The sequence below is a fragment of the Carassius auratus genome, chromosome 30, assembly GCF_003368295.1.
Source record: "Carassius auratus strain Wakin chromosome 30, ASM336829v1, whole genome shotgun sequence".
Lineage (NCBI taxonomy): Eukaryota > Metazoa > Chordata > Actinopteri > Cypriniformes > Cyprinidae > Carassius > Carassius auratus.
Window position 1 is genome coordinate 28,217,350 of NC_039272.1, and position 144,179 is coordinate 28,361,528.

At 39.0% G+C, this 144,179-nt stretch overlaps 2 protein-coding genes and 1 long non-coding RNA gene across 8 annotated transcripts; 2 read left to right on the top strand and 1 right to left on the bottom strand.

Moving 5' to 3' along the window:
- Positions 1-973: 973 nt before the first annotated feature.
- LOC113049861 (TNF receptor-associated factor 2-like) lies at positions 974-63,001 on the bottom strand. 5 transcript variants are annotated; one of them, XM_026212550.1, is made up of 11 exons: positions 62,918-63,001; positions 40,227-40,447; positions 34,417-34,495; positions 33,683-33,781; positions 26,507-26,668; positions 22,196-22,270; positions 21,925-21,999; positions 19,024-19,377; positions 11,891-12,068; positions 10,520-10,668; positions 974-2,607 (listed from the first exon to the last, which is right to left on the bottom strand). In XM_026212550.1, the coding sequence occupies exons 2-11, from the start codon at positions 40,445-40,447 to the stop codon at positions 2,389-2,391; spliced, it is 1,611 nt and encodes a 536-aa protein (XP_026068335.1). In that variant the 5' UTR covers positions 62,918-63,001; the 3' UTR covers positions 974-2,388. The 5 variants fall into 5 exon arrangements, with proteins under 5 accessions (XP_026068335.1, XP_026068333.1, XP_026068336.1 ...); XM_026212548.1 differs by lacking the exon at positions 62,918-63,001 and adding an exon at positions 48,858-49,288; XM_026212551.1 differs by lacking the exon at positions 62,918-63,001 and adding an exon at positions 40,802-41,427.
- Positions 63,002-65,491: 2,490 nt separating this feature from the next.
- Positions 65,492-100,341, top strand: coq4 (coenzyme Q4 homolog (S. cerevisiae)). 2 transcript variants are annotated; one of them, XM_026212554.1, is made up of 8 exons: positions 65,492-65,622; positions 66,358-66,504; positions 66,944-67,040; positions 67,145-67,247; positions 67,328-67,457; positions 67,885-67,978; positions 99,650-99,719; positions 99,854-100,341. In XM_026212554.1, exons 1-8 carry the CDS (start codon positions 65,559-65,561, stop codon positions 100,019-100,021), a joined length of 873 nt encoding a protein of 290 aa, XP_026068339.1. In that variant the 5' UTR covers positions 65,492-65,558; the 3' UTR covers positions 100,022-100,341. The 2 variants fall into 2 exon arrangements, with proteins under 2 accessions (XP_026068339.1, XP_026068340.1); XM_026212555.1 differs by lacking the exons at positions 99,650-99,719; positions 99,854-100,341 and adding an exon at positions 68,710-69,017.
- Positions 100,342-130,576: 30,235 nt separating this feature from the next.
- LOC113050072 (uncharacterized) lies at positions 130,577-133,423 on the top strand. Its single transcript, XR_003276718.1, has 6 exons — positions 130,577-130,990; positions 131,096-131,349; positions 131,441-131,569; positions 131,992-132,118; positions 132,275-132,392; positions 132,727-133,423. It is a non-coding gene; the product is annotated as an uncharacterized LOC113050072 (long non-coding RNA).
- The last annotated feature ends 10,756 nt before the right edge of the window (positions 133,424-144,179 follow it).

The following is a 144,179-nucleotide window of genomic DNA, read 5'->3' on the forward strand; positions in this document are numbered from 1 at the left end:
GTTATATGAAGCACCATTACTTCAAACGAGTTATACTTGAATCCTGCCCTCTGAGAAATCCTGAAAACGTTGTTATAAATTGAAGCAACTCCTCCCCCTTTGCCTTTTAGACACGGCTCATTTTTATAACAGTAATCTTGGGGGGTGGACTCATTTAAAATAATGTAATCATCAGGTTTTAGCCAAGTTTCTGTCAAACAGAGCACATCTATATTATGATCAGTTATCATATTTACAAAAAGTGTTTTCGTAGAAATGGATCTGATATTCAATAAGCCAATCTTTATCATTTGTTTATCCATATTGCATTTGTTTTTTATTTGTTGAACCTCAATTAAATTGTTAACCTTAACTTGGATTGGACGTTTTTTGTATTTTCTAGTTCGGGGAACAGACACAGTCTCTATAGTGTGATATCTAGGTGAAAGAGTCTCTATGTGCTGAGAATTAACTGACCTCTGTGACGGGAGGCAGCTAGCAGACGGTCGGTTTAGCCAGTCTGTCTGCTTCCTGACCTGGGCCCCAGTTAGTCAAGTATAAACACTAAGACTATGTGCCATATTTCTAGACAGAAGAGTGGCGCCACCCCAGGAGGGATGAAGACCATCTCTTTTAAACAGGTCAGGTAATGTAATGAAAAAGTAACTCTAAAATGCTCCCCCATGCCTCACATAAATGGTCTACATGGGTGAAGCTCAGCTCTATTGTTACTCATGTATATTAATTTTTGTTTATTTCATTTTGGTTCCTTAAGATTTTATTCATGCACATCAAGTTATTTCAATTCGATCTCCTTGTAATAATGTAGTTGGAGCATTTGTCTCTGTAGTTGAGAGAAAATCAGTTGTTTTATTTTTAATGGACCTGATACCCAAAAAGTTTTTCTTTTACCAGATTCAGTGTGAATTACGTAGCATTGCCATGTCCTAAATTTTTTACTCAAGACTAGGACTGGATAAAATATTCATAACTCTTTAGAGAACATATCATAAGCAGTTTATTGATGTTACAAATTGATATATAGCATTTCAAACAAATCATAGACACCACTGAATATATAAGAGTCATTAGATACTGAACACGACACTGTTCATATGACAGGAAAAGAAACAAGCAATTTTGCCACACATTGTATTACAGCTCGCTAGTACGGTGTAAATTCATGCTAATAAAACATTGATATCTAAACAAATACTAAAAATACTCACTTTAAGGATTTGCTATATAATTGATAGATAAAAAACAAATCAATACATGACAGCTGAATAGTAAATAATTTGATTTTAAAAAGTGTAACATATTTATCAGATTTTTTTTCTCACATTTTTCTTTTTCCTCTTTTCCACCAAAACAACTATGTTTCCAATATTAAAAGTAACAATTATTTGGAGTGTTATCTACCAGCAGCAGGATTTATACTGCATCTAATTCACCCTTTGAATCATAAGACATGCTAACCTAGTGTATAATGATGTTACAGAAAAATTCTGGTACCTTTTATAAGGGTTTGAAGCGAATTAAACATCTATATCTCTTAAACCATGAAGCCATTTAATGCTCAAGCCCAAACAAAAAGCCGGACCCAAGATCAGATGATGTTTACAAATGGGCCAGTTATTAAGTGAATCGAAGCACTGGTTAATCGAGATTTATTTTCAGTCCTGCTAAGGTTTCGGTCTTGTAAATATTGCAGCCTTGTGCACATGCTGTATCCAAGAGCTTGTTTAAAAGAACAATCAACACAATAATTCATTCCTATAAGCTGATTGATTTACACAGCGTTTCTAATAGGTTTCACAGGTTCTGGTGACTTAGATAGCTATTTATATACTTACACTATACTTCTAGCAAAAGTGTTCAAGCCTCTAAATGTGCTCAAAGATGTATTTAGCATCCTGATGAAATCCCATATTTAACAGCATGATAAATACTGCTACAAGTACAGTAAATGCATAAAACTGCCAAACCTTAAGGTCACGTAACATAAGTTATATTTTTGTATTGTATACAATACTAAATGTAGGTATTGTTAAATTATTCAAATATAATGTGTACTAATGTGTATTATATAAATATGTATTATAATAAATATATATTGTGTTTTAAACATTGAGTTATACCAAAATAGTGCAATTACAGGAGTGGAAGTCTGAGCACATCCACTCCATACATGCACATATTAATATTGCTATAATTGAGTTTATATTTCTCCAAATAAATCAATATATAAATATAATGTTATAATTTATCTAATACTTAAAATTGTTTGGCTTCCGCAGCTGAGATATAATAATAATAATAATAATAATAATAATAATAATAATAATATTATTAATAATAATAATAATAATATCATAAATTATTATTATTATGAGTAATTCCAGAGCTTTATAAGCCAGTGAGGTCAACTATGGCTTTAATAAATATGGTGTCATCTCTCAGATATGAGCTTTTGCCTGCCAGCTTGGCTAGAGGGCAGAAGAGAGGACAACCACTGGCTATGTTCATCTCACTGATGGGTCTCTGGAAGGATGTGGAGCTCACGTCAGGCCTAAAGGCATCAATGATGTGCTCTCTGTTGTTCTGGTCCAACAACATCAATGTCACCTGGAAGGAAAGAACAGGAGAGTGACAGGAACTACAAGCCATATAATGTCAAAGACGATCACAGCACTCCCACTTCTGCTTTGCTCCTGCTATGCCGGCTGTACATGTGGCAGAAAAAAATATGCTTATGTATGTGGTGTGACACTTCACATACTTAAAAAATAATGGTAAATTAAGCACAATTATAAATGTAGTTAACCAAAAACCAAACCCTACCCATAGCATTAACCCTATAGCAAGAGCATGTAGTTATATTAAATACATGTAGTAAATGTGGTAACCCAGAATACTAAGCCTTACTTAAAGTAGGTGGCCAGCGGTGGTAACTGTAATTCAGTCGCGTGTTAAAATCATTTGCGAAACTACCGCCAGGTGGCGCAAAGGGAAAGATTGCGAAAAATGAATGTAATTGAAAAATGAGATAAAAGAAGGAAGTAAAACAACAATAACATTATGATATAACATTGTAACATTTAAAATATATATATATATATATTTTTTTTACAATTTGTTAATTTTTAAAATGTAGGATAGTCTTAGACTACAGTCTACTAAACAAGAATTAAAAGAAGACCTTAACACAAAGGATCATATGCATGCTATTTTTATTAAACAGTAAATAAATATAAGGCATATATATATATATATATATATATATATATATATATATATATATATATATATATACATATATACATATATACATATATACATATACATATACATATATATATATATATATATATACATATATATATATATATATATATATATATATATATATATATATAATATAAGCTAAATGTTTTCATTTCATTTTCATTTCGATTCATTCTTGGTTTAAAAAAATCTTCAGGTTCCAAATGCAGAGCGAAATGGGAACGGTCCAGCATTTAGCAATAATTGGTATTAACTCTGTTATTATTCTTGATTTTTCAAACTACCAGCATTTTTGAATTATGCCTTATGTGTGACCAAAAATTAAGTATTATTTGTTTCAGCTGTTTGATTGTGCTGGTGCCTCGCGCACATATTCACTGGTAACAGCAGTCGTTCACCAGACATTCGGCGTGAGCACTTTGACATATTGTTAATTATGATTTTTTTTTTCATCAATACTGAAACGCACACAGCCTATTTACCTCACATATAATAGTTAAGCTTCAAATGGGCAACATCACAAATATGGAAACGTTTGATTTCTCCCGATTGAGAAAGCCCAAGCTTACCTTATGCTTAGCTTTAAATTATGATTATTATTATTATTATTATTATTATTTATTACTAAGCCTATATTATTATATACTGCAATATATTTATCCACTAGAATAATATATTTTTAATTATTGTTTTGTTCTGATAAATTTGTTAAATTTAAAGGATTTGTTGTAAAATATTTTCTAATAGCCTATTTTTTTCCTCTCACAAACTCAGATTTATTTTTTAGCGTTTAAAAAAAAAACATGCAGCAAACGAAAATAGGTGATTGATCCGTTAAAATGAAACCTATACAAGACTCATATATTTTTTTCCTCTGACAAACTTAATTTATTTTTTAGCTTGTTTAAAAAAAAATAAAATAAAGAAAACATTCAGCAAATGAAAATAGGCGATTAATCCGTTACTCTTGGTTAACAGTAATTATAATTATTTTACTTCAGAAAAGAGCCTGGGACTAATCTAGGTTATCCATGTTTTTTTTTTTTTTCATTGCATCTGAAAATGACTCATTAATGTTCATTACATTCACTTCACGCGATCTGGCGCAGATCAGCCTCCAGCAAAGCTCAGCTGTGGACGATTTAAAAATGTTTGATATAAAGCAGTGGTTCTCAACCCGCGGCCAGTCATGAATTCAAATGCGGCCTGCACCACATGCTGAATAAAAAAATTAAAAAAAACTTGTAATTTGTAATTTGTTTACATCAATTAAAAATAAATTATGCTACAAATGAAATATAAGCTATATCCTAATGTTTTTATGTGATTTTTTTTTCTTCATATATTATTTTCAGACGAGCACTGGCATTAGCATTTAACGAATACATACAAGCGCGCACTTGGGCAGAATTCAATTCAAATAGTCATCAACAGCCATTAGGTAAATTGCCTTTAAGGTAAAATTGCGCATCAGAATGGACAAATTAGTTTTTTAAGGGAGAAAAAAAAAAAGAAATTCAAAAAATGCCAGCGAATGAACATGTACAAACTGTGACTAGTCGCAGTATCCGTAGCCTATTGAAGGAGAAGTGCTGGATTTTTTTTTTTTTTTTTGCCCCGCAACTCACTTGAAGTTCAGATAAATGGAAACACCATACACTATGTAACAATCCTTAGGCTAATTGAAGAAATGTGTCAAAATATCTCAAGAGAGAACCTCATATTATTAAATTCAATTTTTTGCTTTCCATATTTGGATCAAAATAGGCTACATTTGTGACCGCACATTTTCTGAAATGTTGCGCGTCAGGTCATGCAAGCATGCATCTTAAAGCCTCTGTCAAACTTTCTGCGTCCGCGAGTCCGCTATGGACCGCTATGTAGGCGTGACGTAAAAATCGTCATTGGAGAGTGTGTGCCGTGGCTCTGAGCAGACGACCGCGCGGACAGGTGCGCGTGGTCAGTAGGCTTCAAAAGCAAAATTGCACATGTGCAGGCAGAGTGAAGAAGCTCATTGCTACTCAAACCTGTGCAATCCGTCAATAAAAGAATATAAAGACAGTCAGATGTGCAATAATTCTGGGCAATTGCAGAGCGGATCATCAACCATATAAATTGAAGAAGTCTGTGTCCGCTCTGGCCGTGTACGCATCCGGATTGCTCATGCGGAAAGTATAACACAGGCCTTACAATCGCAACTTCTTTGTGTTACTCCTTTCAAGCTGAATCTCACAAAATTGGTCAGCTGCCAACAGCATCAGGTGTTTTATTTATGGGGAGCAGAATTGTTTATTTCAATGAATGTAATAGATTATATATCATAATAGTTAGGCTATAATATTATATAATATTATTTGTATTGCTGACGTAATATGTAAATTATATGCGTAGACTTGCGCTTAGACCATAGTGCTGTCCGCTGGAAAAAAAGGTTGAGAACCACTGATATAAAGGTTGCTGTCCCATTTTATACAGGAATTGTTCATTTAAAAAAATCTAATTATATTGTTAGTTCTAATTATATTGTTAACACAAGTTCATTTAGAACTTTTTTTTTTACTTATAAACTCCTTGAGAAAAAGTTAAAGTTAGTTTAATAGTTTTTAAATTCAAGTTTTAAAAAAAGGTTTTAATTGCTTAATTTTTTAAATTAATAATATGTTATCATGTTTATTCTTGTAAAAAATACGTGTTTATTCTTTAGGAAAACAAGGGAAAAAATAAGGGACAATCCGAATATTTGTTTTGCTTTACCTATTTATGTAAGCTACAATTATTCAAATAATAATAATAATAATAATAAAATAATGTAGTCTGAGTAATTTTGACCATTATAGAATTGTGACTTTAAAGATTAGTCATTTAGGTGGTAAAAATACTGTGAAATTAATAATGGCATGGATTTTAGAGCATAACAACTGAAGGTTTATGAAACATTAGCCAATTAAGCATTTTTTTAAACAACAGAAGTTAAAATTGTGAACTAAAATATTATTTCAATCATAGAGCATGTGAATAAATAAAATGCATAATTTTCATAACATTTCACTATTCATAAAATGCATAACGTTTCTGGTGTTTGGATTTGTACTTCAATATAATTAGCTCCAAGTTTAAGAATAGTCCTAGACTAGTTTCTCTCTCTCTCTCTCTCTCTCTCTCTCTCTTTAACAGCATTAGCTCAATGATATACGTCTTCCTTCCGTTAGAATTTTCCTGCCTTGCTAAATGTTGGGCTCATGATCAATAAGTTCGCCTCAATCTGATTCAGTAAAGTCAAACCGCAGACAGTGAAGCCTCTGAGACCTGCGCGCTTTAAGGCGGGAACAGAGGATTCTGCTTGGTCTTAAAGCCTTCGGCAAACATCCACGATCACAAATAACAATGATTTTCATAAAATAATGATTAATTATTAATTGATGATTTGTTATTATCATTATGGTCTTGTGAAAATAATAATAATATGGGCTGCGAGAAAATTATGAATACAAAGAGTGTTTCATGGCATGTTTCAGCCCAGTAACACACTGTTCCTCAGAGCCAAAACACAGACCGAATTCTGTTCAGCTGGAGGGGGTTGGGTTTTGGATAGTTTTTCATGGCTTGTGGGGGTCGAGATAAAGGTGTGAATTGCTCTTTCATATGGACAGTGTCTTATGAGGCTTTCATTTGCTGAACAGGTTTATATAGGACTGTTGTTTTGCTTATATTCACAGTGCTGGCTCTCTCCGATGAGAGAAATGCAACATTCACACATTACACTATTCCTTTTCGTTTAAAAACATTTCAAGCTTTCTGTAGATATATTATTAATGTACCTATGTGAGACACCACGATGTTATGTTAATTAAAAAATTATACATTCATTATCATGAAAAATTTAAGTGATGAGATGGCGCCTCCCTTGCATTAATGCACATTAATAATTTTTTCACAAACACTTGAATATGAGCTTCTTATCACGAGTAAAATTCATGCCAACAGCCAACATATTTAGCTTGATGGTTGACTGCAAGAGTTGAGCGGAATGTAAGAGTTTGTCTGTTTCTTTTACTGATTATTTTCGGGTTAAAGCATGATTTAAACAGATTCACACTCAATCGCTTTCGCAATAATGTGTTCAAACAAATGTAATCTTACAGTGCTACTACATTATCAGCATGCTATCTGATTTTGAAATCTTGAAGAAGTTAATCGACCTGTTTAGATAAAATAACTGACAAAGATGTTATTTTCATCACAAACAAAATTTTTCGGCAATTAAAGATGTAATTCTTACAATGTTATTAGTTTGGCATGTGATATAGGGAAAAACGTTTACACATAGCTTAAGCCACTTAACATAACATTTCAAACATACTGAAATACTTTATTCACAGAGTGAAGGCGGGGCGTGTTTCTGGTATCAGTGCGCATGGAGGGGAAGTTGTTGCTGCTCATAGACTCTGCTGCGAGTGAGAGAGATGTTTCACCTGACGAAATTAAAACGACCGCGGCTGCACAAGCACAGCACATCCGCCAAAATTCAACCTGCAGCAATGTTCGTTCATCAACTCGCCAAGGTTTACTTTGTAGGTCGCAAGGCAGTAAATAATTCGATAATATGACCACGCAGTCAATACAGATATTTAATAAAAACATTAAAACAAGCAGGGCTGTAAAATAAAACAATAAAAAAACGCATGCCAGGTTTACACCGGACACGAGTGGAACGATCCAACAAAAGACAGCAGAACCCAGTGATGGATACACTGGACACAATCCCCATCAGTGAACTGATGTTCATTCTGTTTATGATGAAATGTTCTGACACTGCCTTCAGATGATTTGACACTATAGTGTGATGTCATCAAGTTTAGACACACTTTTTGCTGTGGGGCACAGATGACAACTCTCGCGTCAGGTGTAGACACAGACAGTGACTGCTCTATTTACAAATAAGTTCTATAAGAAAAAAAAAAATCTAAACCAGAGGCATAACGAGATGGAAATATAAACTAGAAAAAATATTAACAGGCGACTCTGGCTATGTTGCTTGCTTTGCAGCACTTCGACATGTATGTTGGATATAGCTCTACTCCCGTCATAGTCTACACGGATCACAAGCCGCTGTTTTTTTTTAAAATAAAATGTACAACCATAACCAGCGTTTGATGCGTTGGGCGTTAATGGCTCAATGTTATTTTCTTGAGATTCATCACAAGAAAGGAAGCTTCACTCAGAACCTCGTCCTTTTAAGTGTGGGAGTGTTACGGCTTGTGCCTTGTGAGTTTCTTATCTACAATGTCCTGATTTTTCTTTCTTTTTCTGCATCTGAGTTTGATTGCTAGGTCTGCCCCGTGCACCTGCCCGTCGTTGTACACCTGCGACTCATTGTACTCGTTGGTGAACTACGCTATTAAGGACGCTGAAGCGGAGCATGATGGTGTGAGGGAGGAGATTGGAGACTCACCTGCCAACAGCTTGCTTTTCTTTTCTTGTTTTTCTTAATTGGAATTTATGGTTGTTTTTTGTTGTTTTCATATTTTGAAGTGTCTTGTTGTTCGTTTCTGTTTATCATAGATTGGTAACTTTTGTAGAAGTATTTTGGTGTTTATTCCGTTATGATACGTGTTTTCTTAGTTTTGTTTATTTAAATAAATGTTCTAGCCCTTCATTTAGGTCTCACGTATCCTTCTTTATGTTATGCAACCCTTTTCTCTAGGAGTTCTAAAGAGGGGTTCATAGCAAAAATCCATCCGCGTACTTTTAAAAGGACCTCGTCTGACACTGACTCACTGCTGAGCTGCCAGTTTTAATCTGAACAGCTCTTAAAGCTGAGTGGATGGTTAAATGCATGATGGGCTAGTATTAAAAAAAATAGCATCTTTCCAGCATTAAGGTAATAACAGTACTGGTATTTTTTTTTTTAATCATTTTGTTGCAGTAATAAATTTGACTGCTAAATGAATGATAAAGAACTATATTAAAACTTGTTTTGTAAAATTTCTTTGTCATTTGAATATTGATTAATCAGATTTTTTTTTTCTAAAATAAAACTGGGATTATTTTTAGGCCAAATGATATTACCCTACTTTAAAAGAAATTAAAGAAGGTTCCCTTTAAAATTCCTTTAGTTGTCAATTACTAAAGCTTTTTTTTTTTTTTTTTACATCGTGTGAATGTTGTTGATTATAATGAGAGAACTTGAGTTTAATCATGAGGACGTTTTATTCATTCTTTAGAGTTTCAAAGATTTAATCCTGCCGGTTTAATTTGATTTGTTTCTTGTTTTAGGCAAATTAGGCCTAAATAATGGGAACGAAATTATACTGTGCTTCACATTTAAACATGCAACAATTTCTTAATCAGTTTACAGACAAATGTCTTTTTCACAATAGGTTATGTCAAAATAACAGGTAACGAATAACAAAAATGCATGTTGTTTTATTAAAGGAAAAAATATATTTATATTTAAAATATAAATTAAAATGTAGGCATAATATATTAAAATATTGACATTTTGCATATTAATCCATGTAGCCTACCCCCCTAAAATAGGCTACCACTTTTAATGCTCGGATGCAAACTAAACCACAATTTCTTTTGAATAATATAACGCATAATTAATATAATATAAATAATACTGCACACCTTTTAAATGTGTCCAATCTAAAATATGGTTTAATACCATGTAGCTTAGAAAATATAAGCACAGACTCTTTCTCGTTCTATGAAATGCACATAACTTCACAAATACAAAACTTTCATCTGTGAATATTAAATATATTAAATCACAGTGTTTTTCTTTCATTTTCTGTGACTGAAGCAGTCAAATGTAAGACATCAGCAAGGCAAAACTGAGTCTATTTGCGAAAATATGCTTTGATGCGCTTGTTTGATAACTTGTGGTTAAAGCGCCACTCAGCAGTCAAAAGCTGCAAATGCACTTTATACCACCGCCGCTGCGGTACCCGCGGCGGTAAAAGAGGCGTTTTCGATGTCTACTTAGTGTAAAACAACCTCCACCACCTTAATTCTCCATAGTCTGTTGTACATGTAATATTCAATAAAATATATTTATATAAAGTGTAGAGTACAATAGAATAGCTACAACATTCAGTCCCTGCTATAAAAGTCTATAACTCTGCATCCAAACTACACAAGTGGTACTGTAATGCTTTAGTCTGTATCACATCACTAAATAAAAGAAGAAAAGGAAAGAGTCAGTAAAAGCCCAAAAGAGAAAGTAAAATAATAGCTGATCATTTACCTTCTGGCTAAAGGGCCACTTCAGCAAGGCATCATATTTGCCCCTCATGACCACAAAAAATAGAGACAGATGAGTGCCCCGGCCTGTGCCGTCACCATTCAGGTAAAGTCTCAGACACATCTTATACCCATATTTACTGGAGTAGAACGCTAGAAAAAAAAAGGAAAATGGTAAAAGCATGGACAAAATATTACTAAGGTTGACTAAAATGCTAATATGCTACTAAAATCAGCTTTGAACACTGAATGTGAAGAAATCATTCCCTGCAACTCAAAGACTCCCAAATATTTAAAACTGTTTCTCAGATTATTACTTAGTTTTAATGCACTGAACTTTACTTTGACAAAAAAGACAAAAAACATTGAGTTTTTACATGGTTAAATATATAAAAAATAATGATATAGCACAAAAATAATATAAAATACACCAAGATTAATTAAATGGTTTTATAAAATTGAAATTATTTAAGTGGTATAATTATATCACTTATATCAATTTATCAAGTTTATATACACACACACACATTGAAAAGCTGAGTTGGGTAATATTCTCGAAAATCTACTTGAAACAATAATAATGTAAAACATTACTAAAACTTAAAATAGTGGTTTATATTTTGAAATATTAAAATGTAATTTATTTTTGATGGCAAAGCTGAATTTTCAGCAGCCATTTCTCCAGTCTTCAGTGTCACAAGACCCTTCAGAAATTATAATTGTATGCTGATTTGAGGCTCAATTAACAAATTATATTCTTATCTATGTTGAAATAGTGATGTGCTGCTTAGTATTATTCTGGAAACTCTCATGTAATGTCATAATATAAAAAAAACCCAACTTGTGTCGTTTATGTTTTTCAGTAAATGTCAGATTATTTAGAGACCACAGGGCTCTTGAATGACACTACAAAAGTGAAAGTTAGATATTCTGGAAATAAGAGAAAATCCAAATATCATAAAAGGACCATGACTAGTCAAGTACATAACCTTCACTTAAGATTGAAAAAATTTCCAACTCAAGGCACTGTACCACAAAGGGTCAAGGTCCTCAGAATGAAACGTTGTACTTCCAGTTTATAAAATGTAAAGTATTTTGTATTGACTTAATTCAAATTAAATTAAATATAAATTCAATCATCAGCATGTGATAACAGTGTTGAATTTTTTTTTACAATTATATTATTATATCGATTATTTTCATATAATCCTCCTTTGGTCATAAAAATAAATAATTAAATACATATTTACAATAACACATAGAAATTTTAAAATACCAATAATAAACAGAATCGACTAAAGGCAGGAAATGTTGTCAATCAAGCTTAACCCTGTATTGAACCTGCAACAGTCCTTTAATTTGATTTTAGCCTTACCAGGTGAGAACATGGCAGGTGCCCGGCCCCCCACTGCGTCTTGTCTGCGACGAGAGAAGTCTGCAATTTTCCAAATGAAAACTCCATCGTATGTACAAAACTGCAGCTCCCGCAAGGACTGTTCAGATTCTGCTAACTGCAGATCTCGCATGGTTAAAGTCCGTTCTAGCTGTCGCACCTTTAAGAGTCACCAAACACAAATGAGAAACATGGTTAAGAAACTGCCAAACAGAAATGTTGTTGTAATAATGTAGTTAGATACTTGCATTTAAAGGAAATATATACACAATCCTTTATGCTGTGTGTTTTAGATTTAAAGGGGTCATATAATGCAATTAAAATTTTTCCTTTCTCTTTGGAGTGTTACAAGCTCTTGGTGCATGTAGAAGATCTGTAAAGTTGCAAAGACTAAAGTCTCAGATCCAAGACACGCCCCCACATGTCTACGTCACGATATGGAAATATTTGCTTAATGCTGCCCAATTGTTCACACAAAGAAAGAAGGCGTGGTTTCAGTAACTGCAGTAAGTGTTAAAGCAGCCATGTCAGGGAGATGCTGTGTGTTATCTAGGCGATAGTAAAAGCACTTGATTTGGCCTTCCGAAAGTACTGTAGATGCAGTAAGGAATCTTTAAGGGTGCTTTCACACTAGCACTTTTGGTGCGCACCCGGGTTTGATTGACGTCAGAGTTAAGTTAGTTTGGATAATGTGAACACTGTCTTCCATACTCGGATGGTCTGTGGGAACGCTTCATGTGAACTCTGGTACGGTTCGCTGCTTATGTGAATGCAATCGTACCAAATCACGGAAGTGAACCGCGTTTAATGACAAATTATTTGATGAAAATGTGTTTGTGTGTGTGTTTCACTCACTTTCCTGATGAGTGTGACTGATGCGCTGCAAGCAGAGAGCTGTACATCTCATTTGTGTTCATCTTCAACGTTCTTTAGAGCATTTTCAGTACATTCGTAAGACAGACGCAAGCGCCGTTATGTACCGAAGCTTTATAAACGAAACGAACAGTTCAAAAACGTAATACATAAAAGTGCAGAGAGTAATGTTCGGACTTAAATATTATAATATGAACAAAGTCCAGCGGGGGCAGGGGGAGGGGGAGCAACCGAACTCGGGTTCGGACCAGGCAAGTGAACCAAGTCTGAAAGCACCCTAAGATTACTTACAACAGAACACCAACGCATTTTATGGACAATCGTTTTGTGAAAAAAAGGAGAGGAGGTAATTCTGACTTTGCTAAGGCAATCTGGCATTTCTTAATCACCTACTCTAAGTATGTTTTGTTATTAGTTTAAGTATCTGTTATTGAATGTTTATATGGAGTTTTGCACGTTGCGTTTATGTGCACGCGTGTGTGTGTGAGAGAGAGAAAGGGTCACGCAGTGGAGTCAGCTGTCTTAACCTCGTGTGGCTTGTGTACTGCAAACACATACAAGCTTCATCACTGTGTCTGTCACGCGACTCGGTTCCCCTTTCAAGCTTGAACTGATAGTAAAACTAAGGACATTATTAACTGTCATTATATTTATTCTGAAAGGAGAAGCTTGCGATTATGGAAAGGGGAGTTACATTTCCGACGAGTGCTTGAGGTGTTCGACCAGTCACAATGCACTGCACAATGCACAATGCAATGAGTCAGTTGGCCAATCAGAGCAGATTGCGCTTGTCGTAAGGAGAGGCTTTGTAGAAAACTACATGTTTGAGAGAAGCTGGGCATAGAGAAAAAATATGTTTTTTGAACATTAAAGTGTCAACATATTCTGTTACACCAAATACACAAAATAATGATCTTTAAAAAAGCATCATATGACTCCTTTAAGAAAGTTTGTGAAACTGGTATCGACAAATTATCTTTTGCTCAGTGCCGTCTGATTCTACAATTATTACCATTGTAATAATCACCAAATTAAATTGATCACCAAGATGTTTTCAACTTTAAACCATTACTTTGGCTAAAATACGAGTATATTCTAGACACGTTATTATTTTTATTGTGAACAAGTCATCTCTTCTATATCGGGAAATTTACAATCAAAAAAAAGTTCTAAATAAGTATGTCTGTGGATTTTGATGTGAGAGGACAACAGGGAATTTGTTTCTTACAGTTACAGATTTGTTTCTTATAAACAAGCAGCCCTTCACATTACATTTTGTGGTATGGGTAGGACAATAACTGATTGACTGGATGACTTGTGGTCATTTGGACTCTTATTCACCCATTCACTGCAAAGGATCCACCCATTCGTGAACAAGTAATGTAAAGCTAAATTTCGCAAAATCTGTTCCGATGAAGAAACAAAAACTTCTATAACTTGGATGGCCTAATCGGGAGTCAATTTTCAGAAATTTGAATTGTTTAATGAACTATTCCTTTAATGGATGATTTCTGTCACCATTTAATTGTCAGAATTTTCATTTTAATCAACTCTTTTAACTCAATTAACTGATGAGTTATTAGAAAGTCTTGAATGGTCTCGACTTAAAATCCCATGTGAATGAAGACTCATGGCAGAGACAGCGGAGGCTCTTCTGCTGGAGGAGGAAAAACGTGCTTCTGTTTCACAAATCAAAGCAAGTCTTGCTAACAACTCTTTATAGCAGCTTTTTTATTTATTTATTTAATACAAACTGACTTTCAAAGCTATTAAATCAGAAGGATGTTTTACACTGTTTACACACCTCCTTGCTGTTTCAAACCTGTATGACTTCGTTCTTTCCATGGAAAATGCAGAACTGTGTCCCACCCAAATGTAACACACCGACGCTTAAGGGAAAAATACCACTAGGAATATAGTATAAAGCATAAAGAAACAATTTTTTTTTCAGCTTTTTACCTGTAAAAGTTTCATAGTAGTACCTTAAGGATACATATTAATAATCTAAGGCACCAATATGCACTTTTTAGGTGCATCTGTTGCACATTTATCTAAAAGGGATGTTTGAATATTCATATAATGAATAATATTGAATATAATAAGATTTATAAAAATAAAAAAAACTAAAAAAACAAGGCATTTAAAATGACTTAAATTGAAATTATTCACTGAAAATCTATTAAGTGATATAATCCATCAGTTTATGATACAAGCGTGAAAATTGGCATGAGCAGTCTCCATGGGTCAATTGACAAGAAAATTGTCAGAGCCACTTGAAATTTCAAGATGGCGGCCCTTTTTCAAGATGGCCACCACCTTAGTGGAGCAATTAGGCTTAAGAAATCATTTAGTTGGTGATACAAGCATGAAAATTGTCATGAGCTGTCTCAAAGGGTCATTTGACAAGAAACCGCCCACAGCAACATAAAATTTCAAGATGGCGGCAATTTTTCTGGATTACTACCGCCCGCCATAGGGATCTTTAAATTATACATTTTCTCATAGAAATCTATTGGGTTCCTCAAAAGACTCTGTCAAGAGAGGTAGTTTGACTGTGTTTTGTCTGACTTCTCACCCATGATCTGTCCAGTTTGGTAAAGCCTGTCAGAAGTTGCCTCCCACCGGCATAGTTCTCAGGGTTCACTGAGGTACACAAGCGCCCTTACCACAACAAGGTAACAGTCACAAGGGATTTTTTTTTTAAACTAACAGTTATTAAATTCAAGTCAGTTAGTCAAATTAATACTGAGAGGTGGGGAAACAAAAATAAGATTAATAAACAGTTGTGGTGCTGAATGGACAGTGCACCAAACAAAAAAGTGAGCAATGACTAATACTGAATGTCAATAAGAAAAGATCCAGAGGCAACAGCAACTCTGGCTGACACAGCCATGGAACCATGGCAAACAGAAAGTATCTCAAACAATACTAATGAACTAAACTGAAAATGTCACAGTTATAGTCTGATGACAAAATAAAACATGATGCGCCGATGTGGCGAGGGGAAGCCGAGCCATAGGCCTACACCAGAAAACATAGAGGACTTACACTGGGAAAAGAAACATGCAAATACAGTAGGTTCTAGCAGGGGCAACTACATAGGCATGTGCAACTGAGTCCATATCTGAAGCACTTGAACCTTCCAGTACATGCCTTGTTGTACCCACATTTGGTCAATTCCCAACAGCAGGTGGAAGTGGAGTCCAGAAGCCTTTCCACTCTTCGTCCTTTTTAACCCATCCCCAGTCGGAAAGGCTCGGCATTTGTGGATGTCACTTCAATGCACACGTATCCACCCATCTAAGAAGCATGTTTGGCATACTCTTTGAGTGCTGCTTGAGTTGGTGGGACAAAGTCATATTGTCTTTGCTTTCTGGCAAAGAGATCAAGCCTGGCCTCATTCACAGTGGTGACATCGCTGGACCTGTCATACATTATCACAGGGGTAGGCAAGTTCGGTCCTAGAGAGCCACAGTCCTGCACAGTTCAGCTCCAACCCTGAAAAAAAACTCACCTGCCTGTACCTTAGTAATCCTGAATGGATTGATGAGCTTGTTCAGGTGTGTTTGATTAGGGTTGAAGCTGAACTCTGTAGGTCTGCGGCTCTCTAGGACCATATTGCCTACCCCTGCATTAGCACAACAAATCTCTTCAAAGAGAATGATATTCTGCTCCGTTTCTTGTCAATGTGTTTTCTATGTCATCACCTTCATCTAGTCGGGTTGGACTAAGTAAGATTGGCAGAGCATTGATCTTATGAAATAATGGAAAATTTCTTGCAGTGGTATCATAATCAGTATCAATCAATCAATCACCTTTATTTATATAGTGCTTTAAACAAAATACATTGCGCCAAAGCACTGAACAACATTCATTTGGAAAACAGTGTCTCAATAATGCAAAATGATAGTTAAAGGCAGTTCATCATTGAATTCAGTTATGTCATCTCTGTTCAGTTGAAATAGTGTCTGTTTTTATTTTCAATCAAGTCAATGATATCGCTGTAGATGAAGTGTAAGTGAGTGTATACGAGTATGATCGTGCTCTCTGTTGAATAAACTTGGATGAATGAGTTTTTCCTTGGTGTCCTGCTGACAAATGAAACATCTGTCCCAGTTAGTTTTCTCAACTGTTATGATGGCTTCTGCCATGTCAGCAGCAAATGTATAGGCAGAGGCAGAGGGTTTATCCTTTTACCACCTTTTACGAAGCACTTTGTTGTATGGGATACAACTAAGTTCATGCCTTATAACCCTACTCTTAGTCCGATCGTTCATCCAATGCCATTTATATCCCGTGCGACCTGTCCACCATCTGGTTAACTAAAACCCCATTAACCTTGGCTCGGCTCTCCCGCGCTGACAAAACCTGTCAATTCAGGTGCAGCTATCTAACTGTTTTGGGGTAGATAAGACTGCATTTGGGATACTAACTTTACAATTAGCTGACATTGAACCCCACTCTGAGTTTAACAGCAGTGATATATCACCAGTGTGCCCTGGTAGTGCAGATATTCACTCTTGTATAATCTATCTATAATCAACAAATTAACACAACTGTATTTTGATGCATTAAAAGTTGTTCTTTAGTATAATATAAAATAAAATGACACCATATCATCCTTAAAGCTGCGGTAGGGAACTTTTGACACTCTAGCGGTTAATAAACAGAACTGCTTGTGTCTTGCGGAAGAACATCGTAGCCGGAACTACTTCTCTCTGTTTATGTCTATGAAGAATCACAAAGGTACTGGGTTACTCCGCCGCGGTACCCCAGAAGCAATCTAAAATAGTCCGAATATAAACACTTATTATAGGTGCACCCTAGTGATTCAGGACAAGCTAAAAACACAGTTTGGAAAATGGATTCATGGTGTACTCGCTTATTATATACATTTTTCTACATTTTGAACACAAACAAAGTTACGGAACGCAGCTCTGATTGGTTGATTTCTTACCGGGAGCGGTCAGTAACTGCAAATGGCAATGGGACCACTGGAAGGAGCCAGAGGAGCTTGATTTTTTTCACAGATTATCTGTCTCATATTCTACTGTTAGGACATAATGACAGGATTAACAAATATGTAAAAAAATATATTTACAAAAGTCACCTACTGCAGCTTTAATGAAAAAACAAAAAAACAATACATTTCTATTGGAAAATTTATCTTTTGAGGATCCAGGGGTCGGCCATCTTGAAAATAGAAATTTCAAGTGGTTAAGAGTGTTTTCTTGTCAAGCAACCCTTAGAGACTGCTCATACCAATTTGCATGCTTATGTCACTAACTAAACAATTATATTGCTTAACTGCTCCATTTAGGTGGTGGTAATCTTGAAAAATGGCCGCCATCTTGGAATTTCAAGTAGCTGTAGGTGGCTTATTGTCAAGTGACCCAAAGAGACTGCCCATGCCAATTTTCATGCTTGTATCAACAAATAAACCAGTACTATATCACTTAACTGCTCCACTAAGGTGTCAGCCATCTTGACAAATGGGCGCCATCTTGAAATTTCAAGTGGCTCGGACAATTTTCTTGTCAAGTGACCCATGGAGACTGCTCATGGCAATTTTCATGCTTGTATCATAAACTGAACGATTCTGCCAAACATAAGCACTTAGCCGCTCCACTATTACTCATATCATAGTTTCAGAAGTTGTAAAGAACACTTATCACTGTATGTTGCTCTGTTATTTTTGGAGATCTGCCCCCTTTCACTTTTATTATTACTGAAAGTTAAAGTGTACATGGTTTCATACTACATGGGGTAGAGTAAAAAATGACAGACAAATTTGTGTAAACTATCCCCTGAAGTGAAATGTTACACCACACTCTCAGAGAAAAAAAAAAGGTACAAAAGTTGTAACTGGGGAGGTACCTTTTCAAAAGGCACACCTTTGTACCTAAACAGTACATATTGGTACTTTAAAGATACAAGTACCTAAAGTGAACATATTAGTAGCTAAAAGGTACAAAAGTGTACCTTTTGTAAAGGTACAACCCCAGAGACGCTTTTGTACCTTTTTTTCTGAGAGTGCAGCTTATCATAAAACAAGATCAGTCAATACGTCATAATATGTTACCTGTTAGGTGAGAGCCTTGCATCATGCTCTGACACAAAGCAGAGCATCAAAACCATCTCTGCTGTCCGATAGAAAAAAAATCCTATAAATCCAACTTAGCAAACGTTTTATATAAACTATTTAAGTGCATTATTTTCTAGGTACAAAGTGTATGTAGTACCTTGTTTGACAAGCTTTCTATCTTTTCCTGGTCTAACCGATGTTGACGGGATAGTGCCTCCAGGGTGAGGGCCGATCGCTCCACCTCCCTGTTCAACACACACACTATGTTCTCCAATGCTGTGACTTTCTGCTGTACACCAGGACCGCCTCCTCTTCCTGCATTATGGCCAGCAGCATGAGCCCCCAATGGAGATGCATCTTCAGGTCCACGATACAATCCCAGTCCAGAATCTTCCTGCCACTCTCCTGTCCCCTCTGCCCGCTGGCGCACAGAGGACAGCACGGCTAGCATGAGACGCAAATGTTCCGTCATGCTGGTCTGCTCATGCTCCTGCTGCTTACCACTGTCAACCTATACAAAAAATACTTACATTAACACCATATTAAAAAGGGTTGCATACAATTATATAAAATCATTTCTTTGATGTTAAAAGTATTTATTAATTTATGTTGAAAAATGTCCTGTGGTTACCAAGTGAAAGAAAGGGTTAAACACATAATTGAAGACACTATTAACACACAATTATCATTATTAACTAGTTGCTTATTAGCATGCTTCTTGAAAATCAACTGATTTTAACAGTTGCTATATAATAATTAAAAGCTTTTGTTAATGTTGCTGCTACTGAGATGTGATTTGGGTAAGAATTGGAGGCAGGTTTGGTTGAATGGGTAGGTTTATGATTTGATTAGGGGGTCAACTGTGTACAGGGATCAATCTGATTACTATAAGGGAACATTCATTTATATGTAATATAAACACATTATAAATGAACAATGATTTTTTTGATAAATGAACAATAATTTTCTGGTTTGTGTTATTCTGTTAATGTACGATTCAAGGAATATTCTGTTTAATGTTTTACAGTAGGATTCTAATATAAGTGCTGAGACAATAAAAACCATAAGGCACTCAAATTACAATGTGATTTATGTCTTTAACAAACATTTAGGTAAACTTAAATAACCACCCTTTACACAAATGTTGTTACAGCAGCTAAAAGTCTAATGCCCATAAAGGCACTGAATGATTAATAAACATTTATAAACATTTAAAAATATATAAATAATTTACATTAAAATAAAAAATATTTATTAAAAAATGATTTGTAAAGATGTGTAAATAGTAGAAGTCTACACAACAAACGAAGAACCATTATAAGGCATTTACAGACTTTAAGAGTTTATAAGTATTATATTTAAACTAATAGTTTGGAAGTACTAAAAAATAACTAATTAAGCTATTTTTTTCACAACATTTGTAAATGTAAAAAAGAGCATTAGGTAATATGTGGACTGAAGTTGAATGAAATTTCTTAGCATTCAAAAGTACATTAAAACTTGTAATCATTTTATAAATTTCGATAAAATAATTTGTAGATTTTTGAAAGTGCTTGATCATAATAATTTAGCATTTTATGATATTTGTAAGCATTTACATAATAAAATGATATAAATAATTATATGTTAATCATTAGGTAATGTTTAATAAGTTCTTTGGTCAAATAACAAACACATTAGCCAGTAAATTACCATTAAGAGATCAAGGACTTTTTCAAAAACACCTGTAAATTCATTTTAATTTACCGGTATGAGAAGTTGTAACATTACCGACATCTACTCTGGACCATTTCAAAGCCATTGAAAAAAAAAAAAAAAGAAAAAAAAAAAAAACTTATGCAAATGACGTATTTACTCTGTGCTGTGTAGTTCAGTCTAATATGATGTCTCTGGGCCAAAAGCTCTGCATGAATATGAATGTTAGACAAATATTATCAACAAAAACACTGACCGCATATATTCCTCCACGTTTACAAACACAACACCAGGAGGTGAAGCCGTTTAGAGGTAATTTCTGGTTAATGATGTCACAGAATTTACCTGTAATTTGAAACTGATATATAAATGGTACTTTACCTAAAAAAGAGAGCATCATTGCCTGTGTGAACAGTGCATTTTTGTATTTACCAGTAAAGTCGTTCTGAAAATGTTATGGCAATTTACTGGTATTACTGTGTGAAAGGGGCTATTATCTAATATTTCTAGCTATTTACATTTACATTTATTCATTTAGCAGATGCTTTTATCCAAAGCGACTTGCAAATGAGGACAGTGGAAGCAATCAAAAACAACAAAAAGAGCAATGATATATAAGTGCTATAACAAGTCTCAGTTAGGTTAACACAGTACACGTAGCATGGGCTTTAAAAAAATTTAATAAATAAAAAGAAAACCGATAGAATAAAAAAAAAATATCATATTAAATTAAATTCTTAAGCTATTTGAATATATAATAATCACTGTTGGGTAGGCTTAGTTACTCAAAAAAGTAATCCGCTATAATGACTAGTTCTTTAAAATTTTAATTTGATTAAATAAGTTATCAAACCTAAAAAACACTACAAAGAGAAACTATAGTTCTTAACTGAATATTAACTGAAAAAAATACATAAGTAATCTATTATTTTTATTTTTGTGAAGTTACCTAACACCAGTTCCTTACCTTACTTAGTTTTTTCATCTATAAAGTATTTCCCCTAATGATTCACTTTGCAAATTACAAATTAAGGTAATGCACACATTTAATACCTAGCAATGTCATTGAGTTTAGGACTTTTCTAACCCACACTCCAGACTATTTAATTAGTTTGGTTCTATTCTAAAAAATAATGCGAAAGCAAAGCATGAACTGAAAGACACAAACAGATGCCATAGTTCTAAGTATTGTGACCAAATTATTTCAAGGCTTTTGAAACTTATGAAGCATTTCAGAACAGCTAACAGAGAGTAACAAAACACCACAAATGAAATAAAATACTTTCTGTAGACCTTTGAGCAATAATTTCTTGCCTTAGTTTTATTCTGAACTTAACTACATTCATAAGAAACAAATACACACCACCGCCCTGCAGCCAATTTCACTGAACTGGCATGCTGACTTAGACTTTGCACAAGACTTGATGTGCTCTTGAAACTGAAAAAAAGGAGGGGAAAATCAGAGGGAAAAAAGTCAACACATGATTATGACAACAAATAATTAAAAGCACTGTGTGAAAAAAAAAATATATATAATTTACAGGCTAATATATATTTAACAGAGTATTTACATTAATACTGACAAATACTGTAATTCAAGCATAAACAATATATGGCTGAAAATGCAGACCAACCTTCTCTCTGGGGATTTTCTTTTTACCACAGTCTTTGCATTGCATGGGGAATTTCTGACATATTTCATCATGTGCCTGTGACACAAAAAAGTAATGTAGAAAGGAGAATCAGCAAAGATAATGATATCAACAACTATTTTCCTCACTCTTTGTGCTTCAACCCCTATGGATTTCATTTCCATTTAATTTGCCTTTTCATTTCCTATGATTCTTATATTAATAATTATTATTTTAATAATCACAAAATATTTATTTTTATCTGTGTTAATAACAAACACCATAACAAATACAATATAAGAAATAAACAAATTAAATAGACATAGAGATGAAGAAACCAAATATTCAAACGTAAAATTACTGCATAGCATCAGTGTTTCAACTATAATTAAACTGATTATTATTAAAACTACGAAAGTTACTCAGTCAAGATCAGCAAGTGATTCCCTCTTTTTCTTTTATTGTTTGGTAAACATAAATGAAACAGATAGCAGCAGGTTTATTATATTAAGACCTAATGCACAGACCTAATATAATGTTACACATCAGATCCCCTCAACTGACTATGTTTACAAGAATACTCACTAACAGACAGATATTTTAAAAAAATTTCTTTATGTATCTGGCCATTCAAGTGCAATATGTCGCTAAAGAGAACTGAATTCGGGAACGCATGCTGAGAGGTGGCTTTTTGTGCATGTGCTTCAGCTGTTTGCCAGATAGCGCGAATAATCTTTTTCGTGGCTTATTGCACTTTTTTAAAGGGGGGTGAAATGCTACTTCATGCATACTGAGTTTTTTACACTGTTAAAGAGTTGGATTCCCATGCTAAACATGGACAAAGTTTCAAAAATTAAGTTGTACGTTTGAAGGAGTATTTCTGTTCCAAAAATACTCCTTCCGGTTTGTCACAAGTTTCGGAAAGTTTTTTTCGAGTATGGCTCTGTGTGACGTTAGATGGAGCGGAATTTCCTTATATGGGTCCTGATGGCATGTCTGCCGGAAGAGCGCGCGCTCCCGTATAGCAGAGCAATGAGAGGCTGAGCACAGACAATCACTGATCAGAGCGAGAGTGTTGCGAAATGTCACAAAAGGAGTGTGTTTTTGGTTGCCAGGGCAAGACAACCCTGCACAGATTACCAAAGAAAAAACAGCATTAAGGGACCAGTGGATGGAGTTTATTTTTACAGAGCATCAACGGAGTTGTGCAAGTGTTTGTGTTTGTTCCCTGCATTTCGAAAATGCTTGTTTTACAAACAAGGCCCAGTTTGACGACGGATTTGTGTATCGTTTATTTCTTAAGGATGATGCAATCACGATCGTGTGTTGGAACCGCATGCGGTGAGTAAAACTGCTTAAAATATCTCTGCCTCCTTGTTTTTGCGTCCGCCTCCCATTGGAGACCCGGGTTCGAGCCCCGCTTGGAGCGAGTCGTTGCTGCTGCTGCTCTCGTTCAGTTTCAGCCTCGGGATCTGATTCTGGATCATAAATAAACAGCTGAATCTGACTGTTAGCCATGGTTTGTTTTGGATGATGGTTTTTTCCTCAAGGTAATGTCACAGCTTCCAAATGCTCTCAACGCAAAAACCTACTGGCGCTCGTGATTCTTTAGCTCCGCCCACACGCCACGCCTTCAGTCGGTCGTGTTTTTCCGGGAAAAATCGGTACAGACTATCTTTCTCTTATGAATATAATAAAACTAAAGACTTTTTGGAGTTATGAAGGATGCAGTACTACTCTATAGGTACTTAAGATTAACAGGATATTGAGTGAAAACGGGCATTTCACCCCCCCTTTAAACCAAGCACATCCTGTGCTCTATTCTCTCATTCATGCATGTTCTTTTTGTGAAACTGAAAATGCAAGTGCTTTGTTATTTAATATTAGGGGTACTTTAATTACAATGAAACAGTACTATAATATGTATGATAGGTCTATTAAAGGTGCCATCTGTAATGTTTGGCAAAAAAAAATCAAGTCATACTCCACATTCCATAACAGATGGGGGCAGTATGCCTCAATAAAATGAATTGGTCTACTCTAGAGTAACAAACGAGAAACGGCATAGTCTCTATGCTCCGCCCCTACCTTCACAACAACACTACAGCCATAGCCGAAGCCTAACTGTGCGTTCACACCGCCTGCGTCGAGGGCGTCAAAAATCGCTCTTGCCGCTCTGCTCACGACGCTGCAGAAAGATTTGTGAGCGCTCAGACGCTCTAACATAGATCGAATGCTTATTTTGTATTTAAAGCGCCCACAAAGCAAACAAGCTTGTTGATCTCGTGCAGACTAACCACAAGGAGTTATAACCTCATTAAATATTGTTGTGGACGAAATATTATGATCCTTTACTTAAAATGAACAATCTCAGACACCTTGGTCCACGTATCACTTTTAATTAATTTTTTTTATGTCCCTGTAGGCAAACAGGGACACATCATAGATTAATACAAATGCTAAACTGCAATAATCAACCTGTCCTTTATTCTGCTTGAGAACTAATGTGCCAACTCTCAAGCATTCACCGTAAGACACACGCAATTGACTCTTTTCACACGCTTTCACGCCACACATCAATTTTTTCACGCACAGAAAAACCACGAAGCAAAGAGGACACGGAGACCAACAGACTAGACAGAGCAGGTTAGTTATGATACATAGGGCTGTGCAAAAAATCGAATGCGATTTTCATGCACCTCTCATCAGTAAAGACGCACCTGTAATTAGAAGTATATCTCCAGCATGTGCATTCAGATCAGGGTTGCCAGGTTTTCACAACAAATCCTGCCCAGTTGCTTCTTAAAACTAGTCCAAAACTAGCCCAATCGCGTTTCCGGGAGGTTCCCCGATAAAAATTGCTTCCCGGGGTTAAAATATAAATTTTTGGGAAGGGTTTCCCTGGTAAAATTAGCATTTTAGGGGCTAAATATCACGTTATTGGTATTGGGATTGCTTCAAACCGCGGACATGATAAACAACCGCAGACTTGGCAACACTGGTTCAGGTGGAGCGGCAGTAACTGCACAGAGCCTTAGTCTAACGACAACTAACACAAAATCGCTTTCAAAATCGACAAAGAATCCCCTGCGATTTTAACATCGATGTTGTGTAGATTGTCAGTGAATTACGGCTTCGTGTAGTAAATGCCAACCAGTGTTGCCAAGTCTGTGGTGGTTGTTTTTCATGTCCGCTGGTCACAGCGACCCCAATACAAATAACGTGATATTTAGCCCCTAAAATGCGAATTATACCAAGGCAACCCTGCTAAAAAAACTATATTTTAACCCCGCGAAACAATGTTTTATCGGGGAACCTTCTTGAAGCGAGATTGGGCTAGTTTTGAGAAGCAACTGGGCAGGATTTGTTGTGAAAACCTGGCAATTCTGATCTGAACACACGTACTGGAGATATACTCCTAATTACAGGAGCGTCTTTACTGATGAGATGTACATGAGTAAAGACATGCACAGCCCTATATAATAAAATGGGTAACGTTAAGTTATAGCTAGCTAATTATCAAACGCAGCTACGGTTAGCCATTGCTAACATTAGCACGTTTATCGAACAGCCTTCGATACATTTCTATGTTATAACTTCCCGAAAATAAATACACAAACATATAAAACAAACTTCTAGCGAAATACTAACAGCATCTAACTTGCAAGTTCGGAGTCGAACCTCATTTCTTTCAGGTCCATCAGTTGTCTCCAGCGATTAAAAGCAGTGCCGATGTTTACTCTGGTATTCTTATCGGATTTGATTTGTGATTCCGAGCGCGGTTGTTTCCCTGTAGCGGGTGTTGGTCTCTTGCCAAGGGCTTCAGCTATCCTTCCGCTCTCTTCTCTGAACTGAAAGTAGTGGGCTGTACTTTCCACACGATTGACAACAGGTCCAGGTACGCCCTGCGAGTTATTCGTTGCAGGTTGGCTGGTGGTTATGTTGCCCGCATACCACCTCTCACGGCCGAAACTGGTATTACAACACCTGCCGAGCCGGGGCTAGTAATGCTAATGCTAATTAAGGTTGATATCTCTGCAGCACTATAACTTGACATTTTTTTAATGACATCATCGCCTTTATTTCTTCTCATTCTTTTGATGCGTGTAGGTCATGTTATGGATATTTTTACCTCAATTTCTGCATATGACACCTTTAAGACATTTTTCAAGAATTATTTTATTTTCATATTAATATGTGGAGTAACCGCTATACTCCACAGCTCTAGTTAAAACTGCAAACATTAAATGTACACAAACTACAGACCAATCAGTGGTCAACTTAAAGATAAGCCACTTCTAGGATTTGGATTACCTTAATTTCTTTGAAGATGAATGTGACCTTGCAGTATTTGCAGTTCAGGGTTCTGGCCTCGCATTCCCGCTCATTGTGGCGGTCTTTCTCACTGACCAAGATGAGTGCTTGACATGCTTCACATTTGACACGTTCAAAGTCACAACGACCTTCATGTTGACCCTAGTGAAGAAAAGAAGAATATGTAAATATCTATCTTAAATGCTGTGTTGAAAGGAAAAGTACCACGTTGTTGTGTACAATTCAACTCTTAAATTGTGCCCCATTCAATATTATCTTGAGAATATGAATAGCTTTTTATAGCTAGCTTTTGTTCATGCCCTTTATTCCCATGAGATGCATTTCCTGTTTTTAAGTTACTAAATGATCACAAGACTGACTGAAAGTACATAATGACCTTGTGGACAAGACAATCACAAGACAGAACAAGTTCATCTGCACAAGAATTTATACTAATTTGCATTTTCAGAATTCTGAGATGTAGAGTGGATTGGGGTAAACCGCAACACAAGGGGAAATCCATCCAAAATTAACAATTCTTTCATTGTTTACCCATACCCAAACCAACATTACTGATAAATAGGAGAAAATTAAATGCACTAGTTAATCTTTTTCATATGTAAAAGTTAACGTATTATTTTATATTATTTTGTTTTATATGAATATTTAAGTAACAAGAAAAAGAAAAGCCACGGCACAGCTATTACAGAAAACCAATAAAAAGTTTTACAATGTATGTATAGTTATGTACAGTTATGTAGTTCACTACATCTTTATAATTTTAGCTGTCATTCTCAGTTGTTTAAATCAAGGGTCATACATCTTCCACTGGTGTGTCTTTGTGCAAATGTCCTGTTTAATTATGCAAATTATATACAATAACGCTAGAGCTAAGGCCAATTCACGCTACGCTGACAGATGACCAAGTACATACATCACTTCTCAGACATTTCAAAACCTGAAAAACACAGATTCAACATGTTCAGTGAAAATAAATGTTGACCAACAACAACATACAGGGCTAACACACTGATCAGACAAAACCTGACACATGTGTATGTTGCAATTTGTCTGCATATGCAGTGTGAATTGAAAGGGTGTGTGAAATACAGTATAATGGCCGTTATATCTGTAACTCAGATAAAAATAATAAAAAAGAAAAAGAAAAAGAGAGATAAGAAAGTCAGTCATAACTAGGGTTGGGAACCAAGAACCAGTTCTTATTCAGAACCGGTTCTGTGTTTTGAAAAGAACCTGAACTATGAGCAATTTCTACATTTCGGTTCCGAAAACGGTTCTGGTGCGACATGTAACCAAGCACTGTTAACAGACTTTAGGGGAATTTCTTACTTCATTTCTTTAGTTAAAGGGTAACCTAACCCTGTTCAGAGTCTGACTCCACCCACTGGCGATGGTGAAAAATGCTGAAAAGTGGGCAGAGCGCAGTGGAGATAGAGGGGACGTACCGAGGGCGGGGCTGAGCTGGTGGGGAGTAAACCAGAGACCCACAGTGATGGAATGATTGACAGCTGCTGTCATAGTTGCTAAAATGGAGAGTGACTGTAGTAAGTAGCTTTGAAACAGAGCGTTCATTTGAAGTAGAGGACCTTTCTCCCCCACCTTCAACTGAAGTGGAGGATGTCGAGGTGTCTGTGGACACAGGGCCAGGGCCTAAGCCATATCAATTTGAGCTGCTGGCTCAAACTGCAGTTTTAACTCCTGCATTGCGATCGGCATCCAACGATGCTAGCGAAGCAGCCACGCAAGAGAATGGGGCCAGTCTGACTAAGGCACTGCTTCGCTTTTCAGCGCGAGCTGTGTGGAGAAGCTCATCTCCACCTCCATTGCGTTGGAGAAGCAATCCCGCGTAAAATGCAGTTTGCACACTCAAGCTCTAGGCTGGAACTCGCGGTCTTCCAGGGCAAGTGCGTGCAACCACTGACGCCTAATTTTCAAGTCTGCTGGATAACGATGCAGTCCAGCACCAGTTCTGTTGCAACCAGCAACACTACACCTACGTACCATCCTGACCACTGTAAATAAATCTACGCTAACTTGAAGCTATCCTAACTGATGCAATACTATGCTTCTTACAATACTAATCTTACACTAATAACTATGCTAATTAACTACATAGGCTACACAAAATAATCTAAATAACTACAGTAAGTAGACATTCAAAAGGTCCTTTTTTACCACCGTGGATTTAGCCGCCGCAGCGTTTGTAAAGTGCATTTGCAGCTTTTGACCGCTGAGTGGCGCTTTAACCACAAGTTATCAAACAAGTGCATGAAAGCACATTTTCGCAAATAGACGTCAGTTTTGCCTCGCTGATGTGTTACATTTGACTGCTTCAGTCACAGAAAATGAAACAAAAACACTATAGTTTAAATATTTAATATATTTAATATTCACAGATGAAAGTTTGGTATTTATGAAGTTATGTGCATTTCTTAGAACGAATTCAAGCAGGATAAATGTCAAACCTGTGCCTGAGTCTGTGCTTATATTTTCTAAGCTACATGGTATTAAACCATATTTTAGATTTGACACATTTAAAAGGTGTGCAGTATTATTTATATTATATTAATTATGTGTTATATTATTCAAAAGAAATTGTGGTTTACTTTGTGGTTTACTTTGCATCGGAGCATTAAAAGTGGTTAATATATTATGCCTATATTTTAATTTATTTTTAAAATATAAATATATTTTTTCCGTTAATAAAACAACATGCATTTTTGTTATTCGTTACCTGTCCTTTATTTTGACATAACTTATTGGGAAAAGACATTTGTCTGTAAAATGATTAAGAAATTGTTGCATGTTTAAACATGAAGCACTGTATAATTTCGTTCCCATTATTTAGGCCTAATTTGCCTAAAACAAAAAACAAATCAAATTAAACCTGCACGATTAAATCTTTGAAACTCTAAAGAATTGACGGATTAATAAAACGTCCTCACGATTAAAGTCAACTTCTCTCATTATAATCAACAAAATTCACACAATCTAAAAAAGAGCTTTAGTAATTGACAACTTTTTAAAGGGAGCCTTCTTTACTTGCTTTTAAAGTTGGGCAATAGCATATGGCCTAAAAAAAAATCTGATTTATGATTTAAACTGATTTTTAAATCAATATTCAAATGACGAAAATTTTTACAAAACAATTTTAATATAGTTCTTTTTCATTCATTTAGCAGTCAAATTTATAACTGCAACAAGATGATTAAAAAAACAGTAATGTTATTACCTTAATGCTTGAAAGACCTTTATTTTTATTTATTTATTTATTTAATACCAGCCCATTATGCATCTAACCATCCACTCAGCGTTAAGAGCTGTTAAGATTAAAACTGGCAGCTCAGCAGTGAGTCAGTGTCATGGACGGAGGACCTGTTTATATATTTTCTAGTCTATATTTCCATCTCGTTATGCCGCTGGTTTATTTATTTATTTATTTCTTATAGAACTTATTTGCAAACTTGATGACATCACACTATAGTGTCAAATCATCTGAACCCAGTGTCAGAACATTTCATCATAAACAGAACGAGCATCAGTTCACTGATGGGGATCGTGTCCAGTGTATCCATCACTGTGTTCTGTTGTCTTTTGTTGGATCGCTCCACTTGTGTCCGGTGTAGACCTGGCGTGTGTTTTTTATTGTTTTATTTTACAGCACTGCTTGTTTTAATGTTTTTATTAAATATCTGTATTGACTGCATGGTCATATTATCATATTATTTACTGCCATGCGACCTGCAAAAGTAAAGCTTGGTTAGTGGATCAACGAGCATTGCTGCAGGTTGATTTTTGGCGGATGTGAGGTGCTTGTGCTGCTACGGTCGTCTTCATTTCGTCAGGTGAAACATCTCTCTCACTCGCAGCAGAGTCTGTGAGCAGCAACAACTTCCCCTCCACGCGCACTGATACAGGAACAAGCTCCCCCTTCACTCCATGGATAAAGTATTTCGGTATGTTTGAAATGTTATGTTCATAACGTAGCCTATAAAAAAATTAAACAATAAAAATAACAGGAGAGTTTCAAAGTGGCTTAAGCTATTTTGTGTAAACGATTTTCCCTATATCACATGCCAAACTAATAACATTGTAAGCATTAAGGCCCAATCCCAATTCTACACCTTAGCCCTTCCCCTCCGTTTCGCGTGTTCATGTGAAGGGGTAGGGGTGTCTCGATTCTCTTTTGGTTGGAGGGAAAGGTGTAAGGGGAAGGGCCAGATAGCCCTTCAAACGAAGATTTTTCGGGACCACACTTCAGACGAAGGGGTATGAATTATCTCGTAAACATGGCTGCTACAGCTAATGTCATATCATTACAGACTGTATGATAGTGCCACAGCATATGTCTGATCAGGGCGATAACTGCCGTAGACTAATCCCCCCAGTAATGAGAAATCGCTAAACCATTTTGTCAAATATTGCTTATTCGAGAAAGAGAGAGAGAGAGAGAGAGAGAGAAAGAAATGGAGGTTGCGTGTATTCGCGTCTGTGCGTTTATCTTTAAGCCCTTTCAAGCCACAAGCTTTTGAAATATTGATGACAAAATACAACATTTTTTCCAAAAAACTCTGGTGCCTTAAGGGTTAATTTTTGGTCACACATAAGGCATAATTCAAAAATGCAAAGTGTTGGTAGTTTGAAAAATCAAGAATAATAACAGAGTTAACACTAATTATTGCTAAATGCTGGACCGTTCTCATTTCGCTCTGCATATGAAACCTGATGATTTTTTTTAAACCAAGAATGAACCGAAATGAAAATGAAATGAAAACTTATATAATATAGCCCTTTAATTTATTTACTGTTTAATAAAAAATAGCATGCATATGATCCTTTGTGTAATGGTCTTCTTTTAATTTTTGCTGAGTAGACTGTAGCCTAAGACTATCCTACATTTTGAAATTAACAAATTGTACATTTGTTTTTTTTCTTTAAATGTTACAATGTTATATCATAATGTTATTGTTGTTTTACTTCCTTCTTTTATCTAATTTTACAATTACATTAATTTCGCATTCTGTCCCTTTGCGCCACCTGGCGATACTTTCGCAAATGATTTTAACACGCGACTAAATTACAGTTACGCGGTGGCGGTAATGCCCAATTAGGCTGGCCATCAACTGTATATAATACTATGCTAAATAGATGCTAAAATACTCTATCCTGATCATTTTCAATACTCGCAATTCCAACTCCTGACTCTCTACAGTGATTGTGACGTTAAATAGCTACTATAGCATTTTATTTTCTGAAAATTAAATAAAGAAGTTTTCACACTGAAAGAGAAGTGATCTTGCTCTCAGAGGCATGCCAGGCAGCTAAACTGAATTTATCTGCAGCTAAACTGAATTTATGACAGTACAGAAACTATAAAGTATATTTTCTACCTCATTCTGTGCAGAAAATTTAAATAACTGATAATTAAATGTAGCCTAGTATATAAATCAATCATAAAATTGCCATTTGGAAAAAATTATTGATAACAAATGATTGAATATTATTCCAGCAATGTATTTGATTTCTTACAGTTAATTAAAAGTAATAAAAAAAGAAGAGAATTCCTTGTAAAAAAATAAAAATACAATAAAATTAATAATAATAATAATTATGATAATACATAGGCTACATACATAAAACAATTGTATTTGACATTTCTGTCACTTCTGAAATGATGGCTACATCCCCGGTGTGACAAAATATTAGCTTATACATAATACTCTTAAAGCTCTTTTTTAAAATCTTGGCTTACATACATTATTGCGTATGCCATAGCAACATTAAACTAGCATATAACAATGGACAAAATGTGTTTTCTTTTTTCTTTTTTCTAATCTATGGTCCTCTAACCATAAAGGCTGGTGTAATTTGACCCCTGACTTAGCATTTACAAAATTTAGGGGAAGCATTTAAATAATCCTGTGAATGCACTTAAAGAGTGCAAAATCTAAACATTATAATCAAATCGAATCGAATTAATTGTGAATCAAATTAGAATTGAATCGTTCTAAATTTGCAGAAATCGTTCTTGAATCGAATCGAAAACCTATGAATCGTGAATCGAATCGCTGCCTTCCCAAAGATTCACAGCCCTAGAAAATAGGCAAGAGTTTGTTAGCACTCAAAATTTACAGGTTCACAAATTATAAATAACTTCAAGCATTACTCTCATCTTACACAATCACATACACTTATAACACTAAATATCCATCAGCTCTCTGAAGCTACAGTACTCATTAAATTAGTTTATTTTTTATTCTGAAAACAGTTTTCAATACAAAAAAGCCTTCCAAGCTTAACATTTTTAAATAAACTAAACCATTATCATTACACAGAAGGGTAAAAGGTTATTATGCTTTTAACAGTTTTAAAACACAAATACTACACTAGCAATTTTCAAAGCTTATCTTCTACTGTGTACATGGTAACACTGGTACTTTCCAGGCAGCCTTGGGACTTTCCACCCAACCCCCATCTTTAAGTGCTGACTTTCATACTCACAGGCATGGGCGGATGTTATTTTTCCAAACTGACAGTATAGAGACAGAATCCATTTAGGCCATGCCCACACTGGGGGGAAGCAATCCAAGGCTCTCCATTGACTTTCTATCGCGGGAAGCAAATTTATAAGTCATAAGTCGGAAATGACAAGGAGGCAGCTTCCCGCAACAGAAAGTCAATGGAGAACTCTGGATTGCACCCCCACCCGGTGGACGTGGTTTTCAGATTATGACGTATGTTGCTCTGTCTCTTTATTTTTTATTATTTGCCTAACTGTTGGGTTAGAAGACTTAAAAATGTTTAAAGAAAATGTCATCATAATAGTTGACATTTGGAAATGTAAAACATTTTAAGATTGGTATGACGTCACACTTTATTTTAGGGTCCGATTCTCACTATTAACAAACCATTAACTATGACTTTTGCCTCAATTAACTCCTTATTTGCTGCTTATTAATAGATTATAAGGTAGTTGTTAAGTTTAGGATATTGTTTAGGTTTATCGATGTCATGCATTATATGTACTTTATAAACACTAATAAACAGCCAATATGTTAATAATAGACATGCTAATAAGCAACTAGTTATTTGTATGAATTGGACCCTATACTAAAGTGTTACCGATATGACAAGCCAGGTGAACAATGCTCTCACCTCATACTCTTTCAGTGTTCCAGACCAACTACATCCATCATTTGGGCATTTGGCTGGCAAGCTATCAATTTCCCTTCGTGCAGCATTATCAGGAAATGCCTATGGGGGAATCAAAAACCATGGAATTTTCTTCATTAACAAATACCCTTTGAAACTGCACTGTAACTAGGGCTGGGAAAATAAATCGATGCATCATGTATCGATAAATGATTGAGCATTGATTCTGATATTTTCAGAATGCATCACTATTCTTTCTTGAATCGATTCTGAACTTAGTTTTGAACAGCAGATGACACTGCATGCTTTAGAAACAGCCGTACTCTGCTTGTTTCCAAATCCTTACACATACACTTAAAATTATTCACAAAATTCAAAAAGGTTGAAGCGAATTACAAAGGTGTTCACAGTGTTCTGTTTTTATATTAATCTCATGGCATAAAAGCATTTTAAGCTGAGGTAAAAATACATGACTCGGCCAAACACACAAGCTCTCTTTTTGCACGCATTTAAGTGTACAAATAAAAACTACTGCGTCATCCGCAGTTGAAATCCAAGCACAGTATCGATTCCAGAGAAATCGCGATGCATTCTGAAAATCTACGAATTGATTTTTGCATCGATTTTACGTCCCAGCTCTAATTGTAACTGTTAAACATTACACCAGTGGTTGTACATTTGCCAAGAATGTATACACTGAATAAGAGTTAAAAGGAAATAAGAATGATAGTACTTACCACTGCAATATTGAGCATAGATGTTGCCTCTTCAAATATACCCTCAGCACGACAGGCTTCGCATGGTATGGGCCCCAAGCTAATGAAGAGGAAAGATTTTAACAGTAAAGATTTTAACTTTAACTGTGCAGCCTGCAAAACAGAGCAAGGCAAGATCGAACTTAAAGCACACTATAAACACCACAGTTTTGGGAAAGCATTAATATACAGCCTTCTCTTATTTGAGGGCTATTTATAAAATCTACCCAAAGAAAGCTTTCAAGCTTAATTTGCAACAAGAAAGTAGTGCTTTGATAAGGCCATCCTTAAAAATATTTTGGCTTGCAGTAACAGTAAATATTTTTTTTTTTAAAGGGTCGGTAGGCAGGTCTATATATATATATATATATTTTTTCAAGTTTCAATGTAAAAAAAAAGTACAATTTTGGTGATATTGATTGTGTAGGTATGTATTTAAACAAATTAGCATATCGTGACGTCACAGACTGGGTCTTCAACCCGTGCCTTCTGGCAGATCATTGCAAACCTCATTTTGATGCAGGCTATATAGATCACAAACATGTTAATTGCATGGATTTCAGGTGAGAAGAAAAAAAATGAGGTACTGTTATACTGTTTTACTTGAATCCACAGCTTGCAACCTACAAATGAGAGACTGTTTACTTTCTTGGATTGTCACTTTTGTAAAAAACAAATCTTGTTTGAATTGAGTGACAAGACTTCATTGAATCGATTGTAAAAACGATTTAGCATGTCCAGATGCATTTTATACAGCAAATAACACCAAATATAGGTAAATCCATGGACAACAGGCAGGACGAATGTAAAGATTCAATATATTGGTAAAGACCAATATTTCTGATGATTTATTGGAGTTAAGTGCACAATGACAAACAGGAGTGCAACATTCTCGAAAAACAATAAGCAGAGTGGACTGCCATAACAATGCAAAACATTTACTGCAGGCTTCAACATGGCTGTGTTTACAATTAGAAATGTGAAGAAAAAAAATTGCATACGGCAATTCTAGCCCGAATCAGTATCTGTATGCATGAGAATACCGGCAGAATTCACATTTCTGTTGTAAAAAGAGAAACATTGTGCAGAAGTATTATTTGCTGTTACGCGTGTGTGTCCGAAGCTGCAGTTGCTGCGTGACGCGTGTTTCAAAAAAAAAAAAAAAAAACCTGGACGTGCTGCGAGAGAAGGTCGTTAAAATCTATTTCCTATTTTCGTTTTCGAAACTTGTGTTAGTTGGTCCAATCGATTTGTGCAATATATTTTCAAACATAAGTGACAGTCTACACGGTCACGGTTTTAGACTAGACGGGAGAAGGGATGGGAAAAGATCTGGGCACAGTTTTCCCAGAACTTCGTGCCAAGTTAAAGCGGTGTTGAGCTGTTTTAATTAATTTTGTAGATGTATTATGGTGCCTGAACCCATATGACTTTGAACAGTGACCATGAACATTTTGTTTACTGCAGCCGCAGCCATCATTACCAAGTGCAAACCATTGACTCTGACAGTGAACGAGAGTATGAGAAAAAGCGAACGCACAGGCCATAGTGTGACATCCGTGTAAACATAGATGACATCACAGTTTTTTTTTTAAAGAAAGAACGTAGCCTTCGTTTGTATGTAGGCCTAGGCAATGAGAGTGAGGAGTCACGTGCCAATTTGGATTGATTTGGGAGGGGTCTGAGCCGGTCGGCCTTGATGGCAGGATACACTATTGGTTGCCAGGAGCAATGCCTTCAGAACTTCACAGAGGCGCGACTAAACATTTCAGAGCGCTTTCATTTTTGCGCATTTATTTTGTCGGCGGAACAGATCAAGACGGATCCACGAATACGCGAAAGAAAAGGAAGAAAGTAAAGCAATGCAAAAACATAAGGCAAAAGAAAGGGGACCTTACAGGAACAAGCTCACACCAAGCGCAAAACAGCGGTGTTTGGAGAAGCTCTCAGGCATCTAAAATATCGACCCATACGAGTTCCCTGCAGCGGCACAGAGAGCTGAACAATTTACCTCTGTGCACACATATGGACATTGGGAATTATATTCTTTACGATGTAAGTCACTTTGCATTCACGCTGTTAATAGCATTAATCTAACCAGGACATTTACATCTCGCAATCACACATTTAACTACCCTAGCTAACCCAGAACTGGTTTGTCCAATTTGCAGCCCCCAACAAAAAAAACCTGGTACAGTATGTGTCATTGGGTTAAAATCAAATTATAACTAAACATACAAAGCTTTAGCCTAACGTTACATCAAAACATGTTGGAAACGTTTGTATAAATTGAACATCTCGTTACAATCTAGTGTTTACGAAACAGTCGCAGTTAATTACTTTGTCATTTTGGTCAAGAAGTGCATTCTAAATGCAATGTAATTACAATACGCTAAAACGCATGTGAATAAACTTACTTTGGCCAGTACAACACTGTTTTCTTCACCTGCTGTAGATGGACCCAGCCACAGCAGAAAGCCTCGTAACTTTCCAAAGACTTGTGGCTTTTAAACTCCTGCATTGTGTAGTAACTTAAACCAAAGACAATATGATTCCCAATGTCCATATGTGTGCATGGAGGTAAATGGTCCTGGTCTCTGTGCCGCTTGAGAGCTTCTCCAAATACCGCTGTTTTGCGCTTGGTGTAACCTAAAAAAAAACTGTATTCCATTGTTCCTATGTTTTCCATATGTATCGTGTGAGGTACTGCAGCAGTTTTTAACGCAGCAGTAACTTCCAGGCATGGTAAAACAGTGCAGAATTGCGAGAACCTCCTCTACTACCGAGTTAACAACACGTGTAAACAATCCTGTTTCGCCGCCGGTATCCTGCCAACATGGCGGAGACCGTGATATCGAGGGAGGGGCTTTGTGCTATGACGACAACTTCTCATTCTTAAGTAATTTTACAATACTTACTAAAATATAATTAATACTATTTTATTGCTTTTGTGTTAGTTGTTTGAAGCATAAAAAAAATTGGTTGGACTTAACGCAAATGTACAACCGGCAAGTCGGTCGGACTAAAAGCAAAAAAAAAAAAACATTGAGTTGATCCTAAATTGACAGGGTCGGTTGGGTTACGGCAAACAAGAATATTTTTAAGGATGGCCTAAGGAAAAGATTTAAGTGAAAGCAGCATGTGCGTAATAATAATTAAAAGCAAAACATGAGGAAGGATAAATGTATCACACCAAATTTGATGTTCCCATTTGCATCTTCTACTGGCTGACATAATATAAGGCTGTATGCAAACTGACAATTATCTGAGCCACAAGTAAATGATGGTTAAACTTTTTCCATGCTTGTACCTATAATCGCTACAGCCAAAAGCACTTTTACTTAAGGGGGTGGGGGGGGGTGAAATGCTATTTCATGCATACTGAGTTTTTTACACTGTTAAAGAGTTGGATTAAAGTTAGAGTTGGCTAAACATGGAAAAAGTTTCAAAAATTAAGTTGTACGTTTGAAGGAGTGTGTTTTTGGTCGCCAGGGCAAGACAACCCTGCACAGATTACCAAAAAAAAAAAAAAAAACAACAATAAGGGACCAGTGGATGGAGTTTATTTTTACAGAGCATCAACGGAGTTGTGCAAGTGTTTTTGTTTGTTCCCTGCATTTCGAAGATGCTTGTTTTACAAACAAGGCCCAGTTTGACGCCGGATTTGCGTATCGTTTATTTCTTAAGGATGATGCAATCTCAACGAAAAAGGGGCACGATCGTGTGTTGGAACCGCAGGCGGTGAGTAAAACTGCTTAAAATATCTCTGCCTCCTTGTTAGTGCGTCCGCCTCCCATGCCGGAGACCCGGGTTCGAGCCCCGCTCGGAGCGAGTCGTTACTGCTTCAGCTCTCGTTCAGTTTCAGCCTCGGGATCTGATTCTGGATCATAAATAAACGGCTGAATCTGACTGTTAGCCATGGTTTGTTTTGGATGATGTTTTTTTTTCCTCACGGTAATGTCACAGCTTCCAAACGCTCTCAACGCAAAAGCCTACTGGCGCTCGTGATTCTTTAGCTCGGCCCACACGTCACGCCTCCAGCCGGTCGTGTTTTTCCGGGAAAAATCGGTACAGACTATCTTTCTCTTATGAATATAATAAAACTAAAGACTTTTTGGAGTTATGAAGGATGCAGTACTACTCTATAGGTACTCAAGATTAACAGGATATTGAGTGAAAACGAGCATTTCACCCCCCAACTCGATTTTTATTAACATTAACAAAGATGAATAAATTGTGTAATAAATGTATTGTTCATTGTTCATTCATTCATGTTCGTTAATATATTAATGTTAACAAATGGCATCTTATTGTAAAGTGTTACCATTAATATTTATTCATCATACTGTTGAACTTGACAGTATTTTCTCTCTTGTTATTTCATAAGAGCTTCAAAGAAGACGGAGAAAGCCAGAGTCTTGTGCCCTGCGTTTATCAGTATCAATATTATGCTCGTTGGGTGAAAAAGAAAAACTCAATGAACAAAGTAAAAAATAATTTTGACTGACATCTTCCCTACCCCAAGGTTTCTATAGATATCACGATATATCGACATCGTGAATTCTTATGGCCACAATAACCGTGATATGAAAAATCTAATATCGTGACAGCCCTATTACAGAGACCAACAATTTTTTATCTATAGTTTAACTTGCAGGGATTAATTATTCACCTTAAGTCTATCAATCATTCAGAATCACTAAACAAACCAAAAAACAAATGAAAACATTCTGAATGTACAGAAACTAAGCAATCTGAAGGCGGTCATCATCATCAATAAACAGGCTCTGTCAGAACAAGCCACCATGTCTGTGTTAGTAGCATCTGAGGCCCTTATGTACCTAAACACCACTGATCCTCACAAACTTCTCCAAAACATTCTCTTTTGGTGAGTCCCTATAATGTCTTTTTTTTTTTTTTTTAACATGCCCAGTTTTTTCTCACAATGAAATTTGCAGGTGGGTAAAGTTTATGAATTCAAAGGATATGTTCTGAGTACAATAAATTAGGCAATGCATTTCATATGACTTTCAATTATATTAGATACAATAGCAGTCAGTGGAATTAACTTATAAGCCTTACGTTATTTTCTATATATATTAATCAATTATGATAACAGGCAGACAGAGCATTACATGTTTTTTACTTAAGACATTTTTAAGACAGGTCGTCGTTTAATGCTTATCAGCAGTTTAATAATTTATTTCTTTTTCATCTTTCTTTGTGATCATCCCTCTTCTATACAGATTCTCTTGAAATCAATTATTTCAAAGAAAGAATACTTATTTAAAATATGGAAAATAAATCCTCTTTCTTCATTTTAAAATGTGTAATACTCCACTCGTTTTCATACCAGATAACATTTTATAGCTTCTCAAACAGAAAATGTAATTCACATTCATGAGTTCTTCCTTTTTTTCTTTTTTTTTTTCAAGCACAGAAAAACTTGTTTTCAGACATAACATTAGTTGTATATTAAAAAATATATGCTGATAGATAAAATCACTATAAAGTTGACAAAAAGCTATAGCCAAATGACTGACACCAAGGTAAAGCTCACCAAAGATTGAAAATATCCTAGGACATATCCACAGAGGTAAGTGAAGATAGTATATCCAGACTGAAGGAGAACCCTTTGGTTCAAGAGGCAAAAGAGTGGATCAACATCAAGCGAAAAGGAGGGATATTTTTCCATCTAGCTACAGTGCAGTGGTAGATTAAAGGGATTGGGAATGTCCATGGAGAGGGTGGCAATAAATGCAGAGCAAGAGGCAGAGGGTTGCCCTGGGTACCTGGTGAGTTGTTTGAAACAGAACACACAGAAGCGATGTCCACACTGTGCTTGGAAAGGTTTCCTAAGAATTTCTTTGCACTGCTGACATTGATATTTTGGTTCCATGGACACAGACAGCACTTCTCGAGATATCCCAGGTAATGTGGAGTCCAATGAAGAAGGTAAAGATGGACGTGCCATTGCCTTCCATTTACCCACAGTGCCAGCAGTGCTGATCATCTGTATAAAAAAATGAATAAAAAAGCACAAATTAACAGAATAACGGCAGACGTGTTTTAATACCTTTGTTTAAAAATCAACATAAAATTGCATTTACAATTAATTTATCTTTCATTATATGACATACAGTATTAATGAGTGAAAGAGGATATTCAACCACATAAAAAAAGTGTAGGGTTGGACTTGGAAAGAGTCACACTAGAATGTGAAACTGATGTCATTTTTTTTTAATTCATTACAAAAATACTATAAATACTATTATAAGTCTGCATTATTTTGTGCACAGTGTAACTGCTGGACAAATCAGACACATCATTATATTGTATTTAACGAACTGCCCAGTAGACCCCTCACCAAACAACTGGAGTTGGTGCCGGGATGTCTGTGATACCCCAAGGCCACTGGTTACCATAGCAGCAAGGAAACATTAAGAGATAAGAATTACATCTCAAAGGCTGACAAGTGCTTGTGAGTGAGAGGGTATGAGACAGCTCAGTTTTGGTTTAAAAGAGTTCAAAAATATTTGTTATCGGTCATAACTTATGGAGAAAAAATATAGCAGACACTGTAAATAGTTTTGAGGCAGTTGTGGCCTAAGGGTTAGAGAGTCGGACTTGTAACCCATTGGTTGCAGATTCGAGTCTCAGGATCGACAGCGATTGTAGGTGGGGGGAGTGAATAACAAGCGCTCTCTCCACCTTCAATTCCATGACTGAGGTGAGACCCTGATCACTGCAGCAATATGGCTGCCCACTGGTCCTCGTTTGTATAAAGTGGTGTATAAAGTTCCTGAAAGTCATACTCAAGTAAAAGTACAGATATCTTACCAGAAAATGACTTTGTCAGAAGTTGAAGCCACCCTTTAGAATACGGAGTAAAAATCTTTGACATTTATTGTAATTAAAACATAATAATTATTTTTTAAATCTTAAACTTATTTGAGTATTGAAAGTAAAAGAACAAGTAAATACAAAATGGAAAGAAGCAAATATATATAAATATTCATGCCAACACACACACACACAAACTATATATATATATATATATATATATATATATATATATATATATATATATATATATATATATATATATATATATATAGGAATATCTACGTGCCGCCCCCCACACATAAAAAAAAAAAACACCATAGCCTAAGGGGCCGTTCACATATGGCACCTAAAAAGCGTGGAAAACGCTAGGCGCGCTGCTTTCTCCTTCTCCAAAGCGCTCAAGTAGTTGCATTCCTGAGGCGTCTGCCATTGCTAAGCAACCATGTCCTGCTCTCTCCATGAAGACACAGAAATTTCAGCAAATGGATTTGCAGCACTGAAAATCACTTGCAGTAGCTCTGCTACTAAATTTATTTCAAAATAGCAATCCATATATAGCTATGGTCAGCTGTTCGTTCATCTTGGCTGAGATTTTAACGATGTTATGGGAAAGGATGAAGCTGATTGGATAGTTCTTGTCACATGACCTGCGGTGCGCTTGCGGCTCTCTGAAAAGTTGAGATGTTTTTAACTCAATGCGGTGTGGACGCGCCTGGAAAAACGAGCGTGTCGCTACCGCGTCGCTTCCATTATGAGCTACATTGGAAATAACGAACATGAGCACGCAAAAGACGCAATATGTGAACAGCCCCTAATGGAGATACAATCACAAATGTTTAACAGTGAGTCATAAACAGGACTATCTGGATTATAAATTTTTTTAGGGATCGGCGTTTTCAGCAAATATCATATTCGAATATTTGAGCTCACAAAAAAACAATATTCGAATATTTGTTTATTTAAATTAAGTTTAATGAGACAGATATTATTTTTCAGCAACATTTATTGTTTACGTCATTTTGAACAAGCTTACAAACAATTTTGTAATTAAAGTTTCAGTTTGATTGTCCGCCGGTTCCGGCCTCCTTCTTCCCGATGATTATGAAGGTTTTATCGTTACAGTGGTGCAGAAGCCTGGGAGGAGGAGGGACGCACTGCTGAAGATCCCTCGCCGATGTGGTGAATCCGCGGTGCCATCGATCAGGCGAGGAAGTGTGTCTGGGGATGGGCGAGCTCGCTGCCGGCCGCCCGTGATGTGGAGGGGCGGCTGCCGTCCGTGAGGGGGTGGAGGAGTCGGCGCCGTTCGCCAGGGGGCCGGAGCCTGCTGCCATCCACATGAACTGGGAGGAGCAGGGAACGGGGGACTCCTACTGGCTGCCTAAAACCGGAGGAGCCGTCTCCGTCCACCGGGCGGCGGAGGAGTGTCATGCCGTCCGCCGAGGACAGTCCAGTGCCACCGCCAGGCACCGCGGAGGAGATCACCCAGCTGGTGGAGGGCCAAGCGGCAGTGCATCTGACCGGATTTTTTTTTTCTCCTCTCTCCCCTCTCTCGTCTCTGTAGCTCCTCCTTCCATCTCCTTTCCTCTCGCCTCGTCTGTCCTACCCCCAGGTTCCCGTGAGCGGTGGGGTAAAGCACAGTCTCGAGGGTACCCCCCGGCCTGCAAGGGGCGATGGGGGTATGTGACAAGTGGGGGGGGGGGGGGGGGGCGAGAGACGTGGGAACAGAGTGAGGCCGGTGGAGTGATTGGAGATGAGCGACACCTGCTCGACCCACCGGTATCGAGTCCCACGGAGGAGATGGAAGGATATAAAACTAGAGCGACGACAGTGACGGATGAGAGAGGACCAGGCCTTTATTTACAATGTTCCCAGTTGTGGAGAAGACAGCAAATAATAAAAAAAAAAAAAAAAAAACGGTCTAATCATAGACTGTAAAAAATGCGCTACATATGGCATTTTAAAAACCGGACATTTTATTTATAGTTCGATTACGGATATTTCACGTCATGTTCGAACGCATATTCAAATATCGAATAAAAAAGTGACAGCCCTAATATTATATATATATATATATATATACACACACACACACACACATATATATATATATATATATATATATATATATACACATACATACATATATATATATATATATATATATATATATATATATATATATATATATATATATATATATATATATATATATATATATATATATACATAGTGGCTAAATTAACGAAAAATAAAGCCTCAACAAGTGTTGACATTTCCCAACACCACAGCAGTAATGACTTTATGAACTACTTTACTTCTAAAATCGATACTATTAGAGATAAAATTGCAACCATTCAGCCGTCAGCTACAGTATCACATCAGTGCACTATAGACCCCCTGAGGAACAGTTCCACTCATTCTCTACTATAGGAGAGGAAGAATTGTATAAACTTGTTAAATCATCTAAACCAACAACATGTATGTTAGACCCTATACAATCTAAGCTCCTAAAATAGGTGCTTCCAGAAGTCATAGATCCTCTTCTGACTATTATTAATTCCTCATTGTCATTAGGGTATGTCCCCAAAACCTTCAAACTGGCTGTTATTAAGCCTCTCATCAAAAAAAACACAACTTGACCCCAAATAACTAGTTAATTATAGACCAATCTCGAATCTCCCTTTTCTGTCCAAGATACTAGAAAAGGTGGTATCCTCACAATTATATTCCTTCTAAGAGAAAAATGGTATATGTGAGGATTTCCAGTCAGGATTTCCAGTCAGGATTTAGACCGTATCATAGTACTGAGACTGCTCTCCTTGGAGTTACAAAAGATCTGCTCTTATCATCTGATCGTGGGTGTATCTCTCTATTAGTTTTATTGAATCTTAGTGCTGCGTTTGACACGATTGACCACAACATTCTTCTGCATAGACTTGAACACTTTGTTGGCATCAGTGGAAGTGCATTAGCATTGTTTAAATCGTATTTATGTGACCGCCATCAGTTTGTAGAAGTGAATGAAGATGTATCATATCGATCACAACAGCAGTATGGAGTACCTCAAGGCTCAGTACTAGGGCCGCTACTCTTCATGCTTTATATGTTACCCTTGGGAGATATCATCAGGAAACATGGTGTTAGCTTTCACTGTTATGCTGATGATACTCAGCTCTATATTTCTTTGTGGCCCGGTGAAACACACCAATTTGAAAAACTAATGGAATGCATAGTCGATGTAAAAACTGGATGACGAGTAATTTCTTACTGCTAAATTCTGAAAAAACAGAGGTGTTAATTATAGGACCTAAAAACTCTGCTTGTGATAACCTAGAAACTGTCTAAGATGTGATGGTTGCTCTGTCAATTCTTCATCATCTGTTAGGAACCTAGGTGTGCTATTTGATCGCAATCTTTCCTTAGAAAGCCACATTTCTAGCATTTGTAAAACTGCATTCTTCCATCTCAAAAATATATCTACATTACGGCCTATGCTCTCAATGTCAAATGCAGAAATGTTAATCCATGCATTTGTGACCTCAAGGTTAGTATATTGTAATGCTTTATTGGGTGGTTGTTCTGCACGCTTAGTAAACAAACTACAGCTAGTCCAAAATGCAGCAGCAAGAGTTCTTACTAGAACCAGGAAGTATGACCATATTAGCCCGGTCCTGTCAACACTGCACTGGCTCCCTATCAAACATCATATAGATTTTAAAATATTGCTTATTACTTTTAAAGCCCTGAATGGTTTAGCACCTCAGTATTTGAATGAGCTCCTTCTACATTATAATCCTCTACGTACGCTACGTTCTCAAAACTCTTTTCCTGTTTGGCGCCTAAACTCTGGAATAACCTACCTTACATTGTTCGGGAGGCAGACACACTCTTGCAGTTTAAATCTAGATTAAACACCCATCTCTTTAACCTGGCTTACACATAACATACTAATATGCTTTTAATATCCAAATCCGTTAAAGGATTTTTAGGCTGCATTAATAAGGTAAACCGGAACCAGAAACACTTCTCATAACACCCTATGTACTTGCTACATCATTAGAAGAATGGCATCTACGCTAATGTTTGTCTGTTTCTCTCTTATTCCGAGGTCACTGTAGCCACCAGATCCAGTCTGTATCCAGATCAGAGGGTCACTGCAGTCACCTGGATCCAGTACGTATCCAGACCAGATGGTGGATCAGCACCTAGAAAGGACCTCTACAGCCCTGAAAGACAGCACAGACCAGGACAACTAAAGCCCCAGATACAGATCCCCTGGAAAGATCTTGTCTCAGAGGACCACCAGGACAAGACCACAGGAAACAGATGATTCTTCTGCACAATCTGACTTTGCTGCAGCCTGGAATTGAACTACTGGTTTCGTCTGGTCAGAGGAGAACTGGCCCCCCAACTGAGCCTGGTTTCTCCCAAGGTTTTTTTTCTCCATTCTGTCACCGATGGAGTTTCGGTTCCTTGCCGCTGTCGCCTCTGGCTTGCTTAGTTGGGGTCACTTCATCTACAGCGATATCGTTGACTTGATTGCAAATAAATGCACGGACACTATTTAACGGAAAAGAGATGACATAACTGAATTCAATGATGAACTGCCTTTAACTATCATTTTGCATTATTAACACACTGTTTTCATAATGAATGTTGTTCAGTTGCTTTGACGCAATATATATTTTTTAAAGTGCTATATAAATAAAGGTTACTTGACTTGACTTTCTAGTTCTTTTGCACATTAATCTGTGTAAAACTTTTAACTTGATATATTTTTCTGTATTGCTTTATTGTACTTAAATGTTCAGTTATTTTTGTTATAAAAAGGTTTTTTAACCTGTTATACTGTATTATGACCCCTTTTTGAAACTAAATTTCAATACCATGATAATACCATATACCGTGATAAAAGCATGATCAATTAATCGCAACAGGAAAAATTGATACCGGCATATCCCTAGTCTGGAGCCCTATTTTTACTAGGGATGGGTCACGATTTTCAAATATCTGATTAGTTGATTTATTTAGAGAATATCGAATAGCGATTAATGTCTTAAAAGTTTCCCCCGTTTTCTCAAACACATTGTGAAAAAGAATTGCGTAGCATATAACGGTTACAGTAACTTGGGATGATGTCAAATAAGAGTTATGTGTGGACAACAAACACCCCCGACTGGGTTAGAGGTGTGGCTGAATCCATATTCAGAAAGGCGCGAAAACAAATAACCCGTTCTATGGAGTCACTTAAGGAACATAGTAGCCTGTTACATTACAGAACATAACATTTCACTTCCCACATGAACAGTAAGGAGAGATGACTGATAGGATTATGGCGAACAATTTTCAGATCCTGAACACCACTGGCAAACATCTAATCTTGTAAAATGTGTGCCAAGTACTGCTACTCTGTACTATAAACAGAGTAAGTGTGATTGCAAATCTCAAATGGCTCCCTGATGCCCGCAGTCTATATACAGTATAATTACCCAAGAATATAATTGCAACAGAAGAAACTGAAGAATATTTTTCCTCCCATCTCTTATTTTTTTCCTTTAGAGATTGAAGTTTTTAAAATAGAAATGTCCTAGCCTTATGAGCAGTTGATTTATGCTAATCATTGGACTATTACTGTTATGTGTGCCGTCACTTGTTTATGTTTATTATTTTAATATTTTTCAGCACATTACAATCAATATATGGCTTGAGTTAAGCCTATCTTCTGAATTAAACCATTTATCATACAGATTGAAAGTGTGAATCCGGTCTCTCTCCCTCTCTCTATGTTTATGAGTGTTTGTGCTTGCAGGGGACAGGTACAATTTTTGAAAAATAATACCCAGTGATTTTCAAATATTATTTCAACAATCTTTCGCAGATTGGAGAGCCTCTGCCCATCTTTACTTCTGAGAGACTCTGCCTCTCTAATGGTGCTTTTCCACTGTGTGGTATGACTCGGCTCGGCTCAGTTCAGCACGCCTTGGCTCTGCATGGTTTGCTATTCCAATTCAGTTAAGTATCACTTTATAGTTAATAGGATTATTCCTCTACTGCCTCGACTGAATAACTTTTTCATTCCACATTGCCCCATCAAGCTCTTGCTGGATCCAGTCCTCTGCTAACAATGAGAGAAACGTCTGTACTTTCTCAACAGACAGACAATTTTTGATTTCCAAATAAAGGTGAGCTTGTTCAAAACAGTTACATTCAATCCTTTACTGGCTGTGCTGATTTAAATCTAGTGGTTCTGTTGTGTTTATCACAAGTTCAGTGACGCAGTCAGAGTTTACATGTCATGTTTTGGTAATGGTACGCTTCACTTGGAACCTCAACCGAGCTGGTACTAAAAAAGTACCAGGTACTGTACCCAATGGAAAACCTCCCAAAAGTGAACTGTACTAAGCCGTACCAAGCCATATCGTGGAAAAGCGCCATAAGACATCACTTTTATAGATAATCCTGTTCACTTAATTAGTTGCGAGACGTTCTCCCAGCTGAATCTTTTCAAAATGTATTGCTTTTTCAGCCCTTTGTTGACCATGTGCCAACTTATTTTAGACCTGTAGCAGGCATTAAATTTGAAATGAGCTCATTTAGTGGATAAAGGTGTAAAATTTCACAGTTTAAACATTTGTTCTCTATTTTCTATTGTGAATGAAATTATCTAAAGAAGTCTTTTGTTTTCCTATACATTACAATAGCAAATACCAGATGAACTTGATGAACATCAGGCCGACAAATCCACAACATATGCAAATGACAAAGTGCTCATGAAAACTGTATAAAGATTTATGCCTTGTATAATGTATAATTTAGTGGTAATCACAGAACCAGATTTACTGACTAGATGCGTGTGATCATATCGTTAGATTATTTCCAATATTACAATGCACCCGCGCTACAAACCTGAATAGTGAAATGTGTCGTGGACACACTCTGAACTCGCTGAAACACGACAAATAAACCCAAATAATTCACAATTATTTTTTTATTAAGGAATTATTCTCTTTATAATATTATGTTTATGACATTGCCAATTATAGTTATTATAGCTGCGTGTGCTGGAGCTGAACACCGTTAAACTGAAGTGCTGCCAGCTTATTCAGCACAGGGAAATGCATCATATAAGTGCTGGGCGATATGGTCATTTTTCAGATCGTTGTGTCGTCAGCCCGTGAGATTGACGGTTCAAAATACTATCGTATATGGGTGGAGCAAGAGAGAGAGACTCTTTGTTCTTGTCATAGCATCACTATTTGGTGTTTTAAACCGTGCAGGTGCACGAGAGAGAGCCTATGGAATCACAAATAATAATAAAAAAAATATAAGCGTTACTTTATCAGTATATTTTTAAATATATATATATATATATATATATTTAAAAATATACTGATAAAGTAACGCTAAATATAAAAATACTGTATTTAAAACAGCTAGTTCATATATTGTCAGACTCAACTGTCATATCGCGTGTCCTGTGACAAATTTGCCCGAATCTGAGCACAGAAGTTATCTGTCACATCCCCGGGCTAATCGGTCTGTTTTTCCCTATAGTGTGTGTGGTTGTTTAAACTTACCATGTGCTTCTGTGTCACCGTTGTGCCCGTCTCCGCACTCTTGTTTTATTATCTTGTTATTGGTCATCACCTGCTCTGCATCATGTGCTCATGTGTGCTTGTCTGTCAGATCGTCATGTTGTTCTCGTTCATGTCTTAGCTCTGTCCACATCTCTCATTTAGCCTGCACAGAGATTGTGCCCGTTTTGTTTTTCATCCTTTAGTTTAGTTTTTTCCCTCTTCCTCCTGCTTTCAGGCAGTGCTAATCTTCAGCCCTCCTGTGCTTGCAATCACCGATTGCTGTCACTCTTCTTCTTCGCCGCACAGCGCCACCAGTTCCCCGCCTCCCTGTCAGTTTATCTGGGCATTGCATTAGTGGATTTCCAAGTGGAATATGTCCAGGAGGCTCTTTTGGATCTGCTCCAGACTGCCCTGTTCCTGGATAGCTTTTGTTTGTTTATTTGTATTTTTTCTGTCCTTTGAAATTAAAGCCTATCTAATAAACTGACCTTTTTGCAGATCCCAGTAGGGCATTCTCTTGGGCCAGCATGCCTCCCAGATAACATCCACGTCCCGGGAGGTTGAGTTCCTTAATGCCTAGTTGTCGGAGCTGACTTCCCAGCTCCAGGAACTTCGAAGACAGACATCTGCCAGATCGGAGGACCCCACTAGCCTTTCCTCTACCAGTCATGACCCTGAGCCTCATGCCAACAACCCACCTCCCCATGATGGGAACCCTAACTCCTGCAGAGCCTTCCTGTCTCAGAGACTAAGGTGGCTTATGTTTTAACCCTCCTCACATGCAGGACCTGTGACTGGGGAACTTCAGCGTGGGAGGCCCAGGCACCCTTTTGTGCTTCTTTTGAGGACTTTCAACGGGAGATGGTCAAGTTATTCGATCGTTCTGCTCGGGGTGATGAAGCAGCAGCCCAGCTGTCACAGCTACGGCAAGGAGGCCATTCAGTGACTGAGTTTGCCATTGAATTCAAGACCTTAGCAGTGGCCTGTGACTGGAATGAGGGGTCTTGCAGAGCTGTGTTCCGTGCTGGACTAGATGAGGAGATCCAAGACAAGATCGCCACCCAGGAGCTTCCACGGAGCTTTTTGATGATCTGGTCGACTTGGCTCTCCGTGTAGAGCCGCCTTCGCCTTCGTCACCAACAACTGACTGCTCGCATTTCTTGGAGGGTGGGAGAAATGACCAGCGACTCCACCCCGGTCCTGCCTCTGCCATCTCCTGCTGACCCTGAACCTGTGCAGGTGGGAGGTGGGACATCTGCGTCTCACTCCTCAGCAGAAGCAAGAGAGAATCACCCAGGGCTTATGTTTCTACTGTGGGAGGGCCGGACACTTCGTCGGAAAATGCCCGCTAAAAGCCAGGGCCCATCAGTTGCCAGGGGGATTCTGGTGGGCACATTTCCTCTTAATTTCCCCCACTCTTCCCGCACACTTCTTCCCGTGGGTGTCCAGTTTGGAGGTTCCAGTCACTCCTGTTCGGCCCTGGTGGATTCTGGGGCTGGTGGTAGTTTCATGGACACGGCACTGGCCAAGCAGTGGGGAATTCCTGCAGTTCCCCTCTCTACTCCTATCTCTGTTCGGTCTCTTGATGATTCCCCTATCACCACCATCACTCACCTCACCCTTCCTGTAAGTCTTATCGTCTCGGGCAATCACCATGAGATAACCAAGCTGTACCTTCTTGACTCGCCGAGTGCCTCAGTGGTTCTGGGACACCTGTGGTTGGTGCAGCACGGCCCTCATGTGGATTGGGCCAGAAATTCAGTTTTGTCTTGGAAGCAGTCTTGCCTTGGGTTCTGCCTCTTTTCCTGGTGCTGTGTTTCCTGTTGTGCAGGTGGATGATGCTGATCTCTCCGGGGTGCCGGCGGAGTACTGCGATCTGCAGCAGGTCTTCAGCAAGTCCCGGGCTGTGTCCCTGCCTCCTCACCGGCCTTATGATTGTGCCATCAACCTCCTCCCAGGCACTTCTCCGCCCAGGGGTCGGTTATATTTCCTGTCTGGTCCAGAAAGAGACAAATATATTTGCGAGTCCCTCCGTCCCTCCTCGTCTCCTGCTGGCGCAGGATTTTTCTTTAAGAAGGATGGTTCCTTGCACCCTTGTATTGATGACAGAGGTTTGAATGACATTACCATTAAGAATAGGTACCCCCTCCCCTTAATGTCATCTGCCTTTGAACTTTTGCAGGGATCCAAAGTCTTCAGTAAGTTGGACCTCCGTAATTCTTATTACCTGGTTCGGATTTGAGAGGGGGATGAGTGGAAGACAGCATTCATCACTCCTTCGGGACATTATGAGTACCGGGTGCTACCCTTTGGCCTGACAAATGCCCCAGCTATCTTCCAGGCCCTGGTTAATGACGTGTTGCGAGACATGGTTAATAAGTTTGTCTTTGTGTACCTTGATGACATTCTTATTTTTTTCTCCTTCACTTCAGGTACACACCCAACACGTGCGCCAGGTGCTACAACGGATGCTGGAGAACCAGCTATATGTTAAAGCAGAGAAGTGCATTTCCACTCCAAGTCAGTTCCCTTCCTGGGCTATATCATTTCGGTGGAGGGAATCAAAGCAGATCCCACTAAGGTAAGGGCCGTAGCCGAGTGTCCACCCCCAGACTCACGCAAGGCACTGCAGCAGTTTCTAGGATTTGCCAACTTCTACAGGCGCTTCATCAGAAACTTTCATCAGGTTGCTGCACCCTTGACAGCTCTTACCTCCACTAAGGTACCGTTTAGGTGGAATTTGAAGGCCCAAATGACCTAACTTAATGACCTAAAGTCCTGTTTCATTTCTGCTCCTGTTCTTTCGTTTCCAGACCCTGAACATCAGTTTATTGTGGAGGTGGATGCCTACTACTCTCACCGCCTAAGCCCAGCAGAACGGAATTATGACGTATGGAACCGGGAGCTGTTGGCGGTCAAACTGGGCTTGGGTGAGTGGCGTCACTGGTTGAAGGGGTCAGCACAGCCCTTCTTGGTTTGGATGGACCATAAGAATTTGGAATACGTCCGTTCGGCCAAGAGGGTGAGTTCACGCCAGGCCCGATGGGCACTCTTCTTTGGCCGGTTCATCTTCTCTATCTCGTATCACCCAGGCTCCAAAAATGTAAAACCTGATGCCCTCTCCCGTCTTTACAGGGATACTAAGAGAGCCGATGCATCAACTGAAACCATTATTCCTAGAGAAATTGTGGTGGGGTCCCTCTCCTGGGATGTGGAGAGAAGAGTGCTGGAGGCCATACGAGAGAGAGAGGTGCCAAGGGGGTGCCCAGAGGGTAGACTTTTCATGCCGGCTGTGCTGTGCCCTGAAGTCCTCCAGTGGGGACATTCATCAAGTTAGTCTGTCATCTTGGGGTTTGGAGATCTCTGGCTGCCATCCGCCAGCGATTTTGGTGGCCATCCATGGCCCAGGACATCAGGCAGTTTGTGTTTACCTGCCCAATTTGCGCCCAGAACAAGAGTTTTAATCAGCCTCCTGTTGGTCTGCTACACCCCTTACCCATCCCCTCCTGCCCCTGGTCAAACATAGCCCTTGACTTTGTCACTGGCCTTCCAGCATCGAGGGGTAACACTGTAGTATTGACCGTGGTTGATCGCTTCTCTAAGGCAGCCCATTTCATCCCCCTTCCCAAACTACCTTCACCTAAGGAGACAGCTCAAGTGGTGGTTGACCACATCTTCCGGATTCATGACCTACCGGTGGACGTGGTTTCTTATAGGGGGCCACAGTTTGTTTCCCGGTTCTGGAAGGAGTTCTGTCGGCAGATTGGGGCCTCTACGAGTCTGTCGTCAGGTTTTCACCCTCAGACCAATGGGCAGTCAGAGCGGGCAAACCAGGTTCTGGAACAAGCTCTCCACTGCCTGACGTCCCATAATCCGAGTTCTTGGAGCCAACAGTTATCCTGGATTGAATATGCCCATAACTCCTTGCCAGTGGTGGCCACCTGGAGGAGGGCTGAGGAAACCTTGGCTAGGGAGTGTTCAAACGAACCAAAGCAGCAGCTGACCGTCACCGTATTCCTGCTTCCCGCTACGTATGTGGTCAGAGAGTATGGCTGTCAACCAAGGACCTTCCTCTCCGGGTGGCTTCTCGCAAGTTAGCCCCCAGGTTCATGGGGCCATATCAGATCACCAAGGTATTGAGTCCGGTGGCGGTAAAGCTCAAGTTATCTCCCATACTTGGTCGGGTACACCAAGTCTTTCATGTTTCTCGGGTCAAACCTGTGTTTCATTCTCGCCTTAAAGGGTTAGTTCACCCAGATAGCAAATTTATGTAATTAATAACTTACCCTTCATGTTGTTTCAAACCTGTAAAACCTCCGTTTATCTTTGGAACACAGTTTAAGATATTTTAGATTTAGTCCGAGAGCTCTCAGTCCCTTCATTGAAGCTGTGTGTACGGTATACTGTCCATGTCCAGAAAGGTAAGAAAAACATCATCAAAGTAGTCCATGTGACATCAGAGGGTCAGTTAGAATTTTTTGAAGCATCGAAAATACATTTTGGTCCAAAAATAGCAAAAACGACGACTTTATTCAGCATTGTCTTCTCTTCCGTGTCTGATGTGAGAGAGAGAGTTCAAAACAAAACAGCTGGATATCTGGTTCGCGAACGAATAATTCAGTTGACCAAATTGAACTGAATCGTTTTAAACGGTTCGCATCTCTAATACGCATTAATCCACAAATGACTTAAAGCTGCGGTAGGGAACTTTTGACGCTCTAGCGGTTAATAAACAGAACTGCTTGCGTCTTGCAAAGGAACATCGTAGCCGGAACTACTTCTCTCTGTTTATGTCTATGAAGAATCACAAAGGTACTGGGTTACTCCACCGCGGTATCCCTGAAGCAATCTAAAATAGTCAGAATATAAACACTTATTATAGGTGCACCCTAGTGATTCAGGACAAGCCAAAAACGGTTTGGAAAATGGATTAATGGTGTACTCGCTTATTATATACATTTTTCTACATTTAGAACACAAACAAAGTTACGGACCGCAGCTCTGATTGGTTATTTTTTACCGGGAGCGATGGAGTTTCTGCAAATGGCAATAGGACCACTGGGAGGAGCCAGAGGAGCTTGACGAGTTAATCTCTTTCTTGAAGAGCGCATTGCCGTGTACCAGCCATTAAATGTGTGGGACACCAACTCCTCGTTTTCTCTTTCATTTCATGGATTTAATGAGTTATCCGAGTCAAAGTGGACAACTTCACTGAATACAGACTCTAATCCTCCTGCACTTGCACGTGCGTGTGGTGTGTGTGAGAAATGCGGTGCTGAAGTGAAATAGCTGGGCAGCTTGATAGCAGAACTATAATAAGCCTTCTAATAAAAATAAAAATAATAGTTAATATTATTATTATAATCTAATACAATAATAGGAAAATTAGCCTAATATCATCCTGATTATCGTCAGAGAAATCTGCTTATGTTGATATCTCTGACTTTCGTCGATACACGATACTATCGTTTATCGGCACAACCCTACATCACATATTCAGATTAGTCTTGTCACGGTACCAAAATTTCAGTATTCGGTACCGATACCAGTGAAAAGTTATTGGTACCAATTTCGGTACCAAAGCAAAACACAAAAATATGCTAATATAAAAAAATTACTTTTTATCACTAAAAACAAAACCAATGCCATTCTTTATACTTATTTACAATTGTGTTTAAAGTTTTACTACAAGTAATATAATTATGAAAAACAGTAAACAAGTTAAATTTTTCTTAAAAAAAACGTTATTTTTTTTTAAGAAATAAATCACAATATTTCTTCCATGTTTTAATTTTAATAGCAAATCCCCTTTATTTACCAAAAATAAAATGTGTTTAAATTTCATAAATTAAAAGACAAATTACATTTGGATGAAACTTGTTTACTGTTTTTCATAATTATATAACTTGAAGAAAAAACTTTAAACACAATTGTAAATAAGTATAAAGAATGACATTGGTTTTATTTTTTGTGCTAAAAAGTAAAAAAAAAAAAAAAATTAATTCGCATATTTTTGTGTTTTGCTTTGGTACCGAAATTGGTACCCAGAACCGTGGATTTTCACTGGTATCGGTACCGAATACTGAAATTTCGGTACGGTGACAACACTAGTGGTCGATATATCATGCATCCCTATACATCATGGTAACTGCATTTTTTTTGCAGTTATTAATATAAATGTTGGTTAAATTAATAATTAAAAAAATTAGGCTACCGTATTTTCCGGACTATAAGTCACACTTTTTTTCATAGTTTGGCTGGTCCTGCGACTTAAAGTCAGGTGCGACTTGTTTATCAAAATTAATTTGACATAACATGAACCAAGAGAAATAAACCAAGAGAAAACATTACCGTCTACAGCCACGAGAGGACGCTCAATGCTGCTCAGTGCTCCTGTAGCCTTCCACTGAGCAGCATGACGCACCATAAGTGAGCACAGGACTGCGCTGAAGCCATCTAGAGTGGATTCAATCATTTTCCTCCACAAAAACGTGTAGGCTTAGCCTAATCTCTGTGAGTTAAGGTTTTTCAAATGATAACTAAATATTCTTTGAGTCTTAAATGCATAATGTGGACAGAGTATTTACGCTAATGTTGGCATTATTCTTTTATTAAATGTCCTGCAGAGCCTTTATCTTAATTTCGTTATTGCCAAATACCCATCTTAATTTAAAATGTATCTTAATTTAATTTGTTAAAAAATACTAGTTTTTATTGGTGCAATGGTCATTCTATAGGCTAAATGAGCCTAGGCCTATTTAGAGTGCTGAGATGTTAAGATGTTACAGAGGACTTATTTTATTTCTTTATTCCAACTTCCAAGTGGTCTAGTCTACCGCATTTTCCACACTATAAGGCACACCTTCAATGAATGGCCTATTTTAGAACTGTTTTCATATATAGGGCACACTGGATTATAAGGCGCATAGAATAGAAGATACTGCAGTCAAATATTTGACTGGGTTTGCGTTATGCATCCACTCGATGGAGCTGTGCTAAAGGGAATGTCAACATTTTGACAGATCGCCTTGATCCATATATAAGGTGCTCCGGATTATAAGGCGCACTGTCGTTTTTTGAGAAAATTAAAGGCTTTTAAGTGTGCCTTATAGTGCGCAAAATATGGTACTTTAGTAATGAATAAATTATGTTAAAACATGTATAAATGACCCAAAAAGGCAAAAGAGCTGCATGTGTGCGCACGTGTGCGTTAGTTCTTTTAAAAAGCTGTCAATCAAAATGTACTTGTCGGGCTCGGGTCCTGTCGGGCCTAACTTTTATGGCCCGATTACAGCTCTAGTCCCCAGAGTGTGTACTGTATATGAAGTTTTATCTCAAAATACCCCACAGATAATTTTTTATAGATTGTTGAAATTGCCAGTTTTAGAGTATGGAAGATATTTGTGTTTGTCCCCTTTAAATGAAAATGAGCTGCTGCTCCAGCGGTAGCACTCACAACAGATACGGAAGAGAAGACAATGCTGAATAAAGTCATAATTTTTTTTTATTTTTGGAATGTATTTTCGATGCTTCAACAAATTCTAACTGACCCTATGATGTCACATGGACTACTTTGAAGATGTTTTTATTACATGGACATTGGAGTTTACCGTACATACATTTTCAATGGAGGGACACAAAGCTCTCGAACTAAATCTAAAATATCTTAAACTGTGTTCCGAAGATGAACGGAGGTCTTACGGATTTGGAACGACATGAGGGTGAGTCATTAATGACATGATTTTCACTTTTGGCTGAACTAAACTTTTAAAGTTCTGCATAATTAAGGGCTCAGCCACTTGAGTGACAGGTGGATTGCCGCTGCTGTCGCCGCCATTGAGCTAGGTGGGTGTAGTTTCAGCAACCAGCTCCCACCTTTTGCTCATTTTCAATTATCCGGAAGTGACGCTTGGTGACACACTGTCAAGATGGCGACGGCCATCTTCCGCCCACTTTTGGCTTCAAAAACTCTTTTAGGAAACCAATTGGTGACGTCACGGACACTAAGTCCATGTTTTTTATATAGTTTATGATCCCAGCACATGACACTTTTAATGGCTCTTTGATGTTGACATTGTACCTCCAGCAGTTGTCATAGTAGTGAGAAACCTGTAACTGCTAGTGTGAAGAGACAAGAGACAGTGAAAAAAGTGAAAGTGACATGACATATAGCCAAGTATGGTGACCCATACTCGGAATTCGTACTCTGCATTGTACCCATCCAAAGTGTACACACACAGCAGTGAACACACACACATCTTGTGAACTCACACCCAGAGCAGTGGGCTGCCATTTATGCTTCAGCACCCAGGGAGCAGTTGGGGGTTCGGTGCCCTGTTCAAGGAAACGTCCGTTGTGGTAATGAGGGTGGAGAGAGCGCTATACATTCACTCCCTGACCTACAATTCCTGTTTATGAATTATTGGGATTATAAAACAATGAGTAGAATAATTTTTACCATTATAAGCTGTTTTCACACACTGTACTGTGTACAAACATTTGTAAAAGGGATTTTTGCATTCTGTGGCACCTTTAAAGACATTAAGATGATGCGTGGCAAGCTCTAAATTTCAATACAATACAACAATATAGTAACAGGTTTGTATTGTAATATTCATTGTAAATCCCAATCATTTTCAGAAACTAATACCAGATATATATTCATGTTTAATAATTCCTGCGTAATTACATACTAGGGCTGTCACTTTTAAATTGAAAATCGATTGCACAATCGATCGGACCAACCAAAAGAAGTTTCGAAAATGAAAATAGGGAATCGATTTTAACCAAATATGTGCACTATTAATTTTAAAATAATTAAACAATAAAAAAATATACATGTAACAAAACTCACAAACAAGCAGAAAAAGAAAATAAAGAAATCCAAAAGTGCAGTATGCCTTGCGAAAGCTAGACAGAAAACACCAGCAATTTTACACACCTTTGAGACCCAGTGATGTCTAAAGCAACCTCTTATGCTGCGTTCACACCAAACACGAATAGAGCGCCTGGCGCGAATGATTTCAATGTTCAAGTCAATGTAAAGAAGCGTTTACGCGTGTCTGGGGGTCTCGCAGCACGGTAGATGCGAATTCGCCTCATTTGCACATCTAATTACAGGAGATTCTGAGTTATGAAAAGGACCATTGCAAGCTGACAGCGACCGGCTTTTGTGGTGGAAAATTGGCAGTAATACCCCCACCTTGCACAGCTGTACCTGAGCGTCCCTGGGACATTAGTGTGGTCGGAGCGCGTCTTCTCAACAGCTGGACATATAGTGAATAAACCCCAAAAATGAAAATGCTCTGGACCCCGAAAATGTTGATCGACTTGTTTTCCTGTCCAATAAATTTGTAACTTTTTGCGCATTTCAATATGCCTGCCTAGTGCCGTCTAGCCTAAGTGTCAGTTACGTTCAATAAAAAAACACACTTTTTTGAATAGTTGTTTGAAATGGATTGAATCATTATGTAAAATAATCTTGGAGATTTTTTAATTGCCTAAATCATAAATGCAGCCGGGTTGAAGCCTGCAGTGATGTTTTTCTTGTGTTATGGCAGCCGTCCTTTTTTTTTTGATATGGAAAATCGATTTTACAATCGATTCAACGAATACTTATGTCTTAAAAATCGAAAAAGATTTTTTCACAAAAGTGACAGCCCTATTACATACTACATAAATATATTACTACATAATATACTACATAAATGTGTTGGATCAGTCAGTCTATCGGACTGTGTCGGCAGTGCGCAGCTCAGCTGACAATCCCACCTTAGTCTCAGCCTTACACATCATGCCCATGGCTAAACATCTGATCCATATGGGTCACAAAACTGGAAATACTTCGGGAGTGCTGAAGTCGTCATCAGATTGGATGAATTCTACAGGATTTCTGGGAGACATGTGTGTCGCGTTCTTTAATGTTCTGTCCGGAAACAAAGATGCCTTGACACCAAACCTCCTCACGTAAGAAAAAAGCCTTAGTGTTTACAACTGTGACAACAATCAGGATCTACTAAATACAGATGTTTCACAAGTATGTGAAATATTTAAAGTTTGCGGCATAGAATCTTTCAAATATATGTCAGAGAGTTTTCCATACCAGTCTGTTAATGTGGTGACATTTCCACACCCCGACATGTGATGCTGAACAAAACAAACTATGATTGGTTGTTTGACATGTCGGTCAAATGGCCTCATGGGCAAGCCTTGGCCAATGAAAGCTGCCATGAATTCCAGACCTTCAGCCGTCACTCTAAAGGTCTGGCTACGCGAGATTACCGGGTGGCAGGGTTTCATATTTTATTGAATTGTGGTGTTTAAAGACTCCATTTGTCCATTCATTATTTCTAAAGAAACACGAAAATGTATAAATTGCCCCATTACCATGTATCTCAGGTTGTGGCCCGTAGAAGCAGTTCTTGTAAAAAAAAAATAGGCTAACGATTGTGTCATAACCTGGGACTCTCTGTCGCACAGTAGAGAAATTACCGTATGAACAGGAGGAAAAGCTTGCAGGCAATCTTTTATGGTCTATGAGGTAATCGGGGAGACGTGGAGGCATGAAGTCAAGAGAGAAGCCCATAGAGAGTCCATAAGAGCAACAGGACAAAATTATTCAACAACGTCTGCAAGATTCGGTGGGTGATTCAGATTTCTCTTGGCACAGTGATCAGAAGACTTACAGGTTGCTGACGTGACATTTACGTCATCAAGCTCAGTTTGAGTCTGCGCAGTACGCTAAACCCCCCGGAAGTGTGTGCTTGTAATTGACTTCACTTGTCTCCGCTGAATCCAATGGGGTCGCTGTGTCCATTTCTTTTACTGTCTATGGAGATTACACCCACCTAAACAATCAATATAGTGCATATCCTGTCTGAAAAGACCATAAACATTGCAGTTAACATCTTAAGTAAAAATAAATTTACATCCACTACAATCCTGTGTGACTGATACATTTCAAATCAGGTGATTTTAAATCAGTATTTTGGCTGTCAGTCAATGGTGCTCTTTGCCAGTAGGAAATATTAACATGCCCGCTAGAACACTTCCGGTGGCTTTACCAATGAATGGCAGTTTAGAACACGATGAGCGATCCAGTCATATATATAGGCCTAGATCAGTGGTCGTAATATAGTTATAGGCAGTGAAGAAGTAAAACATAAACTTGGGGGGTCCCTCTGATATTTTTATTTGAGTAAAAATTATAAATGACAAATGTGATTAAATTCATGCAATGGAAATGGTAATTATTCACAATAATTTATATTTAGTTTGTTTATGGGTTAGCTGTTACGTCACTTTAAATTTTAAACATCCCGCTCCAAGTCTAAAGACCACTAAGCCAAGACATCATTGACATGACTGCTTGATTGGCGCAGCACCGGTGAAGCTAACTTCAGCTAAAAATGGAGAATAATAAACCTCCACTCGCAGTCAGGAAGTTTCTTTCTTACTGACTTTTTTGAGGGGTCATTTTCACTCTCTGTATATTCTAAGATGCTATGAGTAACAGTTTTTTAGTAATTATAAAGGGAGTGCTTGTTGTTAGGTTTCTGTGCTATATATAATCTATTCAGAATTGTATAAAACTTGTTTTTTCATTCTGCTAAGATCAACGGCCACATACACGCTGCAAAGTTTCGGGAACTATATCGGCATATACATGCGGGAATCATTCTTGAAATAGCTATGATTGATATATTGATTGTCATAGCTAGTTCCTGAATAAAGACATTTGGACTGAAATGGTTGAATAGTCTGCTGACAGACTCACTCATAAGAGACCCTTGCCACCATCTACTGGACGTAAACTATGTAAACTGCACGGAAATCTTGAAAAAAAAAAAAAAAAAAAAACACAACACTAGCACACAGCCAGTGTGACAGCCAGTCTTGTTAAATTTTATATTTTTAATATCTAATAAACTGGTTTAGTCTATTATGTAATAAATTAGTTTCTTGCATTTAAACAAGCCTTTTGGAACAAACATTATCACAAAGTATCAGTCATCCAGCTATTTTTAGAGGAAATAATAAATACTATATTGGTTAATAATGCTAGAATTATTCTGTTGGATGCACACTTCTGTTCAAAAATCATTTCTGTTCACCAACCAAGATTTGCTCCAAAATACAGTAAAACAGTAATATCATGATATATTATTACAATTAAAAATAATAATAATACAATAGTAAACAATTTTTAGCATCATTCCTCCAGTCAGTGTCACATGATCTTTAGAAATCATTCTAATAGGCTGATTTGGTGCCCAAGAAACATTTATTAATATTATCAATGTTGAAAACAGTTGTGTATATATATATATATATATATATATATATATATATATATATATTTTTTTTTTTGTTTTTTTTTTTTTTCAGGATTCTGTGATTAATAGAACATTCAAAAGAACAACACTTATCTGAAATAGATATAATTTGTAACATTGTACACTACCGTTCAAAAATTTGTGATTTGTAAGAATTAAAATGATTTATTTTTGGGTGGAAAGAAATTAAATAAATTAATACTTTCATTCAGAAAGGATGCATTAAATTGATAAAAAGTGACAGTAAAGTTATTTGACAAAGTCGTGGCCTAATGGTTAGAGATTCGGATTCATAATCCAAAGGTTGTGAGTTTGAGTCTCCTCCCTCAATACCACAACTGAGGTTCCCTTGAGCAAGGCACTGAACCCACAACTGCTCCCTGGGTGCCGCAGCAATTTTTTTTGATGTTTTACGGATCTTCAAGTGCCTCATATGTAGTCCCCAGGTATATTTGATATAGTTGCCTTTTTGGGTCTGCTGATTTGTCACCGTCAAATCCAGTTATTCTTTATCAACACAGGAGCCTGTTTTTGACAAATATATAGTTATGCATATTATGCTTAAATATATTGTCAACTGTATATTGCAAGACTAACCCCCCATCCCCACCAAGAAAAAAAAAAAGTTTTATGGTGGGGACCCCCCCATAAGACTTCCTTCAATTCAATAGTTTAATTCAATGGTTATAGTTTATTATAATATAATATAATATAAATCTTATTTAACTATTCATTTTAATACGAAACACAAACTCATTCTTAATTCTTAATAGGGGGGAAGTCGTGGCCTAATGGCTAGAGGGTTGGACTCCCAATCGAAGGGTTGTGAGTTCTAGTCTCAGGCCGGACGGAATTGTGGGTGGGGGGTGCATGAACAGCTCTCTCTCCACCTTCAATACCACGACTTAGGTGCCCAAGGCATCGAACCCCCAACTGCTCCCCGGGCGCCGCAGCATAAATGGCTGCCCACTGCTCCGGGTGTGTGCTCACAGTGTGTGTGTTCACTGCTCGGATGGGTTAAATGCAGAGCACAAATTCTGAGTATGGGTCACCATACTTGGCTGAATGTCACTTCACTTTCATCTATTAGTCCATTTGTTGAGGTAAAGTAAAACCGTTTCCCATAATCATTTTATAAAGTGCATTATTTAGAAAGTGTTGTTTTCACCTATTACGATTTGCTTTTAGTCAATAAAGTATGATGTAGGAAGTATGATCAGCTCTGTTTTAAGCCGCAACATATCAACTGACAGACTTTTTCAACGTGTTCAAACTTAAATTACCCACAACTTCATTAAATTAAGTTGTTTAATTATCATCTTAATAAAAAACACAAAACTCCGTGTTTGTTTAAAGTCTATCTAGTCTAGGCCTTAAGGTTGCGTGTTCACCTTGGTGCTGACAAAATATGTTGCTGAGTTACAGCCACTAACACATTCAACTTTATTAATTATGAACCAAGAAATTACGATATAGGAAATAACTGTCTTTATAGCTACCACAACAGAAATCTAAACCGATTTTTTTTTTTTTTTTTAAATCAGTCTGCAGCTGAGAGCTAATGTATCTTTTTTCCTGACTCACAGTGAGAGTAAAAATGGCAACTCACTCGAGCACCCTCATACTATGCGTACATTGCCCAACTACAGGCAATATGTTGCAAATTCCAAACACTACGGTCAACGTTAATCTCAAGCAATTATAAAGAGTCTAAAAGTTACTCACCAAATAACTTCCAAAAATACTGTGGGATACTTCCAAAAAAATAATCGTCAGAGGTTGCGTCAGTACGTGTCATCGTACACGTCAGCATAGATAACGACAATATGGCAAGCCAACTTAACATTTTAACAATTTACATTTTCTATTATCAGTGATTTATGGGTGCTATTTATGCTCCCAGGCACCTCTCTGTGTTTAACAGAGTTCGTCAAATAATTTCTCCTCTATCATCCATATTGATATGAATGCATTCCGTGTAGAGTTCAAATAGGTTTACATTTTGTGGTCTGCACTGATGATCCACTCCATACTATTATGTTTCAGGACCGGAGAAGACTGTGTGTGCTATTGCAGTTTGAGTGACATTGTGAAACCACTTAATTTGCCACAATTGAAAGAATATTTACACTGTCTACATCGTTCCCTATCCCCTATGTAGTGCACTGTGTGCCATTCACTATACATAAAATACAAATTGCATAAATAAGTGACTGATTTCAGCAAAAGTTTCAGCAGCTATTTATAGTGTAGGGGGTGTGACACTTTGGATTCTAGACAACATTTGACCGGACAAAAAAAAACAGATGAGAAGCTGAAGTGCAGTGTACTTTCATCAAAATCATTGATTCATATTGGTGAAAGTGAGAGAATGTATGTTTTAAATGCTTATATCTTCTAAGTGCAAATGATTTGTAGTTGTTTCAAAATCAGAATCATCTTTAAAGGGCTAGTTCACCCAAAAATGAAAATTAGTCCATAAAATACTCCCATTGAAGTCATCCAGGTAACTCCAACTCCCGCGGAGTTGCATCAAACATCTTGAAAGACCATTTTTAAAATAACTCCAACTGAATTCACCTGAAAGAAGAAAGTCATATATACTTACGATGACTTCAGGGTGAGGAATTTATGGCATAATTTAATTTTTTGGACGAACTAACCTTTCAATGCAAAGTACTGTGGGTGTACATGCACAAGGAATTTTTGGGGAAGTGTGAAAGTGGGGCATTGTAGGCATTCATAGTTGAAGTTGTTATTAGTGTAAATTAGTGCAAGATGTGCTAAATGTGCCAGTTCAAATGCTCACAGTTTGAATTAAGTTAATGTCATGTTTACTGGCCATGGGGGCGAATAAGAAATCACAATGGACTATTGGAATTTTTGTTGAGGGCAAAAAAAAAAAAAAAACTATGTTTTTGTGGCTGGAGGTTCTGGAGCTGTATTTATCAAGCCCTTTGAGAATTACTCACAAGAACACTGCTAATAATTTACTTAAGCGTGAAAAATAGATATAAATAAGGCACATCAAAAAAAATGTATAAAGCACATAATCAGTATCTGAGATTATCTCTGTCATAGTTTGTATGTTGTTGCTCCAGCTGCGATGGCGTGGAAAAATACATTTCGTGTGTCGTCGTTGTGACTGGTTAGGACAACTTTTTAATTTAATTTAATTTAATTTATTAATTTTTTTGATTAATATAGAAAAGATACTCCTTACCACGTTTTGCGGTGTTGTGTTGCATGTAGTTCGGACACAGTGTAAGGAGAACATAGACAAGTACCTGTACTAATACTACTGAAATATCAACAAAACTGTTAGAAAGCCTCTTCTCCAGTTAGATTTGAGAATCAGAATTGTATATATCCCAATAAGCTTAAATATATAGCTAAATAAATAAATTAAAAGTAATCGTGACACTAAACAACTCAAAATCACTGGAAGGAAAATTGTTAAGTTCTTTCCATCGATCAACTTGTTACTTTCACATTTAAAATATTTGATGAGGTTAACTTATCCTAGGGATGGCTGACGTGAAACTGTCAAGATCCTGAAGCGTAGACGTTTTGAAACACTGCTCCGAAGTGTGATTTTAAACACCCATGTCACATGACTAAGGTTGATTCACAGCACCGGAGCGTTTCACAAGTGTTTCAAAACCTGGATCTGCTTTTGATCAACAAGGTTGGGCAAAAAAAAACACACACAATCACACATTTGTCTTAACCTAACTCCAGCAAAGTATAAAAGTGGAGTAAATGCAGCAGAACAATTAATATATTTAAATAAAAATCTTTATAATATGTAGCAAATGCCAGTTGTGGCTTGATGTCTTTTATTAATGTTTATTTTTTCATGACAAAAATAACAAATTCACAATGAGATAATTCAGTTGTCAGAGAGATGTTACAACAGATTATAAGAACATAACAACAAAAACAACTTTCAAATATTTATTATAATCATATACATGCGGTATTCAAACTTAATGGGACAGGTTCTGACATAATGCAAGGTGTGCACACTAACCACCCCTTACGAAAAATAACCATGGTTTTATTATAGTAAAACTGTAGTAACCCATGGTTTTTTGGTGTGTTGACCACCATTTGTATAACTACAGATTTACTACAAATACCATGGTTAAACTATGGTTAATATAGCAAAACCATGGTTATTTTGTGGTTACCATGGTTTAACTATAGTAACCATGTTTTTTTGGTTTTATTTGTAGTAAAACCATGGTTAATTTATCCTCCCCCTCGCCGGCGGCGATGTGAACGCACGGTTAGGCTAAACGTTAAACGGCTTGCCATACATGCTGTGTCATCTACCCCACGTGCAGTCCCCTGTAATTCCATTATGCGTGGTCTGTCTAGTTTTTTAAAAACCTCTCGCGGATATTATTGTCGACGTTCATATGGAGGTATTTTTACATGTTTTTTTTTTTTTAGAGTTTAAATAGTTCCATAGGTAATATGCTCAATTGCATAGTATACGCGGATTTGACAGCAAAAAATGTATGACCTTGCTAGTAGCTTATTAGCTAACCAGTAATGTAACTGTGAAAGCGTTTATGTTGATCTGTCATCTAGCACAACGTACTACAACTACAGAATATGCTAGGGGTTGCTTAATATTGCATGTCAAACGACAGCTTTAATGGACATTTCACCGATTATCAGCTGCTGACAGCACCAAATAATTCATTTTAATTACAGCATGTAACTCTTACGACCACATTCCAGCTCGTTAAATAACAGTTCATTATTTAGTACAGTAATTACATTCGGCGGATATGCTAACTGTGTCTTATAATTATAATAATTTCACTATGTAAAAAAGTAATTATAATGGTCTTAAAACGGACTTAATTTTCTTTATACAAAATATAAATGTTTTTTTTTTTTTGTCTGAAATATGATAGCCTATAATTTATATATTACAGTCTAACGTACTCTAAGGTACCTTCAACAGCAAGGTGGTTTCTTACTACATTTTGTAGTAAATTAAATTTAAGCCTCATGACACAATGAGTAAGGTTGCAGGAGTGATAGTTAATCACAGTACTATGAATTTAGAGAAGTTGAATCTTTTAACTGTGATTGCTGTGTCTCAGGATTTGAACCTCAAGATCTATCACTCTCTCTCATGCATTCAGTACTCACCGGACAGCAGCACACAAGCTCAGATTCAAAGCAGTATGATGGAAGGTTGTATCCAAGTCATATCCCAACAAGTTCTGTTCAGAAGGCTGTTTTGGCTTTAGGTTCTGGTGTCGTTGCTCTGAAGAACCCCTACAGACATGGTGAGACTGTTATTTAATAGTCATTCATTATGTTTGCCCTTAATAGTATGCATGAAATCACTCTATTTATGATTGCACTTCCTGAAGAAATGATCTTTAAATAACAGCTGTTAGTTTCTTTTTCAGTCTCAATGGAAAGTCCATAATTGTTTTGCTGAAAAATATTTAATGAATAAAAACTCTAATTAGGTTTCATTAAATAACACAGGCCAGAATGTGTTCCAACTTTCTACTATAACATAAATTTTCTTGGTTCCTGGACTCTTCATCCAAAATTTAACCAAACCTTCAGAATTATGTGGAATGGATTTAAACTTGATAAAATATGGAGACAGCTTTATTATGGGATAATATTTTCTAAATCGTATGAGCAGGAATTCTGTCAGTAATCCCAATGATTCAAAACTTTCATGTATGCTATCATGTTTTACCAAAACAGATATGGTTGCGGTGCTTGGGGAAACCACAGGGCACCAGGCCCTGATCAAGTTAAGGAATCGGATGAGAAATGACCCAGAGGGTTGCACTATTCTCAAGTATGTCTCAGTTGTTTACTCTGACTACTGTTAATACTGTTTATGGCTCCTTCATTCATTATCCAAACTTTGCTACTGCCTTTATGTTCAAATTATGTCTCTAGAGAGCGTCCAAGAATCCGTCTGTCTACTTTAGACCTCACTCGAATGTCTGCTTTGCCAGATGGGACTTTAGGAAGAGAGTATCTCCATTTCCTAGAAGAAAATGTAAGACAAATGAAAAACACTGAAATTATCATTTAACATTTAACAATAGGTCAAATTAACCATTGTAATCTTTTTTTCAGAGAGTCACCCCTGACTCAAGAGCTGATGTAAAATTTGTAGACGATGAGGAGCTAGCGTATGTCATGCAACGATATCGTGAGGTCCATGACCTCTTGCATACCTTGCTTAATATGCCCACCAATATGCTAGGTGAGCATTTGATACAATAACAAATTAGGTCTACTTTTCAGGTGTGTATAATTTCCACTTTTTGTGTGTATGCCTAGATAGCTCTCCCTCAAAAGCTTTTGGTTCAGTGTAAATGTGATGCATCAGGGCTATTTTGCCACTGAAGTACATTGAGCCCCCTAGATCAAACCTGTTCCTGAAGATCTGCCATCCTGCAAAGTTCAGCTGCAACCCTGATCAAACACAACTGAACAAACTAAGGATCTGAAGGATCACTTGATCATTACATACAGGTGTGTTAGATCAGGGTTGGAACAGAACTCTGCAGTAAGGTAGATCTCCAGGGTTACTTTTTTAGTGTTGTTGGGGGGTTTTTGTTGGGGGGGGGGGTACATAATATAAGAAATACATTATAGCATGCATTTCTCATCTCATCTCTTACCCACAGGTGAGGTTGTAGTGAAATTGTTTGAAGCTGCACAGACTGGTCTGCCCATGTGTTTTCTGGGTGCAATGCTTGGACCCCTCCGTCTGTCTGTCAGGTGAGTTAACAGGATAGACTATCTGTCTGTGTACAGCAACATGATGTCAGTTTACTTTTGAAATGGTCTATCATTTTTTAACAAACAAGCATAAAAATATATATAGTAATAATCTTACATTGGAAACTCTGACACCATGTTTTAAAAGATTACTTCAGAGCTTAATAACACAATTTAATATGGAAGGATGAATATAAATGCTTCAACAAAAATACAAGCTTTGCATATTTTAAATCTATAGAACGTATTTAAATCTATAGAATGTCTTGCCCCTTAGACTTTGACTGTAAGTTCATACTGTCCAAGCAATTAACATTTTCGTAAGGCAACATTATTGTCTGTGGTAACTGACAGAATGATAGTCAAGTTATGTAATTTCTAGTATATTTGATTAATTTGCCATAAAACAAACATATGTGACCCTGGACCACAAAACCAGTCTTAAGTCGCTGGGGAATATTTTTTGTAATATAGCCCCAAAAAACATTTTATGGATCAAAATTATAGATTTTTTATTTATGGCAAAAATCATATTTTGTAAATTTCCTGCTGTAAATATATCAAAACTTAATTTTTAATTAGTAATATGCATTGCTGAGAACTTCATTTGCACAACTTTAAAGGCGCACTCAGATTCCATTAAATTGTCAAAATCATGTGTTCATCATATTAATTTATTAAAGTATGGGTTAATAAATACAATTTGATGTGTCTCTCTTTGTTGATATCAGTCGTCTACAGTTGCTGGTTCAGTCTCTGGGACCATGGGCTCTGCAGAATGGTGGTCGTGCCCGATGTGTTCTGAGCATGTACTATGAACGGCGCTGGGAGCAGAACCTTGATAAATTGAGACATGAGCTGAACATTGAGCCACCACCTGTCAATCTGATCTCATCCATCAAGAATACATATTCAAACTCGTAGTACGCTCATCTGTCTAACTGATTAAAATTTTAGCTTGTGGAAAATCAACATTCTGTGGGCAACAAAGATCACCTTTTTCTTCTTCCTCCTATGACAGGAAATGATTCCTAAAAAACAAAACAAAAAAATGTCATGTAACAATGTAAAAATACTATGGCATGAATAGTGAAGTAATTAGGTTATTCAGAAAGAAGATGAAGAACATTTAATTTGAAACATTTTTTATTTTAAAAGTTTTAATAATAATAATAATAATAATAATAATAATAATAATAGACATTATATAGTCTGTAATATGTGGAAGTGATGACAAAAGTACCTATAGAAAAATTGGTACTATTTCCACAGATATTATATTTTGTAATTTTAATGTTTATAATAAAATATCTCAAAATAATGATCAGTCAGTTTGATTAGATATCTGTGATCAGATATTTCCTTTAAAACAAGTTAATATTGATACAGTTAACAGTCAAAGTGGAAACCATGCAGTAGTCTGAATTCAGATAACAATAAACATAAAGATGCATAATATAACAATAAATATTTTTTTTCATAATATAAAACATTTATTTGTATCCATTGCGAATTTGCTGCTGCTGAGCAAAGTCTGTTCTCTGATGAACCAGAAGACAGTGAATATTGTCCTTTGCTACCTTCTTGGGGACATAGGTGTTTGAATCGCAAAGTCCCTGCAAAAGAGGCAGTTCATTTATCTTATTTAAGTGTGTGTATATATATATTATATTATATTATATTATAATATATATTTTATGTTTAACTTATTTAAAGTCTGAATACCAAGTGTAATCATTATGTTGCATGTGCAAATTGTTGTTTCCCAGGAGGCCAAAAACCTGGTTGTGCATTTTTAAAGATTAAGAGAAGTTTTACAGGCGATGATGTTCCAGGAGTCTTTCAGGAATGGCCTTCTCCCTACATCCATGAGGGAGGTGGGAGAGGACCACAATGGATTTATTCAAGGAAGACATTATCAAATGTTCATTTCATTATCAGATGAGTGCTCAACATTTTACATAGCCAGAGAGGGACAAAACACAAGGCTTTACTTTCTCTTGATGCAGAGAAGGCATTTGACCGCGTCAAATGGCACTGTTTAAGGTGCTCACATGTTTTGGCTTTGGAGATACATTTTGTAAATGGGTTATAGATTACTTTGTACTGGGCACACCGCAGAAGTATTTACCAATAATGGTCTCTAAATCTTTTAGTATCTCCATGAGTTGCCCACAAGGGAGTCCTCTTTCACCTTTATTATTTATCCTTGCAATAGAACCATTTGCCATAGCAGTGAAGGCCCATAATGATATTTGTGGAATCCAAGAGAGGCATCTAGAGCAACTATGTCCCCGCACTCCTGGTTCTCATTGAAACTTTTAGAAAAAATATCTGGATATAAAGTTGATCACTCCAAATCATCTATAATGTGAATGAATCATAGAGAAAATAACCAAGATTATGCTTCTATCTTCGATTCAGCAGATAATTTTACATTTGTGGGTATAAAAATTGTTCATGAGGTGAAAAAGATTGCTAAGATAAATAATGACCCAATTTTGGAAACAACTGCCTCAGCTATAGGACGCTGGACATCTTTACCTATCTAAATGATTGGCAGGATAAATATCCTAAAAATTAATATACTCCCAAAATGTCTCTATTTTGTTCCAAAATACCCCCCCCCCCCCCCCTCATATTTGTTTATTATAATTAAATTGATTACCAACTTTACTTGGCAAAATAAACTAGAGCTGAAGATCTTTGCCCGAACCCGACGGGACCCGACGGATTCGGTCGGGTTCGGGCTTAATTTATATCATCTTATGCGGGCTCGGGCCGGGCTCGGGCTTGCGCTCCGGTTTGCGAGGTAAACGAGCGGTCATGTGATGTGTTTCGATTAGCGCGAGAAAGATGCGAAAATGAATGCTGAGCAGGTGTAATGGAGGCTTGCCTCTGGTGATTACGTTTTGGTTGCACAGGAACCAGCAACTAAAGCAAACTCTGAGCGAGGTGTGGAAAAGTTTTGACCATGTCTATAATGAGAATAATGAGTGAATAATGACGAACCATCAGTGAGCGCAGGAACGCGCTGAAGACATCTACAGTGGATTAAATCATTTTCCTCCACGAAAACATGTAGACCTAGCCTAATCTCTGTGAGTAAAGGTTTTTCAAATGATAACTAAATATTCATTGAGTCTTAAATTCATAATGTTGACAGAGTATTTACGCTAATGTTGGCATTATTCTTTTATAAAATAAAGCAAATCCAGCGGAGCCTTTATCTTAATTTCGTTATTGCCAAATACCCATCTTAATTTACAATTTATCTTATTTTTTTTTTAAATTACTCGTTTTTATTGGTGCGTTGGTCTATTTATAGGTTAAATGAGCCCATATGTCTAGAATGCTGAGATGTTACGATGTCACAGAGGACTTATTTTATTTCTTTATTCCAACTTCCAAGTTAGTTATGAGTAAATTATGTTAAAACATGACTAAATTACTCATTGTTGACAAAAGGCAAAAGAGCTGTGTGCGTGCGCACATTTGAATAATGTCGGGCTGTAAACGGTTCGGGCTTTAAAAAAGCTGTCAATCAAAATGTACTTGTGGGGCTCGGGCCGAAACCTGTCGGGCTCGGGTCCTGTCGGGCCTAACTTTTAAGGCCCGATTACAGCTCTAAAATAAACATCCCAGGCTCTGTCTACCTTTATTATATATATCATTGGATCAGAGAGGACTCAAATACCCAAAACACACACACACACACACACACACAGACAACCCTATTGTAGGCTACTGAACATGATTAATATTTGGTTTGATTCTTGTAAATATTTGAACATTAACCCCTCTTGTTCACATTTCAGTCCTATTTGGGGTAATGTGATCCAGGGTTTCAGATATGGGCCGAAAAGTATTTATGTCCTTTCAAATACCTTTTTTTTTTTTTTTTTTTTTAAATATCTACAACTTAGAAGCTTTATATCTTCATTTCAAAATCATTTAGTAGATATTCCAGTCATATCCCCATTAGAGGCCACAATTATAGGTCACTACTATGATAAAGGTTCAATTTCTTCTTTGAATGAATTGTTTGTATCAGGGTCTAATGAATCCTCAGAATGCAAACTAAGATTATTGAAAGAAGATATAAATGATGAAATATCTCTAGAGGATTGGAATAAGGCATGCAAGAAGGCTCAGATACAGACAATAGTAGTTTGAAACTCATACAATATAAATGGCTGATGTGAACATTAACAGTTATGCTGCACAAGTTTAATAATAATATTCCTGATACCTGTATAAAGCGTAATGAGGCAAGAGGTACACTGTACCACTGTATAATTCAAGGCATTGATGTTTGCCTACAAAACCACCACTTGCTCTGAACCCATTTACCTAAATGTATTACTTCAGTCTTATGTGCCCTCTAGCTTGCATTCTGCAAGAGAACGTTTCTTAACTGTGCCATCCCAAAGAAGCAAAAAGTCACTTTTCCGGACTTTAAAATTAAATGTTCTCTCCTGGTGGAATTACCTGCCCAACTCAATCCAAGCAGCTGAGTCCTTATCCATCTTCAAGAATTTACTTAAAACTAGTGGTGGGCCGTTGTCGGCGTTAACGTGCTGCGTTAACGCGAGACTCTTATCGGGCGATAAAAAAAATATCGCCGTTAATCTATTCTCAAAGTTGGGTTGGGAGCTGGGTCTAGCAAGCTATGATGACTTTCACCTTGATATTTTATATAACCGACTGGCTGAGGCCAGCCTAAAAAGATGCTCAGGACAGTTGACGGGCCACTGCTGCGCATCGTCACGAAAGCTGATCTTTTTCACGTGTTTTTAAGCCTTTCCGCTTGTCGATTTAAACATTTAAGCATCCAAACACAAGACGTGGAAAAGCTGAACAGAGTAGCCGGTTACTCACATGCTGTGAACCGAGCTCTCTTCTGCGAATCTCTTCTCGAAGTCCCTTCTGCACCTGAATGAACAAATACAAATCACAGTTTGAACAAACAAAAAGATGTGAAAGAGCCCAATTCAGTACTCGCGATGTTCTGGTGTTCAGGGCTCACGCAGAGAAAGGCGTCTCAAAACACTTGAACATCAAATTTGCTTATTTTTGCTCTTGTGCCGACAAATACATACAAAATATGTCAAAATATCCACCTTGGAAATTATGCTCGAAAAAACTGTCAGTTATTTCTTAAGTGAAAATTAACAGTTGAGGAAAAAAATGGGATGTGTATTATTATATATATATATCATCATCTCTTAAAGTGACCGCGCCTAATTTAGCTACTGGCTGCTGTAATGTTAATCCAAGAAAATGAAAATGAAAATCACTCACTGCTCTTGACTGCATTACTTTGTAGTTTTAACAGTAAAACCAAAAATTATTCAGACACCAGATATAATTTTTGATATATACAGGTCCTTCTCAAAAAATTAGCATATTGTGAAAAAGTTCATTATTTTCCATAATGTAATGATAAAAATTAAACTTTCATATATTTTAGATTCATTGCACACCAACTGAAATATTTCAGGTCTTTTATTGTTTTAATACTGATGATTTTGGCATACAGCTCATGAAAACCCAAAATCTCAAAAAATTTGCATATTTCATCCGACCAGTAAAAGAAAAGTGTTTTTCATACAAAAAAGTCAACATTCAAATAATTATGTTCAGTTATGCACTCAATACTTGGTCTGGAATCCTTTTGCAGAAATGACTGCTTCAATGCGGCGTGGAATGGAGGCAATCAGCCTGTGGCACTGCTGAGGTGTTATGGAGGCCCAGGATGGTTCGATAGCGGCCTTAAGCTCATCCAGAGTGTTGGGTCTTGCGTCTCTCAACTTTCTCTTCACAATATCCCACAGATTCTCTATGGGGTTCAGGTCAGGACAGTTGGCAGGCCAATTGAGAACAGTAATACCATGGTCAGTAAACCATTTACCAGTGGTTTTGGCACTGTGATCAGGTGCCAGGTTGTGCTGAAAAACGAAATCTTCATCTCCATAAAGCTTTTCGGCAGATGGAAGCATGAAGTACTCCAAAATCTCCTGATAGCTAGCTGCATTGACCCTGCCCTTGATAAAACACAGTGGACCAACACCAGCAGCTGACATGGCACCCCAGACCATCACTGACTGTGGGTACTTGACACTGGACTTCAGGCATTTTGGCATTTCCTTCTCCCCTGTCTTCCTCCAAACTCTGGCACCTTGATTTCCGAATGACATGCAAAATTTGCTTTCATCCGAAAAAAGTACTTTGGACCACCGAGCAACAGTCCAGTGCTGCTTCTCTGTAGCCCATTTCCTGCACACGCCTGTGCACGGTGGCTCTGGACGTTTCTACTCTAGACTCAGTCCACTGCTTCCGCAGGTCCCCCAAGGTCTGGAATCGGTCCTTCTCCACAATCTTCCTCAGGGTCCGGTCACCTCTTCTCGTTGTGTAGCATTTTTTGCCACACTTCTTCCTTCCCACAGACTTCCCACTGAGGTGCCTTGATAAAGCACTCTGGAAACAGCCTATTCGTTCAGAAATTTCTTTCTGTGTCTTACCCTCTCGCTTGAGGGTGTCAATGATGGCCTTCTGGACAGCAGTCAGGTCGGCAGTCTTACCCATGATTGCGGTTTTGAGTAATGAACCAGACTGGGAGTTTTTAAAAGCCTCAGGAATCTTTTGCAGGTGTTTAGAGTTAATTAGTTGATTCAGATGATTAGGTTAATAGCTCGTTTAGAGAACCTTTTCATGATATGCTAATTTTTTGAGAAATAAATTTTTAGTTTTCATGAGTTGTATGCCAAAATCATCAATATTAAAACAATAAAAGACCTGAAATATTTCAGTTGGTGTGCAATGAAACTAAAATATATGAAAGTTTAATTTTTATCATTACATTATGGAAAATATTGAACTTTTTCACAATATGCAATTTTTTTTAGAAAGACCTGTATAGCAAAACTGTAATAATGTGATAAATGTTGAAGGTGTCTGAATAAATGTAGGTTTGATTGTATATTTCATTTTTACATTGAAGACTATCCAGTGCTATTTTACATTTAATTATTTGGTTTCTGTACCTTGACACCTACAAACTTGAATAAAAAACTAAAAAATTGGTGTGAAACAGGCGTAAGGTTGTTTGCACCTTGTGCAATGTGTAATTAGTTTACAGCTTTTTCAAGCACTTTGTGATGCATTTTGGAAACAGGAGATGAGCCCCTTTTCTAATGCACCACCTAGCTTGATAAACCCCTTCTCAAAGACTTACTGTTTGTCAATTTTATTTGGGTAACAGACATATTCTGAATGCCTTCGGCAGAATTCGAATAAGCCATTTTAATCTAGATTAATCTAGATTAATTTCAAGATCACAGTGAGATTAATCTAGATTAAAAAAAAAATTATCTATGCCCACCACTACTTAAAACACATCTCTTCCATCGTTATTTGCCACTCTAACTTTAGCACTCATTATTCTAATTATATTCTTTAAAAAAAGATTCTAACTACCTTTCTAATCTTTTTGTATTCTGTTTTCCTTTCATTTATTATACAAATATATATATATATATATATATATATATATATATATATATATATATATATATATATATCGATAGATAGATAGATATATATATTATCTATTCTGTTTTCTTTATATGTATTATATTATTTAAAAGCCCTAGCTACATGTACTGTGTTTAAGCTAACTGAGACTTGTATATATCATTGCTCTTTGTTGTTTTGATTGCTTCCACTGTCCTCATTTGTACTAAATGTAAATGTAATGTAATGTATATGGGAATGCTAGAAAGTGAAGCCTTTTTTCTACAACGTATTATTGATATGATTGACCAAATTCTATTAAATAAATTACCACTGGATCCTAAGCTTCTTATTGTGGGTATATATCCTATCAGTCCTCTCTTACAAAGCAAAGAGGTCAGATTCAGGCCGGATGTGTATTTTTCAAGCTAAACGAATAATTGCTCTTAATTGGAAAAATATGATTGCGCCAAGAATTGGAAAGTGGATCAAAGAAATGGCATCAAATATGTCAATGGAAAAGATTATGTATATTGTCAAAAATAAAATGTTTTTGAAGTTGTCTTTTATTAAATTCTTAAGGAACCCATGCAAATCTTGGTATAGTGCTAAAACAAGCTCTGAGGGAGTAGGGTAATATCATGATCTTTTTTACAGACTTGGGAAATACTTTTTACTTGATTTAGGTATCTTGAAAAAAAATTTTTTTTTCTTTTTTCATCTGGTAGCTGCTCCGTGGAGGAGGGGGTAATGTCACGCTGTCTGGTCTCTGTTTCCCTGGGTGTCCACTAGTGGTCTCACTTCCCCATAGGCACCTCACCGTAGGCACCTCACCGTAGGCACTACAATTCCAACTAGCCTTGTCTCTTCATCACAGTAATTGCACTCATGTTAATTGCACTCAGATGTCTTCACGTGTTAGTCATTATCCTCCCTATATTAACCAGTCCTTTTCTGTTTGTCTGCATGGAATGATTTTGTATTACTCTATTAATTAATAGTTATTATGCTTGCAGCTTTTATGTCCTACATGCATTATTTTCTTTTATTTCCTTCCATTTTTCTCAGATCCTATTTGTATACCACTCCTGTTTTCTCACTTGATCTTCATTGAAACTTTTAATACCCTGCAATCTGTGTATCATAGCAACAGCCAATGTTAGTGCTCTCTAATCACAGGATTCACATGCACAATATGTGATAAATTACATGAGAAAATAAGCTTTTGTAAGGGAAACAGGTCAATTTAGCTCAAAGGGAATCATTTAAGATTTTAAAGGGAATTTGAACAGAATCACTGTTTCACGGCTGTTCACGGAGACGCCCTGCGATTCAGTGAACTAGCCGTTTAACATCAAATCTGCGCTGGATACTAATATCCAAACTATAGTGAAACACTATCAATTAGCACAGTAACAAGATCGGCAGTTTAAGACATTAACTTGTAAGCACAAAACACAAGATACTTCTCTTTTCAATATGAATAAGGCTTTATTAGATAAATCTAAGACATAAACTAATCTAACACATAAATGCCACACACACACATCCACACAAGTTGCAGGAAGGTCGAAAGTTAGGGAAAGATGAGTTTAAGAGAATGGAAATATGGAATCCCAAGTTAACAGCAATACGTTAAATTGCATAGACATGAACAACCATCAATCACGTAATTAGCGCTCGCATTGATTTCCTCAGTGGGGTTAAAATTATATTAGATACACCAGCACAACAAATATCTGGGAATACGTTGCCTTCGTTTGCTGTGAGAGGGACTCCCGTTGAAAGGGGTATCCCGGTGTCGCTGATTGGCTGGAAGTTCAGTTGGCTGAAGTGACGTCTTGGGGAGCCCGTGCTTGGGCGTTGGCTGAAGCTGGAGAGTCGTGTGCGCTGGTCGAAGTTGAATGGGCATCCGAGGTCAGGCGTCGGAGACTCGACGTTATAAAACTTAACTCAGAACACGAAACTCTCAAACGGAAAAGAAAAGAAATAAAGTTTGATGAGACTAGGTTGTGTTCCTTCTCATTGTGGCATAGTAGTAGCAGGCAGGCACGCTGGAACCGCGCTCAAAGAACAAAGATGACTAACCGCATGGCTAGATGCTACAAGCTAAAGCTAGGTAGCAAAGCTACAAGCTAAAAGCTAAGAGCAGGCATGACTAATAGCATGACTGATAGCACGAGCAAGGCTGGAACTAAAAGCAGACATGGCTAATAGCAGCAGCTAGGGACTAAAAGCAGACTAAAAGCCCGCATGACTGATAGCACAAGCAATGCTAGACTAAAAGCAGACTAAAAGCAAGGCATGACTGATGTCCAAGGTATTTAAATTTCCTTGTGGGCCACCCCTCAAATGTTGCCTTGACCAATCAGATATGGTCCTGGGGTCTGGGGTATCATAAATCATTGTTTATCTTACCAAGCATGTGGTTCTTGCCTCACAGGGTCTAATTTTGGACATGATTCCTATAACATGATTATGATATATTTTACAAATAAATGATTGTCAGGACAATATCAAGCAAGAAAATTCGATTATGTCAATACTAGACATGACTATGTATCCTATAGTTATCAAAAGACATACACAATAAGTGATTATACATGATAGTCAAATGTGTGGGTTACACATAAATGAATATGGAGTTAAGCAATGGAACGATTCATTTAGAAGTCTTTTTGAGTTCATTCTGGTCCATATATAATGTATAAAAAGCAGTTTCTTTGCCATTCTCTGGCAAAGGGACTTTTCTGTGAAGACAAAGGTTTAAAGCCCTTCCCCCTTAGGAATTTCAGTATGGTTCTGCTGGATGGGGGAGTCAATGGGACTTGTGCAGTACTCTCATGGGTTTCCATGTGATGTCCAGCGTTGCATTTCAATTATGAACAACAAATTTGACAATCTCTTCTTCGAATTGAAATTGTGAATAAATGCTCTAGTGGTGTTCATGTTGAAAGCTGTTGTGTGAACAAGTTGGTTGGTAATCTGCTTGGTTCTTGTGGCACTAGAACTGATTTATGACTTCCTGAGGAATTCAGCTCATGTTTCAATGCACACAGCTCTGATAGACTCTTTAATTTGTCTCTTCGACTCATTTCTGCTACATATATCCCCCTTTCGATCGGCGAGGTGTTTAGGTGAAGACATCATCGATCGCTGGAGAAACAAAGGCAGAAGAAGCAGACAAACACAGCAAACAGCAAGACAACACCTCCATGACAGTTACTATACTGGTGCAGGCATCAGGTTATTTAGGTACACGTGGTTAAGTTCAATTAGTCAATGTAGTTTACCACATTGAGGATAGTTTAGATCGTCTTGGAAATTGTTTTTATTTTGATTCATCAATCAAATTTGTGGTTAACTTTGTTTGGTTCTTCTAGGTTGTCTTACTTTACCATTAGTTTTCTAGTAATTTCATTTTCAATTCAATGGATTGACCTATCATGCATGGAGCTCTCTGGCTTCCATTCAGTTTAGAGTGGCTGGCGGATATTAGGTGTTGCGAGTCAATCCTAATATCAGACCTTCGACCCTTGCAGGGTGTCTAGGCGTTTCACCTACTCAGGAAAGAGGGGAAGGAGAAGGATAGGTAAAAGAAGAACAAAACAAAACAAGGCTGCTGTGGGTTTTCCTAGCATGGGTTACAACTACTATTGAGCTAGGATGTCAGATGCAGCTAGTGTGTCGTGAACCTTAACTTACTGTCAGGTGTTCTACCTATTGTGAGGATGGCTGCACGTTCCTTCATGGTGGGTATGTGTAACTTTGTTACGCTAAAAGTTGGATATTCTACCTGTGGGAAGAATATGTTTGTTGACTGTGTTATCAGTAGATGTGTTTACCTCTGGGTGTAGGTAATGTTGTGTGTTACTGGTGTAGTGCATGTGTGGTCAGATCTGTTCAAGTCTGTGTTGTCTCCCCCTTTTTCTAGCATCGCACTGAAGACTGGCTCTCAGCATCCTTGGCTTGGATGAGGGCGTGTCCATGGTCTAATGAGGGGTCAGTCCAGCAAGGCAGGAAGTTCTTTGGCAGACAGTCGGAGGCAGTTTGGCATGGCTGTGTGAAGCTGAGTTGCAAAACTTGTCTCCTATGTTGCATTCTTCTTGTGATGCCTTCTGGCTGTAGCAGACTTTCTGACCTTCTGTGCTCTGGTGGTTGCTGTTGCACAGACAGGGAATGTGGTACTTGGAGTTAATTTGACAGTTTGTTAGTGACTAGTCCTTTAGTACCTCAGATTTTTCATCAACAGTTGGCCGTGAAAGACTTGTTCTTTCTGGGTTGTTATTGAACAGGTGCTTGTCATCTCTGATGTGGTGCACGAGGTGATCACCGGCCTTCCGTTCTGTCGCTGGTCACAGCGAGCATGACTCAACTTTGTGGTCATATGCATGTAAATTGTCTTGAAGGAACTCTCTTAGTTGTTCCATGACTTGTTCCGTGTCTTCTAATGGTAAGCGGTCATGTTCTTGTGCATACTCAGCACTGTGCATGTCTGAGTGGTGCTGAGGTGGGTTTTGTTGTCGCTTACCCACACGAGTTGCTCTTCGATGATATACCTTTGGATATCTGGTTAGGTTTCCAGATGTTATCCTTTTGGTTTCTTGAGAAGCGTGGCTGGTCCCATGGATTTTTCCAGCAGTTGGGCTGAGAGCGGTCGTGGATATGGGCGTCACGTTCTCTGTGCTCTTGATGGAAGACTTTGGTGTTGTGATGCCACTGGGTGTCATCCAGTGCAAGGCTTGAGTCTTTGTTGACAGAGTTCAAGAGTGTGGATGTTTTGTTACCTTTCTTTGAGGCCACCTTCTGCTTGTTATAGGCCTTCTGTGTTAGGTCACGCAACTGTTGGATGGTCATGGAGTTCGGACAGGCCATGACACCTAGATGGTGACTGACTCCAGGGTGCAGATTTCTTAGGAAGAGGCTTTTGAAGTTCACATCCTCTTCAAGGTCAGGGCTGTTGTGTGCACCAAAGTAGGCTTGTCGGAGTCGGTTAAAGTAAACTTGTGGAGTCTCTTGACGACCTTGTTTGGTTTCCAAGGCAGTTAACAGTCCATGTTCAGACTCTGGGTCTGTAAACTCTTTAATCAGGACCTCACGAAGTCGCTGGTAGTTTGACTTGGTTTGACTGGGCTGTCGATCTAGAAAGTTTCGTACCTCGGGACTGGACGTGGCTCTAAGGAGGTATAACCAGTCTCTGTCAGTCACATGAGGTCTCACTTCCAGGTGAAATTCGATAACTCGCAGATAAGCTTGGATGTCGGGGCTCTCTGTGGAGTCCGGGTTGAACCTGCTGATGTTTTCAGACAGCTTGTTGAGGTCTTTGATTGTCATCCCGTGTGCAGCTTCAAGGTCTTGGACGGGAGGTTTTCTTTCGTTGGCAGGAAAGGGTTGTGTGGCGAAGGCAGGTGAGGTTTTGGGTTGTGGCCCTTCACTCCTTTCGTCACATGCCAGTTCTTGGACGTGGGACTCTGCTCTGCTCAGCAGTGATGAGGCTAAGAGAGGTTTCTCTTTCCTTGGCTCTTGTTTGTGCTTAAGCATTTTGGAGTTCTTTTCTGACCATGTAGAGCTCATCGTTGGTATCATCTAGTTGTTGGGTCAGATTGTCCATTTCAGTTCTGTACCTTTCAAGCTGGTCTTTCAAAGCACTGATTTCAGAATTCTTGGTTCTGATGTCTATCTTGGCTTTCTCCAGTAGCTGTTCGGCATACTGGAGTCTGTTTACCAGGTCTTTCTGAGAAGCCGTTGTATGTTGCTGGTCGAGCTGATCTGCTGCCAGGGCTGCTAGGAGCTTCATAACTTGTTCTGTTGTATCCTCATTCCTCTCGCTGGGTGCTTTGAGTTGATTTTGAACTTTCACTTCCAGCTTGTCTATGCGACGTTGAGCACGTGTCAGCTCCTCTTGAAGGTGGGTGATGTGCTTGTCGCTCAGTTTCAGCTGGGTGGTGAAGGCATAGCTTAGTGAGCTCGTGATCTTGACTAGCTCCTCGTGGTTGTTGTTCTGGCTTGAATCTTGTGTCAGGAATCTTCTCAGGATTAGGATTATTATTAAAAATAATAACAGTTCAAATGTCTTTGGAGTGAGGCTGTCTGTTATGCCTCTCAGCCAAATGTTCACATCTTCCCCATGGGAAATGGGGTCTGCAGTCTGCGGCATGTTGGCACGCTGAGGAGAAGAGGGACTGACACAGATCTGTGTGGAGTAAAAGCCTATGTGTGGTGGGACAACTAAGTGTTGTATCAGTGATTGTGAACCACTAGTGAAATGTGGTGATGACTGTGTTGTTCTCAGGGTGTCTAAGTAGACTAGAAATGCGAAAACTTTGTCACTCTAATGAGGAAGAGGAAAAGAGAGACAGAGGTGAAAAACAAATTCAAATGACAAGCAAAATTTCTGTTTTTCAAATGAGGAAAATTATTTTTTCCAATTAAATGTTATCAAAAACGTAAAACAATATTATTATATTTCTTGCTTTGGACAAAAGAATACAATAATAATTCTGATATCTCTTTTCTTAGTCTGACAGGATTGACACCGTACACCTTTCAGTTGGACCGCTCACCAGGGAGGCTGCGAAGGCGACAGTTGTTCAACACGTATCTCTATTAAATTGATCTCAACGTTGGATGAGATGCTAAAACTTGGATTGCGTTTCCAAATGTAGGGAGGTTAGGAAGAACAAATGAGAGGATGATTACAATCAAATTCATAAAGGATGATTCGTCGTCTTTGGCACGATTGCGTATTTACTTCACTTAGAATTGATTGATGGTTCTTACATGTCCTACAAATGTAAAAAGAGAAGAGGAAAGTAAAGGAGAGAGAGGACGGAGATGGTAAGTCTCAGTAGCGGTTATCTAAACTACAAGCAGGGTGTTGTGTTAGTTGCTGCACAACTAATCAAACAAAATAAACTTTAAGTGAAAGAGGGTTGTCTTTCTAATTTATTTGAACTCGTAGTGAGGGATAACAATGTCTCCTTTTAGGGCTCAGGTTTTGTCGTTCCCAGGCTAGGATACACAAAAGAAATGGTAAGAAATAGGAAAATTAAAAAAATTAATAAATGGGCAAAATATGCAAAAATTAAATTAAAAAGAGGAAATCAATACGTAAAACAATAGTGGTTAAGTGTATAACCAAAACAGGAAGAGGGGTAAAACGCATTCAAATAATTAAAGGTCTGAATAGCATATATTCAGATGGGTAATAAATAAATTAGGAAGAATAAGTTTACTTAAACTTCCAAAGTTCAAGGCTTATTCATTCCTAAAATAATTAGACCCAAAAGAGAATACTAGAAATAAAAGATCATATGAAATGATCTGAGAGGGAAATTTTAAATACTTCCAAATTTAATGTTTCAATTAAATTTCAATTTGACAATTAATAATTGTGAGTCAGTATTTCCCTTTCTAGTAAAATGAAAATAAATGGTTTAGTGAGGAAAGAGAGCACTAAAGAGAAAGAGACTAACAAGTGTTAGTTAAGATGTTTAAAATGGTTAAATCACGTCAGCGTTGCCCAAACGCACATTATTCTACCACTGGATGGTAATGCTAATGGCTAACCTTTGAGGCTAGTGGCTTTAGTATAGACTTCAATGTAAATGCAATGGTTTCGTTAGCTTAGTGACACCGCGGAGTTTGTGTGCTGCGCGTGCACAGTTCAGAGTTGCTCCGGAAGTACGTTAGGCTTCCGGGTCACGGTCGTCACTATGGCAACCAAAACACATTCTAGTGGATTAGCACATGAATCGTTGCATTGTTGCAAATACAGTTAAGCATGTTACATGAAATGTCGGCTCATTTCAACACTGTACAAATAACAACACCGCCTTTCAGTTGGTTTTGCGATGTGGCACTTAAACTCTCAGTTTGTATAGAGTTAAATTTATCTTAATTCAAATAGCAGCTTCCTGCTGTAGTTATTATATCAATCTCAACAATTTGATTCTCCGTGCCAGTTTTTCTGGACACAAACATAAAAGTTTTCCTTCGCTGTTGGTACACAGTTAAAATTTACTTGATCAAGCTTTTAAAACACTCCCATTCAAATTACTCTCGGACACACGCCGTGTTACGCGAGATTGCATTCACTTTGTGAACGGATACAAATGGGCAAACATTGTTCTCTAATGTTTAACGTTAACTTAGGGGAGTCGAATATCAAATTTGATTCGGCAGTGGAACACGCACTGGCAATCAAACTATATGAAATATGAATACGGGGACTTTGATAAATAGATTGAGGAACCCGCTCAAAACTATTCTTTATTCACCGATTTATATCCCTTTTGAAACACTAACAGTTTAGCTCCGTTCAGCAAACAGTGACTGAGATAGCGTTTGAGACACTGGAAACACGCAGTGAAATCAAATCAGCTATAAAACAAGGCATTACACAAATGAGGAACACGCTCAATTTCTACCTTATTGTACGATCTCAGATGTTTACTTTTAAGTTCACTTACTGCTGTTAACATTGAAGAGACGGACTTGAGTTAAAGTTTCTTCTAGCTCCTTTCATTCAAGCGGGGGGGGGGGGGGGGGGGGGGGGGGCGCTGCTTTCGTCACGCGTCACACAAACACACACACACCTACATACTCCGGTCTCGCAAGCTTCTCATCTTTCATTCCTTTAGCAAAATCAAAGATTAAATAAACTTGGTTTATGCTCACAATTTAGATTAAACTGCCCGCATTTTCTCCACCATTATAATGTAAGGGAAACAGGTCAACGGAGACGCCCTGCGATTCAGTGAACTAGCCGTTTAACATCAAATCTGCGCTGGATACTAATATCCAAACTATAGTGAAACACTATCAATTAGCACAGTAACAAGATCGGCAGTTTAAGACCTTAACTTGTAAGCACAAAACACAAGATACTTCTCTTTTCAATATGAATAAGGCTTTATTAGATAAATCTAAGACATATAAACTAATCTAACACATAAACGCACGCACACACACATCCACACAAGTTGCAGGAAGGTCGAAAGTTAGGGAAAGATGAGTTTAAGAGAATGGAAATATGGAATCCCAAGTTAACAGCAATACTTTAAATTGCATAGACATGAACAACCATCAATCACGTAATTAGCGCTCGCATTGAGTTCCTCAATGGGGTTAAAATTATATTAGATACACCAGCACAACAAATATCTGGGAATACGTTGCCTTCGTTTGCTGTGAGAGGGACTCCCGTTGAAAGGGGTATCCCGGTGTCGCTGATTGGCTGGAAGTTCAGTTGGCTGAAGTGACGTCTTGGGGAGCCCGTGCTTGGGCGTTGGCTGAAGCTGGAGAGTCGTGTGCGCTGGTCGAAGTTGAATGGGCATCCGAGGTCAGGCGTCGGAGACTCGACGTTATAAAACTTAACTCAGAACACGAAACTCTCAAACGGAAAAGAAAAGAAATAAAGTTTGACGAGACTAGGTTGTGTTCCTTCTCATTGTGGCATAGTAGTAGCAGGCAGGCACGCTGGAACCGCGCTCAGAGAACAAAGATGACTAACCGCATGGCTAGATGCTACAAGCTAAAGCTAGGTAGCAAAGCTACAAGCTAAAAGCTAAGAGCAGGCATGACTAATAGCATGACTGATAGCACGAGCAAGGCTGGAACTAAAAGCAGACATGGCTAATAGCAGCAGCTAGGGACTAAAAGCAGACTAAAAGACCGCATGACTGATGTCCAAGGTATTTAAATTTCCTTGTGGGCCACCCCTCAAATGTTGCCTTGACCAATCAGATATGGTCCTGGGGTCTGGGGTATCATAAATCATTGTTTATCTTACCAAGCATGTGGTTCTTGCCTCACAGGGTCTAATTTTGGACATGATTCCTATAACATGATTATGATATATTTTACAAATAAATGATTGTCAGGACAATATCAAGCAAGAAAATTCGATTATGTCAATACTAGACATGACTATGTATCCTATAGTTATCAAAAGACATACACAATAAGTGATTATACATGATAGTCAAATGTGTGGGTTACACATAAATGAATATGGAGTTAAGCAATGGAACGATTCATTTAGAAGTCTTTTTGAGTTCATTCTGGTCCATATATAATGTATAAAAAGCAGTTTCTTTGCCATTCTCTGGCAAAGGGACTTTTCTGTGAAGACAAAGGTTTAAAGCCCTTCCCCCTTAGGAATTTCAGTATGGTTCTGCTGGATGGGGGAGTCAATGGGACTTGTGCAGTACTCTCATGGGTTTCCATGTGATGTCCAGCGTTGCATTTCAATTATGAACAACAAATTTGACAATCTCTTCTTCGAATTGAAATTGTGAATAAATGCTCTAGTGGTGTTCATGTTGAAAGCTGTTGTGTGAACAAGTTGGTTGGTAATCTGCTTGGTTCTTGTGGCACTAGAACTGATTTATGACTTCCTGAGGAATTCAGCTCATGTTTCAATGCACACAGCTCTGATAGACTCTTTAATTTGTCTCTTCGACTCATTTCTGCTACACTTTATTTGCTCTGTCTATTGAGGAGGGTGAAATCGATATGTATTTTATACAGAAAACAGTTCAGTTTGATCCAATTCTAGATTTATGGACAAATTGAAAAATATTTTATTTCATAATTTTTGTTCATCATCCCACAGCAAGTAACTTTGCTCCACATTATTTGATTTAATGTCCGTTTCTAAATATGACTGGACTGCAGCCCGAAACATGATTGTTGCAAAGAAGTAAATTACACTTGAAATATAAATTGTGTAATCTTGAGTTTCCACTGAAGTGAATGCCTTAAGCTAGGCATGATTTGTAAATAAACATTTGAAAGCATGATTAAATGTCTCTTAAACTGTTCTAACTACCTTTCTAATCTTTTTGTATTCTGTTTTCCTTTCATTTATTATACAATTATATATATATATATATATATATATATATATATATATATATATATATATATATATATATATATATATATCGATAGATAGATAGATAGATAGATAGATATATTATCTATTCTGTTTTCTTTCTACATGTACTGTGTTTAAGCTAACTGAGACTTGTATACAGTATATCATTGTTCTTTGTTGTTTTTGATTGCTTCCATTGTCCTCATTTGTACTAAATGTAAATGTAATGTAATGTATATGGGAATGCTAGAAAGTGAAGCCTTTTTTCTACAACGTATTATTGATATGATTGACCAAATTCTATTAAATAAATTACCACTGGATCCTGAGCTTCTTATTGTGGGTATATATCCTATCAGTCCTCTCTTACAAAGCAAAGAGGTCAGATTCAGGCCGGATGTGTATTTTGCAAGCTAAACGAATAATTGCTCTTAATTGGAAAAATATGATTGCGCCAAGAATTGGAAAGTGGATCAAAGAAATGGCATCAAATATGTCAATGGAAAAGATTATGTATATTGTCAAAAATAAAATGTTTTTGAAGTTGTCTTTTATTAAATTCTTAAGGAACCCATGCAAATCTTGGTATAGTTTGCTAAAACAAGCTCTGAGGGAGTAGGGTAATATCATGATCTTTTTTACAGACTTGGGAAATAATTGTTACTTGATTTAGGTATCTTGAAAAAAAATTTTTTTTTCTTTTTTCCCCTTTTGCGATGGGTGGGAGAATAGGGTGTAAAATGTTTGCTGTATGATTTTTACTGTGTAATCCGTTTTAAATGCAAACTGAAAAAATAAATAAATATACTGTTAAAAAAGAAGAAACGTTTTACATCATGATGGTAACACATAACTGTCTTGCCTAAAGGCCACAGCTGATGACTCCTGCTGAGGGTCGAACTATCATCCTTCCAGCCCTGAAGGGTTACACGAGTTCTAGAGGCTATCCCAGCATCTTGAACCAAGGGCAGAAAAATAACCCTGCACAAGTGGCCAGTGCATTACGAGGCTTATTTATTTATTTATTTATTATTATTATTATTTAAGGAACATAACAGAATAAATCTATAAAATTTGAGCTGTTTAGTCCCAAAACTAAATACCGTAAAAGTACTATGAATGTTGCCCATACTAATCATGCAATATAAGCCATATCTTCTGAAGACATGCAGATACTTTTATGTCGTTATTTGATGCAAATTTTCCCTTATATTGAAGCTTTTCAAACTCTTTGGACTTTGGATAAGTTTGAATCTTAACCCAGCTGGTGTCTCTTGTTAATAAGTAATAATAATCATCATAAATTAATTATATATTTACTTATATATTTTAGCGAGCTCTTCCCCCTAGTAGATGGTGTCATCCTATTACAAGAATTACTACAATATTTTAGAATCAAAACTTATACATTTACAAAACATATATTATTGGAAAGGTGTGAGTCTCAAGCTTCCATATTAGGTGGTTAGTTGGTGATAGAAATAATATTGAAACAGAAATGTATACATTTGTGAAAGGTGTCACCTGCTGTGTCACCTGCTGGCTATTTTTGGTATAATGCTTAAATATCACAGGAACCTCATTTGTACTGTACTTTTCCTTAGTAAACTTAAACTTTTATAACTTTTCAAAACATATTTTTTTTTTAGCAGTTATCTGCAAATTGTAAAAAACAAAACAAAAAAAAAAACCTTGTCTGTATTCAAAAGTGTCCTTGAACAGGAATGACATAAGTAGACTTACTATACATATTTAGAATTTGTATATATAATTAATTATTAATTTATAAATAAAAAATATGTCAATTGCATATGCTTAGTGTTCTTTTAAGCAAGTTTGCAAAATCAAGGAATTACTGATTACTGGCAAATTAGTGTCACGCTGTCTGGTCTCTGTTTCCCTGGGTGTTCACTAGGTGGTATCACTTCCCATAGGCTCCTCACCGTAGGCACTACAATTCCCACTAGCCTTGTCCCTTCATCACAGTAATTGCACTCCTGTTAATTGCACTCAGATGTCTTCACTTGTTAGTCATTATCCTCCCTATATTAACCAGTCCTTTTCTGTTTGTCTGCATGGAGTCCTTACTTTCCGTCACCAAGTTTCCTCGCGGTCCTAGTCTTCAAGTTCCTGTTCCTGTTTGTTTGTTTGTTTGTTTGTTTCTGTTTTGGACTGATATTGGTTATGACCCCTGCTTGTTTGGTTTCTGATTTTGAATTACCCTATTAAAATCATACTGCACTTGGATCTTCCGTCTCTTGTGTTCCCATATGTGACAGAGGGACTCCATCATGCCAAGATCCAGTGGTGTGGGATTTCGTATACGTTCCCCAGCCACCATAGAGGAGCGGATGGGGAGACTTTTAAACCTAACCACTCTCCGTCAAAAGGGGAGTGAGGTGGGGTGCTTGGTGCAAATTTTCTGGACAATGGCAGTGGGGATGGGGTATAATGATGAGGCCCTGAAGGACATTTTCAACGACTGCTTGGATGACCCTTTGCCTGGGTGGGAGATGAAGGGGCTGGAGATACTGGACTTTTGGGGGTTCACCAGTTACTTACAGCATCGATCTCGGTGGGATGACTCGGCCACACCTGTCTCTCTCGGTGGGATGGCTGACTCTAGACCAGGGTCTACAGACAGTAGGACCGCCAGCCCAGCACCACAGCACAAGGTGGTTGCCAGCCCAGCGCCACGGCGCAAGATGGCCGCCAGCCCAGCGCCACCTCCAGAGTCGAGTCAGGGCAAGTCACCGTTGACCCTCCAGAGTCAGGGCAAGTCACCGTTGACCCTCCAGAGTCAGGGCAAGTCACCGTTGATACTCATGAGTTAAGCACTACCACAGTTAGACCTCTGGAGTCAAGTCGAGTCACTGGTGATCTTCAAGGACAGAGTCCAGTCACTGGTGATCTTCAAGGACAGAGTCAAGTCACTGGTAATCTTCAAGGACAGAGTCAAGTCACCGGTGATCTTCAAGGACAGAGTCAAGTCACCGGTGTTCTTCATGGGCAGATTCAAGTCACCATTGATCTTCATGTGCAAAGGCAAGTCACCAGTGATCTTCATGGACAAAGGCAAGTCACCAGTGATCTTCATGGGCAAGGTCAAGTCACCGACTATCTTCATGGGCAAAGGCAAGTCACCATTGATCTTCATGGGCAAATGCAAGTCACCATTGATCTTCATGAGCAGAGTCAGGTCACCAGTGATCTTCATGGGCAAATGCAAGTCACCATTGATCTTCATGAGCAGAGTCAGGTCACCAATGATCTTCATGAGCAGAGTCAGGTCACCAATGATCCTCATGAGCAGAGTCAAGTCACCAATGATCCTCATGAGCAGAGTCAAGTCACAAATGATCTTCATGAGCAGAGTCAAGTCACAAATGATCTTCATGAGCAGAGTCAAGTCACCATTGATCTTCCTGAATCCAGTTTAAACTCTGCAGAAATACCAGAGCTTCTCCACATCTCTGCTGAACTACCAAAGCCTCTCCACGTCTCTGCTGAACTACCAGAGCCTCTCCATGTCTCAGCCAAACTCTCGGAGCGCTCGATTGATCCTGTCGTGGCCATGGAGGCCACCCTTAACTTGTTCATGTTCTCTGTTTCAGACTTGCCTATCCAGACATGCTCTCATGTATCATCGATCCCACTGTGGTGGTCTTCTGCGCCACCCTGATTGGCTTTTGTCTCGAACGCATGGATGTGGCGGTCTTCTGCGCCGCCCTAGTGGGCTTCTGTCTCGACCGCACGGATGTGGTGGTCTTCTGCGCCGCCCTGGTGGGTTTCTGACTCAACCACATGGCTCCAGTTCCACCTTGCTCCACCCTGGATTCCTGCCCTGTCGGTTCGGCCATGGGCCACTGAACTTTCTGTTCTCCCCTGGACTTGTGTTTTGTTGTTTTTGTTGTTGTCTTTGTTTGTTTTTTGGCACTTCCTGTCTTTGTTTCCATATATTAACTGGCCCTCAGACCCTCCCCCTGGTCCTCCGCCGGTCCACCTCCCTCCTGGGTTCCTTGTTTTTGTTAATTGCACTTGTCTCTGTTTCCCCATTTTACAAAGCCCTCCGTCCCTCCCCCTGGTCCTCCGCCACTCCACCTCCCTCCTGGTCTCTGTATTCCTTGGTCTCTTCTTGGTTTCGGGTGGAGCATCTGGTAGCTGCTCCGTGGAGGAGGGGGTAATGTCACGCTGTCTGGTCTCTGTTTCCCTAGGTGTCCACTAGTGGTCTCACTTCCCCATAGGCACCTCACCGTAGGCACTACAATTCCCACTAGCCTTGTCTCTTCATCACAGTAATTGCACTCATGTTAATTGCACTCAGATGTCTTCACTTGTTAGTCATTATCCTCCCTATATTAACCAGTCCTTTTCTGTTTGTCTGCATGGAGTCCTTACTTTCCATCCCCAAGTTTCCTCGCGTTCCTAATCTTCGAGTTCCTGTTCCTGTCTGTTTCTGTTTTGAACTGATATTGGTTATGACCCCTGCTTGTTTGGTTTCTGATTTTGTATTACCCTATTAATTAATAGTTATTATGCTTGCAGCTTTTATGTCCTACATGCATTATTTTCTTTTATTTCCTTCCATTTTTCTCAGATCCTATTTGTATACCACTTCTGTTTTCTCACTTGATCTTCATTGAAACTTTTGATACCCTGCAATCTGTCTATCATAGCAACAGCCAATGTTAGTGCTCTCTAATCACAGGATTCACATGAACAATATGTGATAAATTACATGAGAGAAATAAGCTTTATTTGCTCTGTCTATTGAGGAGGGTGAAATCGATATGTATTTTATACAGAAAACAGTTCAGTTTGATCCAGCTTCTAGATTTATGGACAAATTGAAAAATATTTTATTTCATAATTTTTGTTCATCATCCCACAGCAAGTAACTTTGCTCCACATTATTTGATTTAATGTCCGTTTCTAAATATGACTGGACTGCAGCCCGAAACATGATTGTTGCAAAGAAGTAAATTACACTTGAAATATAAATTGTGTAATCTTGAGTTTCCACTGAAGTGAATGCTTTAAGCTAGGCATGATTTGTAAATAAACATTTGAAAGCATGATTAAATGTCTCTTAAACTGTGACAAAGATATTGGAACAGATATTGAAGACACACAGTGTACACAATAATGTTATAATTGTATCAACTAAACTACCAAGTTTAAATGAATACTTTTTTATTTTAATTAATTATTTATTTCCCTTTTTATCTTTTATCCATGTATTTTTCCTCATTTTCTGCATTGCAGTTTTTGTCAACTTATTTATTTTCCATTTTATATTGTACTGTTATGTCTATGTTTCCACTATACTTTAAGTACTGAATATGCTTTGTTTTGAATGCTGCAATGCACTGATGCAAATTTTTAAAGAGGTCATGACATGAGAAATAAATTTGCCTTGATATTTTGGTATATAAGTGGTCTTTGTACCATTAAAATATCCTGCAATTAGGTGCACTAATCAATATTTGAAAAACACTTTTGACCACACTATATAACCGAGTCCCAAAACACACTTGTAACCAATCAGCAGTGAAGGGCATGTATAGTAATGATAGAGAGAAGAAAGTGCTCAGTTTGACTGAGCACTTTCTCTGACCAGGCAAGAGGTAGGACCTGCATAAATATCGGAGCAGCTTTCCAGCAGTGGAGAGAACTCTAGGAGTTGCAAGGCTTGGATTCAGACGCGAAGGTTTCGTTTTTTTCTTATTTATAGGTGATTAACGTTGATTTTGCCTTGTTTCACACAACTTATCTGTGTTGGCTTTTATTTGAATATGCCTGTGTGTCATCTTCGCGTGTTTCTGTGATCATCATTGCTATGGATGTGTATGTATGTGTGGGGCAGAGATATTAAAATAGGGGTGAGGTCCTATTGGGGTATGGGTGCATTTGTTTTGGTGCTTGACAATATCAACATCGTTTGTAAAAAATTGACAAATTGTTGAATAAAGTTTTTTTTTTCTTTTTTTTCGGTTACAAAAAGTATTCTCGATGCTCCATAATGTTACGGTTGAACCACTGATGGCAGATGGTCTATTCTGACAATGCTTTTCATACTTTTCCGGAACTTGACCGTGTAATTTACTTGGCAGTCACAAGCCTCCTGGTTTTCATCCAAAATATCTTAACCCCTTAACTGTCACTCACGTTTTTGAACATAGACTTTATAGTGCACGATTCAAACTTAAATTTTTATAATTCATTAATGAAAAAAATTAGTAACGTGATATTGATGTACCATTTACATGGTAATGCAATGTCTGATTTAAAAATGGGGTTTAAAGGATGAATTTTGAGATTTTAAGTTTTCAGGTGATATATAATTTCTGATAATTTCTAAAATGTGATAGAGAAAAAGGCAACAAAGAAGTATTTTTTTAAACAAAGGTCAAAACTCCTGTTATAATTTAGGGTGCACTCTTGTCATAAATTAATCTATTACTTATCCTACATAATTTTTAACAAAAAACATTGATAAAATATATATTTGGGAGTCTTAGACCTTTCCAACGATATATAGTTTGACAAGATTAGATTAGATTTAATTGTAATATAGTGAAGTAAATATCGGTGTACCGTATATGGGACGGGGTGACAGTTAAATTAAGACAAACAAAGTGTGGCGAGTGGGACGGGGCCGAGAGGCGTGGGAACGAGGAGTGAGGCCAGGTGTAGTGATTGAAGATGAGCTGCACCTGGCCTCACTCCTCGTTCCCACGCCTCTCGGCCCCGCCCCACTCGCCACACAAAGCTTTCACGGTGATTAATGACAAAAATTTTTGGGGAGGAGTTTCCCTTTAAGGGAGCCACCCCTTAAAACAGGTCATTTTAGAGAGAGGGCCAGAATGAGGGCTGAAAATGTATAATTTTTCCACATATTTATTTATTTAGTTTTTTTATAAATTTATAAAATTGCACTACATTTAGAATGGTCATGGATAAGGATTTCAACCGTAAAATGCCCTCAATGCACATTCACAATATGCAGAGTGTCTCCTACCTTGATAGAAAAATGCTTGCTCTCATATAAAATCATTTCTTCAGAGATCATCAGTGTTCTGTTTGGGCTACACAGATCTATAGGCTTCAGAAGAGAAAGAAACAAGACTCTTAATCAGATTACAAGGTAAACTACTTTTGACTCATAACATTTACAGTATAATATTGGCTCCATGTTTGAAGAAGGTTATAAAAGAAACCCAATCACTACTAAAATATGCAAATCGCTGAATCTTGCAATAATGTCTCTTTACAGAGTACTTCACCCACACACATACCATCTCTTACCATATTATTTTCTAAAACAGGACACTGTAACTTACAATTTCTGAAATTGTTTTTGAAGTTACACAGGCTACATCAGACTGGTTGCATGACATGCTGTCTACCTAGAAAACCATAATAAATATAATTCATAAAAACCATAATTTTTGGAAACTAACTCCTCCTAGACCGTTCAAGCTACATACTCCAAACTCGGGTCAGACCTTCATACTGTTCTGACTTGGTGTGCTATATCTTTTCAGACTGGTTTGAGTTACGGTTTTCTTAAAAATTAATATTAAAAATCATAAAAATGCCCATAGACTTTCATTGACAGGATGTTCAGATGACCCAAGCTCCAAATCCCATTAGACTCAATCAAGCTTTGATGCTAATCAATTTAAACTCATTCAATCTCATCTAATCTATCTATCTATCTATCTATCTATCTATCTATCTATCTATCTATCTATCTATCTATCTATCTATCTATCTATCATGGTAAACTATGGTAAATCATGGTAAACTATGGTAAATCATGCTAGAATCAATAAATTATACTTGAACATGGCAAATCGTGGTATAGACCCTTTTACAGTTGGTAAACAAGGTGACGTATTTGTGTGTTAGCTGGAGGCAGAAAGATTCCCCTCAACACTTGAACAAACGGTAGCTAGTGAGTTTTCTTAGCTTGTTTTTTTAACAATGGCTGGAGAAAATCTGAATATATCTGCTTTATCTGAATATTTAAGGTCACTCACTGTCCGGGGCCGCGATAATTATTTGAAAAAGTTAACTTTAACGGACGGAACCAGATTGGTCGACCTGTACACAATCACTCATTGGATGGACGATCTGACAGGATTACCTCCGATTGAGTGGCCTGACATCTACACTTACTTGATAGAGAAACCGAGCGTGTATAGTAAAGAGAAACTGAGGGTGTATAAATCCTTATATTAAATAAATAGTGACATTACAGTAAACTTATTATTAAGATGTAAATATTTTCTAGAAATAAAAATTCAGAAGACTGGAAAATAATTATAAACCTTCTGTATTTATTATTTCTTACCATGTTCTAAATTCCAGTCACAATTAATCACAACAATGTATATAAAATGTTCTCCGTCAATTCTGGCAACCAACAACACAACAAGACGACATTTAAGCTCCTTGAGTAGCCGACCCTGTGTTGGTTTGTATTAGCCGCCTCTAGTTTTCCGTTTGTTTTGCCTCCAGCTAGCGCCGTGACGTACCTGTGACGTCCGCGCAAAAGGGGTCTATACTATAGTAAATCATGGTAAACTATAGTAAATCGTGGTAAATCATGGTAAACTATGGTAAATCATGGTAAATTATGGTAAACTATGGTAAATCATGCTAGAATCAATAAATCATACTTGAACATGGTAAATCATGATATACTATAGCAAATCATGGTAAACCATGGCAAATCGTGGTAAATAATGGTAAACTATGGTAAATCATGGTAAACTATTGTAAATCATGCTAGAATCAATAAATCATACTTGAACATGGTAAATCGTGATATACTATAGTCAATCATGGTAAACTATGGTAAATCGTGGTAAATCATGGTAAACTATGCTAAATCATGCTAGAATCAGTAAATCATACTTGAACATGGTAAATCGTGGCATACTATAGTAAATCATGGTAAACTATGGTAAATCATGGTAAACTATTGTAAATCATGCTAGAATCATAGTAAATCATACTTGAACATGGTAAATCATGGTATACTATAGTAAATCATGGTAAACTATGGTAAACCATGGTAAATCATGGTAAACTATGGTAAATCATGCTAGAATCAGTAAATTATACTTGAGCATTGCAAATCGTGGTATACTATAGTAAATCATGGTAAACTACGGTAAATCTTGGTAAATCATGGTAAACTATGCTAAATCATGCTAGAATCAGTAACTCATACTTGAACATGGTAAATCATGGTATACTATAGTAAATCATGGTAAATCATGGTAAACTATGGTAAATCATGGTAAACTATGATAAATCATGCTAAAATCAGTAACTCATACTTGAACATGGTAAATCGTGGTATACTATAGTAAATCATGGTAAACTATGGTAAATCGTGGTAGACAATGGTCAACTATGGTAAATCATGGTAAACTATGGTAAATCATGCTAGAATCAATAAATCATACTTGAACATGGTAAATCGTGGTATACTATAGTAAATCATGGTAAACTATGGTAAATCGTGGTAAATCATGGTAAACTATGCTAAATCATGCTAGAATCAGTAAATCATACTTGAACATGGTAAATCATGGTATACTATAGTAAATCATGGTAAACTATGGTAAATCGTGGTAAATCATGGTAAACTATGGTAAATCATGGTAAACTATGATAAATCATGCTAGAATCAGTAAATCATACTTGAACATGATAAATCGTGGTATACTATAGTAAATCATGGTAAACTATGGTAAATCGTGGTAAATCATGGTAAACTATGGTAAATCATGGTAAACTATGCTAGCCACGTGGTAAAAGCATGCTAGCATCATCTTAGCAACATAATAATCATGTTAGCAAAATGCTAATCATGCTAGAAACATGCTAGCGACATGCTAGCAATATGCTAATCATGCTAGCAACATGCTAGTTGTATGCTAATCATGATAGAAACATGCTAGCGACATGCTAGCAATATGCTAATCATGCTAGCAACATGCTAGTAACATGCTAATAATTCTAAAAAAATGCTAGCAACATGTTAATTATGCTAGCAACATGCTAATCATGCAAGAAAAATGCTGCTAACAACATGCTAATCATGCTAAGATCATGCTAGCAACATGCTAGTCGAATGCTAATCATGCTATAAACATTGTAGCAACATGCTAATAATGCTAGTCGCATGATAGTCATGCTAGAAACAAACTAGCAACATGCTATTCATGCTAGAATCATGCTAGCAACATTCAAATCATGCTAGATGCATGCTAGCAACATGGTAATCATGCTAAAATCATGCTAGCAAAAAATGCTAATTGCATGCTAGTCATGCTAGAAACATGCTAATCATGCTAACAACATGCTAGTGACATGCTACTAACATGCTAATCATGCTAGCGACATGCTAGTCACTTGCCAATTATGTTAGTGAAATGCTAACAACATGCTAATCATGCTAGAAACATGCTAGGCACATGCTAATCATGCTAGCAACTTGTTAGTCGCATACTAATGCTAGAAACATGCTAGAGACATGCTAGTAACTTCCTAATCATGCTAGCGACATGGCTAGTCACTTGCTAATTATGCTAGCGACATGCTAGATACCTTGCTAATCATGCTAAGTACATGCTAGTCACTTGCTAATCATGCTAGCAAACATGCGAGCAACTTTGCTAATCATGCTAATGACATGGTAGTCACTTGCTTGTTATGCTAGCAATATGTTAATCACTGTCTTTTTTAAACTTCTTAAACTTTTAAATCTTTTTAAACTTTTCACATTTTCAAACTTTTCAAACTTTTCAAACTTTTCAAACTTTGTAAACTTTTCAAACATTTCAAACTTTCTGGTCATGCTTTCTCAAGCCAACTTAAAGTTTGTCTTGACAAACTTTTTCATATAGTTTTATTTAATGCTTGGAATTATTATTATTATTATTTATTTTATATATATATGGGAGATTTACCTGCACAAAGATGGGGAAGATAAGGATTTTGGGTGTAACTTTAACGTAGGTACCATAGTTGGTATGAGGCATGTGTGACCTCACAATGTTGCAGTTCTGGTAGTTGGGCAAAGTTCTGTTGGTAGTTTCCACTGTGCTGTGTATTGGATTTGCTGTTGGCAGAGCGACGCAGAAAACAGGTTCTGCTTGCCAGTCCAGGGGCTGACTGGGCATTAGCAGTTGGAGGGGGTGGAACAGACGCCTGAGGTGTTTTAAACATCTGGCCACCTGGTAGAAAGAAAGGTGAGATTTAAGTCAGATAACAGATAAATGAAAAGCCCTTTCTATAGTTTCCTTTGTATAAAATAGACAAAATGACAACACTTGATTCCGCAAACAGGTAGCTGGTGAAAACTTTACCAGTTCTCTGCGAACAATGGAAGATGAAAGGAATATGAAACGTATTTGTTTTTGCAACACACTTGCAAATAAGATGTCATCAGCCCCTATTTTACTGGGGCATGAGCCCCGGTGAAATACCGATTTGCCCTAGTATAATATGACGGTTAAATCCTTGTCTGTTGATTGAGATTACCTAACAACCTGAGAAGCAACATTCTGACAGCATTTTAGCAGTCATGTTGTGTGTTTTCTATCAGCTGTTAATAATCAATTGATTCCAGATTCCCTAATTAATCATTCTTTTGATCTAATCAGTCAAATGCCTTTGCAAAAGCATCTAGTATTGTTTGTGGTTCAATTCACACTCAAAATCATTTTCTGTGGTTTCTCACATCAGAATAGTAATGGGATAATTTGTAAAACAGAACCCAAAAAGAGCACTGGATAGGGTGATTTTACCTAAGTGCATTTTAGGAAACTAGGAAAAGTCTTCTATTGTTTCATCAGTAATTCAGCAGATCTTTATTGTGCATGCAGCCTGTGATCAAATTTAGAATAAAGAGATTGCATATTCATATATGCATGTCAGTATAGAGTAAAAAAGAAATCAGGGAAACTTTTGTAAAATGTGCCAGTGCCCCAGTAATGATTAAAGCCAAGAAACTCTCCAGAATACATTACACTAATGGCACAAAAATTGTTTACAGCAGCTTTCAAAGTACTCTCTGTAAGTTCCATTTTCAGTTTTGTCACTTTTATGGAATGTCAGGAGGGTCGATTTCTTAAGCCTGTATACAACCCCACACCAGCTCCACCCAATACTGAAGTTTTATCTGGTTTCATCTGTAATTGCAGCAGTGAGTACCACACTCCTTTTAGTGGCAGCACCCAACAAAGCTCAGAATCTTCAGGGTAATTTTTTTGTGTGGAAGCAGAACCCAATCCATTCCCCTTATAAATATTCAACCTCAATGGCACCCCAGGAACAGCACAGGCAAGAAAGGGAAAATGAGCATGAGGAGTATGGGGAAGAATTGACATGACCATCTCGGTCTAAAGTGGCCTTATCTGTTAAGTTTGTCTGCTATAGGAGCTGCACCCCATTTCGGGCTCCAAGTATCTTATGGATGTTCAGAATCAGATGAAATACCTTTTGAAAGTTGTCCCTGAAGGAACAGAGAAGCTAGATAAGTACAAGTGCAAAGTCTTTACACCAGTAGCATCAAGCTCAGGCTGGGGAGCACTGTGCAGTATTTGGCACCTGGACAGGTGCTCACACTGGTACATAAATTGCCTAGAGCTGTTAGCAGTCCTCCTGGTTCTCAAGTGTTATTATGCAGACATACAGGACTTCCATGTCCTGATCTGAATGTATTGCACGGCAATGGTGGCATACATAAATTACCATGGGGGAAACTGTTTGCACCAGATTCTGATTCACTGCTTTGTTGTCTGTTCAGATCGTGTTCTATTCTGAAGCATGTTCTCTTTCTTTAGGGAATGAAGGATTCATCCTTCGAAGGTTCTGAGGATTTGGGATGTATTTAGAAAACAGAGGTGACCCAGAGGTGGCGCCCGTACTGCGTTTGAGCTCTGTCACTATATTCTTTTTATCGACTATTTTTATCTTAAAAATTAATTTTAAACACCATCGTTTCCGTTTATATAACGTGTGAATATATCCTCTATTGTATTCTACAACAAAAACAATCAGAGCGCCTCGTTATCACTAGTTTTATTTTGATCTCCTGGGTCCGCTATTAGCTTATAGCCTGTTAGCATCAGTGGCGTGGTTGCAGCTAACTGCGCTTACATTGCTAATACTCTATTCACACACATTACCACTGCTGTACTCACTGTTAGTTGCTTTAATGGCAGATGAATGTCTACCTTTGATTGCAGGCGAGGACACGTTGGGCACCGAATGAAGCTCGAGCTCGAGGCCGTGGGAAAGCAGATTTGCGACCTGGAGGTGAGGCAGGCCCAGCTGAGAGAGCGGAGAGCCGTGCTGAAATCATCTTGGGCTGATGCTCACAAGTCCGGGTTAAGTATACAGCATGCTGTTAACAGTCCCACCACGTCTACTCCTTGTGTTTCTCTGCACAGGCCCGGTGCACCCAGGACGTGATCCCAGATGTCCTTCACTCCGGCGCCGGGACACCATGGACCCTGGGTGCATCCACAGTGGAGGACGCGAGCCAGGCCCCGGGCGATGACTTCTCCCCCTCCGGTCTTCGAGATCTCCACACCGAACCGCTTCGTTCCCCTCCGTGAGACAAGATGCGACGCTGTGATCATTGGAGACTCCATCGTCCGACACGTCCGTGCTACGTTAGCTGAAGGTAAAGTGCACACTCATTGTTTGCCTGGTGCTCGAGTTCTCGATGTTTCTGCGCAGATACCCGCGATCCTGAAGGCCGAAGAGATCCACAGAGTGGTCGTGCTTCACGCCGGGGTTAACAACACCTCGCTGCAGCAGACGGAGACACTGAAAAAGGGACTTCAGCAGCCTGATCGAGACGGTTCGCAGCACGACGCACGCGGTGACCATCGTCGTGTCAGGACCACTGCCCACGTATCGACGAGGACACGGAAAGTTCAGTAGACTTGTTGCTTTAAATGAATGGTTGTTGTCATGGTGTAAAGAACAGAAACTGCTATTTGTTAATAACTGGAATCTTTTCTGGGAGCATCCTAGGCTGTTTCGCGCTGATGGCCTGCATCCCCAGCAGAGTCGGAGCGGAGCTGCTCTCTGACAACATCTCCAGGACACTTCGCTCCATGTGACTAGTAAGACAATTCTCAAATAACTATTATGATGACTTTTGTTCCACCTGCTTAAATGATAGAAGTACTTGCACTGTACAATCTATTAAGACTGTGTCTGTTCCCCGAATAGTGAGGTCAAAATATAAATTTAATGTAGGATCTAGAACAAAATCTTATCGTGATTAAACCAGAAACATGTAAAGTAAATGAACAAAAACAATCTTTAAAGTTTGGGCTCATAAATATTAGATCACTCACACCCAAAGCAGTTAATTTTAAATGAAATGATCACAGATAAAAGTTTTGATGTACTCTGCTTGACTGAAACCTGGCTAAAAGCAAATTATTATTTTGGTCTAAATGAGTCTACTCCACCAAACTACTGTTATAAGCATGAGTCAGACTGGTCGTGGCAAAGGTGTTGCAACAATATATAGTGATATTATCAATGTTACCCAGAAAACAGGATACAGGTTTAACTCATTCGAAATACTTCTGCTTAATGTTACATGGCCTGACATGCAAAAGAAATCTAATGTATCTCTTGCTCTGGCTACTGTGTATAGACCACCAGGGTCATATACAGAATTCCTAAAAGAATTTGCAGATTTCCTCTCAGACCTTCTGGTTACAGTTGATAAGGCGCTAATCATGGGGGATTTTAATATTCACGTTGATAATACAAATGATGCATTAGGACTTGCGTTTACTGACCTAATAAACTCCTTTGGAGTCAAGCAAAATGTCACCGGGCCCACTCATTGTTTTAATCATACACTAGATTTAATTATATCACTTGGAATCGATCTTACTGATATAGATATCGTACCTCAATGTGATGATATTACAGACAATTTCCTTGTATCATGCATGCTGCATATCACTGATATTAACTATATGTCTCAGCATTACCGTCTGGGCAGAACTATTGTTCCAGCCACCAAAGACAGATTCGCAAATAACCTGCCTGATCTATCTCAACTGCTATTTGTACCCAAAAATACACATGAATTAGACGAAATGACTGACAACATGGACAACACTATTTTTTCAATTACATTAGAATCTGTTGCCCCCATCCAATTGAAAAAGGTTAGAGAAAAACATACTGTGCCCTGGTATAACAGTAATACTCACTCTCTCAAGAAAGTAACTCATAGTCTTGAACGCAAATTAAGAAAAACTAACTTGGAAGTTTTTATAATTGCATTGAAAAACAGTATGTCCAGCTATAGACAGGCGCTAAAAACTGCTAGGGCAGAGCATACCCACAAACTCATTGAAAATAAACAAAACAATTCAAGGTTTTTATTTAGCACAGTGGCTAAATTAACAAATTAACAGACGCTACGTGATTCAAATATTCCATCAAGGTTAATAGTAATGACTTTATGAATTTCTTCACTGATAAAATAGATAACATTAGAAATACAATAGCGAATGTAGATTCTACAGTGTCTAACACTTCAGTTTCATCCATCGCACCCAAAGATAACCTGCAGTGCTTTACAAATATAGGACAGGAAGAGCTAAATAAACTCATCACTGTATCTAAACCAACAACATGTATATTATATCCTGTACCCACTAAATTACTGAAAGAGGTTGTTACCTGTAGCTGAAGAACCACTTCTCAATATCATTAACTCGTCGTTATCTTTAGGTCACGTCCCAAAACCATTCAAGCTGGCAGTTATTAAGCCTTTTATTAAGAAACAAAAACTAGATCCTAGTGAACTAGCAAATTATAGGCCTATTTCAAATCTTCCATTTATGTCTAAAATTTTAGAAAAAATTGTGTCTGCTCAATTGAGCACCTTCCTGCACAAAAATGATCTGTATGAAGAATTTCAGTCAGGTTTCAGGCCCCACCAAAGCACAGAAACTGCACTTGTTAAAATTACAAATTACCTGCTTCTTGCGTCAGATCAAGGCTGCATCAAATTTCTAGTTATTGTATATATTCTATATATACAATATTCTGTATATATTCTAGTTATTTCTAGTTATTAGGGCCCGAGCACTGGAGTGCGAGGACCCTATTGGAATTGCTCCATTTATTAGGGCCCGAGCACTGAAGTGCGAGGACCCTATTGGAATTGCTCCGTTTATTAGGGACCGAGCACTGCAGTGCGAGGACCCTATTGGAATTGCTCCGTTTATTAGGGACCGAGAACCGATGGTGCGAGGACCCTCTTGGAATTGCTCCGTTTATTATTATTATTAGGGCCCGGCACCGAAGGTGTGAGGACCCTATTGTATCTGCTTCGTTTATTATTATTATTATTAGGGCCCGAGCACTGCAGTGCGAGGACCCTATTGGAATTGCTCCGTTTATTAGGGCCCGAGCACTGCAGTGCGAGGACCCTATTGGAATTGCTCCGTTTATTAGGGCCCGAGCACCGATGGTGTGAGGACCCTATTGGAATTGCTCCGTTTATTATTAGGGCCCGAGCACCGAGGTGCGAGGACCCTCTTGTATCTGCTTTGTTTATTATTAGGGCCCGAGCACCGAGGTGCGAGGACCCTCTTGTATCTGCTTTGTTTATTATTATTATTCCGATTCTTCTTCTCCCGAATGAATCGCATTTTTGAGGGCTTAAACATGCTCAAAAAGTCATGAAACTTTGCACACGCGTCAAAGCTGGTGAAAATTTTAGTCTGATATAGGATTCAGAAGAGGGTGTGGCAAAATGGCTCGACAGCGCCACCTATACTAAGAAAATCAACAGCCTTCGAGCTATGTTTCACGTACATGCACGAAAATTTGCACACATATGTAACACACCAAAACCTAGAAAAAAGACTCTTGGAGCAAAATTCTAAACCCAACAGGAAGTCGGTTATTTTTAGTATTATGAGCAAATTTTGTGTAATTTTGGTCATTTCCATGTGTTGTATTTTAACGAACTCCTCCTAGAGATTTCTTCAAATCAACACCAAATTTGGAATGCCTAATGTAAAGGCCTTTGCGATGTTAAATTGCGAAGATCTTGAGTTTTCGTTGAAGGGTGTGTCCGTGGCGGCCTGGCAATTTCGATGATTCGCCATGAAAAATGAAGTTGCTATAACTCAGACATACAATGTCCAATCTGCCCCAAACTTCACATGTTTGATGAGACTCCGAACCTGAACAGATTGACATGCACATATTCAGTTATAGTCATAGCGCCACCTATTGGCAACAGGAAGTGACATATTTTACGCTGTGACAAACTACTCCTAGAAATTTTTGGACATCAATGTCTTTTTTGTGGTCAGTCTAATCTAAAGGCCTGTGCGATGTTCAGTTTTGAAGATCTTGAGTTTTCATTAAAAGGCGTGTCCACGGCACCATGGCGAAGTTCAATGTCTCGCCATGGGAATAAAATATGTTATAACTCAGGCATAAAATGTCCAATCTTCCCCAAACTTCACATGTGTGATAAGAGTCCTGACCTGAACAGATCTGCAGGCCAATATTCCACTGGGTGTGGCAGAATGGCTCGATAGCGCCACCTACACCTTTTCAACAGAGTGTGCCTCGAGCTATGTTTCACGTACATGTACAAAAATTGGTACACACGTAACTCACCAATATCTACAAAAAAGTATCTTGGTACGAAATCCGAATCCAAACAGGAAGTCGGTTATTTTGAATTTTCCCTGCAAAATTGGTGTTGTTTTTGCCATTTTCAGGGCTTGTACTTTAACGAACTCCTCCTAGAGATTTATTCAGATCAACACCAAACTTGGTCAGTGTAATCTAAAGCCATTTGCGATGTTAAATTGCGAAGGACTTGAGGTTTCGTTAAAGGGCGTGTCCATGGCGGCCTGACAAATTTCGATGTTTCTCCATGAAAAAGGAAGTTGCTGTAACTCAGACATACAATGTCCAATCTGCCCCAAACTACACATGTTGGATGAGACTCTTGAACTGAACAGATCTACATGCCCATTTTCAGTTATAGTCATAGCGCCACCTATTGGCAACAGGAAGTGACATATTTTACACTGTGACAGACTATTTCTAGAAATTTTATGACATCAATGTCTTTTTTGTGGTCAGTCTAATCTAAAGACCTGTGTGATGTTTAGTTGTGAAGATCTTGAGTTTTTGTTAAAAGGCGTGTCCATGGCGCCGTTACAAAGTTTGATGTCTTGTCATGGGAATAAAAGATGTTATAACTCAGGCATAAAATGTCCGATCTTGCCCAAACTTCACATGTGTGATAAGGGTCCTGGCCTGAACAGATCTGAAGGCCAAAATTCCATTGGGTGTGGCAAAATGGCTCGATAGCGCCACCTATAAACTTTCAATGGAGTGCATATGAACATTCAATGGAGTGCGCCTCGAGCTATTTTTCACGTACATGTACAAAAATCGGTACACACATGTAACACACCAATACCTACAAAAAAGTCTCTTGGTACGAAACCCGAATCCCAACAGGAAGTCGGTTATTTAGAATTTTCTCTGCAAAATTGGTGTTGTTTTTGCAATTTTCAGGGGTTGTACTTTAATGAACTCCTCCTAGAGATTTATTCAGATCAACACCATACTTGGTCAGTGTAATCTAAAGGCCTTTGCGATGTTAAATTGTGAAGATCTTGAGGTTTCGTTAAAGGGCGTGTCCGTGGCGGCCTGACAAATTTCGATGTTTCGCCATGAAAAAGGAACTTGCTGTAACTCAGACATACAATGTCCAATCTGCCCCAAACTTCACATGTTAGATAAGACTTCTGCCCTTAACAGATCTACATGCCCATATTCAGTTATAGTCATAGCGCCACCTGCTGGCAACAGGAAGTGGCATCTTTTACGCTGCGACAAACTACTCCTAGAATTTTTTTGAGATTAATATATATTTGGTGGTCAGTCTAATCTAAAGGCCTGTGCAATGTAAACTTGTGAAGATCTTGAGTTTTTGTTAAAGGGCGTGTCCATGGCGCCATGACAAGTTTGATGTCTTGCCTCAGCAAGAGAAATTGTTATAACTCAGGCATAAATTGTTCAATCTTCCACAAACTTCACATGTTCGATAAAGAGTCCTGGTCTGAACACATCTGAAGGCCAATATTCCATAATAATGATAGCGCCACCTGCTGGCAACAGGAAGATTGGAACATATACGGAATATACTTTGATATATTCCAATCAAATTTATGACTTTAAATGCATATTTCTCACCATTAACCTTTTTACTAATGCCACTCGCTGGTGGGGAGCCCGGGTGTGAGGGCCCGTTCATCGCTGCTTGCAGCTTTAATTAGGGCTTTTACTTGAGTAAATATTTCTAGAATTACTTTTACTTTTACTTGAGTAAAGTTTTTGGGTACTCTACCCACCTCTGCATATATATTTACTCAATTGATGTTAAACAAACCTCAATTTAAGTTTTAACTTTAAGTTTCCTTTGTTCATCCTTTGTGTATTTGATTGTAGAACTCCCTTGGTGATTGGACAGTCATCTCAGGTTTCCAGTGAGCAAGGCTGCCCGACCAGTGTTACCGACACTGGCTGTGAGTGAAACTCGGTTCCTCTTATCTCTGTCCGTTGCGTACATGCAGTGGCGACATCAGCAATTTGGCACTCCAACGATAGTCAATCAGTCCAGCCGACACACGACGCAATCTCTGGGACCAGTACCTAATCCTGGGCCTAAATCGGGGCCACTCTTCTTTTAAGAGAGGGTTCTAGGGAACAGCCCAATTTTTTAGTGCTGTCTGGCGGTTGACATCTTGGTGTTGCCCGGTTGTGTTAAAAGTCACAAGCTCTTTGAGAGGGCACAGCGCCAGAGTAACAGAGGGCCAGGGACACTGCGGTCGAATGTTTGGGGAGCGCCAGAGAGGTTGACCAAGCCACTGGTTTCCACCTGAATGGCCTCAATTCACCCAGGTGAAGCAAATGTGATAAAACCCATCCACTTTTATAAGCCACAGAATATTAGATATTCCCCCAGATATATTTTAAGTGTTTGACCCATTTGCTTCTTCAAGCCACACCATATTTCTAGGTTTCCTGCCCAGATAGCCACACACCTGTTGGCCCTATCTTAAAATCTAGCAGTAGGCTTAGGCCTCCTTATTCTCAGTAACACATCGTGTTTCTATTATTTTTATCTCATTTCAAGTGTTGTGTTTCACTTTGTTCTTTTTCTATCCTCTGTTCTGTTGTGATTTGTTTCTTTCATTTCACATAGAGACAGTAACCTGTGAGAGCCACCAAAGAAGCTAAATAGTAGAGCGACAACCAGCAGCCGAGGTCATCACGCGCCCGCTAGGCTACTGCCTGTCAAATCACAAGTTAATTGGCTGCTGAACCGTCTGACTGTTTGGATCAGTTAGCCCCAAAATTCTCATAAACGGCACAGCCCGTATTAATATACGATACGGAACAATTCAGGAGATCACCTATTCCATATATGTGTAGACTCTTAAATGATTATGGATTTTAAATGGACTTCGCATACCTTTATTTAAGTATTTTATTCTTCTTTTTCTTTTAATCTTGTATTTTAACTTAAGTAAATATGCTTTGACAATTCACTGTAACAGCAAAATAATTCAGTGTTCCCCTACGACAAACGTCTTTGGGTACCTGTAATGAAGCTGATAAAGTCAATAAACAAACAATAATCATATAGCTTGTTAACCATAGAACGATCTTGCATTGGTCTTTTTGTGTGTGTGCTGTGCTTCTCTCACCGACAGGGAGTCAGGATGTTCCAGACATCCAGTCCAGAAGTCCTTGGGGGCCACCTCTCAACATGGTTGAAAGCCGTTATGACCCCCTTCCTGCCCAAGGACGCCAGTAACCTGCAGCACCCAGAGCAACTAGAAACCGAGCTAGATGAACTGATGGCACACGATCCAACCCAAAGCGACTACTACAAAGAACTTGCGAGGATCCTCAGAAGCCTAGTTCACATTCTCATCGCCCAGGCACAGCTCAGTGAACGGAGCAACATCGACCTTGAACAGCAAGCAGCAACGCTTAAGCTTCAAGCGGAGGAGGCCTGGAAGGACCAGTCCCGAACCCAGAGTCGCCTTGATCAGCTCCTCCTCGAGACCCAGAACCAGCACGAGAAAGAGGACGACACAGATCCAAAGCTACAGAAAAAAGTAGAAAAACTTCACAATGCCCTGCAAGATCTTCGCCTTGACACAGATCAAAGAGAACAGCTGGAGAGAGAAGCCAGAAAAGAACTCAACAAAAAACTCCAGCAAGGTGACGCTCTCCTAAAAATAGCAGAAACTGAACTGAAAGAAAGAGACTATAAAACCTGGGCCTACAAAACACACTTGCAAGCGGCCCGAGCTAAAATCAATGAACTTACTCTGCAGAGAGACGAGCTCCAAGATGAACTTGACACTGTTCACACAGAACTGAAAGATTCTGACAGATTACAGAGTGGCTGGATTGGAGAAACGCACACCACAAAGTTTCTCCAGGCCCGCCACTCCAACCTTTTCAGCCAAGAACCCAGAGCTGAAAAAGGGGGTGTAAGCTCACGGCTCAAGAAATCACCAGCCAGCTTACAAGAACACCGGTCAACAACGGAGGGGGGAGAACCCTTCCAGAGAATGCATGCCACTAAACCCTGCACGGCTCACAGAGAACTTGACAAGCTAGCCCGAAGCATCCCTACGTTCAATCCAGATCCTGCAGGAGGACATGACGTTCACGCTTATTTACTAGATATTGGCTTTCACTTGCAAACTCTCACCAACGTGACAGATGTGAACACATTGTACCTGTTAAAAATCACGTCCAGCCGTGATGTGCATTGTGTTCTGGATCGTCAACCAGAGACTGTCAAAGCGTACTACCAGCAACTGCTACAAACTTTGACTCTTGAATTCTCTGATCCAGACTCAGACCATGGGCTCCTTATTGCTATGGACCTCAAACAGGGCCGACTTGAAAACCCACAGACTTTCTGTAGTCAGCTACGAATAGCCTACTTCGGAGCATGCAACGAACCAGGTATGCAACAGGATGTCGACTTAAAAACTCTGTTCCTCCGAAACCTACATGCCAGTTGGAGTTTTCATCTCAGAGTCCCAGCGTGTCTGCGTAACATGACTACAAGAGTTACGGAACTTAGCCCACAAAGCTTGCACCAAGCAAAAGACTATTTATGAAAAGACTGTGAAAAACCCCAAAGTCTCTGTCTCTGAGCACTGCTTGGAGTTAACCCTAGAGGGCGCCCTACAACACCACAGTCACAGAACTTTTTACAGAGAGTCAATACTGTTCCAAGCCAGCAGAGCAAGCGCTCTGAAAGATTCTGGTACCGGCGACCCAAAAAGAGCGGATCCCCACCGTCCAGGACACAAAGCCCCGACAGCCGGCAGTGGAACCACTCTCGATATGACACTGGTAAGCTCAAACCTGAGCCCACGTCAGAAAAACACAGGGCAGCCACGTCTGAGACAGCAGAGATCCTGAGGGTGCTGAAAGAGCTTCTTTACATGAAAACTCGCAAGACAGACAAGGAAGATGAACCAGACATCATATGTCTAAGCATAAGAACTGAAACCAACACCCTGTCTAACTGCCATCTGTAAGAGCCAAGCACCCAGAACACTGCTCATCATCCACAGACCACAGAGCTAACTGTCACATCACAAGGTGACAGCATAACCCAAGCTCCACAGCTGACAGCTGCACACCCTGAACGAGACAGCACAGGTTCTCACACGAGGTACCGCAAACACAAGGTACCAGAAAATGCTGTTTTGACTACTTGCCTTTGCAGTGAGCTACACAAGACCGGTCCTAACCACCCATCGTTTGTCACACCTGCCCTGATGCCAACATTCCTGGGCAGCCTTGTCAAAAAGGGGGTGGGCCGAAATTGAGTGAGCATGGAAGACCTGATCGACACAGGATCAAACCTGACGGTGATTTCATCTCACCTTTTCAAAAGACTCCAATTTGAAGCTAAGAGACAAGATCGAACTCTTACACCTCAAACTTGGAAACAGAATGTACAGTCGTACAGCCAGAATGACATCCGGTTTGAACAGGTTGTTTCCATTTACCTGACAATCGGTCTGATGAGTCTAGTACATCCCATTTATGTCTCACCAATGAACACTCATACATTTCTCATCGGCAAAGACCTGTTAGACCACTTTGACCCTTTACTGAACTTCAAACAGCTAAAAGACTTTGCTCAAGTGCGAGAACCTCTTTCCCTCCAGCCACACCGGTTGCCAGAGCCAGACTGTCAATTCACAGAGGTCACAGGAACTCCCACAGAGCCAGACGGTCAGGTCACAGAGGTCACGGGAACCCCACCTGCCAGCCGTGGTTCAAGTTCAAGCCTCTGCAACACGAACAGGGTATGGTGGTACCAGCTTACACCAAAGGGGTCGCTGTTCGGCTCAACCTGCAATGTGGTCAAACCTTAAACCACACGCTGGGTTTCTTCCAATCCTCACCTGAATGTGTGGAACTCGGACTCACACTTGAAGGCACACCCCTCACTGAAGTGTCATCTTGTATAGCCTACATCCTGTGCAACAACTGCACGGTAACTGACATTAACATTCCCAAGGCCTACGGGCTGGGATGGCTAGTGAGCCATGACTTTAATGACTTTGAACTTGTACTACCTGTCATTGAGTCCATTCCACCTGCACTGATACCCGAAGGGAGTACAAACAACATATTGTTCACTGCACCCTTCAAATTCGTCGCCATCACATCTGTCATGTCGGTGAGCAAAGACCAGGTGAGCGGGATGGATCTGACAGATGGAGGAGCCTTACACAGGTTTTCAATCTCAAGTGCAGCAAATTCTACAAGATGCTCATGCACTTCAGAGCGATACAGATCACCAAAAGACTCAGACAAGTTCTGTATAAGCTCAAAGAATACTGTGCCAAAGACTTTTTAGACTGTGGTCTTACCAACCTACGCACCCTGATGCTCCTCCCACTTCTGTCAAACAGTACAAGATTCCCATCGCCTCACACAAACCAGTGCAGGAGATCATCGAATCTATGCTGGAGAAAGGTGTCATCCATCCATGCAACAGCACCTACTCAGCCCTCTTCCGGCCCGCCCTCAAAACTAACTGCGAGTGGCGACCCACCAGTGACTACAGGAAACTGAATCAACAAGTCACCTTTATTTATATAGTGCTTTAAACAAAATACATTGCGCCAAAGCACTGAACAACATTCATTTGGAAAACAGTGTCTCAATAATGCAAAATGATAGTTAAAGGCAGTTCATCATTGAATTCAGTTATGTAATCTCTGTTCAGTTTAAATAGTGTCTGTGCATTTATTTGCAATCAAGTCAATGATATCGCTGTAGATGAAATGACCCCAACTAAGCAAGCCAGAGGCAACAGCGGCAAGGAACCGAAACTCCATCGGTGACAGAATGGAGAAAAAAACCTTGGGAGAAACCAGGCTCAGTTGGGGGGCCAGTTCTCCTCTGACCAGACGAAACCAGTAGTTCAATTCCAGGCTGCAGCAAAGTCAGATTGTGCAGAAGAATCATCTTTTTCCTGTGGTCTTGTCCTGGTGCTCCTCTGAGACAAGGTCTTTACAGGGGATCTGTATCTGGGGCTCTAGTTGTCCTGGTCTCCGCTGTCTTTCAGGGCAGTAGAGGTCCTTTCTAGGTGCTGATCCACCATCTGGTCTGGATACGTACTGGATCCGGGTGACTGCAGTGACCCTCTGATCTGGACACAGACTGGATCTGGTGGCCACGGTGACCTCGGAACAAGAGAGAAACAGACAAATATTAGCGTAGATGCCATTCTTCTAATGATGTAGAAAGTACGGTGTTATGTGAAGTGTTCCGGTTCCAGTTTACCTAATTAATGCAGCCTAAAAATCCTTTAACGGATTTGGATATTAAAAGCATATTAGTATGTTATGTGTATGCCAGGTTAAAGAGATGGGTCTTTAATCTAGATTTAAACTGCAAGAGTGTGTCTGCCTCCCGAACAATGTTAGGTAGGTTATTCCAGAGTTTAGGCGCCAAATAGGAAAAGGGTCTGCCGCCCGCAGTTGATTTTGATATTCTAGGTATTATCAAATTGCCTGAGTTTTGAGAACGTAGCGGACGTAGAGGAGTATAATGTAAAAGGAGCTCATTCAAATACTGAGGTGCTAAACCATTCAGGGCTTTATAAGTAATAAGCAATATTTTAAAATCTATACGATGTTTGATAGGGAGCCAGTGCAGTGTGGACAGGACCGGGCTAATATGGTCATACTTCCTGGTTCTAGTAAGAACTCTTGCTGCTGCGTTTTGGACTAGCTGTAGTTTGTTTACCAAGCGTGCAGAACAACCACCCAATAAAGCATTACAATAGTCTAACCTTGAAGTCATAAATGCATGGATTAACATTTCTGCATTTGACATTGAGAGCATAGGCCGTAATTTAGATATATTTTTGAGATGGAAAAATGCAGTTTTACAAATGCTAGAAACATGGCTTTCTAAGGAAAGATTGCGATCAAGTAGCACACCTAGGTTCCTAACTGATGACGAAGAATTGACAGAGCAACCATCAAGTCTTAGACAGTGTTCTAGGTTATTACAAGTAGAGTTTTTAGGCCCTATGATTAACACCTCTGTTTTTTCTGAATTTAGCAGTAAGAAATTACTCGTCATCCAATTTTTTATATCGACTATGCATTCCATTAGTTTTTCAAATTGGTGTGTTTCACCGGGCTGCGAGGAAATATAGAGCTGAGTATCATAAGCATAACAGTGAAAGCTAACGCCATGTTTCCTGATGATATCTCCCAAGGGTAACATATAAAGCGTGAAGAGTAGCGGCCCTAGAACTGAGCCTTGAGGTACTCCATACTGCACTTGTGATCGATATGATACATCTTCATTCACTGCTACGAACAGATGGCGGCCATATAAGTACGATTTAAACCATGCTAATGCACTTCCACTGATGCCAACAAAGTGTTCAAGTCTATGCAAAAGAATGTTGTGGTCAATTGTGTCAAACGCAGCACTAAGATCCAATAAAACTAATAGAGAGATACAACCACGATCAGATGATAAGAGCAGATCATTTGTAACTCTAAGGAGAGCAGTTTCAGTACTATGATACGGTCTAAATCCTGACTGGAAATCCTCACATATACCATTTTTCTCTAAGAAGGAATATAATTGTGAGGATACCACCTTTTCTAGTATCTTGGACAGAAAAGGGAGATTCGAGATTGGTCTATAATTAACTAGTTCTCTGGGGTCAAGTTGTGGCTTTTTTATGAGAGGCTTAATAACAGCCAGTTTGAAGGTTTTGGGGACATATCCTAATGACAATGAGGAATTAATAATAGTCAGAAGAGGACCTATGACTTCTGGAAGCACCTCTTTTAAGAGCTTAGATGGTATAGGGTCTAACATACATGTTGTAAGTTTAGATGATTTAACAAGTTTATACAATTCTTCCTCTCCTATAGTAGAGAATGAGTGGAACTGTTCCTCAGGGGGTCTATAGTGCACTGTCTGATGCGAAACTGTAGCTGACGGCTGAATGGTTGCAATTTTATCTCTAATAGTATCGATTTTAGAAGTAAAGTAGTTCATAAAGTCATTACTGCTGTGGTGTTGGGAAATGTCAACACTTGTTGAGGCTTTATTTTTCGTTAATTTAGCCACTGTATTGAATAAATACCTGGGGTTATGTTTGTTTTCTTCTAAAAGAGAAGAAAAGTAATCAGATCTAGCAGTTTTTAATGCTTTTCTGTAGGATATGCTACTTTCCCGCCAAGCAATACGAAATACCTCTAGTTTTGTTTTCCTCCAGCTGCGCTCCATTTTTCGGGCTGCTCTCTTTAGGGTGCAAGTATGCTCATTATACCATGGAGTCAAACTGTTTTCCTTAACCTTTCTTAAGCGTAAAGGAGCAACTGTATTTAAAGTGCTAGAAAAGAGAGAGTCCATAGTTTCTGTTACATCATCAAGTTGTTCTGAGGTTTTGGATATGCTAAGGAATTCGGATACATCAGGAAGATAACTTAAAAAGCAGTCTTTTGTGGTAGAAGTGATGGTTCTTCGATACTTGTAACAAGAAGTAGAATTTACAATTTTGGCTATATGAAGTTTACACAGAACTAAATAATGATCTGAGATATCATCACTTGGCTGAATAATTTCAACACTATCAACATCAATTCCATGTGACAGTATTAAATCTAGAGTATGATTTCGACAATGAGTAGGTCCTGAAACGTGTTGTCTGACACCAATAGAGTTCAGAATGTCTATAAATGCTGATCCCAATGCATCTTTTTCATTATCGACATGGATATTAAAATCACCAACTATTAAGACTTTATCTGCAGCCAGAACTAACTCAGATGTAAAATCACCAAACTCTTTAATAAAGTCTGTATGGTGCCCTGGTGGCCTGTATACAGTAGCCAGTACAAACATAACAGGGGATTTATCATTAACATTGGTTTCTCTGGATAATGTTATATGAAGCACCATTACTTCAAACGAGTTATACTTGATGCCTGCCCTCTGAGAAATCCTGAAAACGTTATTATAAATTGAAGCAACTCCTCCCCCTTTGAATTTTAGACGCGGCTCGTGTTTATAACAATAATCTTGGGGGGTGGACTCATTTAAAATAATGTAATCATCAGGTTTTAGCCAGGTTACTGTCAAGCAGAGCACATCTATATTATGATCAGTTATCATATTATTTACAAAAAGTGTTTTCGTAGAAATGGATCTGATATTCAATAAGCCAATCTTTATCATTTGTTTATCCATATTGCATTTGTTTTTTATTTGTTGAACCTCAATTAAATTGTTAACCTTAACTTGGTTTGGACGTTTTTTGTATTTTCTAGTTCGTGGAACAGACACAGTCTCTATAGTGTGATATCTAGGTGAAAGAGTCTCTATGTGCTGAGAATTAACTGACCTCTGTGACGGGAGGCAGCTAGCAGACGGTTGGTTTAGCCAGTCTGTCTGCTTCCTGACCTGGGCCCCAGTTAGTCAAGTATAAACACTAAGACTATTTGCCATAGTTCTAGACAGGAGAGTGGCGCCACCCCAGGAGGGATGAAGACCATCTCTTTTAAACAGGTCAGGTCTGCCCCAAAAGCTCGTCCAATTGTCTATATAACCTATGTTATTCTGTGGGCACCACTTAGACATCCAGCCATTGAGTGATGACAATCTGCTATGCATCTCGTCACCACAGTAAGCAGGGAGAGGACCAGAGCATATTACAGTGTCTGACATCGTGCTTGCAAGTTCACACACCTCTTTAAAGTTATTTTTAGTGATCTCCGACTGGCGAAGTCGAACATCATTAGCGCCGGCATGAATAACAATCTTACTGTATTTACGTTTAGCATTAGCCAGCACTTTTAAATTTGCCAAGATGTCAGGCGCTCTGGCTTCCGGTAAACATTTGACTATGGTGGCTGGTGTCTCTATATTCACGTTCCGTACAATAGAATCGCCAATAACTAGAGCACTTTCATGAGGTTTCTCAGTGGGTGCATCACTGAGTGGGGAGAACCTGTTTAATGTTTTGATCGGAACAGAAGAGCGGTGTTTTGACCCACGACTACGCTGCCTCACCGTCACCCAGTTGCCCTGCTGCAGGGGCTCTGCTGGAACCGGACAATGTACAGGAATCCCTGAGCTAGACGCATCCAAAGCCATATCTAGAGCCCTAACATTCTTACTGTCCTCAATTAAAGTTTGGATGCGTGTCTCTAATTCTGAAATCTTCTCTGTCAGCCTAACTGTTTCCCTGCATTTATCACATGTGAATCCCTCATCAGCGACAGAGATAGATAAACTGTACATGTGGCAAGAGGTGCAAATAACAATTGTAGGAGAAGCCATTACTCACCGTGCTTGAAGAAATATTCTTACTGCGGTTGTTTGATGAACTTGTGGAAAACTGCAGCGTGAGAGAGGAGAGGAGAGGAGACAGTGCCGCTGTCACGATGGCACAAGACCCAGCTGGAACAAGAAATGCCCCGAATCAGAGGAGCCACAATCCTCCCTACACTTGATGTGGCCTCTGGATTCTGGACCATTCCGGTGCACCCGGAAAACCAACACAAACTGGCATTAACACTTGGCGACCGTCAGTCCAACTTCAACAGGTGTCTGTTCGACTATGCCAACTCACCAGCTGATTTCAACATCTGTTTGAACAAAGCCTGTACAGACTCTAACTATGCTAGACTCAGTTTCGTGTGCCATCTTCCATGCTGTAAACAGAATGGTTTCAAAACTGCAAACAACAAGCCAGTCAAACACCAACACCTGTTCCAGCAATGTGACAACTTCACAAAAACACACAATGTGACTGTGTACTGGAAGAAGGGAAAAGGACACTCGAAACTACCAAGTCTAGACAAGGACTTAAAAGATCAAACTGACACCCTTGCCAAAACTGGCACAACAGGCTGTGGTCATTCCCAACCCATCCACCCACATTCAAGGGTGAAGTGATTACACACAGCATAAGAACTTTACTAGCTAAACTGCCTACCTCAGAAATGCTTACGCTGACTCCGTTGTCTACACAGACCAACATAGCGGACATGCGGGCTTCTACAACCTCCATAATGACTTTGCTTTACCACCTCTCAGACCCCTTCATCCACCCTTGCAACCAGTCTACAGTTACTGACAACCAACGCTCCAGACCACTGCATGATGCAAAAAACATTGTGGGTTGTTAACCGTCTGACATCAAAATGCCAGGGCTTCTAATGCCATGGAGCAAAAGGGGGATAATGCCAATATATTTCCATGACGCATCATGTGCTGCACCACGCAGCACCAGGGCCACTGACAAGACACTGAAGTAAGCATCATGCCAGCAGCAAGATGTGGCAAAACATGGGCCAGGGCGAGCTAAACCCAGTCGCCGCCCACGAAGTAAAGAGACTACCCTGTCCAACCAAAGACAGCCCTCGCTTGTTTCTTCCTCTCCTTTCTCTCTCTCTCTCCCTATTGTCTGTACCAGGATGCTGCTGTGGTTTGCAGTGCTGTGCTGTCAGCCAAAGAGAGGACAGCTGCCACCGAGAGAACCACTGAGACTCCTGATCACCAACGACAGGGCACACTACCCCAGCCCTGTAACCGAATACAGCTGGACAGGGATCCGATGGAGAGAGGACTCCCTCACTCACACTGAGGCCGATGTCAAACACATGTTCAGCCAAGATGAGAAAGTGACTGTTACACAAATGGAGTTAAGTGGACACCACCACTGCTCCAATCAGTTCCCGGGAGCTTTGCTCAGAGCCGCTGCTGCTGCCAGAAAGTTTAACATTGGTATGTCCAGTGTCCTGCCCATCCTGATGATTGCCATCCGATGATGTCCACACAGGGACTTCATCCGACGAAAAGGGGGAGATGTAACAGATATGCAGGTCATCGATTCATGGGTTAAATTCAGGCATATAAAATGAAACCTTTTTACACTAAATGCCTGGCGCCAGCCTGGCTGGATTTAAATTATTTACGACAAGAAATTCCAGAGTCACGTGAGCAGCCTCAAAGGAGAAGCGAAACACATTCCACAACACACACACACATAGGCACACACACACAAACAAACCTTTCTTAACATTCTTTACCTTCGTCATTTTATTAATAAGATGTATTTTGAATAGGTTTGTGTAGTGCATAAAAATGGTTAATCCTGTGTAAATGTGTAACTGGCTAATTTCTCTCAATGTATTGTAAAAGTATTAAGTATTGCTTTTTGTGCAGTAGATGTTTCCCCATATAAATTGGAGTATCTGCAGTTTTATCGTGTGTTAATCAAACTTTAAATGTGTGTAATTCTGCATTGGAATGTAACTTCATGTTTTGATCATTTATATATGTATTTTTTGGTAGCTGTTTAATCGTCATGCTTTGACGGACTCACTTATATAAAGGAAATTAATTAAAAATTTATTAATCTTGAATTACGAACTTGCTAGAATATCACTACTGAAATGCTATAAGCCAGAGTGGGTGTTTCCACAGAGACAAAGGAACTTTTTCCCGCTTCAGATCGCGGATGTTCATTGGTTGTTCACACGAACAGAGGCGTGAACCATTTCAAGCCATAAGAGCTGACCCAGGAAGTTCCTCGCTCTCTTGCTCTTGACCCTCTTAGCTTCTGCTCTTCGCTTCCGCACTTCTGCTCATCCATCTGCGCGGCCTTGGTCCGCTCTCCTATCGCCGTCCCTCTCAGTATGGCGGCTGAGAGGACAGCCGTTCTCATGGCTCCTTCGGGAGCTTTCATCTCGTTGTTCGTTTTTTTTCCTTACTAAGTTTATTCACCTATTCGCCTCTCCACACGAGGAAGACGAATTCTGAAACATTGCTTTGTTGGACCTTTCAAATACCGCACGATTCCGCAGCAGCCCCAGAAGACACGAGAGAGCCTAGCCACAAAGACCACGCTCACGCTGCTCCAGCACACAAAGCATCACAAGAGACGAGTTTGCATAACTGAGCTTAGTCTGTGATCACGCTCTCTCTCTTTCTCACCTCTCTCTCGTCCTTTCTCTCTCATTCATTCTCTCTCTCCCTTATTTGGATTCCGTTATGTCTTGTACAAAGTTTACTGTCTGTATTGTCGTACGCGTATTTATTCTGTGTGATTTGTAGTTTGATGTATTATTAGTTCAATTATTAAAAGGCAATATATATTCATGATTGCCTCTGAACCGCTCACATTACGAGTCAATGAAATGTCTGATCTAGCTACACGCTCTTTACTTTTTAGTAAACAATTTCATAATGATAGGATAATGTTTTCATGGCCAGAGAATATTTTCCTTGAATTATAAGAAGTGATGACTTTATTGAAAGTTGATAAGTTAATCTTACGGCCGTTTGCTGGACAAACCACTGTTTGATTTGCAGTAATTTACAGTAAGAGATATCACTATAATTGATATGAAGAATGGAATATTGACATATTAATGAGTAAATTACAGTGCCTTATAATGAGTTATTGATATACAGTAGGTGGCCAGCCTTTCTGGGGCTTACCGCCGCGCGTCCCGTGTAATTCAGTCGCGTGTTAAAATCATTCGCGAAACTACCGCCAGGAGCAACAAAGGGACGGATTGCGAAATGAATGTAATTGTAAAATGAGATAAAAGAAGGAAGTAAAACAACAATAACATTATGATATAACATTGTAACATTTAAAAAAAAAAACAGTTTTTTTTTTTACAATTTGTTAATTTTTAAAATGTAGGATAGTCTTAGACTACAGTCTAATAAACAAAAATTAAAAGAAGACCTTAACACAAAGGATCATATGCATGCTATTTTTATTAAACAGTAAATAAATATAAGGCCTATATTTTATATATATATATATATATATATATATATATATATATATATATATATATATATATATATATATATATATATATAGATAGATAGATAGATAGATAGATATAGATATATATAAGCTAAATGTTTTAATTTCATTTTCATTTCGATTCATTCTTGGTTTAAAAAAATCTTCAGGTTCCATATGCAGAGCGAAATGGGAACGGTCCAGCATTTAGCAATAATTAGTATTAACTCTGTTATTATTCTTGATTTTTCAAACTACCAGCATTTTTAAATTATGCCTTATGTGTGACCAAAAATTAAGTATTATTTGTTTCAGCTGTTTGATCGCTGATTTATTTTTTAGCGTGTTTAAAAAAAAACATGCAGCAAACGAAAATAGGTGATTGATCCGTTAAAATGAAACCTATACACGACTCATATATTTTTTTCCTCTGAAAAAGTTAATTTATTTTTTTAGCGTGTTTAAAAAATAAAAAATAAAGAAAACATTCAGCAAATGAAAATTGGCGATTAATCCGTAAAAATTTGTTACTCTTGATTAACAGTAATTATAATTATTTTACTTCAGAACAGAGCCTGGGACTAATCTAGGTTATCCATGTTTTTTTGTTTTATTTTTGTTTTTCATTGCATCTGAAAATGACTTTGTTCATTACATTCACTTCACGCGATCTGGCGCAGATCATCCTCCCGCAAAGCTCAGCTGTGGACGATTTAAAAATGTTTGATATAAAGCAGTGGTTCTCAACCCGCGGCCCGTCACGAATTCTAATGCGGCCTGCACCAAATGCTGAAAAAAAAAAAAAAAAAAAAAAAAAAAACTTTATCAGTTTGTAAAATTTTATTGTTTACATCAATTTAAAAAAAATTTGTTACTAATGAAATATAATCTATATCCTATTGTTTTTATGTGATTTTTTTCTTCTTCATATATTATTTTCAGACATGAGCACTGGCATAAGCATTTAACGAACACATACAAGCGCGCACTTTGGCAGAATTCAGTTCAAATAGTCATCAACAGCCATTAGGTAAATTGCCTTTAAGGTAAAATTGCGCATCAGAATGGACAAATTTGATTTTTAAGGGAGAAAAAAAAGAAATTCAAAAAATGCCAGCGAATGAACACGTACAAACTGTCAATAGTCGCAGTATCAGTATTGAAGGAGAAGTGCTGGATTTTTTTTTTTTTTTTTGCCCCGCAACTCACTTGAAGAAGTTCAGATAAATGGAAACACCATACACTATGTAACAATCCTTAATTGAAGAAATGTGGCAAAATATCTCAAGAGAGAACCTCATATTATTAAATTCAAAAGTGCTTTCCATATTTGGATCAAATTAGGCTACATTTGTGAACGCACATTTTCTGAAATGTTGCACGTCAGGTCATGCAAGCCTGCATCTTAAAGCCTCTGTCAAACTTTCTGCTTCCGCGAATCCGCTATGGACCGTTAGGTAGGCGTGATGTAAAAATGTCATTGGAGAGTGTATGTCGAGGCTCAGAGCAGACGACCGCGCGTACAGGTGCGCCTGGTCAGTAGGCTTCAAAAACAAAATTGCACATGTGCAGGCAGAGTGAAGAAGCTCATTGCTACTCGAACCTGTGCAATCCGTCAATAAAATAATATAAAGACAGTCAGATGTGCAATAATTCTGGGCAATGGCAGAGCAGGCCATCAGCCTGTGCATTCAGAAGTATAAATTGAAGAAGTCTGCGTCCGCGCTGGCCGTGTAAGCGTCCGGATTGCTCATGCGGAAAGTATAACACAAGCGTTACAATTGCAACTTCTTTGTGTTACTCATTCAAGCTGAATCTCACAAAATTGGTCAGCTCCCGACAGCATCAGGTGTTTTATTTATGGGGACCATAGTGCGGCCCGCTGGAAAAAAGGTTGAGAACCACTGATATAAAGGTTGCTGTCCCATTTTATACAGGAATTGTTCATTTCGTGGGTGTATCTCTCTATTAGTTTTATTGGATCTTAGTGCTGCGTTTGACACAATTGACCACAGCATTCTTTTGCATAGACTTGAACACTTTGTTGGCATCAGTGGAAGTGCATTAGCATGTTTTAAATCGTACTTATATGACCGCCATCAGTTCGTAGCAGTGAATGAAGACGTATCATATCGATCACAAGTGCAGTATGGAGTACTTCAAGGCTCAGTACTAGGGCCGCTACTCTTCACGCTTTATATGTTACCCTTGGGAGATATCATCAGGAAACATGGTGTTAGCTTTCACTGTTATGCTGATGATACTCAGCTCTATATTTCCTCGCAGCCCGGTGAAACACACCAATTTGAAAAACTAATGGAATGCATAGTCAATATAAAAAATGGGATGACGAGTAATTTCTTACTGCTAAATTCAGAAAAAAACAGAGGTGTTAATTATAGGGCCTAAACACTCTGCTTGTAATAACCTAGAACACTGTCTAAGACTTGATGGTTTCTCTGTCAATTCTTCGTCATCAGTTAGGAACCTAGGTGTGCTACTTGATCGCAATCTTTCCTTAGAAAGCCATGTTTCTAGCATTTGTAAAACTGCATTTTTCCATCTCAAAAATATATCTAAATTACGGCCTATGCTCTCAATGTCAAATGCAGAAATGTTAATCCATGCATTTATGACTTCAAGGTTAGACTATTGTAATGCTTTATTGGGTGGTTGTTCTGCACGCTTAGTAAACAAACTACAGCTAGTCCAAAATGCAGCAGCAAGAGTTCTTACTAGAACCAGGAAGTATGACCATATTAGCCCGGTCCTGTCCACACTGCACTGGCTCCCTATCAAACATTGTATAGATTTTAGAATATTGCTTATTACTTATAAAGCCCTGAATGGTTTAGCACCTCAGTATTTGAATGAGCTCCTTTTACATTATACTCCTCTACGTCCGCTGCGTTCTCAAAACTCAGGCAATTTGATAATACCTAGAATATCAAAATCAACTGCGGGCGGCAGATCCTTTTCCTATTTGGCGCCTAAACTCTGGAATAACCTACCTAACATTGTTCGGGAGGCAGACACTCTCTTGCAGTTTAAATCTAGATTAAAGACCCATCTCTTTAACCTGGCATACACATAACATACTAATATGCTTTTAATATCCAAATCCGTTAAAGGATTTTTAGGCTGCATTAATTAGGTAAACTGGAACCGGAAACATCTTGCTACATCATTAGAAGAATGGCGTCTACGCTAATATTTGTCTGTTTCTCTCTTGTTCCGAGGTCACCGTGGCCACCAGATCCAGTCTGTATCCAGATCAGAGGGTCACTGCAGTCGCCCGGATCCAGTACGTATCCAGACCAGATGGTGGATCAGCACCTAGAAAGGACCTCTACTGCCCAGAAAGACAGCGGAGACCAGGACAACTAGAGCCCCAGATACAGATCCCCTGTAAAGACCTTGTCTCAGAGGACCACCAGGTCAAGACCACAGGAAACAGATGATTCTTCTGCACAATCTGACTTTGCTGCAGCCTGGAATTGAACTACTGGTTTCGTCTGGTCAGAGGAGAACTGGCCCCCCAACTGAGCCTGGTTTCTCCCAAGGTTTTTTTCTCCATTCTGTCACCGATGGAGTTTCGGTTCCTTGCCGCTGTCGCCTCTGGCTTGCTTAGTTGGGGTCACTTCATCTACAGCGATATCATTGACCTGATTACAAATAAATGCACAGACACTATTTAACTGAACAGAGATGACCTGCCTTAACTATCATTTTGCATTATTGAGACACTGTTTTCCAAATGAATGTTGTTCAGTGCTTTGACGCAATGTATTTTGTTTAAAGCACTTTATAAATAAAGGTGATTGATTGACTTTAAAAAATCTTTTTTTTTTACTTATAAACTCCTTGAGAATTTAAAGTTAGTTTAATAGTATTTAAATTCAAGATTAAAAAAAAAAAGGTTTTTATTGCTTATTATTAATTAATAAAAATAATTTATGTTATCATGTTTATTCTTGTAAAAAATACGTGTTTATTCTTTAGGAAAACAAGGGAAAAATAAGGGACAATACGAACATTTGTCTTGCTTTACCTATTTATGTAAGCTACAATTATTCAAATAATAATAATAATAATAATAAAATAATGTCATTAAAAATACCATTGGCCTGAGTAATTTTGACCATTAAGCTATAGAATTGTGACTTTAATTAATAATGGCATGCATTTTAGAGCATAACAACTGAAGGTTTATTCCAACATTAGCCAATAAAGCATTTTTTTAAACAACGGAACTTAAAGTTGTGAACTAAAATATTATTTCAAACATACAGCATGTGAATAAATAAAATGCATAATTTTCATTAATTTCATTATTCATAAAATGCATAACCTTTCTGGTGTTTGGATATGTATTTCAATATAATGAGCTCCAAGTTTAAGAATAGTCCTAGACTTCTCTCTCTTTAACAGAATTAGCTCAATGATATACGTCTTCCTTTCGTTAGAATTTTCCTGCCTTGCTAAATGTTGGGCTCATGATCAATAAGTTCGCCTCAATCTGATTCAGTAAAGTCAAACTGCAGACAGTGAAGCCTCGGAGACCCGCGTGCTGTGAGGCTGGAACAGAGGACTCTGCTTGGTCTTAAAGCCTCCCGCAAACTTCCACGATCACAAATAACAATGATTTTCGTAAAATAATGATTAATTATTAATTGATGAATTGTTATTATCATTATGGTCTTGTGAAAATAATAATATGGGCTGTGAGAAAGTTATGAATACAAAGAGTAGTGCTGCTGAGTGCAGGCATGTTTCAGCCCAGTAACACACCGTTCCTCAGAGCCAAAACACAGACCGAATTCTGTTCAGCTGGAGGGGGTTGGGTTTTGGATAGTTATTCATGGCTTGTGGGGTCAAGATAAAGGTGTGAATTGCTCTTTCATATGGACAATGTATTATGAGGCTTTCACTTTCTGAACCGGTTTATATAGGACTGTTGTGTTGGTTATATTCACAGTGCTGGCTCTCTCCGACGAGAGAAATGCAACATTCACACATTACACTATTCCTTTTCGTTTAAAAACATTTCAAGCTTTCTGTAGATATATTTTTAATGTACCTATGTGAGACACCATGATATTATGTTAATTAAAAAATTATACATTCATTATCCTGAAAAATTAAAGTGATGAGATGGCGCCTCCCTGTCATTAATGCACATTAATAATTTTTGCACAAACACTTGAATATGAGCTTCTTATCACGAGTAAAATTCATGCCAACAGCCAACATGTTTAGCTTGATCAGAAGGTTGACTGCAAAAGTCGAGCGGGATGTTAAGAGTTTGTCTGTTTCTTTTACTGATTATTTTCGAGTTAAAGCATGATTTAAACAGATTCACACTCAATCGCTTTCGCAACAATGCGTTTAAACAAATGTAATCTTACAGTGCTACATTATCAGCATGCTATCTGATTTTGAAATCTTGAAGTTAATCGATCTGTTTAGATAAAATAACTGACAAAGATGTTATTTTCATCACAAACAAAATTTTCACAGCAGAAAGCAGCAATTAAAGATTAGTTTGGCATGTGATATAGGGAAAAAAGTTTACACATATCTTAAGCCACTTTGAAACTCTCCTGTTATTTATTATTATTATTATTATTATTATTATTATTATTATTATTATTATTATTATTATTATTTTATATGCTATGTTATGAACATAACATTTCAAACATACTGAAATACTTTATTCACGGAGTGAAGGCGGAGCGTGTTTCTGGTCAATAGCCGCTTTTCCACTGTCGGGCCAGTGTGAGCCAGGGCTTAAAGCAGGCCGGGCGGGGCTCATAGCCTCAGGCCAGTAGCACTAAAGGGCAGAATAGCACAGGGTTTCCACAGTGGAGCCTGAAGCTCCGCTGCGCATCACTAAAACATGCCCTTTACACGCCTCTCAGAACAACGTCATGCAACCTCATTATTTCACCAACAAAGAGAAGTTATCAGAAAAAGTCACTGGAACATGCGCGATCACAAATCGGAGATGATAAAAGCGGCCGTTTGTTTGCATGCTTTGTTATATATTCACATTCAAAAGCATTGATGTGGAATAAGTGATACATTGATCATAGGCTATTGATTTAATTTATCAGGACTCAAAATTAATCACACATAAATACACTCATTTCTATTTTTTTTTTTTTTTTTTTAACGCTTATGAAAATAGCCAGAGTCTGTTTCTGTTTATTAGCCACAGCCGTCACGTTTAGAATTAATGATAATATCTCTATTTTTATAAAAGCTCCCGAACAAAAACATTATGCTATTATATTTTTTTATGACGTGAGCTAAACTCTTGAGATGAGGCTTGTGACAGATAATATACATTACTAAATAAATACACGAGAATAAGAAGCTGACATCTGATTTCCTCAAACAGTCATATTTACCATGTTTACTATTGTAATGTTAATGCATAGCGTGCACAGACTTTTGCATCGCTTATAAATATTTCTGCCTTGTATGGTGATTATAATACACATTGGATCAAGTTATTTCAAAGACTCGCTACTGACTGAAAGTGAGTTTTGAGCTTGATTTATTTAAAAAGGTGTTTAATGCTGGTGTTATAGCTGTTATCTTTCCAAAATCAACAGCGCAGACTCTCTATTTTTATAAAAGCTCCCGAACAAAAATCATTTTTATATTTTGATGATATGCAATAGCGCTAATCATGGAGGGGTTGTGCAGATCACGAGCTTATTCTCCCCACCTGTCGCTCATTCCCCCACTCCCTTTATATGTCTCTGCTTTTCTGTCTGTGGTCGTGAGTAGATTGTTTTGTCTTTGCCCATGTTTTGCACTGTTTCTCAGTAACAGTCTCACCTTCTGTTCTTGTGCCAAAGGATTCGTAATTCGGAGATCCGGCAGCGCGAGTGGTCCGCAGTGTGCCGGCCAGCTCGGAGATCTGTGTGCGCCAGAGCTTTTTGTTATTGTTTATGTTATTTTGTGTTTTGTGGCGAGAATAAAGATTCTCCTTTTCTAACTCTGCATCTGAGTCCTCTGTCCAGTACGCACCCCGTGACAGAATCTACTCACCAAGGATGGATTCAGCAGAGGAAACGGAGCTGCGCCGAGCTCTTCAGCAGCAGGGCTCTCTTCTGGGTCGACAGCAGGAGAAAATTGCAGCTTCTCGTCGCACCTACTTGGAGATCGCTCTCCAGCTCAACCGGCTAGCCGAATGGCTTGACCAGCTGCAGGCCAACCCCTCAGCTGCCCCGTCTGTTCCGGATGCCCCGTCTGTCCCACCTGCTCCTCGCCACGCGGAACCGCGACTCAATCCACCTGCTCCATACTCGGGTGAGCCCGATTCATGTCGATCATTTCTGTCCCAGTGTTCGCTGACTTTTACTCTCCAGCCTTCCTGTTTCCCCACGGAGCAATCCCGGGTGGCGTTCGTCATCACTCTCCTGGTTGGTCAAGCGAGAGAATGGGGAACGGCTATGTGGGACAGCAAACATGACTGTTGTGCATCGTTTGAGGCATTCTCGAGGGAGCTGCGCAAGGTGTTTGACCGCTCGGCACACGGTATTGAGGCAGCACGAGCATTGTCGCTGCTTCAGCAGAGAGAGCAGTCGGTGTCCGGTTACTCTATTCAGTTCTGCACGCTCGCCGCGTCCAGCGGCTGGAATGAGAAGGCTCTCTGGGATCACTTCCTCCACGGCCTGGCTGAGAAGGTGAAGGACGAGATCTATTCACTAGAGCTGCCCCCTGGCTTGGATGGGCTTATCGATCTCACCATTCGGGTCGATGACCGGATTACTCTCCGTTCTCGGCACCGTAGAGAGGGGATTCCCCATGAACACGTCACTGGGGTTCCGTATGCTGCAGCTTGTGACACGATGTCTCAACGCCGCATCCTCCCGGAGGAGGAGCCCATGCAGATTGGGAGAGCACGGCTAACAATAGGAGAGCGACGCCATCGCCTGGATAATCAGCTCTGTCTGTACTGCGCTGAGGCGGGTCACGTGGTAGCGGTGTGCCCTGTGGCAGGGCGACGCTTTTCACGCAAGGGAGAGCGCATGGTGAGCGTCACTACAACTCGACTGCCACCTTGTGGCCGTACAGAGATCCAAGCTTCAGTACAGTTTGGGGGAGCTGTTTTCCAGGTTTCAGCATTGATTGACTCTGGAGCGGAGGGCGACTTCATGGATTCCAGACTGGCAGCTCGTCTGGGGATTTCGGCTGTTGCACTGGCCGAACCTATTTCTGACAGGACACTTTGTGGCACCCATCTCACTAATATCACTCACACCACTCAGTTTGTCACATTAACTAATCATGCTGAGGAGATTAGATTCCACCTCATTCACTCGCCCACCGCTCCAGTGGTGTTGGGTCACACCTGGTTAGTTAAACATAACCCTCAAATTGATTGGGCCTGTAGTTCTATTTTGGCTTGGAGCCCTTTTTGTTTAGCTCAGTGTTTGGGTGCTGCTTTTCCCCCTGTCTTTGTCTCATTCTGTGTTGCAGGAGGAGCTGACTAACTTGGTGGATGTACCGGAGGCTTACCATGATTTGAGAGCGGTTTTCAGTAGGTCCCAAGCTTCATCTCTGCCTCCACACCGCCCGTACGACTGTGCAATTGACCTGCTTCCTGGCACTTCTCCACCTAGGGGGCGCCTTTACTCTTTGTCGGGTCCGGAGCGGGAGGCCATGGAGAGGTATATACATGATTCTCTGGTAGCAGGCATTATCCGTCCCTCATCCTCTCCAGCCGGGGTGGTGTTCTTCTTCGTGGAGAAGAAGGATGGTTCGTTGCGCCCCTGTATTGACTATCGGGGGTTGAATGACATCATGGTAAAGAATCATTATCCTTTGCCGTTGATGTCATCGGCCTTCGAGCTCCTTCAGGGGGCAACCATCTTTACGAAGTTGGACCTACGCAGTGCTTATCACTTGGTTCGGATTAGGGAGGGGGACGATTGGAAGACCGCATTTAACACCCATACAGGGCACTTTGAGTACTTAGTTATGCCGTTTGGGCTTTCCAACTCCCCGGCGGTCTTTCAGGCACTCGTCAACAACGTGCTCCAAGACATGGTCGATCGGTTTGTTTTTGTTTATATCGACGACATCCTTATTTTTTCCCAGAATGAGCACGATCATGTCCAGCACGTCAGGCGAGTGCTCCAGCGGCTGCTGGAGAATCATTTATTCGTTAAGTTGGAGAAGTGTGAGTTTCAAGCACAGTCGGTTCCGTTCCTGGGTTTTATTCTCTCGCCTGAAGGTATCCGAATGGATCTCGCCAAGGTAAAGGCAGTTGCTGATTGGCCCACCCCAGATTGTCGTAGAGCGGTCCAGCGCTTTCTGGGGTTTGCCAATTTTTACAGGCGGTTCATTCGGAATTTTAGCCAAATCGCCCTTCCTCTGACTGATCTCACCTCCACAAAGAGACGATTCTGTTGGTCGTCGCAGGCCCAAGCTGCGTTTGAGAACCTTAAGTGTTGATTTGTTTCGGCCCCCATTTTAACGACCCCTGACCCATCTCGTCAGTTCATTGTGGAGAATAAATTGTAGGCAGGCTCGCTGGGCATTATTTTTCGGACGTTTCAGGTTTACCATTTCTTATCGCCCAGGCTCTAAGAATGGTAAACCTGACGCGCTGTCGCGGGTTTTTGAGGCTGAGGCTAGTCCCACCCTCCCGGTGGCCATTTTGCATCCCAAACGGGTTGTGGCTGCGGTCACCTGGGGGGTGGAGTCCAAGGTCCGCGCGGCACAACGCCATGCTTCTGTTCCCATTGGATGCCCAGAGGGTCTGCTCTTTGTACCTGAGTCAGTCCGAACTAGTGTACTTCAGTGGGGCCACTCTTCTAGTCTAGCTTGCCACCCTGGAGCGACTCATACTTGTAGGTTAATCAAGCAGTGGTTTTGGTGGCCGTCCGTGGCTCAGGATGCTCGACGGTTTGTGTCGGCCTGTCCAATTTGCGCTTTGGGTAAGGGATCCAATCGACCCCCTGCAGGGCTACTTCAGCCGTTGTCGGTCCCTTCGCGGCCCTGGTCACACATAGCGATGGACTTTGTGACTGGCTTGCCTCCATCTAGAGGCAAGACGGTGGTTCTCACTGTGGTGGACAGGTTCTCAAAGGCGGTCCATTTTATTCCCCTCCCCAAATTGCCGTCAGCGAGGGAGACAGCGACTACGGTCTTAGATCATGTTTTCCGTATTCATGGCCTCCCGGTGAACGTGGTTTCTGACAGAGGTCCCCAGTTTGTGTCTAGGTTTTGGACAGAGTTCTGTCGACAGCTGGGGGCGACTGCGAGCCTATCTTCCGGTTATCACCCACAGACTAATGGTCAGGCCAAGCGTGCAAACCAAGATTTGGAGAGAGTCCTGCGCTGTGTGGCGTCTGCTGAACCGTCATCTTGGAGTTCCAGGTTGACCATGGTAGAGTATGCTCATAACTCCCTCCCGGTCTCATCTACGGGTTTGTCTCCCTTCCAGTTCTGTTTAGGCTACCAGCCACCTCTATTCCCCTCTCAAGCATCCGATGCCGTTGTTCCTTTATTCAGAGATGCCTCCGTACTTGGAGGATCGCCAGAGAAGCCCTCACTCGGACTGGCGAGAGGAACAAGGCATCGGCGGACCGTCACCATACTAAGCCCCCACTTTACGTGTGTGGTCAGAGATTCTGGTTGTCTACTAAGGACATTAACTTCAGACTGCCCTCACGTAAACTGTGCCCTCACGTAAAAAATGGTCCGGAGGAGAGATGCTGGATTCCGGCTCGCGATATTCTGGATCGCGCTCTCATTGATCAATTTCATCAGCGTCATGGTGAGTCCTCCGGGGACGCCAGGAGGCGTCCCTGAGGTGGGGGGTACTGTCACGGTGCAGGGTGCCTCTCAGCTTCCCCTGTGGTCTGTGTTGTCCTGTCTGTTCAGTAGCTCGTGGTCTGGGCAATCAGCGCTAATCATGGCGGGGTTGTGCAGAACACGAGCTTATTCTCCCCACCTGTCGCTCATTCCCCCACTCCCTTTATATATCTCTGCTTTTCTGTCTGTGGTCGTGAGTAGATTGTTTTGTCTTTGCCCATGTTTTGCACTGTTTCTCAGTATCAGTCTCACCTTCTGTTCTTGTGCCAAAGGATTCATAATTCGGAGATCCAGCAGCGCGAGTGGTCCGCAGTGTGCCGGCCAGCTCGGAGATCTGTGTGCGCCAGAGCTTTTCGTTATTGTTTATGTTATTTTGTGTTTTGTGGCGAGAATAAAGATTCTCCTTTTCTAACTCTGCATCTGAGTCCTCTATCCAGTACGCACCCCATGACAGAATTATATATGGAATTATATACATAAAAAAAAGTGTGAAACAACTGAAAATATGTCATATTCTAGGTTCTTCAAAGTCGCCACCTTTGCTTTGATTACTGCTTTGCACACTCTTGGCATTCTCTTGATGAGCTTCAAGAGGTAGTCACCTGAAAAAGTCTTACAAAAGTCTTGAAGGAGTTCCCAGAGAGATGCTTAGCAATTGTTGGCCCTTTTGCCTTCAGTCTGCGGTCCAGCTCACCCCTAAACCATCTCGATTGGGTTCAGGTCCGGTGACTGTGGAGGCCAGGTAATCTGGCGCAGCACCCAATCACTCTCCTTCTTGGTCAAATAGCCCTTGATGCCTTCAGTGTGACTCTACAATTTTCATAGTCTTGAAAATAAGGAATACTCTTTGAATGAGAAGGTGTGTCCAAACTTTTGGTCTGTACTGTATCTCATCAGACTTGGACATCAATAGTTGATGCTTCCTGCAGGTGTAACAGGTTCAAAAAGAGATTGCTCCATTCTATCATTGACATATGTCTCTTTGTTGTAGATTTTGTAACACAGCCTTATAAAAGATGTGGGCCAATGTTTGAATGACAAACTTTACACATTTTTAGTGTTTGCGATGAACAAAGTAAACCCAAGGCTAGCTCGACATGAATGCCTCTTACTTTCACCCTACATTGTGAGTGGTTCCAGGTCCTTGACAGTCAATCACATACCCTTTTGTAGTGATTTAACAATTATCCTTTCGGTTTAGGTGATGCTGCCATCGGTGATGGTGTAAGTCAGTACTTCGTCAGCTTTGCTATAAAGACCTTGCAGTCTGGATTCCACATCAATTTTGGTATGTCTTAGTTTTGTTTATAAGTATAAACACTTTTTAGTGACCTAAACTTGAAAAGACCTGTACTGTGCCTTATGCCAACTATTGTTTCATCTTTATTTACAGGCAATGCTGATGTGACTAGGCTGTTTGAGGGACAGAAGGATCACCTCATCCCCTGTGACTCCGAGCCACTAACTGATTCTGTCCTTTTTCTGATGGCAGGTAGAATGTTGGGACATTCATTTATACATGGTGGCCCGGGATTGCCAGGGATCAGTCCTTCTCTAGTCCATGTGCTCTTAGGGGGCCAGTTGGAGACAGCGGCATTGGTATTGGAGGATTGCCCTGATATCGATCAAAGGAACACAATCCAGTTGGTAGGAAGTGTTTTCTTGTGGAACATTTTTTGGTGTGTGTGTGTGTGATAAAATAAGAGACTAATGTGGGGAACTTATTTCTCTCCCTCAGCTGGATGGCAACAGGGAGCTATCTGAGAAAACCAGAAAGCGGCTGTCAATAGGCTAGTTGACGTGGGAATTGCCATGACTGACTAATCTGAACAGACAATATCTTCATCAGAGGCCGTTGCAGCATGTGGTAATGACATTATTTCACATAACCTAATAATTGTATATAATCGTACTGAATCTGAAACCATCTTTTGCCTTTCTTATGATACACGACTCAGCTGTTTTTCATTAGTCAGTAGTTTTTGTCCACTGGGAAGCGGGACACTATACATACCTATACCTTATATAAAAGGGGTGATGGTTCAGCCTGTTAACCCTGCTGCCCTCTGGGAAGAAATAAAGGAGTTTCAGCTACCGCACCACCGGCTTTTATCCCCAAGCTGATTCATCCTCAGCACTGCTCCATTGATTACAGATTATTTCTGTTTATGATCCCATGACCTTCTGTTATAGCAGCCATAATTTCAGTATTGCAATAGAATTGTTCTGAGTGAAAAACTTTACTCATGCTCTCACTCCCTATTTTCTTTTCATGTGATATACTCCCAGTGGTTATGAATCAAACAGATAAGAAAGGGCTTAAAAGAAACAGGAGTGTGGTCAATACTGTCAGAAAGAAGAGATGTGGCTGAAGCTGTCTTCCCGTGTGAAAAAATAAGTTATCTGCAGCCCCCAGGTAATACTCCTATGGGGGCCTACGGTTGATTTGTTATCTTTACATTTGAATGAATTTTATGTATGATATTGGTCAAGGGTGTAATAACTTGTTATACTGTATATTGTTTTAACTTTTAATTTAAATAAATTAATTTCAAATTTGTACATCAACAAGGTCATGATTTGTCACATCATCTGGCCAACAATTGAGGTTGTTGAGGACGAAGAAGAGGGATTTCCACTTGAGACAAGAGCCAAAATTGGAATGTACCTTCGCCATTTCATTGAAACGGGTATGTCATATCCATATACTTGTCATTATGCAGATGTCAATGAACAATGACACAGCATAAGACACTTGTAATTTAAGTGCAAAGTTGTGTCCGCAGTGTTTTTTTTGTTTGTTTTTTTTTCCACCTTAACCCACAGCTTAAAGTCATAGTCACATTACGCTTCCTCCTTAAAGAGATGTTGTCCTTACCCTGAACTTTGTGTTGCATAGCAACCCATCCCTAATACGTCCAAATATTAATCATTTGCCCAATTAATACAATTTCCTGTCATTTATTTTATGAGTTGAATAATTAAATTTGAGTTATTGTGGAAAAAAAGCTTTTCTTTTTCTAGCACCAGAAGCATCTCGGATTATCCTACTCAAGTTTTGGACTGGATGGGAAGTTCTCTCTGGGCAGCTGAAGCTGGAGGTGGTACGTGGGGAGTTCTCAAAATCCTTGACTTGTTACCAGAGCCTACGCATCCCTCGCCACTTCTCAACTTATGAGGAACTTCAACAAGCAATTGAAGCATCTATTGGGACATCCGATACTGGATTTGGACTGAAATAATGCAGCTCCATGCAATACATGTGTGAAACATGTCAGTTCTAAATTTCCTTTATTCAAATTTCATTTATTTTAGGCCAACATATATTTAACAATGTTGAAGTTAAGAAAAAAATGGCATCTTTACAGGCCGTGGAGTTGTAGCATAATGTTGTCATAATGAATGGTGTTTAAAAAAAATATATTACAAAATGCATGTTCGGTAAGTGTTTATTCACAGTATTCCCTTTGTGTCCAGTATTCATTCAGGGTTACATTTACAATGTTTAAACCAAATTTTTTAAGAGAATGTTCACAACCTGTTGTACTGAGTGTTCTGTAACAGAAATGACTCGAACCAAACAGACAGAACCAAAAATTTAAGAGTCGATCAGGGCTGTGTTGAAACACGAGCCAAATTCCGCAGGAATTCATAAATCAGTTCTAGTGCCACAAGAACCAAGCAAGATGACCAACCAACTTTTTCACAAAACAGCTTTCAACATTAACACCACTAGAACAATTATTGACAATTAATTTGCAGAAGAGATTGTCAAATGTGTTGTTTGTAATTTAAATGCAAGGCTGGACATCACATGAAAACCCATGAGAGTACTGCACAAGTTCCATTGACTTCCCCCACCCAGCAGAACCAGACTGAAATTCCTAAGGGTGAAGGGCTTTGAACCTCTGGTCTCCACAGAAGTTTTTGTCAAGAGAATGGCAAAGAAACTGTCTTTTGTACATATATATGGACCAGAATGAACTTATGGTCCTTATGAAAAGACTTATAAATTAATCAGTCCATCGCTTCACTCCATATTCATTTATGTGTAACCCACACATTTGACTATCATGTTATAATCACTTATTGTGTATGTCTTTTAATAACTATGGGATAGCTTAAGGATACATAGTCATGTCTAGTATCTACGTAATTGCTTGCTTGAATTAGTCCAGACAATAATTTATTTGTCACATGTATCGTATTCCGGTTATAGGAATCATGTCCAAAATTAGACCCTGCAAGAGTGGGAAAATCCGGACTACATGCTTGGTAAGATAAACATATGATTTATGATACCCCCAAGCCAAGACTATATCTGATTGGTCAAGACAACATTTGAGGTGTGGCCAACAGGCCAGTTTAAATACTTAGGACACCATAAAATCTCTGCTTTTAGGTGTTAGCTTTGCTTCTGCTATTAGTCATGCCTGCTTTTAGTTCTAGCCTTGCTTTTGCTATCAGTCATGCCAGCTTTTAGCTTTGCTTCTTAGCTTTAGCTTTTAGCCATGCTGTTTGTCATCACTGTTCCTTGAGCGCGGTTCCAGCATGTTTCAGTTTTTCGAAAATTATTATCAGTTTACCAAAATTATTGTTTCGATACTGATACCCTGTCAAGAATTGCGATTTCGATACTTTTTCGATACTTTTCCTGAAAAGGGAAAATACACTCTCAAATATCATTGATGTGCATTATTTTAAAACCGGGACAACATTCTAAACATATAACACACTAATAAATGAACATATGAACAGCAGATATATTAAACATTTGAACAAAATATGAAATATCAAAATATTAAAAAAAAAAATAGAGCAATGACATTCAAGGTAAAGAATAAATTTAGCAGCGTTATCTTGGTTATCATAAGAAACATAAGAGTAATAAATGTATCTTGATTCTGAACTTTGAATAAAAATATGAACAGCGATTATATTAAACAATGTTTCTGAACTCAGAAAATTAAATGTCAAAAGATAAATAATATCAATTTAAGCAATGGCATTACATTTTTTTTTTAAAAAGAAAAGAAAATATTGTAAAGATATTGTAACTTATTCTGTCAGTTGTGCAACCTTTTCTTTCAGAGGAGAAAACTCAGCCAGTGAGCTTTAATGAGCGTCATCTTTTTCTACCATTCGTGGACCACAGTATCACTTGTGCTCGCACATGCAGCTTAGTGATGCGCAGGTCCGTTTTTTTTTCCAACCTGCGGGTCCTGCTTTTATGAAATTATTTGGCCCGCCCCAGCCCGCAAATCAAGTAAAATTTCTTTATCCACCCCGACCCGCGCATCGGGGACATCACAGAAGATGCTACTAGACTCATATTTCTTGTTCACTGACGTTCCACCCTCCAGAGCTGCGCGCATGCGCAGCTCGTGAACTTCTCTGTGTCATCCTGTCAAAGAGTTACTCAACATGTGACGGAGCATGTGATTTGTTGAATGTAGTGAACGAATCCACCCTTCACTGAACGAGATCGAGAGATCTTCTCATTCGTGAAGAGTTGAATGAACTGATACATCTCGTTCGTGAATTAAATGAATGAGTATTCAGGGTCAGTGAGCCAAGCAAATCTCGATCAGCAATCAGCAGATACAAAAAGCGCAGTTATAGGTGCTGTGCAGATACGCTCATATTTAGCATACAGAACATAACTCCATGTTTAATTCCCGATTAATGTGAATATTATATATGAACTGTCTGACCAAACAATTAAAATGTTAATTATGCTAGACAACCTTGTGCTTTGTTCATCTGAACAACTTATTGAAACTATTTAATGCGATTATGCACAAATTTTAGTAAAGCCAAATCAGTTTAGTAAAGCCACTAATGCAGCCATCTCTCTGTAGTGCTTTTTTGCTGCGTGTATAAGGAGAAACAACACAGCCATCCATAGGGACATGCACACACACCAACATGAAATACGTCTCTTACAAATCTGGAACGCGGTCATTTTTTTGAAGTATCGATACTAATAAATTTAGGAATCGTGACGTTTTTCCGAGAATCGTGATACTTTTGAAGTATCGGTGCACCGTGCAACACTAGTTTCAGTCTGCACGCCTGCTGCTACTTAACCACGATGAGAAGAAACACAACTTAGTCTCGCCAAACTTTACTTCTTTTCTTTTCCGTTTGAGAGTTTTGTCTTCTGAGTTAAGTTTTGAAACGTCGAGTCTCCGACGCCTGACCTCGGTTGCCCGTTCAACTTCAACCAGCGCACACAACTCTGCACCTTCAGCCAACGCCCCACCACGGGCCTTCCCAAGATGTCACTTCAGCGACTACTGAACTTCCAGCCAATCAGCGACATCGGGATAGCCCTTTCAACGGGACTCCTTTTTCACAGGAGACGCAAGTAACCTCCAGACTGTGACCTTTACTGGTGTATCTAATATAATTTTAACCTCATTGAGGAACTCAATGCGAGGGTTAATTAAGTGATTGATGGTTGTTCATGTCTATGCAATTTAACGTATTGCTGTAAACTTGGGAGTCCATATTTCCATTCCCTTAAACTAATCTTTCCCTAACTTTCGATCTTCCTGCAACTTGTGTGAATGTGTGAGTGCGTGTGTTTATGTGTTAGAGTAGTTTATATGTCTTAGATTTATCCAATAAAGCCTTATTCATATTGAAAAGAGAAGTATCTTGTGTTTTGTGCTTACAAGTTAATGTCTTAAACTGCCGATCTTGTTACTGTGCTAATTGATAGTGTTTTCACTATAGTTTGGATATTAATATCCAGCGCAGATTTGATGTTAAACTGCTCGTTCAGTGAATCGCAGGGCGTCTCAGTGATCAGCCGTGAAACAGTAATTCTGTTCAAATTCCCTTTAAATTATTAAATGATTCCCTTTGAGCTAAATTAACCTGTTTCCCTTACAGCTCAACAATCATTATTACTTGGTAGTGTACAGTAAAGACAATTTGCAGTTTTAATGTTGCATTTAAAGTTGCATTGCTGCACATACAAATCTCTTATTTCTCCAGCTTTGTCACAAATGTGTTCATGTGGAATGTTAATCTAAATTGACATTTTCTGTTAATGAAAAATAAAATATTTTCCCAAAAAGTCACAGAAAAAAAGGTACTGAATTTCACATACAAATCAGAATTTGGTTTGCTGGAACATGGGTAACCCTGTCTTAAAAATTACGAAAGCTGGCTGGCCATATTTTGTTAAACCATTGCCCAAGGATGAAATTAACAAATTTAAATGAAATTTTATTAATAAGATTCGGAAGGAGCACGTCAGATACTTAGTCTAATCAACACAGGTGGACCATAATCAAGTAATCAATCCCATAGTATAAATATCGCTGACTTATCTCTATCCATTGACGTGCTGGTTCGCCTTGTTTGTCACCTTATCACAGACCCAATTTTCGTACCAACGAAGAGAGCTACACAGGGGACTTATAAGACCTGCTGCTTTTGTCGGACCTGAGATCATTTCTACCCAGCCAAACACGGTCGCTGAGCAGCATTAAGCGTCATCACGGCAGCTGCTCTCCTCGCCAAGCCACACGTCGTGGCCAATAGACCGTGCAAGCTCAGAGCTTGCCTCGCTCGACACAACGATCGTGCCGCCCGGTACCGAGCTCTCCTTAAGCGATGGATTGCAGCAGAAAGAATCCAACCAGCCTGTGCCGAACCCCATTTCTCACTGCAGCTCAGCCTTTCACTCCGGCATTCCGGCCGAGTGGCAGTTTGAGGCAGCTTCTTCTAGCGGCGGAGACCGCACGAAGTTAACCAATAGATTTTCAGGCGAAGACGCTAAAAACAGGTTCTTCTTTTTCTTCATTAGATTTTTACGGCAGTTGGCATCCAAAGTGTTGCATCTAAAAGCAGGTTAGCGGCTAAAGTTTGTCAAACGACGTCATGACGCAGTTCCATCTTCTTCTACTAGTGTTTTATGGCGGTTTTGTCAAACCAGCGTAAAGGTGCATTACCGCCACCTGCTGATCTGGAGTGTGGATTGCGCATAGATTTGGACTACAGATACAAACATTCCATCGGATGATGAAGCCACTTTTAACCACGAAGCCAAGGCATTACATTCGCCTTACCGCGCACATTCAAACCTCACTGAAATGATACAGACATAAGTTCCATGAAAAAAAAATGCTTGTAATTCTCTGGATAAAAGCATCTGCTAAATGCTTAATTTCATTTTAAATTTTAATTTTCATGAAATTTTTCTGGTAGGACCAAATCATTTAGGGACCTATTTCACCATTCACCGACGTGATCACTCAAAATTCATCTAAAACGCATCTGCCCTCGTTTTTTGACACAGGATAGCAAGTATGAGTAAAATTACTGTCGCCTTTTAAGGACCGTAATAAAAAAAAAAAAAAAAAAAAAGGCAAGTAAATATCTTTAGAAACCACTTGGAAGCGAATAGCACATAACTGCTATTAACCCATTTGCTTGCAAGCATCGCTAACGGCCCCAGTTTATTATCGTTTCACTTTCACAGCACGTTTAACATCACTCTCTTACCTGATCTGGATAAACAGTGCATCAATTGAAAGACTTTGGCTTTGATATTTGACCAATATTTCGATAAAACATCATTTCAGTGACAGTTATTTAGTAATTATGTCAGGAAAACGATTCCTATTCCTGAACGGTAAATGTCGAAGTGTTAGCTCGTGGACAAATGTTGATCATGGATCTAGTCAGAAAGAATCATGAGCAGAAACATCTTTATTTTGGGTATGTAATTTCTGTCTCCATGCCAAAAATGGGGGGTGACTGGTAAGGGGTTAACGTTACTGCTATAATCATATATTTCAGTACAACGTCTTACAAGACTAAACATGCTTCACCGTTTCCAAAAGCCTCTGTTTCCACAATCCATACTACAACGTGAAAACAGTGTTCCAAACGTATCCGCTCCGGAGACCATCTAAAGAGCCTGGAGGCCAAATGAGAGGAAAGATGCTTTTCCAACAGGAACATAATAATGTGGACAAGGCTTGAGGAATTGTCAAATCAGGCAACCAATTGCTAAGCTGGTAACACAGTAGGCTACCCATTCATTTTTATCTAGCCCCATCAAATGTTACTAAACCTTTTTACTCTTCCCACAGCCAACATCTACTGCAGCCGAAGCAAGTAGCCTTTCCTCTACCTCCTCACTGCCGCAGCAGTGTGTGCTCCCGCAGGAGCCTTTCCCGTATCTCCCCACTGCTGCAGCAGGCAAGAGCCTCCCGGTTAGACAACCTTACCTTTTCCTTTTCTATGGTCAGCGAGGCTTACCCGTTCGATGCATGTACTCCCTTCGGATGCTGGCGAGAGTCTCCTGGACAGACTTCCTTTACGTTTTCACTCTACGGTCGGCGAGACTTAACCCGTTCGATGCGTGTGCTCCCATCGGACGTCGGTAAGAGTCTCTCGGCCACGCATCTTACCTTTCCATTTGGCGGTAGGCGAAGCTTAACCGTTCGACGCTACGAGTCTTGACCTCTCGCCAAATCCTGAAAAAAAAAAAAAAAAAAAAACTCTCAGCTACCCACACATCTTTTAACCCCACCTGGCGAGGCTTACCCGTTCGATGTTCTGAGTTTAATGCCCCATCGGATGCCTTGAGAGTCCTCCCAGTCGGGTTTTCCTTTCCACTCTCCCCCGGCGAGGCTTACCCATCTGATGCGTGTGCTCCCTTCAGACATCTGGCGAGAATTCTTCCGGTCGGGCTTATGCTTGCCTGCCGCAAGTGAGTCTCATCTATCCGATGCCGTGAGTCGGAATCTCCCTTCGGATGTCGCCAGAGTCCTCCTTGTCGGCCAGCCCAAAGATTCTTATCTGCCAAAACGAGAGGACACAGACGTCTGTCATCCTGAGTCTCAATCTCCTGTCGGAGGCTTCATGGGCCCTCACGGTCAGCATTATGCCCTTCACCCACTGAATAGCAGGGGCTATCAGCCAGTAGGGCCCGTACACCGACACCGTGACCTATTCCGGTCGAGGCAACTCGGGTCTTCCCCGTCGGGCACCACAACAATGCTGCTCCTCCTCATCGGCCGGTAGGGCTCACCGTTCCAACAGCACAAGCTCCAGTTGAGCATCGGCTCGAGCCTTACCGACTGGGCGCCAACAACTATGTAGTTCACTAGCTGCAGCCGGTAGGGCCTACTCTCCCAACGCGGAGGAGGAGCGCGTCAGATACTTAGCCTAATCAACACAAGTGGACCCTAATCAAGTAATCAATCCTATAGCATAAATATCGCTGACTTACCTCTATCCATTGACAGTTTATCAGCATCCCTCCTCCACCCCATCTCCTCACTTCGAGTACACTTTATAAATAGACGGGGAAGGGGGGGTACTCTAGGTTCGGGCCATTCCCGAGCTCGGAGCCCTTCCCCCGGACAGCATGCCAAATACGCATACCATACCTCAGCTAATTATATGCAAGCATGAACTAGTGAAAGTGAATGCGACTTATAGCATATAGTTTATTGCCAATTACATGTAGGATGTTTGAGGTGTTTGTGTTTAAGGACACTTAATTGCCTAATCAATGGGTGTTTAAGTGTTTAGTCTAACAAAGTTTAGCACCTCGATATAAAGGTCACAGCCATTCGAATCTGTATCAGTTAGAGGGTCAATTGCAGACTGAAGTGCTGCCAGATCTTCATCAGCCAGAGGCACCTCAAATTCTGGGACCTGAGCTCCACTGACAGAGGTCTCAGGGGTCATCAGGGCATCCTCCCAGTGTAGTTCTGGGATTTGCAGTTCCTAAACGTATGGAGAGATTTTAGTGTAGGCACAAAACACAGTGGACACTCTAAGCCTTAACCCTAATAATAATTTTAAAAATAACATCTGTATGTTTGCTTCATGCTAGTCGACAAGCAAAGAATACAAAACAGCTTATACTACAGTGATAATTGTTAACAAAGCTGTCCTACCTCAAGATTTTCCTCTTCCTCTGGAGTGTTGAATTGCCCCATATGCCAGAGCTGTTGTGGAGTGTAGTTTCCCTCTGTCCTGAGGGGATGGCTATTCCAACCTGCTGCAAAGATGTGTAACGCTGCTCGAAGGCGAGGTAAGAAGACATAATGCATGCAGAAAAGGTGCACCGTGTTGGAAATATCCAGAAAACCATCTTCCTCCAGTGTGTGAAGCACATCATAAAAAATGCAGGTGACAGCTATCCACACGTCCCGCCACATCCGTTCCATTCTTCAAAAGTACAAAATGTCTATCAGACATGGGTATTGGCAAAATGTAATGCAATTCTCATTTACTTAATAAGTGCTATATCATTTATAATAATTAGATACTCTGGTCCAGAAAGCTGAGAGACAGTGCGAACCTCAAAGGATACTTGAATGCCAAAATGTGGCAATGAGTGAAATGAAGGCGAATGGGGAGAGTTCTGTGCAGAACACAACATTTTCATTAAAGGTTTGGACAAGGAAGTTTACAAAGCAAAATGGGATTTCCCTAGCCATTCAACTGTATATGATCACAGATATCAGAACAAAGATAGTAGCTAATGTTGGATTACTTGTTAGACTATTTTTTGTATATACTGTAAAAAAAAACAATTGATGGGGGGTGTTGATGGCAAAGTGGATAAGACATGCTTTTGGTGTGAGAGTTTCGGGTCTGAATCCACTGTGACATACCAATGTGTACCTGAGCAAGACACTTAACCCCTAGTTGCTCCAGAGGTGTGTGACCTGTAACATACTTAACAATTGTAAGTCGCTTTGGATAAAAGCGACAGCTAAATTAATAAATGTAAATATAAAGATAGTGGGTTTTAGTTAGGACAGCTAAAAAAGTTAAATCTCTAACGTAATAATCTTCGGACAGCAGGTATTTCATATTACCTTTGACTTTGTACACTTTTTCCCGAGATAAAGCTAGCTCGGCCGGTTCCACGTCTCGCAAACATGAAGTAGGCGATGTAAAAATTTTCAACTCCTTGATCTCTGCGAACCACGTAACATAGAAATAATATGGTGCAATCATGAACAATCTGCAGCAGTAACCCTTAGCAGTGAATCTGACAATTAGATGAAACAACTAAAATGACTGACAGAGTTTCCTCAACAACATTTTCTGTATTTTAGGGATAATTAATTAATTCAAATTAAAAATGTATAAATGCTCTGTATAGCGCCTTTCTAGTCTCTGCGACCATTCAAAGCGCTTTTACACTACATCAAATTCCCCATTCACATACTGGTGGAACAGCAGTATCTTGCCCAAAGATGCTTTGTCATGTAGCCTGGAGGAGCTGGGGATTGAACCTCCATTTTCCCGATTAACGGGCAACCCGCTCTATCTCCAGAGCCACAGCTGCCCGCAATAATAAGACAAGCAGATAATATATATTATTTGAAAAATAAATAAAACAATCTAATAATAATAATTACCTTGATAGAACACCATGGAGTGATTATTAACTAAAAAGATTTAGTGACACAGCAATTACAATCAACAACAAAGTTTAGAACTGTTTAAAAAGGAAACAGTAATCATGTATGTACTGATGATGTTCAGTATTGCAGAAACAATTCCATTAACCAATTAGTCATTCTGTAAAAAATATATTATATATAAAAACAGCATGATCAAAATAAAATTATTAACATTTACTGGTTACAACCTCACAAATGCTAACATTTATTTGCTGATCTCTATCCGCCCTATCCATCTTATGATAATATGTAACTTTTTTAACCTGTAAGAATAAGTTCGCAATTAGTGTATGTGACTTTGTGCTCTGCAGCTTGTGAAATGCATTTTCCTAATTTACATTCAAAAATGTTTTCAGTAACCGAAAACACAATTAAAATAATCGTTAGGTGAAGGCATCTTTTTCACATTTTCAATTACTTTATTTCTACCTGAATCCATATCAGGCAAGTAAACCATGGCAGAAGCTTAAGTAATGCATCTTGCTGATGATTAACATGTTCAACAGGCTTGCCATATTTAGGTATGTTTAAGTCTTCTACATTATCAACAACAGTAACTATAAAATAATGTAAATAAGGTCTGTAGGGTAGAGGTCTTCACGGATCCAAAAATTTGTGCCCGAACCCGAAAAAGACCCATAATGTACTACTAGAACCGACCTGGACCCGTCTATTATTTCAAAAGCTGGACCCGGACCCGTGTAGATCCGAGAAATGCCTACCCGGATCCGACCCGGACCCGTATATTATTTGAAAGCTGGACCCGAACCCGCCGGGAAGACACAGACCCGACTGGACCCGATTGTCACATATTCCACCTTAAATTGCTTTTAAAAGTCAATAAACCTGTTGCAAAAAAATACAGCTTTTTGTCTTACCTAATTTAAAGGTCCCATTTTACGCGCTTTTTTGAAGCTTTGATTGTGTTTATACTAAGTGCAATATAACATGTGTTAATGTTTCGCGTGTAAAAAACACAGTATTTTTCACACAATTCACCTATCTGTATACCGCTGTTTCCACTGTCATAAAAACGGGCTGATGACTTCCTTGTTCTATAAAGTCCCTCCTTCAGAAATACGTAACGAGTTCTGATTGGGCCAGCGGTTCCTGTGTTGTGATTCGACAGCAGCTGAGAGCAGGCTGTCCTCCTGGTAACGCGATTGGGCTAGTTTTGAATGAGCTCCTTTTACATTATAATCCTACACTCCATATACTCCTCTACGTCAGCTACGTTCTCAAAACTCAGGCAATTTGATAATACCTAGAATATCAAAATCAACTGCGGGCGGCAGATCCTTTTCCTATTTGGCGCCTAAACTCTGGAATAACCTACCTAACATTGTTCGGGAGGCAGACACACTCTTGCAGTTTAAATCTAGATTAAAGACCCATCTCTTTAACCTGGCATACACATAACATACTAATATGCTTTTAATATCCAAATCCGTTAAAGGATTTTTAGGCTGCATTAATTAGGTGAACCGGAAACACTTCACATAACACCGTACTTTCTACATCATTAGAAGAATGGCATCTACGCTATGATTTGTCTGTTTCTCTCTTGTTCCGAGGTCACCGTGGCCACCAGATCCAGTCTGTATCCAGATCAGAGGGTCACTGCAGTCACCCGGATCCAGTACGTATCCAGACCAGATGGTGGATCAGCACCTAGAAAGGACCTCTACTGCCCTGAAAGACAGCGGAGACCAGGACAACTAGAGCCCCAGATACAGATCCCCTGTAAAGACCTTGTCTCAGAGGACCACCAGGACAAGACCACAGGAAACAGATGATTCTTCTACACAATCTGACTTTGCTGCAGTCTGGAATTGAACTACTGGTTTTGTCTGGTCAGAGGAGAACTGGCCCCCAACTGAGCCTGGTTTCTCCCAAGGTTTTTTTCTCCATTCTGTCACCGATGGAGTTTCGGTTCCTTGCCGCTGTCGCCTCTGGCTTGCTCAGTTGGGGTCACTTCATCTACAGCGATATCATTGACTTGATTGCAAATAAATGCAC

Excerpts from the sequence above, each read along its gene's own strand:
- LOC113049861 (XM_026212548.1), bottom strand. Across the intron at positions 34,496-40,226 it reads TGTTTCAAACAACTCACCAG|CTTGGGGCCCATACCATGCG; the intron begins GTACCCAGGGCA and ends CCTCTTCATTAG. Across the intron at positions 2,608-10,519 it reads AGTGGCCCTTTAGCCAGAAG|GTGACATTGATGTTGTTGGA; the intron begins GTAAATGATCAG and ends CTTTCCTTCCAG.
- coq4 (XM_026212554.1), top strand. The coding sequence starts at position 65,559 with ATGCGTGGTCTGTCTAGTTTTTTAAAAACCTCTCGCGGATATTATTGT. Across the intron at positions 65,623-66,357 it reads TTGTCGACGTTCATATGGAG|TACTCACCGGACAGCAGCAC; the intron begins GTATTTTTACAT and ends TCATGCATTCAG. Across the intron at positions 67,041-67,144 it reads GAGGGTTGCACTATTCTCAA|AGAGCGTCCAAGAATCCGTC; the intron begins GTATGTCTCAGT and ends TTATGTCTCTAG.